General features: G+C 38.2%; 2 protein-coding genes across 6 annotated transcripts; both read right to left on the bottom strand.

The window, feature by feature from the left end:
• Positions 1 to 69016: 69016 nt before the first annotated feature.
• Positions 69017 to 114290, bottom strand: IL17REL (interleukin 17 receptor E like). 2 transcript variants are annotated; one of them, XM_071550020.1, is made up of 17 exons: positions 114004 to 114290; positions 94231 to 94258; positions 88370 to 88519; positions 87500 to 87609; positions 86537 to 86651; positions 85051 to 85095; positions 84130 to 84275; positions 83892 to 83963; positions 81607 to 81661; positions 80769 to 80932; positions 78392 to 78439; positions 77682 to 77739; positions 77200 to 77345; positions 74575 to 74634; positions 73438 to 73495; positions 70900 to 70954; positions 69017 to 69965 (listed from the first exon to the last, which is right to left on the bottom strand). In XM_071550020.1, the coding sequence occupies exons 1-17, from the start codon at positions 114100 to 114102 to the stop codon at positions 69938 to 69940; spliced, it is 1437 nt and encodes a 478-aa protein (XP_071406121.1). In that variant the 5' UTR covers positions 114103 to 114290; the 3' UTR covers positions 69017 to 69937. The 2 variants fall into 2 exon arrangements, with proteins under 2 accessions (XP_071406121.1, XP_071406122.1); XM_071550021.1 differs by having other exon boundaries at positions 78392 to 78436.
• An 11670-nt stretch (positions 114291 to 125960) lies between these two features.
• On the bottom strand, positions 125961 to 141766 carry MLC1 (modulator of VRAC current 1). 4 transcript variants are annotated; one of them, XM_071552555.1, is made up of 13 exons: positions 141595 to 141766; positions 141018 to 141155; positions 140164 to 140347; positions 137948 to 138037; positions 136139 to 136192; positions 135958 to 136059; positions 133150 to 133251; positions 132153 to 132224; positions 131585 to 131701; positions 130796 to 130852; positions 129600 to 129722; positions 128748 to 128915; positions 125963 to 126833 (listed from the first exon to the last, which is right to left on the bottom strand). In XM_071552555.1, the coding sequence occupies exons 3-13, from the start codon at positions 140341 to 140343 to the stop codon at positions 126759 to 126761; spliced, it is 1140 nt and encodes a 379-aa protein (XP_071408656.1). In that variant the 5' UTR covers positions 140344 to 140347; positions 141018 to 141155; positions 141595 to 141766; the 3' UTR covers positions 125963 to 126758. The 4 variants fall into 4 exon arrangements, with proteins under 4 accessions (XP_071408659.1, XP_071408658.1, XP_071408656.1 ...); XM_071552558.1 differs by lacking the exon at positions 136139 to 136192 and having other exon boundaries at positions 125961 to 126833; positions 135958 to 136044; positions 141595 to 141749; XM_071552557.1 differs by lacking the exon at positions 141018 to 141155 and having other exon boundaries at positions 125961 to 126833; positions 141595 to 141749.
• Positions 141767 to 144179: the final 2413 nt, after the last annotated feature.

Genomic DNA, 144179 nt, shown 5'->3' with positions numbered 1-144179 from the left:
GGGAGTTGGTTTTGAACATTGTAGGGCAAAAAGATTAAATATGAGTTTCCCAATTTCTGCATGGCTATTTCGAGGACAATGTATACAAAAGTTCTACCCCACAGGCTGCATTAAAAACCTAAAAAGACTGAGTTTTGAATGGTATGATTTCTGAAAGAAATCCTCATCCCCCCTCGATCAGGATTTATACTCCAAATAACTATACTTTCTGTGTTTCCAGTTCTGATAAACTACAATAGAGCAGATCTTCATTTTCCAAAAAATGAAGAATTGGAAATACAGAAAGAATTCCCTCTCATAGGTTCCATTTTATGCAAAGCTTATATAAATGTGCAATTCTACTGCTTGTAGACTAATGCTATGCCAATACAAAATTTTACACTCTTTACAGATGTTTCAGTGAGCATTTTTCTACAGATGTACAGACGTATCAAGATGCCAGACACATCAAGTACTGCAAAAGCTGCTTTGATCTCTACTGGTAGAATACTTACTGCTCTGTTCCACATACCATACAAGAGTGCAAAACCAGTAAAGCCACAGTAATGGCACTTAACACTGTGATGCCAAGTGAATTTATAGAAAAGAGCAAACCACATAGCAATGCTGCTATTATAGACTGCTATATATTGTTCTGGAAAAATACCATTAACATCATTACACATTTGAATGTTATAATTTCATCATGGAATTAAGGAAGTTCCAAAATGAATCTGCCTATTTTTAAAGATATCAATTTTCCATATTCTGTTTCAAGAATGTTGACATTTCTAACCTTTACATAATAGAGCAGATGTGTACTGGGCTGGAGCTCAAATACCCTGCAGAGGGAGACCTAAATGAGTATGTTTTGGAAAGTTAATTTATTACTCTTACGTTGCTTCTTGCTGTGGTTTAGGAATGGTACTCCCCAATTCAATGCTCCCACTGAGACTCTCCAAACCAGATGCATCTCATTTGCTCCCCCTTCCCCTCTCCCTGTGGCAGGACACAGAGGAGAATTGGAGGCACAAAAGGTAAAGATCACAGGCTGAGGTAAGAATAATTTACGGAAAACACCAATGAGATATGAAAATTAACAGTAACAGCAGCAATACTAATCACAAAGGGCACAAGAAACAAATAGCTCACATGGAAACCCCCCAGCAATAGCCAATATCCAGCTGCTCCCTCTGCCATGCTGCAGACTTGGAAGAGATTCCTTTCCCCTCAGCCCAGCAATGGCATAAGGTGGTATAGAATAACCCCCAGGTCCTGGCCATGCCACCTCCTGGCTCCTGCCAAAATTAACTCTGTCCTGGACAGAACCAGGACACTTCTAAAGATCAAGACACTGAGCGAGCATCTTGACAAACTAAACAGATGGACATCTCCACAGAGCAGAGAGTTCCCAGGTGAAAGCCCCTTGCTTTCCAGTTTACTCCACAGTTATAAAGCAGTATTCATTCAGTTAAGTGATAAATATTATATGGCACACAAATAAATGACAATATAGAATTTGAAGGGCATGTATAGGCAGTCAAACTGCCATCAAATACTAACAGAATTTTACCAAGGGTTTACATTTAATATCTACAGATTTATTTTCGGAGTGAAAAAGAGGGACAATATTGCTTTGTTGACAACATTGTACATACAGGTTGCATGTCAAAAGATCCTTATAGTCCAAATAGTCTTTACTATTTACATGCATGGAAGGGCTTAATTATTCATTTATATTTATCTAGACACTTCCATATGCCTCAGTAGGCAAAGAGATAAAGAGAATTATATTTGTTTCAGTGTGGATCTACACGAAAAATACTAAAATCACCTTTTCTCTTTTACACAATGTCCTATAAATTTATCGAAAATACTTTAAATGGAGATAAGGAGTTGAAAACAGCTCCAGATTCTCCCAGAATGATGATCACTCTTTAAAAGTTGCATATATCTGAAAATGGGCTAATTTTTAAATCCAGCTTCAGACAGAACTGCAATTATTTTTTTCTAGAGAAATGAAAGCTTTAGACCATTTCTAGCTGACACATGCATTCCACTTTGCAAGTTCCAAGTCATGAATTGTATGAGGGCTTCTGAACCTATACATGTTTCAGAATCAAAGAATATTCTGAGTTGGAAGGGACCCACAAGGACCATTGCATCCAACTCTTAAATGAATGGCCTATATGGGGAACCTGTGACCTTGGAGTTAGCAGCATCCTTTAGCCAACCAAGCGAATATCTGGGTCCATTTGCATAAGCATTCAAAAATACATCAAAATCTCAGCTCCAAAATCTATGGTATACATGAAAAAGTTAATTGTAGCCAGATGTAAAACTCAAGCAATTCTTGAGGGAGCAATTTAAAATGCCTTATTTTAGGAATACACATAAATGAAATTAAAATTATTGTGAATTGCTTAGAAAATTAACATAGAAAAACTCCTAAAGGTTCAGTTGAGTGATAAAAATGATCAGTGCATTACTCGCCAATGTAGATGACTCTCTTTCTCATCAGAAGAAAAAGAAGGTGGTATCTAGGCTACCTGAGACAAATATGGTCAGTCTCCACAGTCAAATATTAAGTGACAGGTAAATTCCAAGAAATTGATTAAACTTGTACTAATATTTTTTGATACTTAGAAGTACTTTACAAACTGAATTTCAACATTCCATTTATTTGTATATCCACATTCTTGCTTGGCATTTTGGGGTGAAAGAGGTGATTTAAAACCTAATATAAAAATGCTCGCAATATTTCAGATATACAATAGTATATACAAAGCAATGTTTTTCACACAACCTGTGGAAAGACTAGACCAATAAACAGAGCACAAGCTGGAAGTTTTACCATGCACACCTTTAACCTACCAGCAACACAGCATGTCAATAAAGAAGTGTCACAGTACCTCTGGGCCAATTTCCTCTGATGCCTTCACTGAGAGAGACAGCTGGCCAGATGGCTCACAGGTGTTAAAAATCTTGTAGAAAAATCATGCAGGGACATAAAGTGCTTATATTTATTTTCCTGCCTAGTACAATGTCGGAGGAGACCCAGGGTTTATACAGTGGCAAAAATACTACAAGAGATGGATAGACGAGGACACCGAAGTCCAGGAACCCGGCTCCCCGAATATGGAAGCTCTGCGAGAGATTTATAAGGACTCTAATGTTCACACCCTATATTGATGTTTCCCCAGTTTGAATGTTATACACCCCAATGTGTCTACCCTGGTTGTTTTTCCCTTGGTAGTTCCTTGTCCAAGTTCCCTCTTCCCACAAAACCCTCCGGGTCGCAGCCCCCTGTCCTGGCCCGACCCGGTCATGGAGGCGGTTGCCGGCCGGGCCGTCCACGGCGCGCCGCTGGAGCCCGGGCGGGGGCTGTCCCTGCCTCGAAGTGCCAGAAGCCCTACGGTGACTTTCCCCGCCCATCTCATTCTCCCATTGGTCCTTGTGCCGCTCCTCCCCTCCCTCCTTCCCTTCGTTTGCATGTACCCAATGAATTGTGTTACCCCGCCCCGTCTCCACCCCTCTTCCCCGCCTACATCCGGGGAATTCCCATGCTCTCCTCAAAAGCCAGCGCGCGGCAATAAACTTGGCTTTTCCTCGTGGACTCCTGGCAAGTGCGGACTTGTTCCGTTCGGGACGGTCGCCGGGCCGGGGGCGGGAGGAGCCGTCCCTCGCTTCTAAGGGGCCTGATCCTAGGGAGCCCTGCTTGTCGCTTTCCTAGCCTGGCTCCTGGAAGCGGAAACCTCTCCACCGTATCGGTGGGCTATTTTTAATCCGCTGATAGTACAAGACATCAGGAGAACTGTGGCAACTACTCCTTCACTTCTGTACAATCCCGCAAAGGACAGTAAGTAGGGAATTCCTTCCTTTCATGCACACTTCCATGAATCCACATTCAGCTTCCAGCCAGACTGTCACAGCAGAACATTCATAGGAGTCTGTAAAGAACTTGTTCTCTTTGAGAAAATCTAATTTTTTCCACACAGCTCCAAGGTAGACACTTTTTCACAACCTTAATTTTACCATCTCTGCCCCACCAGAAACTTGGTACTGTGGGTAAAGGCAACTAAAATATGAATCTCCTTCAGTGTTTTCTGTTGTGGTTCCCTGGGTTAAAACAGTTTGTGCCACTTTGCCAGAAAAAAAATCAAAGACTTTAGTCTGCTCCTGCTATCTCTCCATTGGAATCTATGTAGATTAACATTCCTTGCCTCAGCAAATTATTCCAGCTGGGATTTATTCAAATGGGACAACTGGCACTGGAATGCCTCACTCCATATAGCAACTCCAAACAACTTAATTTCCAACTGCTGTTTGTGTCTGCTCTCCAAAACAAGATGAAATCCTAGGCAGGTCTCATAATAACACAGAATATTCAATATGCACCATGCAATCTAAAATAAAGGAAAAAGATCAATCAACCAGATACTCCCAGCTGCAGCACACCACATGTATTTGTTGAAGTAGAGATAAAATAAAATAGATCAATCTCTTAAAAATAAGGAGGGATGCAGAGGCAGGATGCTGGGAGGGGAGGTGGCAGGGGAGTAGTTAATTCACCAAGTATTTTTCATTTCTTAATTTTTTTCTGTTTTGAGTCCATGGTTCAGAGGAGAATTCATAGGTATGGGAGAATCAGACTGCTTCAGTCTCTTTGCCCCCCTTCCTTTTCATTTTGGTGATAAAATTCAAAAGCTAATAAAATCAGACAGATTATAGCAGCATTGATGAATGGCCATGTCTGGATTTCCTGTCTGGAGACCAGAGCAGGCAGTGTCTGAGAAAGAAGACAAGGCAGTCACTGCATAGAGAAAAAAGGAATATCCAGCAGATGGATTATGTCTGGCTGGTCCCATTATTAATACTGATCTGTATCAGGCAGTGATGAATACATAGAAGCACTCAGAAATACTAATAGTCTCACCCTTTAAGTACTAATTTCTATCCTTCTATCCTATTTAACATTAAAAATGCTCTGTGATCTTGTCATTGATGGAAATGGTTATAATGAAGAGGCAGGGCTCTTGGGAAGAAGGAATATACTAAATTTAATGAAAAATATTAAAATCAGTTTGAGAAGTAGAGAAGTCATAAACTACAATCACAGAATATCAGAAAACTCTTTTCCCCTAAACAATTTATATTCTTATTTAAATGTAATTTTTAAATTCTAAATCTACAGATATTTTCAGTTATCAAGACAACGAAATAAATATATTCTAAGCTATGAAAAAGAAACTAAGAAAGGCAGGATATATTAGGCAATGTATAGACAGTAACATAATCAATTAAACAGCACTCATGCTGTGCCAGAATTAATTTTAGTGTTACAAAATCTCTAAATCTCCTTTTTCTTGCACATTTACCTCTTTCAGAAACCTCTTCTGAGAAATCAAAGAACGTCTATGCAGTGACTTCCAAACAGATCAAAAAAGTCGCACCCTAAGCCTGGATAGTGCCTAAATATGCACTAAATCAAACAGCAAATGGCAGCAGCTCACCAGTCTGGAGGGGACAGCTTGAAAAGGTCAACTAGGCTATAGCACCCTCCAGGCGTAGGATGAAGTAGGTGAGATCATTTGGATTGCGGGGGTTTGGGTGTTGACTCTCAGACCTCACAGTTCTGCTTGACTGTTGATTAAATTCTTTGAAGTGTTAATGTGACAAAGGATTGTAGCTGAAATCTGCAGGTCTGCATTGTCATTGTCACACCAACATCTGCATCTACCAAGATCTGCATTAATCAAGAAACTTCCTCTGAGCTAAACTTTCCATTATTATGAAATGACCCACAGACAGATGTATAAGGGGGTAAAGGAAAAAGAAGAGTTCTTTCATTTGTCCTTCCTCATCTTTTTCCTGACAATACAGGTAAGCTTTGGTCTAGATCATACAATTAAGAGGAAAAGCAGAGACTCCCACATCTGTCCTATGCCACCAATAGAGCATTCCCTGACTCATTTTCTTGAGCTTGAGGTCCACTCCCTCACCTAAGGGTTTATAAACATAGCTGTGGACTAAGATAGGACAAAAAACTTTGAATGTAGGGTCACCAATTTTATAAATCCTGTCAGCTGAAATATTCCTTTTTTTCTAACCATCAGATAGTTTTGTTGGAGTTTGACTCTTCTTGTTAAGAGAAAAAGGTATGGTCTTACAAATCCATATCTCAAATAATAGGATAATCTTCTGGGCTACTTTATTTAAAAATAGTCATATGAACTACTTTATTCACAGTAAATTTCAGCAACTCAAGGATTGTTTTGAACACAGTGCCACAAATTTGGTGTCACAAGAGAACCCAAAGACTATTCCAATCACAAAATATAACTTTTCAACATAAATTTTCACTAAAATGAGACTTCATTATCTTGAAATACAAACATTCACTTTTTCTTCATTCTGTCTGTCATTTGCCACTTCTAACCTTCGATTTCAGTCACACTGGAGAAGCTGTGGTTTCATATCTAAAACCAAGGACAAGAAATAAATAGTTTTAGCTGTTTCCATTACTCTGACAGTGAGACAGAAGCAACAAAATCAGTTTCTGCTCTGTTATTCTCTCATTTTTCTGTAAAGTAGAAGTATAAATATACACTGGTTTTTTCAATGTTTAGTTGCAAGCTTATATTATATGAGCATTTGCAAAATGCTTTGACATTTCTGGGAAAAACCGTAAAGTCCATAAATGCCATCTTGATATGTATATATATTCAAATTAATCATTATTATTTTTATTTTCTTTTACTACTAAAAATAAGATATATATTCTACTTGTTTTGTTAGCAAAGTTTCACTCTTACACTGAAATCTTTGTTATTACACACATGAAGTCCCAAAGAAATATTCAAGAGTTTTAAGAAACCTTGTCTCCTTTCCTACAATGTACATAAAAGCTTTTTTAATTTTTCATTTTTGAGGGGAAAAGGCAAGATTTTCAGTAGGCTTTCAGGATACTCTGAGCTCTTTCCAGTTTTCTGAAGAATGAACATTGCAAGCCTTTTCCTCATACGAACAGTCTTCAGTCATGAAAGATGTTCTATGCAATAATTGGAGAAAAACTTTGGTGCTCTTATTAATACTGAGTGATACTTATTTAATAGGTTTCAGCAGAAAATATTACTCAATGTAACAGAATGGACAAGATTATTCATGTCAGAACTTTTTATGGAGCCTTTCCAAAATAATTTATCCAAAAAGCATTTTTTAAATCTAAAACAAGGCACATTATTAATTCCAAAGGAAAAAAAAAAACAAATGGAGTTCCATCTCTGTTTTACTGTCTTGTGGATGGTATCATAACATCATTGCATACACAATATTTATCTTCAACTTTCATTCTGATTTTAAAAGCATTATATTTTAGGTATCAATAAATTTAGAAGCACAGCATTAGAAGATTTGAGTCTTAAATGAAGTTTTTGAAGTAACTTGAATAATTTGATAGGGGAGACAATACTTTTCAAAACACAGCACAAGTCATTAGCTAACAAAAGTTTTTTAAAAACAGCTCTACCGATATGGGTGGAATTTTTTTTAATAGCCTTGAAAAGACCATTATTTATTATCTCTGTCAAAAGGAATTATTCATTTTTACAGTTCATATTCAGATCAGCATATTTCTAATCTCGTAATGTAGTATGGAAAATAACTGCAAGAATTTCTCAATTTTGAATTTCTATTTGCAGACAAACACATTCCTTTAGGGACATGAAGTTCCATATGTGTCACTTCATTATGTCACCAGTAAAGCAGAACATGTTTGACTAAAGCCCTTTACAGTTGTCTTCTATTTCCAGATCTTATTATACTATTGGGTATTATATAGTCTCTGAAGAATTAGGTCTCTAAAGGTGTGTATGCCATTAAAACCAATACCTATACTAAATATTCAGAAAGGTCAAGGTAAAAGCTAAATGAACTTCTGCAGGGTTTGAGGTTCAACTATAAATCACAATCAAATACTAAGAGGTACTTCTTATCTGCAGTTTATCCTAATAGATCAATAATATCATTCTTGTTGCAACTGGGGTTGAAGTTCCAAGTTTGCTCAAGTCAGTATCAAGCCTCCTGACAACAGAAGTGTAATTAGCAGAATCCACTAATTCCAGCATTTCAGAGATGTCTGATATTTGAATATCTGTGGAGCTAACAAACCTAGAAAAGCCACTCATACATTACTTACAAAGGAGGAGTAGTTTTATGAAGGGATTTTGAAGTTCCTACAAATAGTTCAATTTTAGCAGATATTTGTCAGCACACGAATAGACTCATAGACAGTTTCTGCAATATGGAACTGCTTATGGCATTAACATTGGCCTACAATTCATTGTACCAAAGGAAGATCTGGAGAGTGTGTTTGTAAATTCGTTCTGCACTATCCATTTGCTCTCAGCTGTTCATTAATATATCAGCTGCTCCAATCAAATACAACTCCTGGGTTTTTTGCAGGACCCAAATGTTTATACCACTGCTATTGTATAGCTCACAGCAACCAAGTAAGGTATGTGACCAGTGACCATTCTCATGCTTACTCAGAATGTTAAAAGGAACATGTCCACCACAAGCAAGGAAAGGAAGCAACAATTTTTAAACCATAGTTCCTAAAAATTTCTTTAAAATTCTGTGTGCTGTGCTTTTAATTTTCAGAACTCCACTCAAACAAGAATTCTTTGTCCAAGTCTTGAATGTATCTGCAATGCTCTTGTCTGGAAGGCAACGACCCATGCGGTATGTTAGGCACTCTGGTTTGTCAGTGACAAGATTAAAGAGGGGCAGGAATCCAAATGAAATGAAAGACTAAATCAGTTTGTAGAACTGCCTGCTGTGAGGAATGCTACAGTTGAAGAAGGACCACCCTCACAAAATGGTAATCACAGCACAACATTAGCTAAACACAATAGTTATACAGGGTGGTAGTACTACTGCCAACCTAACAAATGCTGCAATGGAGTTCTCATTAGGACCTGGGATAACAGAGACAAATGCATGCTTTCAATACACTTCCACAGAGCAGAGTATAGTTTACGCCAGTTCATAGCCTGAATAATTTGGATCCTCACTGTATTTAGCATTGTACTTAACATTTTTCTACATTACCTTTTTCATTGTGTCAGCCTTAAAGACATCCTTGTTTCTTTTTTCCATCTTTTCCAGTAAAGAATTTTCTGACCTTGTTGCTACACCAATCACTCAGTTTCTAAAATCTTCAAAAAATTGAACTCTTCTCCAAACTCAAAAGTCAGTGACACTTGAGGATATCCTCTGAACTGAGATTGCCAATCTTAACTGTACCAAGAGTAACATCAGTGCCTAAAGCAGCAGATAAGTATTAAACTGAAAACAGGAGGAGGTACCTCACAGCACCACTTATGACTCAAACTCAGTCTCTTCACATTTCTTCTGTGAGTCACAGAAGACATCAGACTTTGGTTACATGGCATTTCCAGCCTCTACCCACCAATGAAAGATGTGCATTAAACAGCTACGTTGGTTTTCTGGTTTTGGTTTTAAAAGCAAGCTCACAGAAGGAAACTATAGTGAAAACAGAAAGCCTATATTAGCATAACTTTGAAGATATGTTCATAAGCCATCCTAAGTCAGGAAAAGATAATGCAAGCCTTTGTGAGGAAGCTGAGAGTCTCAAAGGAAATGGTGGAGAAGAGCTGGATGTCTGCATCATTAGAAGTCCTTATCTCCTCAGTGAAAGGACAAATTCTTTCTCCACAGAGATATAACATGAACAGAACAGTGAAAACAATACAAGGGAAAACACAGATTCACCAGAATGTCAATTCAATCAGCAGTAAGATTGTGAAATAAAGGTCCCCTGCCTTTCACACACACAGTAGGAGAGCCGGACTTCTGGAGTGTAATAGTCCCCTCCCCACTCCATATCTAAGCATAGGGCTCTTCAGCTTTCTGTGATTCACTGCAAAGACATGGAGGTCTAGCTAACCCTCTGGTTCCTGGAGTGTCCTAACACTCTTGTCCCTAAAGATAAGAAACAATAAAGAGCTGCTAAGTCATACAAAATATCCTCCATCCATGGCTTGTCATCAAGATACACATGGAAATCTTTTGCTCTCCCAGAGAAGAGGCAAAAAGGGAGAAGCAGTTCCGCTTGGCTAAAGAAGGAGGGAGCACAATGGGGCAAATAAACAACAGACTTCAAAATAAGTGCTGTTAATAGGAAGAAAAAACAAACAAAAAAGCCTATAACTGTGTCTGAAAAGGGAACCACTGTAACAGATATTTGGTTTTTTTTTTTCAATATAGGATTGCTAGTTTTCAAATATTCAACATGGCTGAAGCTGTAAAAATGAGCTATATAAAACCTTAACAATGATACAATCATTATAATAAACTGTTTCCACCCTTCTCTCTCTCTGTCTTGGACAGCTTTGAGGAAAGACAGTACATGGACATTAACAGCTGTACCTGTGAGTTGTTATATTTTATGTGTTACCTCTGTTCACTGGGTCCTTGCTTACAAGATAGAATTGGACAGGTTTATTCTGTTAAATTTTATAGGCAATTTCAATTTCTAAGCCTTGCCTGTACTTCAAGTCTTGTCTTGAAAATGCAATTTGCATTAACAGCATTTTGGAGGAAGGAACATCTAAATCAATAAGGTGAACCCAAAACACCCTAGGTTTTGTGCATTCATTTTTGGGTAAGTAACTGGAGAGCACGGCAGACCTTTTTTGCATGCCAACCTCTTTTATCTTCAAACAGATCCACAAATGGATTATTTATAGATGTGACAGAAGCCCTCTGAGTAAAGCATAAAGGGCAGAGATTACAAAAGATTGATTTCCACAGCTCGTTACTGCCATAAACCTATAACCCAAGTAGATGCACAGAGGAGAATTCTCTTCCTTAGGTCAGCTGTTTATTTCTGGCACGTGCTTACAAATCTCTGGGGAGGATTAAAAGGAAAAGGGGTATTCATGCAGTATTTTGAAACAGCCAGTAAAGAAGTTGTATTGCTGTAGTTTCTTCTAGTGCTTGCCTCCATTTCATGAATCATATGGTTAACCCAGAGAAGAGATACATTTCTAACTGTAGTGTAAGCCACATGCATTTTGAATTTATGCCTTCTCTGATGGATTTACAAACTTTAAGAAAATCAGCATAATGAACTTACATGTGTATTTCTGGTTACTGCCCAGTTCAATTCAGTAAGAAAAACACAGGAGTTTTTCTTCTCTCTCTTCCATAAACAGTGAAAATATCTGACATAAAACACTCTTGAATATGAAATTATGTAGGCTTGGACAACATTTCAATTGCTCAGATCATATAAATGCTTTAATAAAACTAAGACAGTGAATTACACAAATGAGAAACGACTAAATGATAGCCAACAGTGCTGGACCCTGCTCTAACTATACATGTGAGGGAACACCCTCATGTTTACATCCATTCAAGTCCTCATTTTCATTTTGATGAATCTGTCATCTTTCCCATTTAAAACTGAGCTATAAATACACTTTTTATAAGACACGTATTCATTCTATCCATTTTAATTGATTCAGCTTTTCAAACAGATTCAATTCATCCCTTTGCCTGTTCGTTCCTTACCAGTCAAGAAAGTCAAGAGTAAAAAATAGCAAACTAAGATCCTTGCAGTTCACAGCATAATTCTTCTGCTAAATCAAAACTAGAAAGCTGTGTTCAGGCACTTCTGTCACCTGGCAAAAAGATATTTCAATTCTGTTTTTAAACTAAATGCTTAACAGGCTGCTTTGTCCTTATATTTTTTACAGTTTCTCCAGTTTGCTCACTTCAGCCATAGATCCAAGAATGCATAAGGTACCATTTTCATTCATTGTATCCTAAACACAGGAAGAAATCAATACTTTCAGTTCTCCCTTCTGAGCAAAAGAAGCAGTTCCTAAGTGGTACAAGCAGTTTTCTGTCAGTCTGCTGCAGAACCATCACTCTGCAATGCTACAAACACCTCAAACACAACCCACTCGGCAACATAGGCAATTAAGTTGAAAGTTAGATTTTCTTCCATCTCCACTTTGAATACAAATCACAGATTCTAATTTATCAGCTAGCCTCTTGAGACACACAGACACATAGAGGAAAAGAAAAAAGACCATAACAGCAGCTGCTTTTGTGGCCAAATCTCTGCAGCTCCCATTCCTATGGAGAGCATCAATCCAGTATCAGCAGGGCTCTTCTACTTCATACAGAGGCCAATTCTTAGTTAATAAGTGTTTTCAGAGCAAAATCAGTCAGAGTGCTTTACTAAAAATAATTATCTTAGCCTGACTGCATTTTGGCTTATATTTCTTCTGCTAAGACAGCTCCTCATTATTATTTCTTGTTTTCTTAATAAAAAGTTTATAGACTTTGAGGTGGAGTAGAGACAAGGAAAACAAGGATCTGTGATATCACCCCAATGTGCCCACAAATGACAGCTGTGAATTTAACTCTTCTCTTAACCTAGCAAGTGGGCATTCAATAGTTATGGACATTAAGCTCTCCAAAGTCATTTTCTTAGCCTAAAATTTCCTTACAGCTCCTACAATTAGGCAAGGCACCTTCAGGAGATGTACTTAATATAATGTCTAGATGTCTTTGATCAAAGACTTTTTTAATTTCATGTGAATAAATGTACTCGGTGTGGAGAGAAGCATTACTATCTTGATTTCCATGGCCATGTGCCCTAATGTGTATTATCATATTGTGTTATGTGGATTAAGTTAGCTTCTGGTTGTCCCTAAAATGTAACAAGTTTACATGTACTAACACACCAACTTGTGCTTGTGGCGGAGATATTTACAGGCTGCATGATATTCTTTCATCCCTGTTTCTCTCTGTTCCTGTGGTGTCTGGAGACATAGCTACTAAAGTCACCTTGAAAGGATAAAAGGAAAAAGGACAGTCAGGGAAACAGGTGGTTGGTTCATCCTTAAGAAATAACTGTCTGGAAATTCAAGATATGCATATCAGGAAAGAGACATTGTTTTATAAGCAAATTTGAAGCTTTTCATATCAATAAATATTGAGGCATCATTCCCAAGTTTTACATCAATAATTTCTTTTCTGGCAATCCTTGTAAAGGTGATATTTGAAAATAATATTCTTATTATAAGAATTAATTGGGACCAATTGAATTGAATTGATAAAAAACACTTTGGATTTTCTTTAAAAATACATGAGATTGTATTATTGCAGCTACATTTGGAAATAAAAGGCAAAACTATTCCAAACATTCAATCTAATAGAAACCTTTCAAAAATTACTATATGCATAAGAATGTGGTAAGTCAAATTACTCAAATAATTTTTCTATGTCCAACTTCCTAAATACGCTCTAGTACAAAGATATAATGAATTTTAATTGCATACAGAAAATGTCTGAAATCTAACTACAGGTATAACATGTTGTGCCAGCTATTTCAGATCTGCTTTTTTTTTTATCCCTGGTATATAATTTTGATCACCCTGTTACAAATAAGCTGATATGCACAAAGAGAATAATTTTTCTTTTAAATTATTAATTAAAAGATTATTGCACACCTTCAGATTTCCCCTAAGAGCAATGTTGCAGTATCTGTACAGCTTTTAGGTGAGCAATAGACATTCAAAAACTATTTTTTGTGGTCATATTTTAATGTTAATAGGAAAATTTAGCATCCAGTACTACCCTCAAAACCTGTTGCAAAATATCACATGAACTAAGTTGACATATGGAAGTAGCCTGCTCCAGAAATGCACAGAAATGGCTAGAAATGAGGATTGCTCTGTTGGACATCTCAAGTCTCCCAGAACAACTTCCTTAGTGAATAGCCAGGTCAGGTAAGAGACTGCAATATACTTCTGTCTTTCCACACCAATCCCATATTTTACCACAGGCTCATTGTTTCTACAGGGAAAATTAAACAAATCCACAGTATTTCAGTTTATTTTATAAGCAAAATATCTCCTTTTTTTCAAGAAGCATTGGGAAAACCTTGTAGACAAAGAATCCCAGCTCATGGCATGTGTAATTTCATATGTCCACCTTCACAATGCCTAAGTGGCTCAGTGCTGCCAATCTGGGTATGCCAGCTCAAAGAGCAGTGCCAAATATGCACTTTTTTCCTTTTATTTGGGCTTCTCTTTTGAAACATATACTCATTTCACAACATCCCCAGGACCATCTAGTTTCAGATTGCCTTTCTAGGCATATCTGTCCATCCCTAAAGTATTACTTGGCTTGAGCTCACAGATAGAAAAAGGCAAATCAGATGTTAGTCAATAGAGAAAGACACAAATAAGTTTTTATATATATTAGATTACAGTTCTTACACTGTGGTAATGACTGATACACTTTCCCCTCACTTCTCTAAGCCAATTTTTTTTTTGCATTTTAAAAGACAAATTTTAAACAACAGCAAAAACAAAGAAGTCATTGAACTTCTTTTTTTTTTAATGCATTACAATTGCAGGAAGATATCATTTTGGGTCAATCTTCTGTGAAAATCCACAGAGTATTACATAGCCTTACTTTCCACATACATAATTTTAAATTGCATAAGGAACAGATAGGAACAAAGGGTCATTTTAACCATGCATGTGTTTGGGGGGGTAAGTGTTTTATTTCTAGTTACAGAACTTCTAAAAATCAGGCTTTATGTAAGAAACTACATAAAATAGCAGATAGTTAAATTCATCACAGGAAAGTCAAGAAATAGATATGATAATAGGATGATTTAAAACAGCATGACTTCTTGATTGCAGTCTCAATATTAGTACCTCTATGTTTACTGTCTTAGTGCATGATGACAGACTGCAGCAAGCACTCCTGGGTGCCCAGCACCCAGGGACTCAGATCGTTATTAATGAGCTCTGGACAGGATCTGATTTGCCCATTCCTGCCATACAGAAAGGAAGAGGACTTAATTAATAACAAATTACCACTTATCTGATAATGTGTATGATTTTCCATACTCTGAAAATTACTTTTATAGTCTTAAGCTGCTATAACTGCTTTGAAAGCTGAGGTTGCATACTGACCAAAAAAACCAACCACCCAAGTAACAACAACAAAGATCCCATAAAATACTGGGTTTGATCTTATTATATAGTAGAAAGTCAAAAGTAGAGGAAAAAAAAAGTGCTGTTTTGGCAGGTAGGTTTTTGGCTGAATTCAGATTTTTGTTTAGTTTCAGCTACAGAGACTCCCTTCTTAATGTTATGCTGTATGAAATTCTTATTCTGCCATTAAAGCCGTCTGGTGAACTACTAATTAAAGCTATTAGCCTTAAATGTCCTTTGAATTTTGTACATTCAGTCAGCACCTACCCCAAATTGTGCTTTGATCTTTGATGCAAATGTAAGAAGCATCCTCACGTTCTCCCTTGAGGAACATAGTGCTGTCACTTTGACTTTATGGTTGATGCTGTCTGGGGTTAATATGGTATTGCTCTCAGATGCAATAAAGGAAGAGACCACATTTTGCTGAGAAAAAGAATTAAACTCCCAGTCTCTAAAAACTCTTGAATTTTAAATGTTGTATTCAGCATTTCAGATATTTTATTCTGCACTATATTATAAAAAGGAAATAATTTGAATATTTTTTATTGTCCACGGGTACAATGCAATGTTTCATTCTGCCACAGAGTTCCTTTTCCTTTAAGGACAGCTATATGGATGACTTATTTTTAAAAGATTCCTTAGAGAACATTTTGTAAGACAACCATTCTAAATTAAAACGCAGTTATAATTTATATTTAGTCCTCTGAGTCTTTTATGGTCTGACTCTTTATTAGAGTTACTACTAGCAACTCCCTGCAGAACCTCTTTTTGTAATCAAAATGACAACTCATATCATCACCAGTAAACATTGTTTGAAATGTAATACAACACTTCTTTGACAGAGGCACCAGCAATTCTAAGCCTAAGACTATACTGTCAAAGTAAATAGAAAAGCTCGTCAAATTCAGAAGGCTTCTGATTAGCACAAGAGTCATGTAAATGAATAAGTAAATGTTTCAAGTGTCATTTTTATAATAATAAAATCAAATCATTCCTTTGTGGATTTTCTGTTCTAGGGTGTGATCCTGTTTTCCAGTGCTGCTGACGCACTCCTTCCAATAAGCCCATAACACAAAACACATAGGCAACTCCATGAGCATCCCTTCTCCTCCAGTAACATCTGGCATGAGTGTCCTTACTTAGTTTGCTACTTGCTTTTCTGTGATGCCTTTAGCTGATCACTCCAGTGCTGCTTTCTACACAGGGGAACTAATATTGTCACAGGTGAAATTGTAGGTCCTTCCAGATTAGACTTGCTTGTCTTCTGATGACCATGGCACTCTTTTGTGATGTAGGAGTCCAGGATTCATGTCTCTTTAACAAAAATTATTATTTCAGTCCTGTTTCCCACTGCTGAATAAGTGCTCTAACCATTGTGTTTCTCAAGAGTCAGTGTTTCTTTACTATAAACTGAACTGATCATCCTTAGTGGGTAATTCCTTTGCTTGATAAATCAAGCTCTTCAAAGGACTTAATGGATAGTTTACTCACTTCTCTTGCTGTCTCTGGGACAAAAAAGATCTTAGATATGGACTTCATATTTCTAAATAGTGACTTAAGAGCAAGTGAACAGTTCACATGGCAACTTTAGCCCTTACTCTCTTGTGGGTTTCTACTCCCATGTCAGTCCATAATACATTTTCATGCAGTTTGTCTGTCTGCACAAGTACTTCTGTACCTTTCAGACAAGTGCAGTATTGATTAGTCCAAAGATATTGCACATTTGATTTTAATACAAATACATGCAGCTGGCAAGGAATTTTCAATTATTTCTGTAAGTAAGTGGCTTGATCACATACATCTTCAAGAATGTCAGGCCTCCCCAATGACCTGAAGAAAGTGTCTTCATAGCTCAGTGAAAGATATTAAAGTGTGCATTCAAATAGGAAACAAAATATTTTTTAAAAAATTAAATCTGTGGAAGATTTTCTTTTTTCTCATTTTAAAAGTAACACTTCTTGTTAAAAATTATCTTTTTCCTTACAGATGAGGAGCTTCACTAACAGTAATTTTATTTTCACTAAAGGTAGTGCCTTCAGTATTAAGAATAATTATTTTATTTATTTATATTGGCACAATAATCTCAATTGCAGGAACCACTTTTTTCAAATATACACATTTAATACAAATGATGAAATGACAGTATTATTATATAATATGGTATTAAAAATAATTTACTGGAAAGCATTTATACATTTTGTCTCACAATTACATACTTGTTATACTAACCCTGTTGCCTACATCTTCACATTTTCAGGAAGTGTGAATTTGACAGATCAGATGTCAGATCAGAAAAAGTACACTAGAACTTGCAAAAGGTTGGATGCCATTCTGGTTACACTGATTAAAGACTGACACATATTTGGAACATGCTAGTTGAACTGAAGATGACAACAAAGGAAAGTATGAAGACGTGGAAGTTGTGATTGATGAGAGGTACATTATCTAAATTAATACCTAAAACTGAGAGCTGACATCGTGGAGCAAAAAAAAACATTATATTTTATCTGATATGCTGCCCCTCACAATAGCATACACTGAAATTTCAGAGAAAAATACTATGCCATTTATAATAAACACATAAAATATCATCTTAACTCTTTATAAATATCTCCTTTATAACACAAATTATACAAGCAATGCCATCTTGATTTTCATCATTGATTGTGTGCTACCATTTACCCTGTCAGGCCTACCCTTATGAATTTGACAGCTTTAGTACCACTGTACCCTCTGCACATTTATCTGGAACTCAGACACCGCTGTTTTCCAAGGTCAAGGATGCCAAACCCCAAATCCCTCCTTCTCCCCTTTTCCATACACACTCCTTTCACTTTACCCCAGTGCCTCTTACGTCCCTCCTAGCATTGTCTCCACACCTTTATTTCTCAACACCCCTTGCCTACATCCTCTTTATTTCTGTTACTTATTTTTAATTGTCCTTCTCCAGTGTTTTCAGACATCACAACCAGACTGCCCGATCCATGCTTGTCGAGCAGTTTCTGATGCAGGGTTGGGGAGAGATGTGAGGCAAGTGCACTGGCTTCAGGGAACTTCACATATTAGTGACCAGCTGGGCAATCTGACCACCTTTTCACATCACCTATCTTTCCTACCATCTTCATATCCTTTCCTTAAGGCAAGAGAAATGTTTAGCAGGCTACAAATTGTGCAACTCTTCTCTTGGATTTATAGCTATAGAATTGCCTCATAGGATAGTTCCATGCTGCATATCAGCAGTTGGTCATGTCTCATATGCAAAAATCACTATGAATCTCCTTATAAGCATCTTTATAAGTCTGTAATTTCTCTTCTCTACATCCTAACCCACTTACAGACCCTTAGAACACTTCTGCCATCTCCAGTGACATTTTAAGTTATGCTCTGTCTCCAGTGCCAATGTTGGTATTTCTAAAACTGAATAGGTCTCCCCAAAACTGTCTAAGGTCTCCAAGTCGAGTCTTAAACAGAAGATCCCAAGGATTTAACTTACAGAATTTGCTAGATATCGTAATCCCTACATCCTGTTTCTCATCTGAGAAACACGTCCATTATTTTATATTTTGAGACAAAAAAATTAGGATTAGAAGTAGAAAACAGTTTCAAATATTAAAACTCCAAGTTATGGACTCCAAATTCAGTAGTTTTAAATTGTAAAATTTTTATATTTCTTTTCTCTCATTAAAGAGTCTTTGTTTCATCTTTTCAATATCAATCCTCTCTTCATTTAATATCCCTAAAACTTGTGAAGAAAAGAAATTTGTTTGCTTTGGCCTTGTGCAAATGTTAATCAGAAAGGAATAAGTAGTGTTTTGTATGTGTTTTTTTTACTAGTAATCACAATGTGGTCAATGCTAAGGATACATATTTTCAATGGAAATATAGGATATTAAAATAACAGAAAGAATATTAAAAAATAGAACAGAATCATGACATGATTATTCAAACTATTGCAATGCAAAAACTGTGAAAGTCCCAAACACTTAAGCAGTAAAACCACTTCCCTTGACAAATGCAAATTGCCATGAACATGTGATGAAATATACTTCCATAGACAGAAGATTTGATAGCCAATTCATCTGTTTCAGTAAGATCTGTTCTAATATACCACTCTTATTATCTAAGGTAGAAATTTTATGAGGGGAATAAAAAAGCAACCATTAAGATTCACTTACACTGCAATAAGGTGCAATGTAGATGACCCCACTTTTACATGTGATTATCTGAATACCATTCTAAGTCCTGCCATAGTTTTGGCAAGAATTAGTAAGCTATTTAATTCTCTGATGAGTACATGTCACTGCATTTTAAAAAGTGCAAAATTAAGCCGCTACCAGAAATGTGGTTCTGCCTCTTACCTGCCCTTCTAGCACAAATACTAGTATCCATGTGCCCACTGAGCCTCCATATACAGATATGTACCTTTTTTGTGTGTGCTATAATTACTTTTTAGCTAGATCAGCAGTTTGATTGAACTAACTGTATGGTGCCAAAAGACAAAGCCAGTACAAAGGTGGACGTGAAAATATGTAGTGAAGGATGGGGAGGAGGGTCCTATCGCCCCTTGGGGCAGCATCATAACCTATGTATTCAAACTAAGTCATGATACTGCAGGTTAGCCACAGGCACTCACAGGGTGTTGCTTCAGTCCATACACACTGTGTATTAACTTTGGTACTCTCTCACACAAGACATTGTGTAACACATATACATTTTGAGGAACCACCAAGGAAGGTAACAGGTTTCAGATCCACAAGGGAAATTCCTCAGAGGAGCATTCTGCCTGCAAGTAAACTGTTGCAAAACCCCTTCTGCTTTTGGAAGCTGAGCTCTTTCCTGCAGAATAATCACGAGATACTGAGTATCCCAGCTCAAACATCAAAAATTTCTAAGCCTATATTTTGAACACTGGAAAATGAAAGGATTTCCTCTATTTGCAAATTCTTTCTTCAAGACTGGGGGCTAATCAAAGCTGCTCATTACCAGTATAACATACACTACTATCATGGTTCCTATGTATTCTTTAGCAATTATAATTTCAGTAAAGCCCCATATGTAAGACAAAGACTTTTTCAACTCTTTTTTCAGTCATCTCCTACAATCTAATTCTTCCAACACTGTCTTTTTTTTTTTCATTCAGTAAGTGACATTTACTGCAACTCTTCATAAACCCCTGAGAATTGGATTCCTTGCTCCTGGAATCAAATAAAATATGTGCACAGCCTGTCAGCAGGTCACATGTATCCTGCCAACCTACATCTAATAGATTTTTCACTTTTCATCAGTGGATTTCAAGACAGTATGTAGTCTGCCAAATTTACTAAAAAGCTTGCTACAGTATCGCACTTTCAAAATGTGCAATCTGTCAAAGCCATAGCTCAAAATGTCTGCTATGATGGGAGTCTTTGAAAAATCTGCTACGGTATTGGCATTCATTCAGAAAATAATGAGTATATCAACAGAGAAGGAGGGGAAAGAAAAAAGTTGTTGGGGGAGGGGGAAGAAGTGGAGAGAAAAAATTTATCCTAAATGTAATTTTCTAGAACCTGAAGAAACTACAGAAATTCTTTTTGCAAGTGTAATCTAGTTTCATACAAATTCCTCCAAGATGACAGCATGTTAATGGATAAATAGTCTGAGTGCTGCATTTAGTAACACTAATGAAAAGATCATTTATCATATATTTGACCACATCTGTACATAGCAACCTCAATATTGATTCAAACACTGCATATATTTAGCCAACAAAAGACAGAAAATTGCTTGCACTTTCACTGAACATTATATATATGGAGAATATCATAAGAGACAGGTGGAGCACCTAGAAATGCTTAATTTATTAACTGAAATATGAACAAAACTGATGCAATTAAAGGCAAGTAAAGGCAAGCTTCTACTTCAAAATAGACAATAACAATGTCAAAATAGTCAAAGACTATGAAATGCAATTCTGAGAACCTTTCTACTCTGATTTCCTTCACCCTGCATTTTAGAAAACCCACATTTACATTCAAAGAACTTTAAAAAGGGCCAAAAGAGGAGGAAAAAATCCATTTAGAAAAACAATAAAATATTTGCATATTAAAAACAAGTTCTTACACACCTCCTTGAACAACTGACAACACAGGCAGTTGTTCCTTAACATAATGCTAAGCCAGTGAAAGTAGTAGAATTTTGAATTCAAAGCACTGCAGAAGAACTGCTTGACTCTGTGCCCTGTATCTCTGAAAACAGGAGGTTACAGAAAGTTGCTTGGATATGGGAAGCCAATGCATCATTAACACCATAGCATTAACATGCCTGAATCCAGCCACTTGCAGAAACAAGCAAGGAAATTGATAGTAAGAATATTGGACAACAATAACAAAAAATAAACAAAGAAAGAAACAAAAAACCAAACAAGCCTACCACTACACAACCCTCCCCCTCCAAAAAAAATGAAAAATCAATCAAACAAAAGATAAATCCTCCACTGTGGAAAAAGCTTGTGCAAAGTTTGCTTCAACCAAGGATGATACTGAGCTGATTCAAATCAATCAAATAGGCTTACAATAATCATAAGACAACTGGAATAAAGAGGGCTTGTGAAGTACCAGGGCTTGTGATCTACCTTCCACTGGCAATTTGATTTTCTCTATTAAAAATTTTAAATATTAATTTTGTAATAAAACATGGATTTGTTGTTCTTTTTAGGGTTCTTATTTGGGAATCTCACTGAACATCTCATGTAGGATTTATGAAACCAACCATTGGAAGAGATCTTTACTGAATTTGTGAGTACTCTGGAATTCCTACTAATTTAATGAATAAAAGTACTTCAGTCCTTTTTTCATGCAAATAAAGCAAAAATTTTTGAATCTTTGAGATTGTGGTGTTACATCTAATTGTTATGCCTCTATAAGCGCTACAAAGTGTCTGAGGAATCTTTGGTGATGGAAGCCAAATTCTTTGGTTGCCTTTAAGAGACAAAATTCACAAGTATCATGCCATTTTATTAAAAATATTTAAATTGTTATGGGTTTTAATACCTAATATTGAAGAATCTTTCTTTAATCCATCTTTCTTTCCCCCACTCACTTCCATACAAATACCTTCAACAGGTAAGTCTCACTCATAACTTTTGCTGGCATAAGCAAACCACTTGTGGAAAAGTCCAGGAGAGGTATTAAAATTGCATGAATCTTCATAATTTAACACTATGGTCAAAAACTAAGACTGTTCTATAGGCTCCAGGATAGTGGTTTCTTTCCAAATATAAAGTATGACAATTTTGAGTAGGTCACACAATATTCTGAGTTGGAAGGCACTCACAAGCATCACAAGGTCCAATTCTAAAGTGAATGGCCCATATGGGGGTCAAACCTGTGACCTTGGAATTACTGGCACCATGCTGTTATCAACTGAGTTAACCTCAGGGTCACTTAGATAAAGTAGAGAGTTTATCCTATGTATTATTAAACAAATGCAGCCAGAATATATTTTTTTAAATTATGTCATTTTAATGTAGTCAGCACCATGGAACAACAACACAGCCATATCTCTTGAGGCTGCTAAAAGCACTCATTTTCCAATAGAGATGTTCTGTAAGGTCCATTTTCTTCACCTTTCTCCTGCAAAGAAGTTAGGAAGTGTGTGGTTTTCAGTTCTTTCACATGTATTTCAGTTTTGTCTTGGCAAACCTAGAAATCATATTTGAATGTTTATAGGTTTTGCCTTTTTGGATCTTCAGAAGACATCTTAGAATTTTGTTAAACTGTGCTTTCAGCATAAGTATTTCAAAATTCTTTAATATGAGGAGAGAGAGGAGGTCTCATGAGCTTAACAAGATTTAGAATTGCATTTCTCTTTCTCTGTATACCATTAAAAATAGTAGCCTTGATGATCAACCTGTGTTTTGCACCCAGGCTTACATATTGTTTTATGTCAAAGTTTTTTCAGTGATTAGCACCCACAGCACAATGTAGATGGAGACTCTGGATTGCAATTAAGATGCTGTAATCTCAAGTGTTCTTCTTATAAGTGTCAAAATGATACAATAGTTGTCAAATCAAGGCTGCAAAGATTCAAGCACTTACTGCATGTGAAAAATTGTCAGCAGTTTTTAATAACTCCTTTACATTAGGAGTGTTCGAAAGGCTGTAGATACACGGTCAGCAGTCAGAACTTTATATGTGCACATAAGAGTTTTAAGTTTGAACAGAAAAGAGCTTTCAAAAGGAGTATCCTAATCATTCCCATTTACAAATCAAATCCCCTTTGATTCACAGTACAGAGCAGTCTCAGAGTATCTGAACTCCACTTCCACAGAAAATATTTTTCCTGGAATGTTCTTTTGAGATCTCATAAGCCTCCATACTGATGCAATCAACTGTGTTCTGCCACAGGGTTTCCCATTCTTAAGTGGTTTTTTCTCACTTGAATTTCTCTACCATCTAAAGAGACTTCTCAGTGCACTGCAGGGTGGTCAACATGCATGAAGGTGTTCTTTGCAAAACAAACTCCCTGTGTTTTACCTTTAGAACGCTAGGAAAGAAGGCACAATTTGAGAATCACCTCTTATTTTTATATGGATGATGAAAAAACCCAGCAGAAACATAATATTAAAATGATCAAAAACTGACTAAACAGGCTTAGGACCTTGAGGCACCAAGCCTCAAGGAATTCTGGGCTTGCCAGAAGACTGTAGGCTGGATCTGCTCCTTTTCTTTAGCCTCAAAGAAGAAAACCATTCAAATTATCTTTTGATGATGTATAACATGGTAGGAGAAAAATATACACTAAAGATTATAAAATCATCTCTCTAAAGTGATCTTTTGTTTCACTGGCTAACTCACCCATACTTTTAGTAGAACTATTTGGTTGCATACTCTGGAAGGAGAGAAATGTAACTGAGCTGGCCCAGTTCCATAATCAGGAGTTAACAGAAGTGGGATTGTTTCTGGGTCCAAATCTGGGAGGGACAGAAGTACTTTTGTTTCCTTGCAGTGGAATCCTCCAGGAAAGTTAAACAGTAGAGAGAGAACCCAACAGAGAAGCGATAATTCTACACAGGCTACAACCTGTGAAACACACAAGGATATTCATACATAACATGGGGATTAATAATGGTCTCCAGTTTTAGGCACCTACTTTAATGAACTACTCCCACAGCCAAGAGGAAGAGAAAGACAGCTTTTTCAAGGTGGGCAAAAAGAGATTCCTTGATCTAAACTGCCTCTAGAGCCGATTCCCTCTTGCTCAGTTCCTTCACTGACTACAGGAAAAGTGAAGAGAATATCCAGCTGCCTTAAATATTGAGAAAAGTATTTGTAAATATTGTGAATATCCACCAGTGCGTCTTTCCCAACCTCATAGATACGAAGGGTATGGAAAATGAGAGGTCTGGTTTATACATTGTCTAAAGTAACCATTCCTCTGCTGGCTTGATAGTCAGTCCTATAAAGTTTTAGAGACTTGACAGTTGTTTTGAAAGTTAGGATCATCCAACAAATGAGGAGACTAAAGGTTTTTTTTATTTATGCCTTTCTTTTCTAAATTATAGACTGCATGCAGTTCCCTGGGGAATTTTAATTTAAAAAATGGTTTGAACTCTGTTGTTGCAACAGCCTCAGCCACAAACTGCACATAGCTTTAACAGAATGGTATTTAGGGTAGAGTAATTAATTCAGAATTCAGTTGAGATAACTGGAGTATTTTCTAAGTGCCTAAAAACAAATTGAACTTCCTGTGGGGTTTTTTTGAGGATTCAAAGGAAATTAAAGAATGATTACAAAAAAGTGAGATTGTGAAATTACTGAAATATTGCAATATTTGTGGAAGTTCTTCTGTAATTTTCATTCAGTTCTAATGCAATATTCACTTCCAAACTATTCTGAAGTTGCACTTTACTTCACAGTCTTAAATTATGTAATTGCATCTAATACTAGTACATGAGTGCATACTGGGAATTCACAATAATATGAAGCTCAACTGTTTCACACAAAAGACTTTCAAGAGCTCAGATAATCATTTTGCAATGAGAAGCCTAAATATATAATAACAGTGACACTATCTTCAAAAAGACATTGCATATTGGAGACTGAGTAAAATATGTAGCAATCATGGTCTTATACAACCAATCCAGATGTCTGTTTAAAGAGCTCCTTAAAGAGATTATGCAATGCATATAGTTAAAAATTACCTGCTGGACATGCAGAAAATATTCTAAGCTACTATTATAGCCTACTACATACACTCATAATTTTCTTTCCAATTTCTTAAAGAGTCATTATCTGTTATACCAAAATAAAGTCTTAGCTGAATTACGTATGAAAAGTAGAAATGTCAAACATGTTCCTCATCATAAGATCAGTGGTGCATTTCTCAATTTATCTGTATCAGACAAATGATCATTCTGTAGCTTCAACCTAAGCTGTGTTGTCGGCAGGGATAAGTATCACTACAGAGAAATCCCATTCCTAAATAACTGCACCTCATTTTCTGAAACAAACAAACAAAAAAAATTAACTGCACATTTTATTTCTTCAAAGCAGGAGAATTTCACAGAAGCATCAGTAAAGAAGACAGGGAGATACACCAAAACAAAATGCGGCAGATCCAACTCACTTCCCTGGACTGTCCAAGTGAGGAGCCAGGACATTAGCAAAGTGAAAAACCCAGCCCCCATATGCACAATCATATATTATGATATGAAATTAATGTTATAGTATGCGACAGCCTCAACTGATAACCCCATTGTTATTAAATAAACACAAATATTGCACTAGTTTATTTGGCTACATTTCCAAAATGCAACTACCCTGAAAGCATCTTTGAAACATGACTCCTGAAATTCATATGGCAAGTAAAAAAAAGTGTATTCCCTAACTCACTGATGCCTACAAGCAGTATTTGAAGTAAAATTTTATTTTTAGTATAAACATTTTGTCAGCTGCTTCCTTTCTTGCTTACGCACACAGTCATGAAGTTCATGATGTATTGCCCCATATTGAAATATACACATCACAAGCCACCTGGCCTGTATATTCCCCTTGTCTACTCATGGTTCATTTCACTTATTACACTATCCATTGGCACAAGTGTTCATGCAGTGGTTCCATCGAGTACCCTTGCATGCCTGCTCATGTCCAGTGCTCAGTGCCAGCCCCAGCAGTCACAGCAAACACTCCCTTGCAGTGAGCAATCAAGCGGCAGCTCCCAGCCACACTTCCCTAGGGCCAACACCATGGGATGGAAAGCGGCATCTCTTCCCAGCTCCCAACAAACTCAAGAACCAACAACCTCCTTCTCAACCTACGAACCTCCCTTCTAGCACTACCAGCTGGATTTACAATATTTTCCCTTCAGGGAACTTTAAGCACTAGATGTGCCAAAAACTTCACTAAAATGCTACATTGACTTAACAGCTCAAGTCTTTGGCGGTTTTCCCCAGGAAAAACTGGCAGGATCGATTCCAGGCTGTTCTTCCCATTACACAACACCACGGTGCTTCCTACACACACCACTGAGTCAAAAGGATTCCTTAAACTTGCATTACTCTTCCTCCTCGAACAAGATGTTGGGTTTAGTATCTGGTAATAATACAGAAGTATTTTGATGATTCAGAGCATGGAGGTTGACTCACAACTCATTTTGAACTATTGAATTTCATACAAATTGCCAGAGAAAAAAGTTTTATGAATGTGAACTTCGGATTGGAAGAAAAAGTCTCTCAAAAAATGTTTAAGTTGGGAAAAGCCTACTTGGATTTTTTTTTTAATTAGTATGTTGTAATAAACATTCACATTGTCCACAAAGGCTGGTGAGTCCCTTGGAGTCAGGCACTGACAGTGGTGTGGGCTCCCCAGGAGCCCAGTCTGCACAGGGCCCAGCAGCCAATGTGTGTCCCACCCCAACCATGAGCTGGGAAGCTGGGAACAGCCCCAGCCCTGGGTACCAGGCATCCCACTGGGAGCACAGCCCTGTGGGTGGGCTCAGCTCAGCAGAGCTCATGGCTGGGTAGGGCAGGGGCTGTGGGCAGCTGGAGAGCAGCCCTGCTTCAGAGTCACTTGGGTAGGGGATGATGGCACCGAGGAGCTAGAACAGTGTTCTGGGTCATGGATAGACAGGGGGAGCCACAGGGGTTACAATGGAGCCCTGGGCAGGGTGGTGCATGTATATAACTGCTCAAAGAAGGGGAAAAGCCAGAATCAGCTCCTTAAAACTGCTACTCAAACTCCTTTAAGAAATGTAAACAAAAAACTACTGCCACATACCTGGCTGGCCAGGGTCTCCATTGTATGAAAAGCAACTATGGACTTTAGAAATACTAAACTACAACACATTATACATTGAAATGGGAAGCACTGCACAAGAACATGAATTTTGCATGGAAAAGCAACATATGCAGATTTGGAGTGATAGTATATTTGCACACATGCTTGATCCAACAAACTTTGTTTTTAAATGGGCATAAATCTTCCACATAGTGTTGACACTTGCTCTCCCAGAATGCCTCAGAAACCATGTGGCTGCCCTAAAACAAAAACAAAAACAAAACAAAACAAAAAATTGACAGGCTGATGGAGAACTCAGGGGTTTGGGTTGGCGTCTTTTCTGCTTTTAAACCAGATAGTATTTTGTAGGGAATAGTATTTCATTATTGCCTAATCCAAAGACATTCACCAGAAACTTCACCTTGCAGTTTAAACTTTTGAGTGAATGTAAGCTTTACTAAATGGTGTACAAGATGTTATCTTCTGCTCTTCAGCCCCACATCTGCCTTTGGGTCCCCCAGAGTGCTCTCTCTTCTTCCTACAGCAATGGTTGTGCTCATCAAGGATGGGGCAATCCCATGCAGCTCCGCTAGCCCTGGGCAGGTGTGCCTGATGCTACTATTCCTTCCTGCTTCTGCTGCCTGGGGAGACCTGTTGGTCCAACAGAATTCTGCAAGTATCACTTTTCAGATCTGCGACTGTAAGAGAGAGGAATCAAGAAAGAAGGAAGTAACAGCAGCATAATTTGAACTTAGTTTTTATATGAGTATATGGGAGCTGATTTTCCCTAGGTTCTGGACCCTGCCTGTTAACCGCACTGTTCTCCTCAGAGAAACAAGCAGATTCATGTGTTTCTTTTTTGTTTAAAAGATTCCTCTTTTAAGGTGTTGAAGGCAGCAGAAACTCTCTTCTGACTCAGCTATTTTCCTTCTGGTGGCAGGAAAACATAGAAAGCAGCCAGTTCTTGAGACTTTTCAGTCCTCTTGAATAACAGTAGTACCCAGCTCATCAAAGCTCCATTTGCAAGAGGATTACCCATCTATGAAATGTTTCATGAACTTTCAGAAATATTACCCGTCTTGTAGGAGTATAGACATAAAACCTCAGGATAAAAAAAAAAGCGAAGGGATGGGCCAGGATGGGAGGCTTGAATGTAAGTTCATCAGCAACATTGTATCATATGCATTTGTAGCAAGAGTGTCACTGTTCCAAATTACTAAAAATATTGAAGGGAGTGTCCTAATAATAATTTTTTCTAATATACTAGAAAGCCTGCTATGATGAAAGACAATGTTTCCTCAGCTGAAACACATTTTGCAGTCTCCCAGCTCTTAGTTTTTACTGTCTGTCCTTGACAAACCCCATGCGATGACAGAAAAATTGAAGTCTGCCATCAATTAACATTCAGAACAGTGGAGCCTATGCCCTGTTAAATATTATTAATATGAAGAAAATCTTATAAACAATTACTTGCATTCAATGTGAAAACTTAAACATCAATCCAGATATTTAGAGCTTGAAAGTTTACTAACATAAAAATCATTTTCAGAAAAACAGAGTGGCTCGTTTCAGGAAGGGTCAATTTAACATGAAAATACTTTTCCTTCTCTTAAAACTTGGTGAACAATTTGATGCACAAACAATGTGAAGCAGAGAGTACTCACTGCTAAACTGGATCCAGCACATAATTCGCTAATCAAATTTATCTATTTTCTCTCTTTACTCAACCACATAAAACAGTCACCCTCTTAGTTGTTTAGAGCATGGTACTAATAATACCAAAGTTGTGAGTTTAGTTCCTGTATTGACCATTCACTTAAGAGCTGGATTTGCTGATCCTTGTGGGTCCCTTCCAGCTCAGAATATTCTGTGAAATTCATTTCTCCTGGGATGGAATCTGTGCTGACTAAATCTACAGCTCATTTTAAAGTATTTGGAGAAACTATTTTCAAGGTATTCTACGTAACTTGCCCAAGTCCTGCTAGTCAGAGTAGAAAAAAAAGTCAAACTTCTCTCTTTCTAAAGATAGGTCATATATTTTTCAAGTTCTCACTAAACACTGTTGCTTCTTTCCTATGATCTCCTCAGTGTTTCATCTTGTCTTTCTACTGAGATGTTTCAAGTCCCACAGCCAATCCTTCTGCCTTGCTGAAAATGCTGTTACTGCTCAGGTAGACAGAAAACTCCATTTGATTTCAATGATTGTAATTCACTGTACACTGAATTCTTTCAGTTGCTGTAAAACACAAATGGTGACCTCTCACTCCCTGTAAATGTGATAGAGAATAACTGAAGCCATCAGTGCTTCCCATGTTGAAGCTACACAATTTCAAGAAAGCTGGCTGAGGATGGTAGTGTCATACGAAAAATTGATTGCACGGTTGTGTTTCCCTGGCAATTTAAAGAAACAAGTGAATCCATTTGTTACTTTCAACACTCCTCAGAATTCTACCAACTGTGCAAACAATATGTCTAATGGCACTAGTCTAGCAGAGCTTGCTTGAAATTAGATATGTGCTCTGAATAAGAATACCATTGGAATGCTTGTAACAAAAACTCTCCTGAAACTACAACATGACATGAAGTATGATATGGCCTCTGCTATCTTCAGTGGAATCAGAGCGCATGTGAACCCAGCTGCACAACAGCATCAGCTCCCAGGAACCTGAACCCAGTTCATATTTTGCAAGAAGTTACAACCTGTGAGTTAAATCAAAACTGAATATCCAGGAACCCTCACTCCAGTATATGTTATACTATTACCAGAGGGATAATAGTTCATGTAATTAGAGCCTGAATGCATAGATTAAGATGCCAGGCTGTAGAGTAACATTTACTTTCAGCAGGACTGTGACTTGGATTACATTTCCCTGTGGGGAAAAAAAAAAGCATGACACATTACTGCAAGTGGAATATTCAGGGCATACATAGAGCATACATGTACTCTGAGAGAACAGATAGGGACACCCTTCATTCTTCAGGGCAGGGAAATAGCTGACTACTGATAAGGGTAAATCTCAGATCATATGTATCTTGCAGCACTACAGAAAAATACAGAAGATAAATAATGAGGAAAATATCTATGTGAGTGAGTAGAAAAAGGTAATAGGTAGGATCTCACCTTTCTCAAAAATTAGGGGGATCTTCCTCCAGCACAACATACATGCTGTGAGAAACTGCATGAACTATCCAATGGAATATGCATCATTCCCATATGCAAACAGAAAAGAGCAGGTCACTTACCATAAAAATGGGACATGACATTGCAACAGCCTAAGGTTGAAAAATCCTCTGTACACTGAAAAAGAAGTGATGCTCACCCTAAACCAACACTTAAAAAGTTTCTAGTAAGATGACACATGTATGCCAACTGGGGCTCAGAAATCCACTCAATTTTTGGACAAACATTGTTGAGTGAACTGTGTTCTTACTATACATATCCAAGTAGAAAAACTGGATCCAAGGCATTTCTCAGAGGTTTTGCTTTCTCTAAAGACTGTCCTCTAAACCAAGTCTGGGACTACAACAAAGTGAGTAGCACACTCCAACTCTGCTGTTCAAAGAGTTGTTCCACAAAGAACAGAATTCATGATTTGTAAGTCCAAATGAAGAGATGAAGGAGGGTCCTAACAGTGTAAGCCTGTTGTTCACATGCTCTGAAAAAACATGAGGTTTTGCCATTCCTTTATAGTGCAGCTGCTTTTGCATAGAACAATTACTAGGTAAAATTGCAGTACCAGCAGGAGGTGCTATCACCTATTGGCTGTGAGCTTTGGAAGGGAATACCTTATCACCTTTGAGCATCAGTGGGAATGTAACTGAATCACAACCCATGAGAAACTGTCTTAACAAAGTCACTAAGCCCAGAGAACAACTGCAGTACTAGAAATGGAAAATAAGGTGCTGTGAACTCACAGCTGATGGCAGACAGCCAAGCAAGGAATGTTTCCTAGACCAGTAATACAAATTTCTTAAGGAAAGAAAAGACTGAAAAAATTACTAAACTATGTCATCCTCCTCTCTGTGCTGGGAGACCCCAGGTCCTTAGCAAAAGTCTCAGAGTCATACCTGGAATTAGTCTGGTTAGGCTGATCACAAAAAGCCAAAGTCAGGGAACACTGCACTCCACTACAAGGTCACTATTGATCTCTAGATGCAGTGAAAACGGTTTCTTAAAGACAGTCTATGGAGATGTACGAATCCCAATAGCACAGACAGAAGTTTGAAAACTACTGAGAAAACTTTCACATGCTTATACATCATCAGAGAGTCCAGAAAGCCAGGATTCATGTTGTTCAGGCTATACAGCTAAATGCTGTCACTGGAGTGCAAATCTCAAAGAATTTAGGTCCCTACATTTTCATAAAAGAATCTGTGTTCCCTACAAAGACATGTCTCTGAGAAGGCACACTCCTGGATCTGGCAATAAACCTGTTTTCTCGACAAAATGCACACCACAGGTTTTATCCATAATTTAAAATGCCACACAGTAAAGAAAATAAAACAACTGTGATCATCCATGGTGAAAAGCTTTAGTGGGTTTTTTTAGGCTTTCTTTCCGACAAGGAATATATTTGATTATATTTGGGCTGAATTTTGAAATACATATTCATGCTTCTACAAATATGAAATTCATATTTGCTCATGCTGTGCATTGGATCTCTGTTTGAAAGAGGCAGGCAAGAAATATTTATCATATGTTGTTCCAAAACCCACAAGAACAAAGATATTACTCTCAAACTAAATGCACTACCCTAATCAGCAAGCTACTTCAAATCAAGTCTGAGAATAACTGTACTTTCAGTCCTCTCCTGCCTTTTCACTTGTTTAAAAACAAGCATCATCTTTCATGATGTCTGCATTCTTAAATTAAAATTGAGTTTAAAAATTTAATCAACAGCTAAACATTATTTATCTGAGCTGATGTGGAGGAATACTTGTATTAGGGAACCGCCATTATTGTGTCAATAATAGTTGAAAACAGTGGAGAACTTGTTCAACAAGACATAAATATTTAATCAACATATGAACAGTTTTTTATACATTAATTAATATTGAAAATGGCATTTCCACATCAAAACCACACAAAGACAGGAATACCACCACATGGAAACCATCTGCATATAATCCAAGTTACTATTGTTTAGCAACAGCCTGATAAGTTAGAGGTCCACTTAAAGAGCTGTTTCTTTTCATCACATCCTAGTTCTGTCAGATTGATTGACATTAAAAAAATGTAACAAGATTATGTAGCACAGCTGGACATCTCTTTCAGATCTTTAGACAAAACACTGTAAAAGTTATTGTTAAACACACCTGCCCATTCCACTTACTTGTAAGTCAGTGCACAATCAGTCTTTACAAAGCTCCTACCTTGTAAAGCACCTTGAGACCCATGGCTCTTTTAGACAGCAAGGCTCTGTTTCACATGAAACTGATAAGATGATAAAAGGAAAAGCCTCTTTCCTTTAAGGAAGGTTTGTAACTATTAAAGCAGTGAACAATGAAAGTACTTGGTCTGAATTTGCTCAAAATCACATACTGGCAAATAACTAACTACAAGGCATTTGTATGTACAAAAACTCCCATTAGTCTTTGCCGTTTTGAGGTTTGCCTTTTTTTTTTTTCTTTTTCCTTTTCTCCATTATAATTACTTATCATTCAAAACAGTAAGTATTCCTGCCAACTGTACTTGATCTCTCATCAGTCTATGATGTAGAGGTGCTGACGATGACATGCCTGCAGGACCTGTTAAGGCTGAGTGAGATATTACTTTAAAACAGTTTGTTCACTCATGTTTGGTTGGTTGCTACCAGAAAGTTGTGATGGGCACTCATTCCTAAAGGCTTTAGTGAATGCAGTCTCACATTTTTCACAGTGAGGTTTTACATCTTTCACTCTAGTTCTCTCACAGGTGGACAGCCTTGAAGGAACCAACATGGAAAGTATTTGGGCTCTCATACTTGCAATACAAGAGGATGCAAAGCTGAGGAAATAAACAAGCACCTCCTCCTTATATCACACACACTAACAGCGCAGCTTCAGAGTATTTGAAAGATACAGAATACTTAGAGTTAAGCTTTATTGGAAGGATGCAGGACCCCTCCACTTCCTAGGGTCAGCTACACTGTTGTCTCCCACCTCCAAGGGAGAGTACAAACCAATTGAAGGTATACTTGAGTGTTGTTCCTAATCTCTCCTATTGCAGTAAGCAATCAGTGTAAAGAAGGAAAAATAGGCAAGACAGTAAAGTTCCTAGCCTTTCGCCACAAAAATTTAGCATTCTACCACAATGTTGATCATTAGGAAGAGTACTTGAGAGAAATCTGCTTTGGACTAACACATACAATACTGGTTGGTGAATTCCATTGTGAGATATGGGTTTAACCCTTGAATTGCCAGAAGTTTTCCCCCTGAATTTCTCACATCTTCAAAAATTACAATAGAGAACAACTGGGTAGGGAGAAGTAAGAAAAGAGTAAATTTTCTGTCTGACTGTTTAGTGAATAATGTTTGTCACTTCTTGTTTTAACCACAAATTGGCAAAAATACAGTTGTCAAAGCTTGTCTTTTTCTTTTCAACACAATGTGTTTTAGTGAACTTAAGACTAAATTTGCTGATAATATTGACAACTAAAATAAACCCCAAAACTATTTTTCCAGGCTTCATTTATAGCTTAAAAATAGAGAGCTTGCAAGGAAGGTAACTGAAGTTTTACTTCTACGAAAACATGCATGAAAGAAACTGAAGACACGCATTACAAAAGATTCTCACCTTGACTCCCTCTCCAGCTCTCCTTTCATCTCTTACTTTGCTGCCTCACTGTCTGGGACCCATTTTGCCAGCCTTTGCCACAAAGACCTACTGACACATTACAATATCCAGATGAGTATTTATCCTGGCCAAAATCTGATTCACTTCCATGCCAAATCTAAAAGAATATCACAATACAGAAGTGCAGAAGACAGAAGTAATGGCTCATTCATGCTCCCCAGCTCAGTTCTGCTACAGGACTGAGGTAGAAACAGCCTCACAGTGAGTTTAAAATGCAGAAAGCAGGCTTCAGAGACTCCAAAATTTCTCCTTCAGTAAATAGAGGCTGCCTCATCTATTAGTCCCAAATCTAAACAGACTTCACAAGAAACAACTGGGTGTCATGCAATATGCGTCTTTGAGGAGCAGAGGTGTGAAGGAAGACTTTACAGAATATATTTTATTAACATATGAAGATTTCCTCTTTCATCAATAAAACTATTACATTCTACAACTTGTTTTTAGTTTGAAGACTGCACCCTGCAAGGCATCAAAGCAAAGACTCCTCATAGTGGGTTGAAATTTAACCTTAGTGTGATGTAAGACAACAGAGTTTGTCATCATGATAATCCAGAGAAAATCCAGATTACCTTCCAGAATTCTTTTGCCTTCACTGTCTGGGGATGGGCTGGGCAGAGAAGGGTCTCACACCTACCATGTGCCGAGATATTGACCAGCTGGCGAGGACTGTATGAAAACTGACTAGGTACTGCTGCCTCTCAGCTCAAGGGGAAAACAATGGCTTCAGAAATGCTTCTGCCCTTTTACAGCTCCTTCTGCTATGTCAGTGGAGTAGGGACCACACCCACAGACTCGCTGAATGTACGGCAGCCAAGAGAGGCAGAGAGGTAGCAAATTACTTTATCTGCTACTTAGGAACAGAGCAAAGACAGGCACTGAACTGAGAACCAGAAAACCTCATTTTTCTTATGTCTATCTCTTACAATTGCTGGCAAGCAGTTAAGAAGAAACAACTAGATTTAAATATGTTGCACCTTGGATCACATTTTTACCTATTTCTATGTGTAGCCTAGATCTGTGACTTCCATAATTTTATTTCATTGTTCTTGTCTCTGCCAAGTTCCCAAAACAACATAATTTGATTTCACATAATTCAAATGTTACATGATTCAAATGTTACATGATTACATGAATATAAATGAACAATGACTGAGAAAAAAAAATAAGACCAGATGAACATAAACATAAAGCTGATTCACTCTTGGTGTAATTTCTGTGTCAACAGAAAATACACTAAGTATAAATTTGGCCCTGTGACGCAGAACTTCCAGGAAATATGAAGCTATTGTAACTAGAGATATCTGCTGACGTATGAATTGAAAAGCTAAATAGAAATGAGGCAAATTCAACATGGGCATAAAAGGAGTGAAGTCAGCTCTATTAATTAACCAACTGAAAGAAAATAAAAGCCTGGATCAAAATAACCTAATGTACAGAGAGAAAAGGATGAAAACATGAGGCAAGAACAACAGCATGATGACAGATTTGAGAAGCAGAGCATAGTAAATAGAATGACTAAAATGGAAAGTGTTTTCCATGACATTCAGTACCAAAGACAAATCTTTAATTTCTGAGAAACTCAGTTCAGAGAGTGTTCAGTGGACTACATCTTTCAATAAACATCATTTGTGTCCATTAATAACCAGAGTAACAGAGCTTCTGCTAACATCACACTCATACATAACATTGTGAAGACCTGGCTTTTGATCTGATGAAATTAGGGTAAAGGTGATCTTTTCCTACATAATTGGTACTGTCATTTTCATCACTTCATAGCGGGCACTAGTACTAGCTCCTTTTAGGAGATGCCCTACACTTTCAGTTTAAACTCTCATTAGTGTAGGTGGTAGAGTAGAATGCAGAAGAGCAAAGGTCAATATATATTTTATCACAAGTAAACCTATTGGCACATATATTTTCCTAAATTTGGGAAGAGAATGTCAGAATCACCATTAACCCTGCTGTCTCAGTCTTCTGCCCTGAGGGAGCTATGTGAACATGTTACACTCTCCTCCTTACCTTTTTTACCCATGGAGGATGGGAGAAGGGGGCCACCTACAACTTACCTCGATGTAGTTAGACACAGTCAAGGCATGCACTTGATACCCAGGACTGCCTGCAGCAATTATACATTAATGTGCACAGATTCTACTGTGAAGAGAAGATAATTTAGGCCAGAGAAGAGTGGTGAAACTTTTCTTGCAGTTATTTTTAAGAAACTGGCATATTTCATTGCACAACCTAAGATTGTTCCTAAAGCAGAATGGTGTCACCAATTATACTGTAAACCCTTACTTGTCACATGCGAGCTGTGACAAGTAAAACTGTAGATTCTTTTTTCTGATAGTTTATTAAAGACAAGAAATGGATCATTAAAAACTTGGGTTGGCAAGTTCTCCAAGAGCAGTGAGGAGAGGTTTAGGCTCACTTCCAGTCATGTATTTTTTCCTCCCGAGAATTAACAAACAAAAAGGGATGGAGAATGAAGAAATAAAATAAACCCAGATGTTCAAATGGCCTCTGTCATCCGTGTGGCAAGGCAATTTAGTTATGGGTTGAGAATTTGCCTTTATTAAAACATTAATCTGTCTTTTTTGCTGAAAGCTGAGTGCATACAAATGATCTCACTAGACTGTAACCTTAATAAACTACACCAAGTAATCATGAGTATAACCATTGTGTGAAATTCATACCACAAGTTAGATTTCCGCATACAGACAAGCCCAAAACCACAACCTAGATGCAATCTAGTTTCTCCATGTTCTTCAATATGGGACTTAGACTTATTCTTGACAAGTGAGCTTTTTACAGTTGTGTTATTTAGAAAATTGTCATCAGAGGGAACTAGTGCTTTGTGATAGCCCTATATCAGACTTATATTTACTGGATTGCAGGTCTGCAATCTTAAATCATTTACAGCCTATGCCTGAATATCTTCTGACCTGTAAAAACTACTCCAAACAGACATATTTGAGCAGGATTTTGGCAATTGTGAATTTATATCTTTTGAAGTACTAAAATTGTAGTTGCTGTGAATTACTACATAGAATTGACTTCTCAGACAGTAGACTTTCTAAGAGGTAAAGAAAACAGATATATAGAAAAGTCTTACTGAAATTTTCATCATGGAAATATTTCCATCTAAAAAAATTACTATTGCTCTTGCTTGGCTTTATTGTCATGAATTTTCTATCTGTTATATGATTGTCTGAACTACGAAGGAGAGTTTAAGAATTAATTTTTCTCTCTTGATTATTGGTTATCACATTAATATTACTTAGGTTTTTAAATACTATTAAATAAGGAGAATAATATATTATTCTTGTCAGTCAATTCAAAATAGGACATTTTTGTTCAACACGAAAACATATCTATCGTTTTGAATCTGTTCACTGTCTTATGTTTTGCAAGGAAGACTTGCAAACAGGCAGGGATTTATTAAAAGCCATTTTCTAAATCAATAAAAGTTAATTATTTCTCTGTGGTAACCACCCTGAAGAATTTAACTCAATGAATCCTACCTAGTTTGATTGCTTCTTTTTGCATGATAAAAGATGACCACCTGTCCAGTCAAGCATCAATAGCACAACTTCTCTTACAAAGGAAGGCAAGGTCAGAAATGTATCCATCTATGTTTAAGTGTCTGAGATGGCAAACAGCACTCTCAATGTATTACAAGTGCATAAGTTTCCATCCCTGATCCAAACTGGAAAATTTGGTGCAGGTGATTCTATATAGTGTAGATTTTCCAACATTTCCAATGAGGCACTTGTAAAAATATGAACTATTAATTTAATCAGCAAAGAATTTAAGTATTGCCCTTCTGAAGACTCCTTTGACAGATATAACTAACTACCCAACAAATGATCTTTACTATTCAATAATTCCTAAAAATAGCAGCTGGCAAACAGAAGAACCAAATAGGAAAACAGAATTGGGGGGTTAAGAGATAGACATTAAGTGACAGGCTCAGGATTAGAAGGAGTTAGAGGACCAGTATAGGCACATGTTATTCACTCAGAAAGGGAAACAGAGGAAAGGAACAATCAACCTGCCTAATCTTTCTTCCTTTGTCTGCTTTCCCATTATCATAGGAGAAAAAAGGAGACAAGGGTTAGAAAAAAAAGCTAAGCAGAAGAGAAAGGGGAGAATGCATTTTTAATTTCTTCCTATCCATGACAGGCAATACCACAGGAAGTGTAATTAAAACAGCAGGTGCAAAGGATCAAAGCAGGCTAGAAGGACCAAGAGGAAGGTGTCAAGGGGATACAGAGGATCACCAGATCCCTCATTATCGATAGGCCTTAAGAAACTCCATAGCAACCCAGTCTGTATATAAACATAGGCTCATACAGGACAATAATGGTAGCTTCACCACTTCTGCTTACTCCAGGAAATCCTAAAACAAACCCCAGGATTTTCTTTTTTTATATATGTAACAGGGAGTATTTTTCCCACAGGAAATTCATTGATCTTTGCTTTTAATAGAGAGGTAGTGTTACCACCTTGTGTTTTAGATCTAAGTTAAACCATTTCATTGATCAGGGCTTGAATAACACAGTTCTGTGCCAGAGCTGATTCAGAGTCCCGTGGTCCTATTTACCAATGTAAACCTGCACAGCAACCTGTGCCCTTGTATACTCTTTCCCCCCCTCCTCACTCCAGCTCACTGTCTTTAGATATTGTCTCAGTTTGAGGGAAACAAAAAAAAATATTTACCCAGAAGCAGAGAAGGGCGTTTCCTCCACAATAATCACACCACTCTTTATCAAATTTAAGAAAAGGAACTTTAATCAGACAATTTATACAAGAAGGATAACTGTTCTTAACTAATATATATATATATATATATGTAGGTATAGATATAACTGCAAACAGACCAGAGCAAACTCCTTCCCCAACACTACAAGAAAAAAAACAACAAACCCCCCCCAAAACCTGCAGGTTTCCTCCTGGAGAAAAATTATACTTATGGGCAGTATCAGTGTCACAGCCCGCCTGGCTGCAGGGTGAGCTCCCAGATGAATTCTGTCTCTCTGTGTCCATTGTCCCAAATGAAGAAGGAAAACGGGAAGCATAGAACCGTCACGTGTCTTGGAAAGCAACTGTAACTTCTCTCTCCCAGGTTGCTGCCCCAACCAGGGCGGGCAGGCCATGATGCTGCAAGTCGCGGTGAGAGTGGAGCAGAGACTGGGACCCCAAATGCAGGAACCAGGAGAACAGCCGTGGCAAAGAGAAAAGAACCAGCTCCCCAAGAAGCAGCAGCAGCAGCAACGAGGAGCAGGAGAAAACTGCTTCCCTCCTCAGCAGCACACACTTCGCTCCTGCATCCCACCGAGCTAAAAAAAAAAAGTCTTCAAAAACAAAAGAGACAACCTGCCCCCACCCAAGGGATCAAGAAGAAGACGGTAGCAGTTAACTACTTCTTTTTGTTTGTTAACTAATGGCATGGGCAGTTAGTAGCAGAGGAGAGAATTTACATAATATTCCAAATGACAACAGATATGTTGACGGCAGTTGGCATGTCCATGCAGAGAAAATAATTCTTTCTACCATGTCTCATCCACATCTTAAGCTCAATAATTTGTATTTCATAACTGGGCTCTACTAATCACAGCTGGAGGAGAGGGAACCAAGATGATCTGACAAACTGTTGCTCTGGTTCTAAATAGCACTGTTCATAAAGCTCTGAACCACCAGGGTTTTGGTCTGGAGTCTCCTTGCTTTTAGTTACCACATCACATTACCAAGCACCCCTTGTCCGAGATTATTGCATAAACCTACACAGCAGAAGACTAAAATGGAACAGTCTGCCCTACACTATTTCCATCTCTGACACCTGCAAAGGTTTCTACAGAGCACTTATTCTCTATTAACTCTACCTAGATACAACTGCTATGCTACTGTAAAGGAGATGGGCTTTGAGAAGTCAAATTCATGGCAAGCAGAAGATAATGCCATGGTGACATTAATAACAGAAGCACCTCCTAATTATAAAGCAATAGCTCTTATCTTCAACACAATTTTATCTCTATTAAAAACAACTATCAGTCTGCATAATTATAGAAGTAGTGCTGCAGATGCACTCACAAAAGAGCAATTTTTTTCTGTATCTTAACTAATTTATTTTACCTACATCTAATATTTCTAGTATATCAACTTGTCAATATCTCCTGTGATTTTGTCAACTAAAAAAATTTATGCCACCCTAGTCACCTCACCATGGAAAACATAACATAGAGAAACTGAGGGAGAAAAATCAAGGGAAATGTGACAAGAAAGAGTAGGGATATTGATAGAAATCATAAAAATATAAGGATTATTTTCCTTAGAAAGCAGGTGAATAAGAGGTTATGGGATTATGAAAAATTACCAAAACCAAGACTGAGAGATTAATTTTCTCTGCATCGAAGCACAGACATAAGGATATCCAATCAAAATAGAGTATCATCTCACATGATATTTACTCAGACTCTGGAACTGCAATTCCAGATGTCACAAGCATCAGGACAGCAACAAGCTTGAAAAGAGATTACATGTTCAGAATTAGCATCAGAAAATATGGAAAAGAGCTAACAGCACTTCAGAGATTAATCTTCATGTTTCAGGGTGTAGTGAAAAGGTGTCTTAACTTTCCTGAGATTTCTGAGCTGGCCACTTTCACAGTAAGACTGAACAGTTGAAAGGGCCACGATACTAGACTGCCATGTTAGATTACCTCCAAGACTGGTCTTCACCTCCAAAGTAGAAATGTTTAGACATTTTTCCTGTAAAAAGCTAAACCAATTCTACAAATACATTCATTTTTCCACCCCATTGTTACATCTGCCTATTATCCCAAGTGAGAGATTGCACTTTCCTTCCATCTGAATGGTATAAAAATTATTTGACAGATCAAAATCACATGTTTACACATGGGGAAGGAAGATACCTACTATCACCTTCTGAAATTGGATTTGTAACTTCTGTAGGAACCCAAGAAGAGCTACATATGCAAGACATGGGGCATAAAATGCAGCGCTCTTCATCTTAGATCAATTTGGTCTGAGTAAATCAGCCATGTGTTAGCATCACAAAGAGCTGGAGGGACATCTAGTGGACTTGTTGACAAGTAGAAAGGCCTTTGTGCTATGATTTTACTGCACTGCTCCACATTAGAGGTGTTCTTACTAAATGAGTACATGAAATACCAGAGCAGTACTAAAACCCGTCATGCAGAACAGGCAGCCAGCTATAAAACATACTGTCATCAGTCCTAGATCTGTAGCCTCACTCTTACATCCAAATTGAAATACAATTCAAAGCCAATCTACAGCTTGTTGGCACTGGAAGATCAGAACTATATATTTAAAATACAGACCTGAGGCATTTTAACTATAAATATGTATAGTGCACATTGCTCCAGTCTTCAAAAGGTGTATATGGTTTAACACCTATGGAAATTCCTCTACAGGCTGCAAGAAAGAGATAATTCTATTTTTTATCTTTTATCTTCTTTAAGAGTAAGAGGGAACTATCTTCCAGCTTTACCCTAATCCTATTGGCTTCAAGAGGAGTAATGCATTTTGGAAAGTAGAATGAGGCATTCAACAATATGTTTTTTATAGAAACTTTATTCTTATCCCAGGTATGAATATTTTCCACTGGCCTTGCTCAATAATACACACAAACATTTCTAAGCTTCTCTGGAATGGAGTTACAAGTGTACATACACATTTAGGGAAGTGGACAGAGCAGAGTTGCAGAATGCTCTGATTCTGGAGAATAATAGAGAGGGATTATATCTGAGAGTCTAAACATTTTTGGTGCCTGAGTCCAACAGATGTATTCCGAAATAGTTCATCAGCCTAATATCTGTATGTTTAAGAGTATCCTTAGATAATTTTGTAATTCCCACAAATTCTAACAAGCCTCTTGACGTGCAAATGTGTTCAACTGTGTTTCAGACATGAGCAATCAACTTTCTGCTTAAACAAGCTCTTAAAGTGTTTTAGTTTAAGAGGCAACAGGGAGAATCAGGCAAAAGCCATTTCCATCTTCTCTTCACCCAAGTCTCAGTTTTTCTCTCTCTCTGTGTTTCCCCCTTTAGTGCTCTACAGTTGAAACTATAGATAAAGTCCTACAAACAGTGAATTTCAATAGCATATTCTGCTTTTTAAATTTGTAACTTGTTTCATTCTATGGTCTGTTTTGATTAATGTGAAATGTACCAATATCAAACTAGGTCAATTTCAAAAAAAAGAAATTAGAACCAAAATCAGTTCTGTTGAAGAAGTTAAGAGCTGGAAGGAAAAGGCCAAATTCTCTCAGACATAACTTCTTAATTTACTGAGTCTTCCAAATATGCAAAGTAGGACTAAAACTACAGCTCTTGAAAACCATGAGTCTCAGGCAATGGAAAAAAAAATTCACTGCGATTTCTCTCAGAATTTTCTGATCTTTCAGGGCAATGTTCTCATTTTCTCAAATTATGTATTTTGTCTACAAAGTGGTAGGTGAATAGAAGCAATGTGAGAGAAGGTAGATATGCAAACAGGAAAATCACACTTGGACATTTTGCTACAGTGTTGGTTGTTACATGCAAAATAAATACTTGGCACCACAACATTGGTGTGATGTAAGAGCAAAAATTCTGAATGCATTACACACAAATAGGAGGCTGAGAGCAATCTAATCTTCAAGCAATTGTGAATTCACATGACAAAGAAAATAGCTTCCTTCAAAAGTGCATTTTTTCAGTCTGAATATGTTCCTTATGAAAAATGCTAATTTTGGGTTATTTTGCCATCCATTAATAACATGGACATTTGTAATCCAGTCACATGTTGCTACACATCCTAATTCACCTAATGCCCTTCACATCCCCTAATTGATTCAACTTAAGGTGGCTTCCACTTTTCTCATTCATTTCCCGCACACCTAGACAGTGTCTTTATTCCTCCAAGGTTTAGAGGAATTGCCTGACCCTCCTTCTGCCTCTTCTATATTCCTTTTTTATGTTTTTTAATCAGGAGACCTCATCTACTTCTTCCTGTCTGTAGCAGACATCCATCGCAACACCCATGTTTCTCACCCACTAACCCTAATTCATAAGCATCAGCTGGCTCATTATGCATCCCAAGGCAAAGAAGTTCATCTTCAGTGTGCAAACTCTGTACAAAAAGCAAAACCTTCAGAAAACTGGCTTTCTGAAACACAAGTCTGTACAACCCAGAAAAGAATGATATGCTTCCCATTGCATCAACACAGAAACATTGCAACTTCTACTGACATATGGACTAATATGGGCCAACATTTTAAGACTACAAGCGTTTCAAAAGTATGGTCTCCTAAGGAGACAGCATTACTCCACAGCAAGCTCTGAGATGCTTTCTTTCACTGACATTTTGACTAAATTCTGCTTCAAGTTCCTAGATTTGCTTGAATCCAAACTTAAATGTTCTGAAGTGTTTTCATGGTTAGCCATTGGAATGGGGAAAAACACCAGGATTTGGCCAATGCATTTCCTACTTAAATCATATAGACTATATATTACAGATCATATATATGTCTTTCAGGACATCTCCTGAAAGATAGACAGGATCAAAAATCACACCTGTGTATTTACTAGCTACACAGTATTTATAGAAAAGTTATGAAGAGGACTAACAGTTACCCAAAACTTGAAGCTGAGGTTTTCCTTGGATAAGAATGTTACACTTTGTAGTTTCAGAGATGCTGATTGCTATGTTACAGTTAATTTCAGGGAGCATCCATCTGGACATTTGGACTGCAGAAGCAAATTGCTTCACTCTGTATTGCTAGATGTTCAGACCTAAAGCTTAAGGCTTAATTTTCATTGCTGTGGCCTTCAAAATACATAGTTAAAACCAATTTCTAAACAGTTGCAGTGAACAAGCCCACACATACTATTTCAATGATTAAGGTGGCTTATGCCTGCCTGAAGATGACAAATAAACCTATTGCTAATCGCCTTGCTGAAAAAGGCAGCCAGCCAAAACACAAGGTTATTCCCAAGAGATTTACAGGCCAGCAACAACAACAAAAAAATTCCCATCTGAGGCTTGCAATCCTTTTGACTGAGTAATAACAGAAATACTATGTTTACCATTGCCCTTCCCATCATTATTCAGGTTTTCACCCAACTCAAGTCAACAACAAAAGAAAAAAAGAAAAGAAAAAAACCAACTCTTATTTGTTTTAGTCTTTAGGAACTTGAGAGTAAGGAAAATCTTCTCTCCCACTATCTTTTTCTTCTTTACATTATTTTAAAAAGAGAATACATGGCTGAGGTTGGCAGCAGCTCTGGAGACCATGCATTCCAACCTCACTGCTCAAAGGACAGTCTCCTAGAACAGGTTCCTGTGGATGACACCCAGATGGGTTTTGAACATCTGCAAGGACAGAGACTTTGCAGGCTGTCTCAACATCACATACGTGTTTGACCACCCTCACAGTAAAAGAGTTTTCCTTGTGTTTGAATGGGAGTTCCCATACTTCAGTTTGTGCCAGCTTCCTCCTGTTGTTTCAATGGACACCATTTAGCAGAGTCTGGCCCCAGCTGATTTACTGTCCCTACTCAGATATTGGAAGACAGTGATAATATTCCCTTGAGCCTTCTCTTCAGCAGTCTAAACAATCCCATCTCTCTCGGCTTCTCCTTGCACATCAGGATTGGCTCTAATCCCTTAATCAGCTTGGTGATCCTTTGCAGGAGTCACCCCTGTACATCCATGCCCTTGTTTCCCTGGGGAGCCCTGGCCTGGACAGAGCATCCAGCTTTGGTATCACCAGGGCTAAGTCAAGGAGGGGAGAAGGATCACCTCCCTCAATGCTGGTGCCACAGGGCCTGGGACAGCTGCAGGCCACTCTTGCAAAAGGATACATTTCTGGGTAGCAGCACTGCCACCCAGCCAGTCAGGCCCTGGCTGTCCAGGTGCAGGGCGACCTGCCTGGCACAGCACAGACAGAAATGCCACCACTACTGTCTCTCTTGTTTTCCGTCCAGGGTCTCACAAGCATGTTCATGTTGCCTTTCCTTATCACCACTGAGGCAGACTGCTGGTGCTGGTAGTCACTGGAAAGGTCAGCATGGAAACTACTTCTGTTTCTTCCAGGAGTCAGGCCCAGCCATGACAGACCCCACAGGCAACCCTTGGGAGCTGCCGGCCTGTCCTGCAGTTTCGCTGCCACAGTCCTGTTTACACAGCTCCACTCTGCTTAACAACCCATTCCCTGCTGAACACCAAGAGACTTCGGGGCACTTTTTGTTCGGTCTTCTTGGGTAATTCGCGGGATAACCTGGGAGGGGCAGCATGAGTTCAGCCGTGCCTGCTCGCCCCCTCCAGCTGCTCACAGGCAGGGCACGGTGGCGGCGCGGCGGGGCTGGCTCGGGCCGGGCGGACAGGGCACCCAGGGAGGATGGAGGACGGAGGACGGGCCCCCCGGGAGGAGGGCGGACGGGCCCCCCGGGAGGATGGAGGATAGAGGACGTCCCCTCGGGAGGATGGAGGACGGGTCCCCCGGGAGGAGGGCGGACGGGCCCCCAGGGAGGATGGAGCACGGCGGACGGGCCCCCGCAGGTGGCGCCCGAGGGCCGCGGCTCGGAAGCCCAAGGGGGCCGAGTCGTTTCCCAGACGCGTTTCCCGAGCTCGCAAAGAGACCCTTTTCTGTCTGATTTGGTGTGCGTGACGGGGTCACTGTCACTGGGGAAAGGGGTTCGTGTGGCTGCGCTGAGCGCCTCTGACAGCCAGAGCGTCGCTCGTTCCACAAAAGGGCAGCGGCGGGGGCTGGCGGCGGTCAGGGCAGCGAGTGTGTCGGTAGCGGGACCTGCCGTGCCTTTTCCTAGGGAAGAGCATCTGTAATTCCAGAAATGCCATTTCAGACCATTGCCAAATGGTACGGAGCAAATCGAAATGGGGTGATGAGTTGCAGCAGCCGAGGGTTGTCTCCGGGCCAAAACTCCGCATGAGCCTGTGCTTCGGGCACAGGGAATTTCTGTGGTTTGCAGGCGTGGGGGTAGGTTTGGGAAGCAGCTGACTCCGGAGGGGACATTCCACGTGAGGCACGACCTCCAGGAGTGCCCTGGGTCGGGAAACTGCACTAATAGTCATTTGCATAAGGGTTTGGGAGTTTTCAGTTCCTTGGTGTACAAATAAGAAGTGAGTAACTATTTGGTGTTATTGGTACACGATGTAACAGGCAGAAGGGTTGAGTGTCACATTCTAGGTCATAACTAAGTCACAGGCAAAGCACAGGCCAGAATTCAGATTTCCTGAAGTCCAGTCCACCTTCCTGTCGACACCAAATGCAGTCCCATACTTCTACAGAGATCCACACCCTTCCTCGTCATACAGTTTGATGCTTCTCACTGTACTATTCTAGCACAGATTTAATTTCTAGCAGCTCTGACAAGATACCAACCCTGCCTTGCACTGGCAGGAAAGAACTATTGTCGGCTTTGTATACTAATTCTCGTTTGCAATCTCCACAAATTTCCACAAATGGAGGTAGTACCATAGTTCCACTAAAGCAAATTCCGGCCATTTCAGAAGGGACAAGAATTAATTCTCTTTCTGAAACACTTACAGCCTTAAAACAGTTTAGTACCACTGGGACTAGATCATGTTCTCACTGTTGGGATCAAAACCCCTCTGAAGCCTGGGTTAAATGTAAACAGAATGGCAAAAGATACATGGTCCCTAAAAGAGGTGTTTTCCCTGCTATCTTTACCTCTCTCTCCATGAAACCCTAGTATGTGTCTAACCAAGCAGAAGACTAATTTCTTTTCTGGCTCAGTTTTCTGCCAAGTAAGGAACCTAAATCAACTCAGGATCTGACAAGGGCAAACTGGGGCAACATGAAGAGGGAAATCACACAACCGTGAGCAAGGGGAGACAAGTGGAGGATCAGCTGTAATGACTGGTGCAAGCCACCTTAAGCCATCACCTTCACCACCAGTAGCTGAACATTTTTGTCCTATACCTTCACACACATGAAGATCTGCTTGCTAGGGTGGACACAATAAGCATTTATTTCATTAGACTCATGTCTTGGTTTTATTAAATGTTCTTTGTATTGCAGTTATAATTTCCATATTCTTGGCAGCAGGGGCTCTGATGTGTAAATTCTTCAGACAAATTCTTGGAATAAACAACACAGCTTTCTGAAACAGACAAAAATAGCTTTTCTGAGCAGAGCCTTGGGATACATGTGAGAGCCTGAGAGAAGTGCAGGAGGCAGCTCAGACTGGTCTCTGGTCAGGGATTCCCAAACCTTATGTGGTGCACAAGACAGTTCAAAATCTCCCCAATCTGAGAAGGTGGCAGAGAGAAACTCTCACCAAAATGCAATACAGGAACTCCCGAGCCTACATCCTGTCTAGGTTGGTTATGAAGTTTGCAGGTAATTTCTAATCACCATGTAAACTGAAAACTCTTAAAAGAGAGTTCCACTACAACTAAAATTCCTGTATGTGAGCTAAGATTGCCACAGTTTAAGTTAATTCCATGTTTCTTGGAGCCCAGCAAAGATGGAATAATACAAAGCCTTTACCATGGAAATATTACTGGTTAATGGCTCCTGGGAAGGGGGTTATCTTTTGTCATTTGCAGTGGAAAAAGTTGGATTGGGAAGCTGGTTCCTGTATCAAATGTATCTTTTTGCTCCCCTTATTGCATTTTCTTCCAATCTCTTTGTCATATAAAATGTTATAATTTGATAAAGTGACTTGTCTTCCATTCAGGTATTTTGTCACCCATCACAGCTACAGGTGAGGATGGCTTTCCTTATCCACTGGCAACTGGCTTAGAGAAAAAGAATTTCAGGCAGTTCTCCAAAAATTCAAGACCTTCATTTTCAGCCATGACTTGAAAAATAAGCTTCAAAAGCACAACAAGCACATATGGTGGTGGCTGTTGTGGTTGTCTGAGGTGAGCCATTATGTCCTGCTTCCACCTCCACAGGGCAAAAACTTGGATTTTTCCTGGCACTGGCATATTCTGGGGTGGTAGTTTGCCTTTGAGGGTATTCATAACATATTTTGTTTCGCTACCCCCGTGTTCCCTTTTTTTATACCCATTTGTACAGTACATTGCTTATGACTGAGGAAAAACCTTTTCTTCAAAGCCTAGAGAGCTTGGCTTAGTTTCCTCAATTTAAGTTAATTTTCCCACAGTTGTGCATGGAGTGCAAGTGTGTGCCTCTGCTTATTTATTAGAGACCCCAGGGCCTGGGCTTGGCCAAGTGACTGAATTGTGCCTTTTTGCCAGTCAGTCTCTGGCAGAAAAGTTACATGAGTAAAGGTACCAGAGCTACCATCACCCCAGGCTGCAAGATAGCAATGTGATTGTGAGAGGAAAGCATGTTTAGAAGTGAGAAGTCATTTTAGCAGTGAGTGTGTGCAAGTGTGTAAGAGCTCTTGGCATATGCATGGCACTCATACCTGGCCTTGCAGTCTCTTTTCTGTGTACATTCAGGAGATACAGTGTGAATATTTATGTATACCCGCCTATAGTGACACATAGAAGATAGCAGGCATGTGTTCTATGAGGGTTCATGCTGCACAATGAGGGCACAAAGGACAGCCCGTGCCTGTAACACAGCAGTTCCCTTGCTGAGGAAAACAAGGCAGGTAAGAGTAGGCAGCACAGTCTGAAAAACTCCAGCTACTGTAACAGAAGTTGCCTTGAGAAAATCCCTCAAAAGGGAAGCCCTTTTGAGGGACTTTCTGTTGTGGGCAACAGTAAAATCATAATATGCAGAAGTGAAGGACAGTTAAGTATAGGTGTGCTTTGCCAACTGTTAAATCCAGAGGTTTCTGTAAATTAATAAGTCATCAAAGATTTAGAGTTTCTCTTTAAAATGTCTTTTTTTCGCTGACACTGCTGAGACATCTCTGATGCTCTATTTTGTTGCATATTAAAAAAAGTGTAAATAGCATAAAGTCAACAGAAAATGGTCCATTAAAAATGCCAGAAATACTCTTAGGTTCACAACTAAGTCCATCTTGACCTTCTTAGAAGAGCTCTTTATGCAACTACCATCATTTTGGTGAGTTCCTAAATGGTTGGAGATTAGCATTGGAGTTTGGCATACCATTCACCTCCATTATGACCATAGGAACACCCATGAAGACAGCCAAAATACATAATCCAGAAGTCAAAGCATGGGATACATAATTTTATGCCACTTTACCTATATGGGATTTGTGAGCTCTGGGGAAGAATATAATTGATTTTTTTTTAGGTTAGCAAAGATTCTCCACTTTCAACAGAGTGAATTTTTAAGAAATGTCTTGTCCAGATAGTCAGGATCTGCCATCATAGCATGATGAAATTTAGAGACAGGATGCTTCTATGCTTTTCACATCTCTAGACAGTAGTTAGAAGTGGAGAGTTGTGATATGTTACACAGTGTTAGATAATGTCTTTCAGACATAAAAAAGCTCTTCATAAAGATGGATAGTTCTGCCTATCAAGGTATTTACTGATGACAATTAAGGTAGCGAAGATTAGAAGAGAAGGGATTTTCACTCATCACAGCAGCCATCTAGCTTTAGGCTGAGGGGTGATGGGATGCTTTTCCTCCCATATCTATATAGAATGGGGTACAGAAAGTTTGGGTTTGGTGGAGTCTTGGTTTTACCCTCTGATTTTTAAAAGAGCTATAGCCATCAGGAGCTGAGAACAAGCTTACAGAGGTTTCTCCATTGTCCAGAGACACCAGAAAGGCATTCTTATCTCTGAGGTCTTCAAAAATAGAAACATTCACATTTCTTTTTGGTTAGTCCTGCAAGCAAGTCAAACCTACAGGCAAGTACAAAGAAAATCCTTGTTGTTCAGAACCTAAGAGTGTTCACTTGTGGTGTTTAAAGATGTGTCTGATTAAATTATTCACCAGACTGTTCTAATAAATGCAGCACAGAGTGATCTGATGCCAGATGCATGAGTTCAAAAGCTTGATTACCTCCTGGCATTCAGAAAAGCTCTTACTACTCTTCACTTCATTGTCATTGTCTGCCATTACTGACACTAATTATCCTGAGATATGCTACAGAGATCATTCTTTCTGGGCTGCTTCACATTCCAGTGCTAGAGGAGTTTGCAGAGAATGTCTGTCTCTTGGGCAATATGGACAGTAAAGTACCTGACATAAATTTACCCAACTATGAGAAAATACAAAATGCAAGTTAAATATGTTTTGTGGATGCCTCTGGGTCCTTTTCTGTCTCACTCTGAAGTTAATATTGGCAAAGGATTTCACTCCAAAAGACCTGTTTCTACTCATTAAAATTACCTAGAATTAGATCATTAGATCAGTCTGTGTGGTTAAGTTACATTTAGAAAGTGAACCTTGTTCACTTTCCAAACCATGCCTGTTTCTTTCCAGTGACTGTACTAAGAGAGCAGACAACCAGATCAGCAAGAGATGTCTACACCTGATCAGATGAAACCCATGATGAGCAAAACCATTGCCCCAACTACTAGATTAGAGGCTTCTCAGTCCCTACATATTTCATTATGAATACATGTTTTCTTTTGATCACTCTGCATAATCATACTACTTCATTATTCTGGGTGTATGATGGGAGGTGAAGACCTGAAAATTAATCATTTGGGCTTACTTCAGTAAACTGAAGTGGATTTTTTTTAATTGTGGTCTATGGTAACAGCTCATTTAGATTTTAAAAACATCAGGAAAACTTTGAGATTTTTAATTAAACTTTTGTGGGAACATCTGTTCTCTAGAGAACTACATGCTCACGTTTTTTCTCCATGTGTAACAAAACCAGGGTTGAAATGTTGGAACTTTGCTTGGTATTGAAAGTGGGATCTGTTTAACAGCACTAAAAACATACTGAATCCAGCCAATTAGGTCACCAAGTTACAAAAGGACATTACAACAAAGAACATACCATATTTTAAAACAGCTTTGTAGTGTTTTCCTTTCACATTTGCTATAGCAAACCATAATGCTGATTACAATGGTCACATCTGTATCAGTAAGCTGAATGACTGGGGTATGTTTTCTGGCCACACAAATGAATAGGACAGCCTGGCTTGCTTACAGCAGCACAGTTAGATCCATTCCACAGCATGGTCTTCACCATACCATGCATTGCAACCATCCCCTGGTCTCATGTTAGCCCTCAAGCCAGTCCTGGCTCCCATATTCTGAGGGAGGTCATTTGGCAAAACTGGACTCTACATAGAGGGTTAGTAAATGCCAAACAGCATAACTGATAGATGCTACTTCGCAAGCCAGTGTCTTGGCCCTGTTTATCTTGCTTGCAGTTTGCTTTTAGTTTACTACTGTGACATCCGATCCCATCAGATCTCGGAAGCTAAACAGGGTCAGCCCTGGATTAGTACTTGGATGGGAGACCTCCTGGGAAATGCCGGGTGCTGTAGGTTCTAGCCCTGAGGACTTCACTGGCACCGTCCAAGCTCGCTCGGCCGTGGCAGATGAACCTCAGGACTTAAACGGTGGGGCCAGTTCTGCGCACTCTGAGCCTCACCTAAAATCCACTGTGCAGGCTGGAAGGGCACACCCACGTGGGGACAACCCTTCCCAAATCTTCGTTCGTGAAGTTTGGCCATACATACATACATACATACTACTGCCCAGTAGAAGTCTCTAAGTAGCACAGACTGGCTCATGGCCGCATCGCTAAAGCTCCGTTCAGAGCAGATCTCCTCATGCCTCAGTGCTCTCCTGGTGGTTCTAAGATTCTGCCACTATTCACTCTGCTCAGCTCAAAGTGTTTAAAATAAGATGTGCTTTGCAGGGTGTTCTAATAGCCAGCGATGTAGCGTGATACACTGTAGCAAAAGTGGAGGGCCCTCCTGCGAGTGGAGTGCAAAAGGTGCCAGTATATTGTGGGAGACTGTAGAGGGGAAGGGAGCCAAGGCAGGATAGTCCTGTACGTACTACCTTTTGGAAAAAGAGACTGGAGTGAACTGTCCCCAGAAACATGCCAGGCTTTGTCCTTGATAAAGAAGATAGGAGAGAGAGGAACCACAGCCATCGAGTGAAACTTCAACTAAACAAACTGACTGATAAAAGTCTCTCTTCTTTGTCCCTGTGCATGTAGCAGCAATAGCACCTTCAGGCTGTAATAAAATGTTTTAACAATTGTCCATTATCAGCTTTGGGAACTCCCCGTGGACTGGAGCAGTAATCTAGTCAAACCATGTTTAGTTCATAGGTTCTCTAAAAATTCCCAATGGAAAAATTTCACTTTTTATTTAGGACAACTAGCCTTGAGGGGAATGTCCATGTTCTGCACAAAGAGTAACATAAACCTTTGCAAATCCAAAGTGGAGCATATTTGTCTGTGGGTTGTGGCCAGGCTTTCAAACAACACTCCATTGCATGGTAAGAGTCAAAGTGACACTTTCATCTGTTTTGCAGAGATGTGATTTTATTACAGTGGTGCCCAGTGAAGAGTCCCCTTTAATAATAAAAGACTCATAAATGTCCATTTTTAAAAGGCCTTATCTGAACCATAAAATTTATCTTCAGACATGAGCTATAAAATAAAGCTGTGGCACTCAAGCACAACTTTATATTTTGGCAGCAATGCACATAGTATTTTTAAATTTGAGTTGTTTTGCCCATATTCACTCTTTTTTTTTTGTAACTTAAGGGATGTCACAAATTATTTCACATTTTTATAGTGTTAGATTTTTTTAACAAATTTCATAAAAAACAAGTCTGGGTTTATGCCAATTTTTATAGAACAATAAATCTGACAGGGACTGGGTTTCACAGCCAAATTCCAGCTCTGTGCAAGCATGTTATTTTCATTGTCTTTGTAGAAACACTAATTACTGTACAAAACCTTTTAGTTACAAGTTTGTCATCTACTGGGATACACCCTGAGGAATCACACTTTTCTTTTTTCTTTTTTTCTTTTTTTTTTTCACACTTTAAAGCTTAGCCTGACTCACTGGTGACTCCTTGCAGAGAGCCTATGGTTCAGAGCAATAGCAAGAAACAACGTAATAAATGTGAAATCATTTCAGATCTGTCTGATAGCATCTTCTGTCAACGAAAGCCAATTGTATGCCCAGAAAGCCAATTGTATCCTGGCCAGCAGGTTGAGGGTGGTGATTTTTCCCATGTACTCTGCTCTGGTGAGATCCCACCTGGAGTACTGCATCCAGGTCTGGGTTCTCTAGCACAGGATTGATAACAACCTTTGGGAGCAAGTCCAGAGGAGAGCCACCAAGATGATTAGAGGGATAGTGCACTTATCCTCTGAGGAAGGGCTGGGAGAATAGGATTGTTCAGCCTGGAAAGGAAAAAGGTTTGGGTTGACCAAATTCCAGCCTTTTGGTATCTGAAGTGGCCTACAAAAAATTGGAGAGGGACTTTTTACAAGTGCATGTAGTGACAGGACAAAGGGGAATGGCCTCAGACTGAAGGAGAGTACATTTAGACTAGATATTAGCAAAAAATTCTTTACTGTGAGGGTGGTGAGGCACTGGAACAGGATGCCCAGGGTAGCTGAGGATACCCCATCCCTGGAACTGTTCAAGGCCAGGCTGGATGGAGCTCTGAGTAACCTGGTCTTGTGAAAGGTGTCCCTGTCTACGGCAGCAGGGTTGGAACTAGATGAGGTCCCTTCCAACCCAAACCATTCTATGGGTCTATGAAGAGTCCTTTTTTTCATGCCTGGCAGGACCTAGACCAGTTTTTTGGGCTGGAAGGTGGTAGGACAGGGCCACTACCTGCCAGGGCAGGCACAAGTGATGTTCACAGCCAGGAACAAGTCTCCACTTTCCCAGACTGCTTCAGTACCCAACAGCTGCACCTGTAGCCTACCTCTAAAATCGATAGTGTACCAGTGCATCACCCTCTCTCATATATCACCCAGAAAAACCTGTTAATCCTGGGCCCTCCTACCACCAGCTCCACTCAACATCACAGGCACTGCCTCCCACCTGTTATCAGCTGTCTCAATGCCTCGTCCCATGCACAGTCCCTCACTGTAAATCCCTTACCTACTGACAGATCCATGATGCTCATCTACAAAGCTATATGATTGCCAGCTATAGAGCTGCAGGGGTGTGGAGCCACAAGGAGCTGTGGAGCAAGGCCACCTCAGGACACCCACTGGCCACGTGTTGGCCACAGTTGCTACAGTCTGTAGGTCAAGATCTGCTTTTCAATTGGAGTGGTGAAGAGGGTGACCACCAGAAATACAATAAAAGAAGTTTCAAGAGGTACAATGACCTGATGGTATAACCAAAAACAAGCTTGTGAAAGTTCATGCTAGGAATTAGGCAACACAGAAGTATTTTGGTTTCTAGGAAGAAGTGATATTGCAAAAATATTATGAGCAAGATAAAACAAGGAGTCAACCAAACAAGCTTGTAGGTCAGATCCTCTGCATTACTGGAAAGGAATTGCATCTATGCATTTTTAAAAAGCTAATAAGAAAGTAAAGTGACTGTTTAGGATGTAACTCTGCTGGCATGGTGTGCTGGTTTAAAGGCAAACCGGCAGGAGAAACAAACCCACCATGAGAGAGATTATAAGTCAGAGTTACAATGTAATAAAAATATTACAATAAATGCAATAGCACAAAGGGAAAATGGTTTTAACCCACGAAACCCAGAAGTGTAACCCAGCACCCTGGGGCACAAATACAGTGGTGTTTTTTAGCCCCTGTGCTGAGCCCCACGTAGTTCCTTCGAGTCCAAAGTAACAGGAAGTGAAAAACCTGTTGGTGCAGATGACAGTTGCAATCTGGTCGAGTGGTGGTCTCCTCCTGTTGAGGTTCTGATCCTCCTCTGGGTCCGATGAGTGGTTCCTCAATCCCAAAACCCCCAAGATCATATCCCCTGAGGTCCAGGTGAGACCGCCCAGTGCCTCCCTCAGGGCAGGGAATTACACAATGGGTGATACCACTCTGCGAGTCATAGAGTATTTTGTAATCGTTGATCGCTCATTAACAGACATGACACCACAGGCTGGGTGTGGAGGTGCTAACGACTTCCTGGATGGGAGTTATCACAGCTCTTATCTCACGGGTGTCTTTCACACCCAGCTCACATCCTGAGGGATTGGGTGTGCCCTGGGCAGCTACTGCAATGGTCCATCATTAACTGTTCTTGGGAAATGGCATAAAGGGTTTAGAATATACAGCTTTGGTCACTCACACACAGTGATAAACTGGTCCCACCTTGCTGAACTAGGAACATGGGAACAACCATGAGCTACAGGAAACCAAATATGAAGGGCACATGGCTAAAAACAAGCTGTAATATTTGTTCCTGTTGTTGTATAGGTAACAAACATGCTGACTAATTACTTGTCTTCACTTCTCCCTTATCCTCATAATCCACGTACAGGCAAACATAACAGTGATCGCACAAGACTGGGTGTCTGTAATTCAGTTTTATTGCCCTTGAGTCCACATTTAAAAAAATGACAGTTCTATGACCTTGCCAGGAGTTAAAAATTGACCATCTTTCATAGAATCATTAAGATTGGAAAAAACTTGTAAGATCATCATGCCCTACCATTAACCCAACACTGCCACATTACCACTAAACCACATCTGTGGAAGGGAAAGCAGTAAAAGTAAACAAGGAAGTAGAGATATTAGGCCCTGAGAGAGAAGGAAAGATTTCTATAAATAACTTTGACATGTGGTGAGAAGATGCCAGCTGCAGGAGACAGCTCCTTACTGGAATTAGCTATAGAAAGAGAGAGGGGAACAGAGAGCACACATGCAGTATGCCAAAAAGGCAAGCAGCTGCCTGAGGCTACCCCTTAAAAATACATTTGGGTGGTTTCTGGTGTTTCCAGAAGGGAATGTTCCCAGGTTGACAGACTGGTGATGCCCACACTCCAATTCCCAAACCTGTCCCTGAACTGTAATCCCACATGCTTCACTGGCACTTCTATCTATACTGCAATACCAGCACTTTGTACTTACATCTTAAAGAACCTGGTAACTTAGATGAATATGGCCTTATCCTCTACTTTTATGTCATAGTCTCTTGAAGACTTTTCACTGCCTATATCTGCACAGAAATTGTAAATTTTCTGCTACTGCTGAGCCGTGTTTGCTCCTGCTTGAAAAAGAAGCTCACAAGACACTCCTTCCTACATAACCATATATAATAAATTACATTAAGGAGCACAGTCCTTTATGAAAATATTCACTAGTAATCTTTTCTGCTCAGAGGACTCTTAACCAGAACAACTGACCAGAAAATACACCCCAAATGAGGTTTTAAATAGGAAAAAGATCCATTCTTTCCATAACGGTGATCAACACTATCATGATTCAAAAGCTGGAAAAAATTAGTCCTTTTCTGTTTAGCATAAATTTATCACTGATATTTCAGTTAGATCTAATCAGACTGATCCAGTTATAATAGGTAACTATTTTCCAAAAAAGTCATTACACAGTACATTAGCTAAAGAACAACATTTTAATACACATGGCTGCGTATTTGATTCAGACTACACATGAGAGTTGAGAAGTTTGTCCAAAAGAGGAAGTAGACATTTCTTGTTACCTTTGATTTGCTTACATTCCAGTGGCTTACTGCATATCAGCAATAAAATCCTCCTAAATTTTTCCATAATTCAGATCAGTGTGTCATCATTCCAAAACTCTGTCAGGAGCTAGCCTGCAAAAGAGCAAACATCTTTAGAAAACAGAGCATATCCAGTATGAGATTGATCTCTCTCTCATCTTGCATACTTATATGGCTCATTAAAAATTCAAATGCTGGTTCATTCCCACAACACTCAGAGGACTCAACTGCCCAGATCTCTGAGATCCCTGGAGTTCTGTGGAAAATGAAAGTATTACAGCATCTCCTGACTACTGCAGCTTAAGAGTAGGAATTCCCTGTGGGACACGAAATTCTATTCAAAATCCCAGCAGTGTAAAATGTGAGTGGGTAGCCATCAGCTGGACATCTGCAAAGCCTTCCACCTACCTTCTGCAGAAAGCAGCCAACTGGAAGGGGTAGTTTCCAACAGCAAGGTATAGGCTAGATGATACTACACTTAAAGCCTCTTCCAAATATCCAGGTAGTTGGTATACCATACCCTTATTCTGCTCCAGAGGTTCCTTATCTTTCTCTCTTCATGGGATAGCATTAAGAAAAATAAAATCTGTATAAGTCTTAATGTTTGGGGTTTTTTTAGTTTAATGTCATTAACCTTGCAATTTCTGTAGCTGCTAACTGGCTAAGAACATGACTGCTTAGCATGACAAAAAAACAGTGACCTTGACCTTCCCAACTGACCTGTGCCCCCTAGGAGTCGTGAATTTTGTACAGTTCTGCAACAAATCAGTTAAGGTCATTCAGATGAGCACAACTTGAGCAGGGCAGTCCCTGGGGAAGCCCAGAAAGATCACAGTGGGCCAGAGTTTGCTTGGTGTTATCTATGAAAATTCCAAGGGGTTTTCTCAACTGAAATAAAGCATAACCAGCAAAGAAGAGGAAGTCACATTTCCTCACACACCCACATGAAAGATGATTGACAGTAAAGGCATTTTCTGCATTGTGGTCATTTCTCCCTTTGTCACTTGGTGCTGCTCTGTAGTTCTGTCAGGGGTTCCCAGCACTGGCTGGCTTGTTCTTATCATGACAGCCTTACTGGAAACTGTTGTTCCTGTTGATATTCTTCACAGGATTTATCATTTAGTATTATTGCACCAGTTTTCAGAAGTGCTTCTCAAGCGGAAATTCCCAGCTTTGAACAAATTTACACAGATTACAGTCTGTATTATATTTGCCTAGTTTCCTTATAGGAAAGTGGGAACAGGTTGTACTTTTAGAACTATTTGGTTTACTTTCCCTGAGTGACCTTACCCTGAAAATGAAACAAGGCTGTGTTGTAACTGGAAAGGATAACCAGTTTTATAGTGGTTATCGTTTCTGTACCAAAGCTCAGCTCCCTGACATAGCATGCAGCTGTCAGAGCCAAGGAAGTAACATAATTACCTGGACATTGCCATCAACTGTTCCATGCAGTGGCACAGACACCATGACACAGACGTTGATTCTGTGAATTTTCCCTCTGAATTCTCTGCCATAATTCTATTGCTCATATTACCTGCTTGAAGAAGCACCTGGAATTCACCCTAAAGCATCCTCTTGTGCAATCAGCTGAGGATGAAAATAAAATTCTGGAATGAGGATATACATTGAAATGATTTTTCATTTATGGTGAAGCTCCAAATAAAAATCAGTCCATAAACTCAGCCTGAAAACCACAAAGTTTAAAGACTGGGACAATTTTCAGGGAGGTCTAGCAAAAAATAAAAAAAGAAGGAGACAATAAAAGAAATGAGAAAAAACGACTGATTTAAGCTTTTAGATTCCTGCCTGATACTGAAGTGATTCTGAAAGACAACTCTGAATAAACTAAAACTCACCTGAAAGACAAATACTGATACTATGCCCCTTTTCCTACCCAGTGACAAATTATGTCTTTCCACATAAACAGTCTGAGGATGCAAATAACTAAAGTAAAACAGATAACAAATTACTGAAGTAAAATAGATAACCGATAAGAACAAAATACAGAAACTACTTCTGAATCCAGTTTTTCAGCACTAAGGAAGATACAGGGCAAAATAAACATTTTAATATCTCTGGCAGAATGAAGTAGGAAAGAGAGTATCTCTTCAGGATGCAATAGAACAATATTATGTCTGTAGGCTTTCTTTTTTTCTAAATGAAAACCATGAGAAAAGAAGGGTTAGAGAGGGTGCAGAGCTGGAAGTCAATCATTGGTCTACACAGCTGGATCCAAGGATGCTATGAACAGAGGGAGATAATTCTTTGTGCAATACTGGGAGAAGTATTAATATGAACTAGTTAGTAATAATTCTAATTAGGAGTCAGGAGTCACAATCAAGCAATTCCCTCTCCTTAGAAACTACCTCTTATTGTGTTCATGTGTGGTCCCTGAAGATTTGCCTCTGCAACTCATTCCTTAGTAATTACCTCATAAGAAGGGATAATCTGACAGCATATATATCCTTTGTATTTTGTTTCAAAAGGTACCAGATTAGTCATAGTTTGCAGACTCCTTATGCACATTCCTTTCTTTTATATATAATTTTAACATTCTTCTTCTTTTGTTCCACTTGCATGTAAGTGGAATTGAGATTTTTAAAGGAAAAAAACCAATTGCAAACTTACATTCGCTTTTCATTCTTGCCTTTGCAAAGTGGAAGGCCCTCCTGCAAGGTCTGATGTTGCTACATTAATAAACAAACTTAGTCAGAAATTGAGTTAGATATCTGTGATGTAAAAATGGCAGTACTTGCTATTTTGACTGTGGTTATATGTTCAGCTTGGAAAAGATTTTAGGAGCCCTGGAGCTGGAACAGAAGTATCATGAAGAGGAAATGTCTGATGGTAGACAGAGGTGTGTAGGAAGTGGGTGTTTGACAAGAGATAAGAAAAAAAAAGGGATCTGAAAAAGTTACGTAGATACCTTGTCTGGAAAAAGGAAAAAAAAGCCTGATCTCTGTATCTCATCTGTTAATCAACATTGCATGAGCGAGCATCATGTTTGCTTTATGAAATGCATGTTAGAACAGGAATGTAGAGCATTTCAAGTACCTATTATATATTCTGTTTTCCAAACAAATGCTTTGGAGATGTTTGCCTGGCACACAGTTGGTTGTCTCAGCCTACAAGCTGACCCAAACACCATATTTTGAAGTGTATTTTGAGTACACACAGCCATAGTGTTGCACTCTCCATTTGCCCCAGAGTCACTGCCAACAAAGTTGCAGTGCTACCTTTGTAGATATCCCAGTACAGCCAGTGTCCTCGACCAGGGCCAATTACTGGGCTCTGACAGAGGAATCCCACTCCTTTCCATGCGTTACTGAGATTTCAGGCAAAGGTAGCTCAGAGACACATGAGTGTCAGGGTGTTGGTCATCACAAGTTTGCACTGAAGATCAGTATCACCAGTCCCCAGAGGGAGTTTCTGGCCTTGTTTGTTCTCCTCACTCTACCTCAAGCCCATGCTTTGCATTTATTATGCACAGGTGGATGGGAGTCCCTCTTCCCCCTTCTCTTTTCTCCTTGACCCAAAACTTGATTTGTGCAATTACCAAATTATGGAGACCAAGTGGTAGAAAAGGCCAGTACAAGAGCTCAGACACATATGACGTGAGCAGTCACTTGGCTTTACCTCCTTCTGCATAAGCTACTCAGTAAGGTAACTTCCAAACCATCATACTATAGCCTGCAGTACTCCAGTGCACCAAAAGAGGGAAGACCTCCATTTCTTCTTTTTGTTCTTAAGAGAAAAGAGAAGCTGAGTTACTGCTGAGAAATCCTGCTGGGCTTTGAAAAATGGCATCCAGAAAGTTTTCCAAATAGCCTGTCTTGAAAATCAAAGAGGTATGTCAAGGATGCCAAGGAATAAATAAAAAATAATAGAAAAACAAACTAACATATAGCTAAATCTCCTGGCTATTGCACGGAGAATTTTACAATGCTGTTTCAGAGGAACCATGCAATTGTGGAAGTACATTTCAACACAGCTTGAAATTCCCCACCAGACTCCCAAATTCAGCACGACTTGTGCCTAGACCCAACAGGTAGTCTGTTCTTTCCCTATCAGTCATTATGGTTTGAAAGCTGTGTTCACTTTTTCACAATTCATCAAATTAATGTTAAACCTACACAGCTGTTAAGAAACTATTGATAAAAATCACAGCTGAGGAGGTGAAGGAGAATGACTAATACAAATCAAACACTACTTTGCATAAATTAAGAAATAAATAGAAGGATGCATATAATTCACTGCAGAGCACTTCCCTTTGGAGAACTCCATGATAAATTGCAAGTCAATGTGATGCCATTCCATAGTTTTCACTTTTGGACCCAGCTGTGCTATTAAGAATCTATCTGAAGACAATGATGACTTGAGTGAGGAAAAAACTGAGGGTGAGGTAGAGGGCATGGAAAAGATATCCAACAATTAAATAAGAAATATTGATGTAAATTTTTACAGCTGTAGAGGGAGCACATGTTGATTTCTCAACTGTTCAACATGCTTGTAAATTATCCAGTTACTAATATAAAACATTTGCCGATGTGCCCAAGGTATTCAAGCTGAATATGACTAATTACAAGTGGATTTTGCAACCATGAGCATCTGAAGGCAAAATGGTAGGTGATACTCAGTGCTGATAAATAAAGTGATGTTTACGGGAAAAAACAATCCTAACTTCACAGCTGTGGAAAACACCTCTGACACCACTGCCAGCATCACCACTACAACCATGAACCTTAACTACATGCAAAGCGTGCTGGCTCACAGTGCCTTGGTAGACTCATGAAAAAAAAAAAAAAGAAAAGCTACCATAACGAGTAGGTTTCAAATAATTTCTAAGGCTACCTATCTTACAGAAAAATATTATAGTCCATATATGATACAGCCAGGTACAGCCTACTCTAGGCAGAAGTGATTTGGACAAGAGGACGAGGACTCTTTTCCCTTAAAACCTGACTATATAAGACTGCATGGCTGCCACCATATGTACAGCAACTTATTTACTGAACAAATATCCTAGTAAAGAGTGAACACCCTCTGTCTGGGTCTTTCCTGCAGATTGGGGTAGGGGCATATTAATAGTCATGGCAGTGTTACCAAAACCTGTCTAATTCAAAGGAAAGTGTCAGCAGTTGCCTTTTTTTCCTTCTGATTTTGCTTAGTTAAAGGAGTGTGAATGAAGCATCTGTCTCTTCTGTCCAATGTACAAGAAACAGCGTAAAGCTACATTTTTCTTTTCTAAGACAGTGCTAAATTCTGATTTAGCCATAAGCACTGAGGATTGATGTCCATGTTGTTCCATGGTGTCAACAGTTCAGTGCTTAGTAGTACTGGTTAAAAGCAGGCATGTAGTTGTCAGCATTATTAGGTAGGTAAGAGAGAATATCACTATGCTGCTATATAAATTCATGAAGCACTCATATTTTTAATACTATATGGAGCTTGAGCAATTTCTGTAGAAAGAAAGATTAAATAAACCTGAATTCTTCAAAGTGAAAAACAGATCAAGAGGAGATAAAGAAGTCCAAAATAGAAGTCCATAAAAAATAAAGAATGTGAGAAAATAAGTACAGAGGAACTGTTCATCATCCCTCTTGACATAAGAACTAGAGGACAGGTAGAGCTCACTGAATGGCTTAGTGGCTGGTGACAGGTTTAAAGCAAAGAGAGATACTTCACACATGACCTGCTTAAACTATGTAGTCCCTTGCCACAAGGAATAGAAAATTTGAGAAGTTTACATGGGCTCAAAAAAAACCGTAAGTAAATTTGTATAAGAAAAACCCTTCCAGAGACACTAAACACACAAGAATAATTTATTCTTCTAGTCTGTAAGAAATGCAGATGTACCTGTTGAAGAGATTCAAAGCTAGATGAAGGTTTGATTTGACTCAGTACTTTTTGCTTCTTCCAGCTCCTCATCCTCAGTTTTCCCAGATGCCAGACTGCTGGGTTCCAAGAGCAGGAAAGAAAATGCAGCATTGTATGACTAAATGGGAATATGTGCCTCTAGCTCCAGGCCTCACAATGCTCTCCCAGGATGGACTTGATATGGAACTGGCATAAAGGTAAGCAGTTTGTCTCATTATGGGATGCAATATGGTTAAAGAAGAAGCCTCTTTGTCACAGGACACAGTCCTGGCAACTGTGAAAAAGCAGCTAGCTCCACATAATGTAAAGGAAGCATCCTGCCCTGACTTATATCAATGGGGACATGAAGTTAAGTCCTTAGGGGAACTAGCAAGGATGACAGCAAAAGCATGGATGCTTGTAATGTCCTGACCTAGAACCCATCAAAATTTGCCTGATGAGGACTTTGATTTCTCATATGTATGATTTTTACTCTCTGAACTAAACCTATAATTACCCACATTTCAAAATATGTTCCATATGTCTCATAGTCTAAAAACTTGCTTTCCACTTACCTGGAAATGAATCACTGTACTTCACAGAAGAATTAAGAGCTTTTGTGCTTCTGGGAAATGAAACTCAGTATTGTGCACATATTGCCAAGCAAAAAATAGCACAAAAGAAAAATGGAATCCATATTTGACTCAGATTTACTACTAATTACTACTAATGACTTACAGATCAGAGGCGTACTTTCCTTGGGTGGGACAAAGTCTGTTTTCTTCGTGACATACTAAGAGGGCAGGGAATAGTGTTTTTTCTGGCAGGCATAGAGATCGTTGCTGTCAAACAGTGGTTCACAGGGCAGATGATATTCAAGAGAAAGTTTCTTGCAATGTTCATTCTTTGTCTCCATTTTTCTCATATTTCACACACATGAGCAGCACACACCCTTCACAAAAATTCACAGCTGTCAGATTAGACACAAGGAATTGTGGTTGTGAACTATATTACAATGAATATTCTTTAAGTGACACCCACTTTGCTGGAGTTTCCCATAAATTTCCCTGTTACATTTAAAAGCAGTTTCTTTACAAACCTTAAGATGTAGGTAAGGGCATGCTGCTGCCCTGTATGCTGAGTTGTACAAAAATTATCTCCAGGAAAGAGCTGATGCAATAGTTCTTCATTTCTGTGAGCTGAAATGAAAATATTGGAGTATTTTATGGAGAAGGAGAATGAAATCTTGTGAGAATCTAAACCAAATTATTTCATAGTGTATGAGCCTTATAAAATACCAGAAACATAGTTGCTGGGTTACGTTCTTCAAACACTATCACTATTTTCTCTTGTTTTCATGACGGAGCATTGTTAAGCTGGAGTACAGTAGAGCATCCACTTAGGAATCACAGAGTCCACTTTCATCTGAGACAGTAACACAACAACAACAATTTTTGTACAACTATTTCCTGTGATACCCAATGTCTTTGCACCAAGAAGATAATGACAAGTGATAAACAGCCTTAACAAGTACATTTACATTATCTTTGTGATCTTTTTCATGGAGTAAATTTTTGTCTGCTTGTGCAGATTAGGTTGTATGTATGCTGTTCCAAGGCTCTTTCGTGAGCAGACTAACTGTATCCACAGCAGCAACTAGCATTTTGTGAATATCTCCTGGCAAGAGAACCAGATGAAGAATGGTCACCATAGTGCTTACAAGTAAATGTCATCTGTAGCATTCCCTTAAAGACCTAAAAAAATGTGCCTTTAGAAAGAAGCTTGAGGGCCACAAAACACCACAGAATTCAGCTGCCTGAAAATAGGACAAAGGATTTCATTTAAGATAGTTTTCTGGTCATCATTAACTCACAGAAACTTGAAAAAACATAGGAAGAATGGCTCAGCTTGAGCCTCTGAAGTAGGGGACCCCAGATAATGTAGTTCATTTGGCTCAGCTCAGTCTCATACCTTAAATAAGCCAAGACAAAAGGAGTGAATTTGGGAAACATAGCTCAAACAGTGCAATAGAATATATATTCAGAAAAAACACTGATGTGTTTATACAGTAAAGTGAGGACAGATACCACATTCTGTCTGTACTCTGACATGACCAGAGAAAGTTATTCATAATCTGGAAACTGCATTAATGCTGTGATCAATCAATCTATCCTGCCTTTCAGTAAATCTTACTAGATGAGGCCTATTCCTCCACATATACAGTTCAGTGACTTCCAGGACTCAGCAATGCACTCAGCCATCTTAGAGCACAGACAGAAAAAGGTTGCATAATCCAGCAATATTCTGAAGTATATAGACACTCATGGTTCATCAGTGTAACCTGGGCAGGGCAGAGATAAAAGAGAATATCAATGGAACAAGCAGAACATTGAAGTGTTGTTATGATATTGGTATCCACAGACATACAAAGAACCATGTCTTCCAGGATGAGCTGACAACAGCTCGGTGTGAAGGCACTCAGCTGGCCAGGGTCTTACAGACACAGGAAGATATTCTGCATTTCACAAGGAATGTGAACAGAGAGCAGAAGAGAAAGACACCTGAGAGGAAACTGACTGCTACAGAAGTCCAATGCTCCAAGTTTCATTATAATATAAATTAATTAAAGTGAAAATTTATTTCTTAAAATAAAGGCAAAGTAACAGTAATTAAAAAAAAAGCTCAAGTTTCACTGCTTTCAAGAGGAAATATGGTCATGAAGGGACTCTCAAAGATATATGGCTGTTGTGTAATTCAGTGTTTGTCCAGTCATTTGAATCACCTTTGCTTTCTCTCCCCTCTCCCTCTGTTAGGACTGTTATTATTGCAGAAAGCAAAAAAATGGCAGGCTGTTTCCACACCTCTTCTGAGACAAACAGAAGATGAGATGTGAGATGACTTACTGAGGACCCAACAAACTGGAATATCTCATAGGTAAGAAACCCATAGGCACACTGAAGAGGACTCCCTGTCACGCAAGGAGTTTCTGGGTCAGTTTGTCTCCCACTCACATAGAGTAGAGATGAAGGTGAGAAGCAACCAGGTAGGGAAAATGTATGTACTGAATGCACAGCAGTTCATATGTGGTTATTCTCAAATCGTGTTCCCATTTTAGCTGGAGCTTCTAAGTGAGGGGTATCTTTGAGCCAGCAATGTCAATCACACCTGGGCTGGCCGACTTCACTTCTCTCTTACTCCTCATGTCTCAAAGTGTTTGACCCCTCCAGTTCATCTCCTCTGCCCCCTCCTCCAGTCACCCCTGCCTTCACTTCTGCATATCCATGTCATCCTTCATCCTCTATGAGTTTCCTTCTGCAGACACCATTTCCTTCTGGATCCATCTCCCTGCCTGTGCCCATAGATGACTCAAAGTACATTCTCCCCATCTTTTATTTAGTCATCTTATCTCTGGGCATTCTTTTGCCTTTCTTCCTTTCTTCTTCCAGACACAAATCGTCAGAGAATCTCTCATGCCAAAACTGTTCACCAAACACAAACCCAGTTTCATAATGCAAATCAGCAACGTAAGCAAAGCTTGAAAATCTCTGCAGTGTGCAGTCAGTCACTGAGCATGTACTAGGAGCTGTGAAACATATGTAAAACCTTGTAGCACTCATGCAAAGATAGCAATGGGGAACGTGATCACATCCTAAGCTGATTTTGAAAACTGACCTTGAGAAGTTAGATAGGAACTTACACAGCTTTAAAAGAAGATGGTTTAGATTTCATTTGTTAGCATGTAGTCAATAGCAGGAAATATATCTGCCAAATTCCATCTATTGAAAGAAGCAGTCTAGAGAAATTATCATCTGCATTTTAGTTGGTTTTATCGTATCAGCTATATATTAAGGACTAATTTAGTCCTGTATAAGATACAGTAGATTAGATCTGCCTGATGGCTCCTAGGAAATCATAATTTCCAGAGTACTTGTGAATCCAATACAGGAACTGACCCTTGTTCATTTAGTTAAAAGTTTTTCAAAAGTGGCACTTAGTACCACATGAAAGGGCCTATTCCTGCAAAATGTGAGCCAGTTATACTGACAGTGGCTACAAGTGGTAGAAAACCAGCAGAGAGATGGGAGTAACACCTGAACTTGTTCCAGTACTGAACTGAACACAGCACCATTACATGTTTGCATTAAAGGGCTTTCTGGATAAGAGAAATTGTTTCTTAAACCAATAAAACTTACAGGGGGTTTTGAGATGTAAGATAAAGGCACGATCTTTTGAGGCAAGGTGTTAACAGGAGAAGAGCAAGGAGAATTTACAACTTTTCACAGTAAATTGAAGCAAGTATATTTTTTTCTGGCGGGTGTATGATCAAGTTGCAGTGTTAAGTGCCAATTCAGTTGGTCTGCTAGCTAAGGAACTAACAGGAGAAGAACTGTTTCCACTCCTCTAGAGCTGAGCTGCTTCCCTTCTGCTGGCTCACATAGGCCTAACTTTGTAGTATAGACAATGAAATTAGAAGTAAAATAACCCTACAAAATTAGTCATTATTTCTCTTCCCATTTATTTATTTGGAGTAGTTTATGAGAAGTCCAGAAAAGAGATGGGTCAGGAACACAGGGTGCAGAGCATTGGACTGGATCTGCTGTGGCTGTTGTTATGGCTTGCTGAATGAACAGCTACTCTAATAAGGGATGTGGGAATTAAACATGGCACTCAATTGTAATTTGCTATCAAGGAAATGTATCCACTACTGCAAATAAAGACATGCAAAATACTGCAGGCAGCACAAGGCAGGTTTCCCACACCAGGCTCCATGTGGGCAAGTCTCTAAGTGGAGCAAAACTGCTTTAATGTACTAACTTTGAATGTTATTTTCAGGTTTTTGAAATGCATTAGGCACAACTGAAAGTCTTTTAAACAGATTACTGCAAAGCATCTATCAATGCTTTTGCTATACTTCAATGATATTCTGATACATGTTAATATCTCACAAGAACTGGAACATTGATGCTCTGTGATAATAACAAGGATGTACATATGAAATGTACAAAAAAATTAACTGCGGGTGGTTTCAAAACAGGGGGATTGGACTTGGCCCACAATAAGCAAGAGAGGAATTTCCTTCAACAAAAGATTGGAAGCTCTAGAGAATTAGCCAAGTCTATAGTCAACACATAGGGGATTTTTGCATTTGACTGTTGTTACGACATGTTTATTTGTGCATTGGTCAATATTGCAAAACTGTTGCATAGTTTGGGTGAGAAAAAGAAAACATTTCAGTGGTCAGCAGAGTGAAATGAATACTTTAAGAGTTGGGAAAGATTGTCATACCTTCTTCCTTCATGATTGACCTACCAATGTTTAAAACATCTTATGAAAAAAAAATTTAAAACACCTTTATTTTTGCAGCTGTAATGTCATAAGGACAGTATTGTCTGTAACACCTCTAGAAAATACAATACCCAAGTAGAACTCCTTTCAAATTTGTTGCATGTAGAGAGTGGTGTAGTCACTCTTTGGGAGAGCTGGAAGAGCTGGTCTCAAGGGAAGCAGGAATTCTGTAATCACAAGAGACAATGTTTGCCTGAAGTAGAATATTAGAAAAAGGCTCTTACAGATCCATCAAACACAAAAGCTACCAGCAATTTTCTCACTGTACAAATGCAAACAGGCAAACCTGAACCAAAGTGTGAAAATACTGTTTAGGATTATTTACAAACACTGCAATAGGCATGAATACTGTAATGGTAAGTTGTCTAGGCTCCCTTTAAAACAAGTATCCAAACAGAATGGAATATGCCTGGAAACTACCTGTCTCTCGGCAGTGGCCATTGTGGCAGCCTAGACTACTACCTTTGAATGAACACTTTACTTTCAGATGGTTAAATTTAAGTGACATGTCTGGTATGTCCAAACCATCCAAGCTTACCTGTAAAACAGCACCAAAGTGATCAGGTCCATGCCTGGTCTCATTCTCTTTAGTATTTCCATCATTGTAGCCAAGAGAAGATATACTTCAAGAGATTCAATGTCTATGCATCTCAAACAGGATCTTCTCATTGAAAGCACCCATCTGTCCCTACCGTTGCTTCAGGACCTCATATGAGCTTGTCGTTGGAAGTGGTATTTTGCCTTGGCCTTAGATACACCTGTACCATTTTAATTCATTTTCTGTCTGAGGACATATTCATAAAGTTGATCTTAGGACATTGCTGCAATAAAAATCACACTGTACAAAGCAACTCTTCCTGCATAAAAGACCCTTCCACTGGAGAAAAGTGAAGAGAGTAATACTATGATGCTCTCTCAGCTGAATGACCAAATGTCTTGTTTCTGGCTGCAGTCGGTAAGGTATTATGTGAAAAGCACATGTCTGGATAGATGAGTGCTTCAACTTCACAGCCAAAGAAGGTAATTAAGGAACCTCAAAAAAATCTTGAGTTTCAACTATATATATATATATACTATACTCCTGTAAATCCCTCTTTGAATGTTTTGAAACAAAACAGAAAACAGCAAAACACATACAGATGGAAAATATGTTTTATTGATCAACTACTTGTTCCAGACCTTCACTCCCTACCCATATTCCTGATCTCACATGATCAGTTCCACATGGTGTCAGGATATGCTATTAATCATCTTTTAGTTGACTTTGTTCCCTTGTTACACAACAGGAAGGATGTTTGAAAGGACTATTAAAGTGAAATAAAGGCCAAATATTTGATAATCACTGTGTAATATTGTTCTGAACAATTGAATATAAATACTGATATAATGGGTGGAAAATAGTCCAATTCTTTCCATTCAACTGTTTCCTTCTAGGCTGGATTTCCACAATACAGTTTTAAATAACTATTAAACAAAAGACGTGTACCACCTTGGACAAACAGAAAAGTTATCTCCAAGTCAAACACAAACACAACAAGCAGTTGTTAGATATATCTAAGGAATATAGTCTGTCATTTTGACCTTATCAGAATGGCATCAGAAAACAAAGGAAATTACAAAGAAGAGTAATGTAACAAAGCTGATAAAATTTCCTCTATTCATTTCTCAAAAACTTTTGCATAGGGTTTAAAAATGAAGGTTACAAGTAAGAAAATCTAGGATACTTTTTCTATAGGTACCCAAAGTACTCTGAAAGTACTCATTTAGAGTATATTTTGTATAAAATACTATTTTAGATGGGAAATGTAAACTTGATTCTCCAAGTGATCTAAGTGATTTTGTTCTGAAATACTGGGAAATAAGGAATCATAATGCCACTTCTTTTGGTCATCTTTGAATAGGCTCAACTTGTTAAATTCTTCACTTATGAAAAGAGTCTCACAGTAACTAGCAGAAACTGCTGACATGAGATGATCAGTTAGACATTGCCAAGCTGCACCAAAATAAACTTGATGTTGAGAAGATACTGTGGAACTTGAAAATGTGTTGTTAAATTCAATGCAAGGACTGCACACTCCTCATCCTAGGGGAAAAACAGAAAAATAAAGAAGAATTTGGTTTGATGGGGTTTTTTCTCCAGACTGTAAAAAATTTCATTGCATTCATATTTAGTTGGAGTTAAATAACAATTCTAACCGTTTGTCTACAGCTTGTGGACTTGACTGTCACATTTCAAACAGTGCTCATATGAACAAATGGACAAACCCAAGATACTTTATTCTAAATGGTATCTTCTGACAAGGGAAAAGCCAAAGACTGCATCAAAGCAAGGACAGTAACCCCTTTTCAACCACAAGTTTTGCATAGCCTTTGCAAGACTGCATCTTTTCCCCCATCTTTGAACAAAGGTTTTTCAGAGCATCTCTACTCTACCTGGAGTTCTAGGTTGCTCCCAGTCTTCTAGGTTGGCTCTGAAGGGGTTTGCATGGGCTACATTAGTTACTGATTTGTCTATAGTCTGGGATAGGTGTTTTGCAGAGGGCTATGGGAATGGAAAGAGGCACTAGAACAGCTGAGCAGACATGTCTAATGTGTGAGAGCACAGAGAGAAATGATCTGCCTGAAAAACATCAGTGCAAAAGCAGGGGACAGGTGTAATAATGTGAATATCATGCTCAGAAAATATGAGCTTGTTCCAGGACTCTTGAAGGTTGTCTTGTTAGTTTATAAACTTCTCAGTTCCTCTGGTTGTCTTCCTTTGTCGTCTCTTTCACAGCAAGGCAGCTACTTCTGATGCAAAACTACACTGCAACAGGGAGAGCAAGAGGACAGAGAGCACAGGAGCAAGGAATGTCTTGAACATAGACAAGCAAAAGGGAGAACCTGATATTCCTTCTAGCTAATACAAAAATCACTCAGATACAGCTTCTGTTCCTATAGAGGGGCCAATGATACAGTTTCAGGATTAACAATTCTATCAGCTCTCACAGATGTTTTAAACTATGCATTGGACCGACCTGTGTGTCATGGCCTTTGCTGGATTTCCATCACCATATGACTGACCATGAAAACCTGAAGGAACAAGTTCAGACATAGGTTACCATTTTGTTTTCATTATGATTCACATATTTATTCTTACAGTAACTGATCTGAGTTACTGTTTCTTTTAGAATAGATAAGGGTTTGGGGGGTTTTAACAGGCAAAAATAATGTCTCAAAATGCTTAGTTTTATTAAGTGGTCAAAGGAAACATTAAATATTAAAAGGACATGAAGTTTTGTCTTTATATCAATGCTATTAAATGCACAACAAACAAAAAAACTTCATTATTTTCCGATTTCTGTCCTTTGTGGAGCAAAGAATACCAAGCCATTCTAATTCTGAAAGCACAGCTACTTACAGAAAAGTGCAGTCTGTTGCAGAATAATGCATTCTATATGCCAGAAAGCTCTCCTTGAAGCTGGGAAGAGAGCAGTCTTCATGACGGTTAGCTACACTGAGTTTTTTATAATAGGTGCTATTATCACTTTGTTTTCAGCAACAAAACACATTTTAATAATATCATGGCTCTTTTGGACACACTGACACTGCTTGGTATCTTAAACAGTAATACTTAATAATGTACATTTCTATTTTACAGATATGTATGCAGTAAATATTTTCACTATTTCACTATGCCAATATCAAATTGTCATTTGCCTTGACATTTTATATAACCCATATTGTCATAAATTATGGACAAATTTTAAGTTTAATATTCCCTTCACCTTCATGTGGATGGTTTTTATTAACATTTTAGGTCCAAACACAGTAGCATCCCAGTGTACCAATTATCACTCTCAGTAGCACCTTTAGGAAACAGTCATCTTCTTTAAATAGGCTAGTGCTTAAGACGTAACTTTGTTACAGAAAGTAAGCATTTCAGAACACAAAAGTCCTTACTAGTAATGCTGTTATGGTTACATTAAAAATCTTTCACCTAACAAGCAGCTGATGGCTTCTGACAAGTAAGAACATAGTAATGACAGCAATGAGACAGACTGACCTAGTACAGTGTCCCACCTCTAACCCTGACTTGTACCATCTGCCTTAGAGGGAAGTTTTGGGAACCCTGGTCAGCTGGTAGAGATAGATTTATTCACCAACTAATGTGGATCACATCATCCCAAAAACAAATTAGGGCAGAATCAATGAAGCATGAGGTTCATGTGCAACAAATATAGTGATCACATATTACATTTCTGATATTCTTGGTAAGTTCACAGTTTTTCATGTATTTTTTTCTGAATCTCCACAAACTCCTGAGCAGACAAAAAAAAAAAAAAAAACCAAAAAAACCAAGAACAACAACAACAACAAACCCGCCAAACAAACAAAAAAACCACCCCAACACTTGTGTCAAAAAGTTAAATCTTTAAGTCAAATACTGTGCCCAAAAAGTTCTTCAGTCAGTTTTCAGTGTTCCACTGTTTTCACTTCCTCTGCAGACCTAGTCTCTCCTACTGTAAGGTGTAGGGGAATTCCTAAACTGCCATCTCTGGAGACTTTCATCTTTTTACATGCTTTTTTCATATCCTTCGAATTCGTTAAATGGAAAATATGAATAATGAAAATGTATTCAGACTACATGAACCACAACATTCTGATTATTTAATTGATTCACCTTGAGTGGGCTTGGTATGAGATTTTCAGTGAAGAAATTTGAACTAGCATTATAAAAGTGCTCACACAGGGAACTACATTTAGAGTACAAATTCAAGCCCACTCCTACTTAGTATCAAGCTTCCAAATCTGAAGCTATAGTTAACTGACAGGTGTTTTTAAACAGCAGAGAAAATCTGTCATAGGAATTACTATGAACTGGGAGAGGAGATTGGCTGTTTGTGTGGGTTTGGGGGAGGTATTTTTGGCAATGCTTAGGCTGAGCCTTCTCTCTGTTTGACTTGTTTCAGACTTTTCTATCCACTCCTGCACCCCTCACTGTAAATGCCACAGCCTTAGTTTGCTCTGTACTCACTAACTTCCACAATGCCTTCCTTTCGGGGCTTGGAGATTCTGGAATATTCTGACTCCATAGTCGTATCTGTACCTCACATCATAATAATATACTCAGGGTACCTCTGCAGTGGAGGGAAGTGCTACTGCCCCATTTGCAGAGGTGGGGAACTGACAGCAGGGCTCTGCTGCAATCACTGCAATGACAGCTCTGTAGGTTTACTTGCCAAGGAGTGTTTTTAACTAGTTACCTCATGTACTGACAGTAAGGTAAATATAGGTGTGGCACACAGAACTTGGCACAGGATAGAAAATTCTTCCAGGAAGCAGAGACAGCAGCCAGCCACACAAGTTGCCCTGGCACTAGCTAATTTAAAGCTAGTTGAGGTATACGAGTCCATTGTCCATAAAGGAAGCTAAGCATATCTGGCTCTCAGTCAGACATCTGCATTTAGTCAAGTGAATCCCACCTCAGTTTCCTAGTGAAAACAGACTTCACCTGAGAAGTTGTCTTCTCTAGAATCAGAACAAATGCTTCTTTTGTTAGTGTGCATACTTACCACAGTAGGTGTCACAGATTTGCAGTGGAATTGAATAATCCACATCTGTTCTCCAGCCCTTTTAAAAGAAAGAATTGAGGCTTATTCCCCTTTCAGCAGAACTGTTACTAAGCACTTGTGTTGACAAGTGAGATTACTTTATTAGTTTACTCAAGTGACTGCATTTTTAAACTGTTTTTAGATAAACAACATATGGAGACTGCTGGTCTAATGTATATTGAGTTGCCATCACTTTTAAGGTCTGTAAATGAGAGAACGGGGTGGTTTTTTTCTTTTAAGGGGGGAGAACTTGTTCTGACAGATGTCTTATTTGCAAAATAAATAATTTATGCATGAAGAAATCAGTCTTACCACCAAATTTGACTTCTCACTAGGAAAAGAGGAACAACAGCTCTCATTACTCAGAAGGCTCTTGCCAATCTCACTTTCATCTTGCCTCTTTCTTCCTAGCAGCAGAAAGTGAACTTGACAAGGGCCTTCCCAGGACTGCTGTTGAAGCCTCGCAGCTCTGGCTGTCAGTCTCTTTTCTCATGATGTCTGCTGAGAACATTAACTCCAGAGAGGAATAAACCTATCAGCTTCATTCTCATTTTCTATTAATGTTGTCTGAATAAAGTTCAGCTATGGAAATAGTGCGCAAAAATGTCAGAAATAATTTGCTCATCTCTGCTTTCAGGAGTGCTAATTCTAGCATACCATGCACTTGCTGTGTTGTTTGCTCTATGCCTCACCTTTTCTAGTTAGTTAATTTTTGAAAAATTCATCTATGGTTTACTTGGATCTTTTGATAGCTAGAAACTTTTTATTACAAAAGAACATTAAAGGCAGAATTAGCAATATTCTGATGATATCCCTTTATCTTCCACTGACAAAGGAGCAAGATCATGGAGAGCAACTTCTCTGTTAATTAATGTCATCTCAACAAGATATGGTGGCAGCACATCAAGCTATAAATAATACTCTTTGCGCAGTAATCAGATTTGGCTGGGAGGAGGAAGCAGCAAGAGTATCTGCTGCTCTTTTCATATTCTTTTCTTTTTTTCTTTTCCTTTTTCTCTTCTTTTCTTTTTTCTCTTTTTTTCTCTTTGTTTTCCTATTTATTTTGTACAGAGTACCTGGAAAAATTAAGACACATACCTGAATGCAGATTGTTGACCCACACATTTCCTGTGACATAGGGATTGATACAGAATCTCCCTAATAATGAAAAGAAAATAATAATAAAAAATTCTATTTCGATACCTGGACCCATGAAAACACATTGTGTCTTTACAGCTCTTTGCTTTGTTTGCCAATAATGCTACATGTTCTACTGTGCCCAAAAATTAATGGAATGTTATTTATTTACAGAGATAGCCCCAGATCTCAATGATCATAAGCAGCTAGTGTAGTTTTGCCAAGCACAGTGTGGCAGCACAGGAAGAGAGAGGGCTGGTGTCCCTGCATTTCAACAAGCATCATAAGGTGAATACCCTCCCCACCATGGCTGCTCACGCCATGTTCACTTCTTCAGACCATCTTCACTTCTTTTCCCTGGTGTATATGAGTTAAAAGAATTACTCTTTCTTTACAGTTTTTCTGGTCTTTCTGTCCCATTGTATGCAGAGAACAAGTCGAGCCTTAGGGTAAAATTGTCCTAAGTGACTAGTCTGACACTTAACATTTGATTGATTGTGGTTTGTCCTCAAAATCATGTTAGTTACTCCACCAATAGCTATGAATCCTACGCAACTCTCTTCAGTGTGGCAAAGTCCTAAAATAATCTGGGGGAAGTTAGGTGAATATGTTCTTTTTTTGAGCATGACTAAACAAGGATTACTGGGTAGAGAATGAACACTGGTTTCTGGGAATGCAGAGCTAGGTCTGGATGAAAACTTTGTGTATACTGCTCATGGTGTTGAGACAGGAACTGTATGAAATTTATATGGGGTCCCATTCTGTCACAGTAGCAGAGGATGTAACAGCTTTGTACCAGAGGGAAGAAAACAGCATTTTTAAATCACAGAATCACAGAATATGCTGAGTTGGAAGGGACATCTGTGCCTGTCATGAAACACACACAAACAATACCTATCTGTGATTTATTGGTGCTCCACCATTACCCCTCTCACTTATTAATTCACACAGGGAACATTTAAAAGCAGAAGGTATAAACTTCATAGATTTCATGTGAAATAAGGCAGTTGAAGGGAAATGCTACTCTGTGTTCCCTGAACACAGTGTTCACAACTCTTCTATTGTACAGATCTCCATCTCTGCCAGCAATACATCATTTCCCAAGATACTTTTTCCCATTAGGACAGACTCTTGATATCACCACCAATGCCCTGTGTGGTCTGTGTTGATTACGATAACTGATTTTTCCCAGGATTTTCCCCATGATTATTGAGTTCTGGGATCTCACAGAGGAGCAAATTGTCATCTTCCACTTCAGTGTGTCCTCAGCTTGAGCAGAAAAGCTGAGTTGGAAAACTGCTTTTAACAGCTGCTCTGTTACATTCAGCATCATAGGTGCAATAAAGACCTAAGCTGATTCATTAGAAAATAAATTCATTGTTCAGTGTCCAGCACTTCAAGAACTCAGCTAACCCCGTGGTATGTGCACCCTGCTCACTAAAAGCATCAGAAGTAGTTGAAAAAGACACAGTTGTAATGTGTCCCTGCATAGAGCGGCAAAAAGTAGAGCTGGAATATATCTTAAAAAGAGGACAAGTGTAGGACCTATGGCATGCTTATGTCTTTTAAAGCACATCCCCTTACAATGGAGTGAAGTCAATGGGCACAGTCACAACAATTGAAATTACTGTATCTGCATTTCTCAAATTCCTCAAAGTCCATCATATATCTCACATACATGCTCAGTGGAGCAGAGAGCAGGAGAACAGATTTAGGGGTGGACATAAGACTACCAAGGAACTGGCTGCTGAACCATGTCTTTCAGCATGATGGTCCTAGTAGCTACTAGGATCTATCCTGCTAACATTTGCCTATTTGAAAAATAATGCTATGGCCACTCTTCTGCTCTTTGACTTCACTTTCCAGATGTGCATCTCAATTGATCACACAGGCCAACAAGGTAACTGGCAGGTAGGGTTGAAGGGCAAGGGCAAGCCACAGTGCTGCACTGAAAATGTGTGAGATACAGGCTTAGTTGCAAGAGAGGAATGAGGTTCTCATTTCATGACTAGCTGATGTCTGAATCAGAAATCTCACCCATAGTCTCTTCCTGCTTTGTCTCTGCTGTTGAAAGAAGCAGGTTTTTGCACAGTCAGCTGGCTTGAAAAGATAATTTGTCTTAAAATTTCCTTTTTTTTGTGTTGAGTTTGTTTTGGCAGCTGTGAGATTTAGAGGGACTCAAGTTCATCATGGATGATGCCTCAAGTCTTACATTTCATGATGTGATATTTGCCAGGTCAGCTGTATCAGTGACCCATATATGAAATACTAACAGTAGGATTTGCTGTGTGCATAATACGAATACCACACTACAAAAATGACATTTAAAAGAATATTAAGGTTCCACTCAACAGTCACATCCTTTGACATGACTCATTTAACTTTAGGATCTTTATTTATTTCCTGTTTCAGTGTGAGATCAGAATTAGAGCTACATGCTTCTAAAATGTTTCAGTAATTGTCCCAATATGGACATGCAGGGGTTTATTGGTGCATTCAGTTGCAGAATTATAAAAGAAATAATAAATTAATGCAGTTAGAGACATTTAAAAGTCTTACAATGTTTAAGAAATAATATATACAAACCACAGAGACTGAATAGTGCATCCCAAGAGATTCACACGAGGCCATCTGCGTCCTGTTACACACAAGCACTGAGAACTGAGCTTTGGATTGGGATGTGAAGAAAACTTGTATTTGTTCTGCAACTGCTGCAGTTTTCATTTTCCAAGCTGATATTAGGGGAAAAGACTTGGGTTTAGATGTACAAGGACCACATATTATATTCTATTTTTTTATGTCTAAAATAAAAGTTTTTTGTACTAGTTAAGTGCTATCCAATTATATGCAGGTAATTATTTTGATTCCCACAAGTTACTTTTTATACTGATAAACACTTGATCTACTGGGGATACATAAAAGTAACAAACTGTCAAATCTCTTTTACTTAATTTACTACCTACAGTGTTGAGAACACATCTCACTTAACAGAGAAGGCTCATATCTAGTGACTGATTTAAATATTTTCCACAATATAATATTATGTAATTTTCAAAATATATATTTACCTGGAAATTCTCCATGAGCAAATGGACATTTAATCCAAGATCCTTGTTTGGTTGTAAACTGAAAGCAGAGAAATCTGTTAGGAAAACCAAATTTTCCATTTCAATCTGTGACAAAATATTCAACTAGTGATTATCAGGGCATTCCCAAAAGTTGCAGAAGATTAATTCATAGCTTTCCTGCCCTATAGTATCTTCAAACCCTTGACTTAAATTAGGTCCCCTAATGCTTCAGGTATTTATAGACATGTATGTTTTACAGAAACATCTGGTTCCACTGACTTAAAAGTAATCTAAAAGAAAACAATGATGTGTCTTTACTAACTATATATGGCTTCTTTTTATTCTCAACTAGAATAGTAAAAGATACTCCATTAAATGTACTGTATTGATATTTTTATTTTCAAATATTTAATATGGAAAACCTTATACATTAAGTTGAGTGCATTCTTCAGAGTTTGCCTTGACCAAAAACATTTTTTCCTGCTTTTCTTAAGCAGAAAAAAGGCACAATCTGACCTGTGTCCCATCTATCCTTGCTCCCGCACTTCCAGTCACCTTCTAATCTAATCTTTCATATTTCCTTCATTCTTAGTTCCCATTCATAAGAACTATGAAACAAAATATTGATCCTAAAGGACATCAACAGGGTTTTTTTTAGAGCTGACAGAATGAGAGCAGGTAATATATGTTTTACAAAGAAATCCCATTACCTTCATGCAAAGTCTCGGGTGAGTCTCCACACGAGAATATTTAACCTGCTTGAAGACAGAGCACTCAGCATTAGCTAGTTTCGTTAACTAGTTTCACAAAATCAATTACTCAAAATTTGCATGGTTTCATTACTGAGAAAGGAACTCATTTGTTTACTTTACAAACATCCCAGGAAATTAATCACATAAAATACTTAGAAACAACCACTACTGAATCATTTGCTTCTTTTTATCTCAACATATAGCATTTTTTATAGCCAGCCTGACCCATTAGAGCTAAATTAATTGATTCCATGAGAGCTCATGTGCAAAATTCTGATTACACAGTCATCTTGTTTCAGTCCCTTTTTTGCTACTCATTAACAACTCATCAGAACATTTAAACATACACCCAAAAATTTTTCACCATCAGTGCAGAAATCTTTGAATTTTCCACATCCCTATTCCGGAAAAGTTAAATGCAGACTGAATTTTAGACATCCATTTACGTGATCCACAAAATGTTGTTTACATGATTAACAACTGTTTATCCACCAAAGCTTTTACCATAAAAGGCCTTGTCTCATATAAACAATTACTACACATATAAGTGATCCTACTTAAATAAACACTGTTGCTGGAGTGACTGAGCACAACACAAAGCATTATGGCCAAACACTTCTTTGCTTGAGAGCACAATATATGTTCTCAGATACATGTACAATGGGGTCACAGAAGATGGTTCTGTAGGAGTCCACTCAGACCTGGAGACAGCTTTGCCAGCGACAGACCAAAGGCTCGACCTCAGCAGAGAGGAGTGATGTAGTTTAGGGGCCTAAGTAGGTACATGTGCATACTATTAGAGTGTGTGGCCTTGTGTGGGTTTACTGGGAGAGCTGGCCCTATCAGAGAAATCTACAATAGTCTCCAGGACACTACAGAGATGGTTTTCAGGGTGACAGTACAATAAATGGACCAAATTCAATATTAAACTTTTTAGAATTAAGTAGGAAAAAAGGGTAATTCATTCTGAACATGAATGTTGATGATCCTTGTGGGTCCCTCCCAACTCAGGATACTCTATGATTCTATGATTAATGCTAATATTCAGCCACTAAATATAATACAGAAAAACACTCATTCTCTGTAATAAACTAACCTTGGATTCTGTTCTGGCTAACAGATATGATCACTACCAGCAAAACTTCATTTTAGTCATTTTTTTTATTTTTTTTTCTCCTGCAAGCAATGAGCTGTACTTGCTGTCAGTAAATGACTAATCCCACAGGGATCACTCACATGTGTAAAATTCCAAAAAAATTGTTTTTTCAAGATCAAAGCTTTGTTGAAAAAATGGTGAATCTGAACAATCACTAAACACTTGGCCAGGAAGGACTTCCTAATCAAAAAAGCATTTGACAGTCTTGAGTCAGCCCCACCTCCTCCGCAATCATGTCATCATAGTAATAATAATCTGAAAGTTTCAAAAATTAAGAACTTGTATTTGACTTTATTTGCTTTTCAATGTTACTTTACTGCATTCTCTCACAATCAGGAAAGCTTGAAACCTAAACCTACTTTTCAAGATGAAAGCCAGAATTCAGATGAACCTTGTAAACCCAGAGAATTCAGTATCATGTGACTTCAGAGTGAAGTATTAAGCCAGGCAAGACACATGCCTTTGAAAACCCTTTTCAACTGAGAGAAGTGCTGGAAGAACTAAGGGACACAACATTTCAGCACCCACAGTTTCTAGACATTGGATCAGATTGAAGACGGCACTTCAAGAGACCTTAGGTATAAAATAGTTGTGCTCTACCAAAGTACTGTTATGTCTCCAGAAAGATTTAAAAGATATTTGGCTTAATCTCATTTACATTTTAAGTGTCTAAATGTTAGATATTCAAATCTGATCTAATCACAATAGACTCTTGTGATAGTAAAAAGAAAGAAGCACCTTCAGAGAGAAATCTCTCCATCCTATTATGCCTATTCACAGATCAGAAGAGTTGTTCTCTCAATGTGTCTGTCTCCCTCACTTTAAAGGGAATCTGACATGAATAGCATAGACTTGAGCACCTATCTTTAAGACAGCAAAGTCAGGATAGATTAATTATGTCTTACTATAAATGAAAAGCAGATCCTATTTACCCCAAAGAATTTAGCAAACATTACTAGTTGCCCAGTCATCTCCACTTTTATTTAATAGTGAGTCAGTGACCACTTTAAATAATTCATGTGATTAGCACACAAGAACAGACTGTGACTATGAAAAGTTTAAAGTATCAGAGAAGAGAGGAATTTGCAAATGTTCTTATTCCAAAGTCTATCTTTTCACATTATGCCTTTGGTGATGAGGTTCAATTTCATAGTTTGAACTAATCTGCATAGCTCTTACTTTCTCAGTAGAATTTTTGGAAGAGTTTTCTATATCTTCACAGTCGTCGTTCGACTTCATGAACCTGCATAAGTTAACCATGACAAGTACAGGACAGGCTGGCTCCCAAGCTAGGGTTTGCGTCAATGGGTTATAAACAATGTTATCCCATAGTGTCTCTGTATCTGTGCACAAAGAAAGGAAATGTTATTCAAGATGTATAGACATGAAACCAAACTGTTGTAAGTCTGGTACCTCTGCATGTGCTTTAAACCAAAAAGCTGGACTTAACACAATGAAAAACTTTTTCAGGTTATGCCTTTTTCTATTTGCCTGGTAAAACTCTGACTTTCATATGTATGTAACTATGTATGACTATTTCTTTTTCAGCTCTCATCTCAGTGCAGATTCTGAGATTGCTGGAAAATTTGGTGTGAATAATTTCCCATTAAGCATGGGAACTTCCATATGCAGTTAACCATCTTTTTCAGCTTCCTGCTCCCTCTTTTAATTTAGGTATCAGACACCATCTTCAAATGCCTCTCCAAAGCCCTCTTCCTACATCAAGATTTCAAAGATAACCTCAGTGGGTTTTTTTCCCTTCTGGCCAGTTTGCGAGTGACTTAAGAAAATGTGGAAAATTACTAGAAATTACTTGGTGTTTACATTGGCATAAACTTGGTGAACTATATGATCTGAAAGTACGTTATTTAGTCTACCCACAGTAAAATAAACTAACATGATGATTTCCGTGAAGTTTTGCAATATATGATTTTCATTTTAGATTAATTTTAAATTGTAACATGCTGCTGGAGCTGCTGAAAATCACTCCTATAAAGACTAGTCACACAGTACTTGCCATTTGCAAAGGGACAAAGTTGTATTCTCCTTGCATCTGGAATTGCCAGCCAACCCTACAATCAAAAAAGTGGCCATTAGTTAGAGATTCTCAGACACATACATTTTTAACATTTGAGGCACAACATGATAGAAAATATTTTACTAAAGATAAGGATGTTATGTTTGTTAGAAAGATTTGAAAGTAGTTTTTTAAAGAAATTTTGCATTACATTTTTATTTAATTGTTCATCATTAGGAGCATTGAACTGAGGTGATCCCTTCTAATACTATATTTTACTATTTCTGAGTCTATATTTAGCCCAATTTCATTTAGAAAGTCTTCCAGTTTGATTTTCATTAAGTATCTTACAGTGTCATTATATTCTAACGGTATCAAAAGACATTCAATAATCGTAATATCAGATCTCCTGGCCTTTGCAATGGTAAAGGATGTTTCCTTAAAATCTGAGCACCAACACTTGAGCCAATCTGCAAGTATATGTGCATGGCTGCTAGTATACCCTAATTATTTAGATTCATGTGCAAATGTTTCTTTTAGTTACAGTTCTTGTCTGTTGCTCAGAAATGCTATTGTGGAATTCTCTATGTATACAATGAGAGGAATAATATCTTTCTACTGACCTCACATCTTCAGAGTGGAATGAAAAAATTCCCTAGCCTTGGAAGAGACTCTGTGGTTCAGCTCTCCCATTTAAGTATGTGATTTTACATCCCTACAATGTACATATCTGACTGACCCTAAAGTTCACAAATTGCTATTGCAGTAGCCATATCAAAATCCAGCCAAAGCAGCCAGTGGAATCTACAGTGCAGTTCAGCACATCCCAACAGAGCCACCTACATTTGGCCAGTTGAACAACTGATTGCATTAACTAGATCTCCATTGAATTTTGGAGTTTGGACACCTAATTCCAATATAGGTATCTGTATCTGAACATCTACATTTAGATATCATAATCCACAAGGTAAATCCTACCCCAAAATTCAGTGAGGAACTAGGTTCACATGGTATCTTTCTATCCTATCAAAATATTTTTAATTGGTTTGTGATTTTTTATTCCTTTGTATGGAGGATATTCAAAAGTCTCACTTCTCAGGTTATCAGAAAAAATTTGTAACTATCCTGAGTGTATTCCTATAATGAAGTTTATCCCCCTTCATTCTTGAAGCAAGAATGGCTTTAGCTTATAAACTCTGTTATTTTAACTTGTATGCGACCCTTCTGGTCTGTATTTAGACAGCAAACATATTTTCTCTTTGCATGTGTTTTACTAGGCTAATGGAAACATGTTCTTTGAATCTCCTTTGTAAGAGAGTCTCTTCACTCCCCAGCCATTCCAGATTTTTTAAGTACTTCTGCCACTTGAATTAATCTTTCTTGAATAGGGATACCAAGAATAGCTTACAGTATTCCAAAGAAAGCCTTGCCAATACTTTCCTGTTAGCTTGGAATAATCTGATTCACTAGACCTTTGTTCATGCTTACATTGTGGGAGCACATTAGTTTAATTATCCTGTGATGAACTATTACACCCAGGCCTTTTTCCCCCACCGTTACTTCTAAATGAAGACTCACATCTTACAACAAGAATTCTTTTTGTTAGAGCAAGTACACTAACTTGCACTTCATACTTCACACTTCTTCATTGTCCTTTAGTTACATCACATATGAAGATCTCTAGTTTCTTGCATTTACCTTGACCTTCTTCCATTTTGACCACATCTCCCAAGTGTGTTACCAGCAAATCTCATTACATGTTCCTACTTTTTATGCCCATGTCATTGATGAAAACATTTATATGAGAGAGGCTCTAAGTGTGGTCCTTAAATAACCTCCCCACCAGCACAGCCTCATTCAACAGGAGTTGATGAGTTAGCCCTGCAGCTGGGTATTATCTACCACACTTACCTTGTTCTCGCTCTCAGCTTCCTCAATTTCTGTTTTAGTTTCTCATGCAATACTAAATCAAATGCTATGCTGATATTCAGATTAAATTATCTTTCTTTCCTTTGCTTATTTAAAAAATCAGTCGAAATAATCTTACACAACACATTACATAAATTAATGTAAATTGTATCCCATTTTCTTCTAATCACTATATTTTAATTAGCATTTCCTAAAAAATCTCATTTATATTTACATAATCATAAGCTCAAACAAACCTCAGTCAAAGAACTTGGATCTAGAGCTTTTTTCTACAGACTTTTCCTCTTTTCTTACCACAAATCTGTGATAAAATTTCTTTAATCAGAAAGTGTGTACCAAATTCCAGACTATATTACCTCAATGCAAAGACAAGGTAGTAGCTGAGAATACTTCAGAGAAACCGATTTAAAAGATTCCTTTCCTTTTATCTGAAATTAAAAAGATGGTCATGAATCCAGGACTGTAAAAGACTTTTAATAAAGCTAAATGATATAAATACAGAAGGCCATTTCCTATAACTATGACTTTAATGAGCACTGCCACCTACAAGTCACCCCCCACCAGTTCAGCAAAGTGCTGTGAGCTTTAACTCACCACAGCAAATGCCCCCACATCTTCACAGGTAAACCATTTGTGGCACAGGCGAACGTAATAATCTTGATCTTGGGCAAAGTTGGATATGGATACATTCACTGTTATAAGTTTCCTTGCTCTGTCTACATTATAGTCAAACTTTCCAGCTGAAAAATGAAATTCAAGCATCTGTTTTTATATCACTTCATTATTTCTATTTTTTTATTCATTCATAAAAGGCACAGATTGTACTTTGTAACTTGATGGATATGAAATTCAATATCTATGGATTCTTACCTAGGCTGTTTGAAATTATTATTTTTGTGTCCTGCTATTCCTTGAGTTGTTTTATGAGATTTAATAATTTTCATTCAATATTCTTTAGTTTTAAAATAGCACTCACAATACTGAGAGACCAAGACACCTCCCAATTTTACCTGCCTTAGTACTTGAAACCTTACAAGTACATTAAATATACACTCTAATACTACTATAAAAGCTGATGAACTAAATATTGCAATTTTGTTACATAGAGAATATGTGCAGCTGTGTTAGCCCAATGCAGTATGTGGGGGGATATTTTAAAATTTTTTATATTCATAGGTCTGCCAAAGTCAGATTTGCAGTTTGGCAAATTAATTTCAATCCATTTATAAGGTCTTTCTATAGACAAAACATAAAATCAGCAATCCAAAGTGCACGAAAAGGACACAAATTTTCAAAAGTTTTAATATTAAACAGGCTGTCAATGTCTTTATCTGCTATCTAGCATTTCCTAGTCAATACAAAGAAAATAATTTTCCAGGAAATGACCTATCAATTACATGGTAATTATAAGAAGTGGCAGTTGGACATGGCAGGGGGGGGAGGGTGTGCTTATTTAGGCATGAAAAAACATCAGAAATATCTCATAGCTCTAAGCTGAATAGAAGAGCATCTCACCCAAACAAGCTGGAATATATTTTCCCACATCACTGTTTCTGCAATCTGCAAAATAGAAGCCAGAGATGCTGCTTAATTCATATAACTGAGTAAAACAGGAAACTTATGTCTTATATCCCTTTTTAAACACAGATTTACATCCACTGCTAGATAAACAGAAAAAAAAGAGAAGTACTCTTCCCACATACACAGATTATATCTCAGTATGCCTTAAGGAACTATCTCCCCAGTGTGAGGTTTCTACTGGGAAACCTTATCAGCAGTTTAAGGCATCAGTCTAAGATAAAACACTGCACCTCTTCAGTGAGTCCCTAACAACTGTGTATTTTGCTATTCTGACTCCAGACTTAGAAAGAAACACCCTATCTAGCTCCCAGAGAGCTTACCAGAATTAGTAACCTTGCAACACTTCCAGAAGTAGTACCTGATATTTTTATGCCCAAAACTTAGCTCTTGATTTACGAACATTGAATCTGCTTTTGATGTGCTGGCTACTGTTTTCACTTCTCCTTGCATAACTCAGTATTAGAGCAGCCCTTTGCTCTCATTTCCTCACAAAGTTCTTTGCCACAGAGAAATATTTCCTATTGTCATTTGTTCACTCACCCTTCTAAAATGTCTTAAAATTGGGTTTTATAAAACCTTATTTCTCTCCATCTTTATTCAAAGCATACATGTATGCTTCAATAGTGAATCAGGATTTATCAAGAAAATAAAAGGCTTTTTAAGCATAAAAAAGCTTTACTTCAATGAAAGCGTGAAACTGTGTATAAGGGATGACACTGTACCAATGGGTAAAGGCAGGAGCCCTCCACCCCTGGGGTCTGGAGATGGGAAGACAGGACAATCTCTGGCACTGGATCAAACAAGTGGTCTCATGTAATTTTTTGCACTTAGCTCCTCTGCCCACTCTATATTTTGGTTGGACCACAGTGCTGAATATATTATTTGTATGTACATAGCATAATTTGTAAAAAATTTGTAGGCACTTTACCCTGAAACCATGTGAAAATGCAACCTTATATTTTCCAGTTACGTGTAAACCAGCAATAGAACAGCTAGTTAATGAAATTAAAAATCTGCTTCTATGGACTTTCTTATAAAGCTTTCCTGAGCCTCCAAAACCACTCATGGCCTAACCATGCATCTTACCCACAGAGAGCACACAGGGCAGACAATGAGGACATGCCAAGCACAGGGAGGTCAACTGTAACAAATTCATAGTCTTGTTCAGTTTTCCATGGACTTTTAGATATAAACTCTGCGTTTTTATAGCAAGTCAAGACTTTTACTTGCACACAAAAAAAATCCCTGAAATGTAGACTAAGACTGGTCCTGCCATACACATTCTACCATCAGTTACATCAGTGTATCCCAGAACATCACTTGGATTTGCTTTTGCCCTTCCTTTTTTTTGCTTTGTTTTGTTTTTTTTCTTTGACAAGAGTTTTCTTCTTGAAAAATCTGGTTTAAGATGTTTTCCTACCTTCAACGTAGTATTCCTGACTCAGCTTGACTTCACAGTAATTTGGTATTGTTTTCATGGTCACATAGATATGTTGTGCTACATTGACTTCGATACAATTGAATTGTATGTGTACCTGTTTAAAATATTTATAAAATCAAGTTCATGCATGACTTCCAGATAAAAAAAAAGCATTGGTTACCAAGAGTTAAGCAAGCAATATTCTTTGCTCAGATTTATTCATATTTACAAGCAGCACTAAGCAGTCTCAGATATTGCATCATTAAGAGTGTAAAAGAAGCAGATACAATTTAATAAAAGAATTTTAGAGTGTCATTATTTGTAAGCCAAGATGTTGCTGTCATCTTGACTGGCAGAAATACAAATTTCTACAAGATATCAAATAATCCTAAAAGCACAGAAATACAGGTATTAATGCTAACTGAACTTCAAAAGCAAAAAGATCTTTCATACTACCAAAAGCCCCAGTCTGCAGGGATTTCATGAGCACAAACACTTGCAGAATGAGAAAAAAATGTCTTTAAATATTTAGTGACAACTTCAGCAAATTTATTAATTCCAATAGCAGTTTGTGAAACAGAAAGTAATTTAGGATACAGAAAGTAATTCAGTAGACAAAAGTTAAGGTCCAGTTTTAGCAGGTCATGCCCTCACTAACAGTACTGACTATTTAATTCCATATAGAGTTTCATGTTGGATACACTCTGAAATTAGGCTTTGCAGAGGCAGATTCCTGTGCCAAAAGGTAAGTGGAAGTATTAAAATGGTGGAGAATCCAATTTCTAGGTTATAAAAGGGCATTTTGTTACAGAGTTTCATTTGACAATGTTGAAGCACACAGTTCATTGCATTTTTCCACAAAGTCAGTAAGAGAGGAAAATAAGAGAAATAGAAAACATACGTTTTTCCAAAGGCCTGTAAACATTTAAATGAAAAACAACCCCTCAAAATAAAGGAGTCTACCTTCTTTCCATTAAGCATCTTGCTTTTTTTCCTAGTGAATCTCACACTTATGCACTGAGACTCTTGTGTGTCCAGGGAAAGAGAACATATTTCCAGGCCCCGGACATTCTCTGAAATAAGTTAGGAAGAGATTTAAAAAATATAATTTAAGCTTCTCTAAGAAAAAACAAAAAATAAATTAAAATATACCATATCCTAAGCTTTCCTTTCAAGTGAAACATGGGGGTTGATGTCTGTTAAAAAGGGACATTATAGATAAGACACACATGGGGATCGAAGCAATTATCTGATACAGGTTGTGGTAAATTAAAGCTTTAATCATGCAAATTTTAAAAATATACCTATTAGCTCTCAGTGAAGCAACCAAGAATTATCTAAATGGCAATACCGTAAGCACATGAATGTCAAGGTGTAAGTAAAAATAGACGATGCACAAAAAGTTTGCATGCTTTCATTTTATTTTAGTGAAAAATTGTAACTTCAGATGTCTAAATGCTTTCTCCTTCAGTTGGTGCAGTCACTCATGTCTGAGTTACTTGAGCAGACCAAATCAGTGTGTGCATGTGGGTGCATGCATGTCAGAACAAGAAAGAAAAGGGCAGCATTATGCTTGGGGCACTGATAGAGGAAAAGTTATGTGTATTATATTGGAAGTTAAAATTCATTTTTCTGTAATTCATTATCTCAAATGGCTTGAGAAGGGCCATGGCTTCATCCTATTTCATTGTAACATGCTTTTGCAATAATTATTTTTCTGATATAATTACATGAAAACAGCTTGGACCCAAATATTACAATATGGAACAAAATTTGAGCAGCCATAAACAAAAAAATTAACAGAAAGGACACAGTAGCAAAGCTGATTCCTACCATCTAGACTCAGAGTTCCTTTAATGTTTAAATGAAGAGAGCATGAACTTCCTTGGACACATTTCATCACTGTTGATATCTTCATGCTGTTCAGTACCATAGAAGATAAAGATGCAGGAGCATCACGGCAGAAGCTGTTAAAAATGACACCTGCAAGTGCAAACAGGACAGAGAAATCTCATTGTACACAGGATATCTGGGAGAGAGAAAGCACTAAAAGTGGAGCTCCAGCTCTTCTGAAATCAGTAGGAAAGTCATCATTGGCTTCAGAAAAGCCAGTACTTTACCTACAACTTTCACATGGCCTACATCACTACTTGGCTTCACTAGCAATGTAAGGGATTGGAAAGAACTACATTGGGGAAGTGTTAACCCACAAGAAGCAGCAATCACACTTGTAACAGCTAAGGTAGAGCAGAACACACCTAGACTAATAATAATCAGATCTGCTAGATCTTGGCTACTCTAATAGTTCATTTAAACGTTTTTCAAAACCATTACCTGTATATTGTAAGCATTTTTATAGGTAGTATTTTAATTTTAGGATTTTCTGATGGTCCCAATTGCTGTTAAAATATCACTTTCACACAAGAGGGCACCATTGCATTCCTAGTCATGGAAAAATTCCTCACACCTGCAGGATTTCCTGCTTTAAACCAGAACACAAGAGCAGAATTAATATTATCCAGGACTTTTTCAAGGTACAGAACACAGTCATCAGTAGGCACAAAACACAGCTACTATGTCTCAGCTTATTTCTCTATGAAAATTTAGTCATTCCAAAATGCTGGGACACCAGTTTGCAGAGCCACCTTCTGTAGGCTAGTGTAAAAATAAAAAAAACAGTCTTAAGGTCAATATTTTTTTCTCTTTCTACTTCTTAGGCTGCCCTGCACAGGAATCACTTATTTATTTATTAATATGTGCTGGTACAGTGGATTTAATCTCCAGTGTATTCCTTGGGCTTCTCCACTTCCATTATTCATAATCCCAAAAATCAGGAGTTCAAGAAACTATCATAGCAAATAGCCTGGGAATTAGGTTTTGTCCTTTGGCTTTGTGGTAAGCAATGCAACACACCTCTTTGTAGCTGTAACTCCACAGCAATTTCTTTGAAAAAAGTCTTAACCTTCTCACTTCAGTACATAGCATGACATTTAAAAACCACCTAAGTAAAACAAAGTATTTTATTGCACATTCTCCTTCCCCTGGTAAGAATTTGGAAGAAGAAAAAAAATTGCCTCATATTAGTCATACTGCTTAACATGCTCCTAGGAGGAGTTCAACTAGTATGGCAAAGAGAAAAGTATGAAACAGCAGTGTCACAATACTGTTCTTGCCACAAAATTCAGGATAATACTCTTAATGAAAATCATCAGGAAAGGATGTACCCTTCAATGTCTAACCAAGAACTATTGTCAAGTGTGGATGACTGTTGACTCAGATGGAAGACACATCCACAGTTCTCACAGAGGAAAGGCAGGATATGGAGGTGGAGGAAGGACAAAGCTTATCCTTATTTATCCCTCCAACTCTTCCAATGAAGGAAAGCACTCTAAATTTAAAGACTGAAAAGTGTATTAAACCTGAACAAGATCTCTTTCTGTCTTATGAGGTCCTCAGTTTCACTTTGTCCAGTTGCAGCTGAAGCCCATTGTCAAGGATCAGATACTAATGCTGCAGGACATGAAGACAGACTGACATAAATGTGGCACCTTAGCTTGAATCCATCAGGCCTTAAGTGCCCTCACACTTGGTATCAGGAGAAATAATTCCTGTATCATACATATCAAAAGTCAGAAAAGACAACACTTCACACCCAAATCTCCACTCCTTTATCCTAGGTTTGTGATATTAAGCATATTTTGGAGAAAACAGGATAAGCTGATATGAAACAAGTGGAAAAGAATGGGTAAACAAGGACACTTTACCTCAACCCGCTGTGGGTCAACTATCAATTATTCAAAGAAATACTGGCAACTAGAGAGGACAATTTATGGAAACCAAAGGAAAAACACAGATCACTCAAAATATATGAATAAGTCTTTAAGAGCAGGGAATACATTGATATTTGAAGAATTTATAAACATTTCCACAGAGATGAAACAACCCTAGGAAGTGCAGTGCACAGGAGCCAGATGTGAATACTATATTCCATGTTCCGAGAACAGTTGATGTAATAATCCTCAAGGTATCTCAGGATGGAAAGTTATTGTACAACACCAAATCAATCCACCATAATTAATTTGAAGGTTATTATATTGCAGAACTATCTGATGACTATTACTAATAATGTGATAGGTGATGATTAGTTTTAGCTCCGTCTCTGCTCAAAAAGATATTTTCTTGATGGCATCATAAGACATGGAGCTGTAGATACCCAGTGGTATTCAGGAGCAACTCTCACTGCTTAATTCCTTGGTTCTTGGTATAAATTTCTTGATCCAGGCCAATAATCTTGCCCATTCCTGTGCCTGTGTAGAAATTATTTAAGGGAAGAGTATATGTATGTGAGTGTATATATAGAGAGAGATAGTAAAAGCTGAGAATCCTTTACAAAGTATTCTGTTGGGATGCATTTGATGGTATTATTTGACCCTATTTATTTTTGGGGGAGACTTTCATGACTTAATCGAATTTGGTCCTTAGTTACTACTGTCTGAGATATGGTATGATCAGATGTCACAGAGCTGGTACTGTCTCTGGGGAATTCTAAGTCAAGCTAGACACTGGATCAGCATCAGGCAGATGCACAAACACAGATTTAGGGACCACTGTCCTTCTGACAGCAGGGACATTGTTCTCCTTGATTACAGTTTTGACCTTCAAACTGAGAACAAATATGTAATATACTGAATAAAATGAAATTATGCTTCCATTCTTGATTTCTTCTCATTAGTTTTATGTTACATTTTGAGAATAGAGAATGATGATGCAAAACTTATATGTGATATAAGGGAGACCTGACAGAAAATAATTTTCATTGTATAAATCATCACAACATGAGACTCATTTCTGACTAATTCTTCAGTAAACTTTTACAGTATCAGCTTTTGATTCCCCCCCCCCCTCCCCCCCTCCCCCCCTCCCCCAAAGATATTTTCCTTTGGAACACATCCCATTTTCCTTTTTGCATGAGTAGCTCTATCCATACCCCAGAAGACATAAAGATAGATCTTGCTACACAAACCATCTGCTGAGTAAATCTTGCCTAAGTTTTGTGTTTATGAATGATTGTTGTAATTAGCTCTACATGAGAGAGGGATTGTTGCTTTAATAAAAGATTCTTTAATTATGAACACATATAAGCCCAGGCGTAAAGAAACCAAGGCTTATTATTCAGCATGTAGACACTTTCCTTGTATTTTTGCCATCAGCTCAACCGCAGGAGACTTTTTTTTTCTGATGATGCAGCAATCAAGCCAGAACTGTCGTGAGAGCAAATCATACCTTATGTATAGTTGGATAATAGAAACCAGAGCTGAGCAATGAATATGCAATAGAAATGATTAGATGGATAATTTGAAGCCTCAGGCAAGAAGATGAAATTGGAGAACAGGATTAAAAAAAAAAAAGGTAGAGAAAACCTGTTAATAATAAGCCTGGACCAACTCAATAGAAAATCCTAACTGGGTTTTTTTATCTAATATGACTTCCCTACAAGAATTGTAAGAATCTGAACTACTTATGGTACTGACACTGACACTGTGAGCATAATTAAAGCACACTAGAATTGCTTCACTGGCACATCATTCCATGAGTATAAATTATGGTAGTATTTCAAAACTATTTGCATATGATTTATCATAGTATCTGCTGAATCTGTTCATGAAGATTATTCAACAAAATTCATAAACAAAGTAGGTATGTTCCGAGATAACCACATGGTGCACTTCAGTTAATAAATACCCAAATTTGCCACTTGAAAGTACTTACAGCAATTATGAAATTGATTAAATTTCAAACTGAGAGGCTCTCTCACAATACATTTAATGGACAGTAAATTAGAAGGGTTTCACAGTTGTATGTCCAGAAAATATTTCAGACTTTCAAGGATACTGAATAACATGGTGAGTTACTGTGCCAAATACATTTTCTGAAAATGTAAAGCTTTTTTAACATCACTGACATTTTGATATCAATGGCTGGACATATTGCAGTTAATTGCAAATACTACAATAGCTCATAGAAGAGTAGTCTAGAAGAGCATGGAGAAGAAGGGAGAGTCAAAGCCGTGTTGCCAAATACTACTGAGCGGGGGATTGCAAATTTTAGGAAATAAAGTAATCTTTTTGTTGCAGCTAAAAGAAATGACTACTGCAAAGGTCCTCTACAGTTAAGGTCTTTCAAGGTAATTTTATATTGAATAATAAATAATAAAAAGAAATTATAATAAATAGAAAAGGAAGTATGGAAAAGAGTAAACACCCACTGTTGCACAAGTGACTTAGGAGGAAGACAAAAAAATGGTTTTTCATCAGCCTTGTAACGCTGAGTCAACCTACGTGTAACTTGTATTAAAGACAGCTGATAAGTCATTTTCAGGCAGCACTGAAACAGCTACAACAAGCTCCGTACATCTTCTTGAAAGATAAGGATCTTTAGTTTACAAACCCTTCAGTGCCCAAAATCTATATTCAATTAAGAGTGAAACATCTCACACTTATGTGCATCATCTGCATGTCCCTGTCTCAGAGGTTGGACCAGATGACCTCCAGAGGTCCCTTCCAACTTCAATCAGGCTGTGACTGTGATCTGAGTAATTCTGGCAGTCAATGGAGAGGGATAACCCCTTTTGCCTCCCTCCCAGCACATAAATCATCTTGTCCTAAAATGGAGGGAATGAATCACTACCTCGTGGTACCTGTGAGTCTGCACTATCTAGATCTGCATTTGTGTAATACCCACCACAGATTTTCTCATAACCAACAGAAATACAGCTGTCCTTCCCTTTGAGACTAGGGTTGGAGGGTCGGATTTCCTCAGCCTCTACTGCTTAAGGACATGAAGGCATGCTGCAGCTCGCAGAGCAAGGCTCAACACTGCTGTTTCTTCTTCTACCTTCCACATAGTTTGTGTAACTAGCAGCTCAGATGCCTAAATCTCATTCACAACCCTTGAACCAGCCACCAAAGGTTCACTCTGCTCACCAGTAGAAGAGTAAAGACTTTTTCAGATGGGACTTTTAACTGCATCCCTTCCACACACATGTTCTTTTGTCCACCTCAACACAGGTCCCATAAATGCCATGCATTCAGAGTATGGATTCATGACAGCTGACATTCAGCTCATGCATCAGCATCTCGCATGCTTGCAGCTCAGCATCACATCTTCTCCCTGTCTATGTACTCTCTGCCACACGGATTCAGGAAAGGCACTGTGAAGATGAGCAGTCCTCAGAGCTGTACCTCCAGCTAGTACTATCCTCTCAAGGGGAACTGTCTGAAAAGCAGCTGCCTCAAACTTCCCTGCAAATGACTGTGTGCACTGGAGGAGTGATTGATGGAGGCTTCAGAGTCTAGGTAATTCAAGAGCCTGTGTTGTTACTGTAGGCAAGAAGAAGAAGCAGCAATAAAAACACGTGAAATGACTAAGCAAACTCTCCCAATGTCTATCTTAGGTAAGGAAAATTATTAAATATAAAAATATAAATTATAAAAATATTAAAAATTATTGATAATTGTCATTATTATCAATTGTTTCTCAAAACCTACTGATTTCCAATGTTTTGTACAAGAAAACTGGTGGAAAATACCTTGTCATGACAGTAATCTTATGTCACTAGGATAGTGGATTTATTACCTTCAATAAATTATCTTTTAAAAACAAACATAGTAAAAACGTGAATGACGTATACTCACCAGAAGGTTTGCTTTTACAATGAATACCCTGCAAACAGAAACAAAATATTTTAAAAACTAGCAACAAAAATAAATATTGCTTAATCATTGAACACAAAATAAACATATCTTAAACAGGTAATCATATTCATAGGTCACAACAGAAAAAACTTTCAGGGTTAAAATTTTCAAGGTTGTTCTAACACATATAACAGTTCCATCAAATACAGACTTAGTTTTATCAGGTACTGCCATTCCCATTGACCAATAGCTTATGTATTGTTTCATTAAAGTTTACAATGGATTGCTTCATACCAGGGCAAAGAAACCCAGCAATTTTTTAATGGAAAATGTATAGAATGCTATTGAGTATTATATGATTTTTGGAAGATCCCACTAAAAAGAAAGTATTATGATAATTGTAAATGAAGTTTAGAAATAGGACTTGACTTTTTATTTCTGAGATCTGGCTCGAAAGCCTGAAAATAAAATTATTCAGGCACAGCACTTATTGTGTTCAAGTGGGAAAGTGTCTTTGTAAGAGGCAAAGTGAACCTGGCTCTGAGATTTTAACAAGCTTCCAGCTATCTTTAAGACAGACTACATCCATTTTCCCAGTAAAATAAACATTTAACCAAAATACAAAGTACAAAAATAACAAATCTTATTTTGACTGCTATGCATGACATTCTAAAGAAAGGCTATTGCTTAGCCAGAAAATACTGTTTCCTGCTGTTCTGGTATTCAAGTTTCTGGCATAACCCTTATACCAGTATTCTTTTGCATATAGAATTTATGTTTCCATTTTTGTTTCCTTTAAAAGCAGTGTCCTATTTACAAGGACACTTTTATCACATCCACAAAAGGAGCAGGTGCCACCTCTGCTCTCAAACAGCACAGCAGCTCCCAGTCCTTTTAAAACATTTTAGGTTCTTGTCGACTGGCCAACAATCTGTGAGTTTTAGACCCAGCAAAAGTCTTCTGATGGACATTCAGAAGTTCTCAAATTGTATACAAACACAGAGGTTGCAGCCTGGGTAAGCAGTAGCACATCATATAAAGAACCTTTGCTTGGTGTTCCATGGGGTTTCATCCACAGGGAATTCTGTCTTCTTCAGGAAGACAGCAGTAGAGCAAAGCCACATTATTGCTACAGGTGAGAAATGGCAGCATGTTAGCTCTTCCGTGAAGATGCCTCAGCTACCTGAGAAGTTTGTCTTCTGTCCTTCATCGTTGCTTTTAATTGGACCTAGACAAGCTCTTTTTTAAAGGTGGCCTTTACAAAACCAGTGACCATTATCTAACACATATTAGTACCAGTTCTTCTGTCCTTTTGGCAATTTTATTTTTTAATAATCACTTCTGGAGGTAAGTTGTCTTCTCTTACAATTGACAGTTTGTCACTATGACTCACAAAAGTGCAAATGCATAAGACAGGCATGGTCAAATACTTTCACAGACTGAAGACTATAAAATGACTTGTTAAAGATATTGCTTGGCTGCTTCTACAGCCTAATACATTGACAGTCAGAGAACTAGGGCCTGTTATGATAAGACAAGGGGTAATGGTTTTAAACTAAAAGAGGGTAGATTTAGACTGGACATAAGGAAGAAATGCTTTACAATGAGAGTGGTGAAACACTGGAACAGGCTGTCCAGAGAGGTGGTTGATGATCAATCCCTGGAAACATTCAAGGCCAGGCTGGGTACAGTTCTGAGCAACCTGATCTTCCTGGTTCCATCCCAAGATGTCCCTGCTTTCTGCTGGGGAGCTTAACTAGATGACCTTTAAAGGTTTCTTCTAACCCAAACCATACTATGATTCTATAAAGGAAATGAAACTTCTTTATGTAACTCTTCTAAAACTTGAATACTTCTATTTCAATACTTTTATAATTTCCTCAAATCCCCCTGAAGAACTGAAAAGTGTAACTGGTAAGACCTAACTTCTGCTGTAACATACCATAGAAATATTTATTTATTATTTACTTCTGCCCACTCCTACCCTTTTCCCTCACCAAAAAAAAAGCTTCATTGGTAGTTTGCTGATTCTACCACTCCATGTTCATTAATAGAAGGCTATAGCTTTCTAAATTATTCAGTGCAACACTAAAGCAATAGAAGTGGAACATTTCAGCTCATATAAAAGTACGGCAATTTTAACTTCTGTTTCAAAGTCCTAATTTTGAATTATTTCTAATCAAACTCTGCAGACATATGCTGAAGGGCAATTTGAATGCAGTCTCTTTACTAGGGATCTCCATGGCCCTAGGGAGTGGAGTAAACAAATATACAAAGTGAGTGCAAAAAATCAAGTAAATGAGTTGGGAAGCTCACTTTCTTGGTGAGAAAACCTAGCCGTTGGATCAACAAATTTCTCAGCCATTACTTACTGAAAGAAATTAATCTCTAATGAGGCTGACAATTTAGCAAATTACTTCCTTATTTTTATCTTCCCACTTTGCAGCCAGACTATTGAAAATATTTTGGTTAGGTGCCTTGACAGAGATCCTAACTGGCAGTCAAAGTTTCTTAGAACAGCACCTTTAAATTAACTTCTCTAACCATTTTTTTTCTGGTTACTATTACAGGGCAAAAAAAATACAATTAAAAAAAATCAAAATCCCTTTGAGGTAAACAATAGAAATCTCACAAAACTCAGAGGATTCAGCCTTTTACTTCAAGAAGGTCAGTGCTTTGGAGACCCTGTTACCACACCTGAAAAATGGAAACTGTATGTAAATTAATTGTTAAAACATGGTGAGGAGGGGGAACCGAAAACATCTACTTCTGTGGGGATGTAGGATGTTGCAGAAATCCTTTTATACCTTCTAGTTTATCCTAATTAATTACTGATTTTCAATATTGCTCAGAGGAATCCTCTCATCTGAGCTCTTGCATTTATTTCGTCATCTTTTCCACAGGAAAAAAAGAAACATATCCTTCAGTGACTTTTGTTCTGGTAGGAAGATGTTTTGTCTTTCTTGGGCATTTGGGTTTGTTCTGGGTGAGGAGATGCTGGTAAGGTTTACATAAATAATCAAATATTTGCAAAACACTTGCCAATTACAACAACATTTGGTCAAGCTCAATTCCTTATTTTTTTAGTGTTTCTTTTTATTGTAGAACACCAAGGGGGTGGGGGTGGTATTTTCTTTTATAATCATTTTGCAAAATAGTCCAAAGAGACCATTTGTCTGAAAGAACTCAAATGAATTAACCAAGTTCCTCTCCCACTTTCTATATCTTTTGTTTTCAGGAATTTTCAGTGATGAGTGCAATAGAAAAACACAACACACTAAAACCAGAATGGAAATTTTCTTCCCCTTTCACAAATGCCAAGGGCATCTTTTATGCAAAAATAAGGTCCTGAACATGACAGTACATTTTTGCTCCTATACAGAGAGCATCTTTGATTCCTATCTTCTTTGGCAAAGAGCCTAAGCAAAATATACTTACACAATGCACAAACAGTTAGGGATTTTCCTATTTCTCTAGGGTTTTCCCCATTTGTGGTATTACTCAACTGTAGCTAGAGGTTATCTGAACATACACCACCATCATGCAGAATTCTGAATAGAAAGTGTGGTGCCAACTTTTTAGCTAGCACAGCAACTTCTCCGCAATCTAAGCCAATTGTAATATCCCATTGTTTTGTCTAACGACTGTAGAGAAAAAGTGAGATCTGTAGAGGAAAACTTGGATTAGGGGGGCACAGAGAGGGTTTTCATGAATTAAGATTGCCAAGGAAAGGAAAAAAGATCAGATCTGCCTCCCATTTCCTCTCATATCTCCAGGGACTGAATCAAGTGCAGAATTGTGGAAATTCTTCCCTGGATGTTCTGTCATGCAGGAAAGAGTATGGGGAAAATTTGTTTTCACAGTCTACCTGTCAGCTCTGTTGTACCACATTCACAGAATAGTTGGTGGCATCTCTTCCACAGCTCTGTAAGGAATAGTAATATGCCTGAAAATGCCTTAAAATGTATTTTTTAATATGGACCAGATTGTCATACACTTCTTTCTTTGACCACCATTAAAAGCAAGCATGGGACTGTATGCATTCTTATAACACAGGGGAAAAAGGGGGGTTTGCAATAACTGATGGTCAAATTGTAGGCAAAAGGCTGATAAAGATGATTAATTTAGTCATGTTCTTTTTTTATTTCATTTGAGAGGGGATGCTCTGAACAAATCCATCTTATTCTGCGCACAAACAGAAAGAATATCCCAGATTACTGAGCCTAGTCCCCTGATAACAACAGGTACCATATCATCTAATCCCTTACAAAACCTGGTGAAATGTCATTTTAAAATCTGTCAGGCAATTGAGTTAAGAAACAATCAAATGCAATAGAATATAATAAAATTCTTCCTTTTATTCAATGCTGGGAACATGGGGGATAATTCTTCCAAAGACATGTTCCACGAGACTTTTGTGATTCCAGGTTTATATACTTAGTTACAACGGATAACCACTTCCCAAAATTAAGTAGTATATCTAGGGTGGCTTTTAACAGATCTAATGGGCTGCTCTTATTTCTGCAGCCCTATATTTCATTTTGACTAAACAATGTTACAGCTTCAAGCATCAATTTAGACAGGTTTTCTGATTTATTTCTTACAGCTTAGCCTTTAATCTAAACAAGGTTTTGGTTTATTTATTAAGGTTCAGCTTACAGCTACAGCCTTAAAAACTATGCCTGGTTAAGATAACTGACAAACTTGGCTATAAGATAAAATAAAAAATTAACGTAAAATACAAATTTAGTACAGGTCTGATTAAAAATTAGTATAACCATTATGATTTTATGGAGAAGGGATAAAATCCATTTTCTTGAGGGGTCCCTGAATCACTTTTGTGTGCACTGCTCTGATAGTCAAGGCTATTCCAGAAGTCTTATTGTCTGCCAGCACCAAGTCTTTTAATTTCTAACATGAACACAACAACGGTTAGCTTGACTTCTGATTGTATTCATTATCTTTTCACTGAAATAGATGCTTTCCACTCCAGAATTTACTTTTCACTTATCTACAACCAGTAATATACTTTTTCTCAGCTTTTTGCAGGACTGCAAATGCCAAGCTCTTCTATTTAACAAACCACTCTTGCTTTCTTGACATTACCCTTCTCAGCAGCTACTTCTACTTTAATGTATCTGTCTGCATGGAGTCACCAGAACCACACACAGTTCTGAAGACACTAGGGTTTATTTGATGCCTCTTAAAGTTGTAACAATCTTTGTCTCAGTTGGAAGCACCACACTGTATCAGTAGTTATTCTCCAATACAGAGAGGGAGCTACTATCTGTGTAAGCAGTCCAACAGCAGCTTTCTTTTCCCCAGCTGCTCACTCAGTTCAGTTCAGGGAGGGAAGAGCCTACAGATTCGAGGCCATTAGAGTCAATGATTTCTCATGTCCTCTAGCAACAAACCTGACAATGCCAATGTACCTCAATCACCTCCATAAAGAAAAGGTGTTTGAGCTGTGGACAGCCACTGTCAAAGTTATTTGGATCTACACCATTTTAGAACTTTGGACAGAAACAGAGAGGATTCAGAGCTGTATCATAAACTCCACAGACTATAAACACATCACTGTAATTCCTTTCATAGGGGCATTCAGCCCCAGAAACTATCTAGGGATAACTTCACAAAGGGAAACAAATGAGTATGCTTTAGCTTTTTCTGGAGCTGTTTTCACAGATGAAAGACAAAATGACTCTGCACTTTAGACATCATTGGTGCTAGTGGGGATTGGAACTGTTCTCATTGTATTCTTAGAAAGCTCACAGCTATATGTATCTTACCAAATAAAAGAAGAATTCTTACAGTAAATTTTAGAATTTTCAGATTGCAGAAACAATTGTTACAGTAAAAGAAACACAGTGAAAACAGTGATTCCTCTCTCTCTAGATCATGATCAAGTATTTATACATAAAAAAGCATTTTAATGGAAATGGGGGAAAAGAAAAAATAATAGACCTCCAGAACACACAGAAAATTGTGATAATATTAGAACATTAGTTTGGGAAAAGTAAAGAGTTCTTTAATGAGAGTTTTCAGTGTAGAAAGTATAGACAGAAGCACCTTGCCTCCAAGGACAGCCTTGTGTTTCTTCAGGCAAGATCTGAGGCTCTTCATAGCTTGCCTGGAGAAGAGGGTGGGGAGTGGGGAAGCTCCGCTCCAATGACATCACCCCACACACACCAGTGTATAGAGCTGCATAGGGGTGCTTACTAATTTTATAACACTATTTAATTACCATAACTAAAGGATACATCCAACACAAGAATCATCCTCCCCTAGATCTGCCCCTTGACACACCTCCTTGGAACTGAGTCAGAGGTCTCAAGACCCCTTACTTCTTCACCATCACCATCTTCACATCACGTCTTTGGAGCTTCTCCAAGGTCTCTGGGTTTCCATTGCTTTCACTAAAATGGTATCTTATTTTGGCTATAATATGTACTGCTACTCTAGTCCTGGTATGTGTGTCCCAAGCAAGATATTCCAGCTGCTATCTTCACCCTTGAGACAGAAATTCAGGAATATGGCACAAAGGTAGAAACTGCTAGTTGCTACATCAAATATGAGAAGCTATACAGCTAAATAAAAACTTAAAAATATAGAATTACATAAAAATATATACATATATATACAAATATATAAAGTCCTAAGGCATCGCTGCTGATAGTGTCCTCAAAAGATCTTTTCTCAAAAGGAGCATCTGTATTTATTTTGAAATCATGTGTAATTACGCTTATTGCCAAGGTAAAACTATCTTACTAAGGATACTTTTCTATTTTTGGCAACCAGCAAAGTTTTTCTTCAACTTTTACTGGCAATGTGGTGATCAGATACATATGAGCAGTGTGCAGTGGGACTAGCTAAACAGTCACAGATGGAAACATTTGGACTGTTTTCCATGCAGAGAGGAAATAGGCACATGAGTTTATAGCAAAGTATTATGTTGGACTGCTTTGAACTACTCTTTCTACAAAAGCACCTGGATGTTGCTGGATTTTTTTTACAGAATGCTAAAAGCAAAACATCTGAGTCATGCCTACACATTATTCAGCTCTCAGATTTTCTGTGTGTTCCAAGCTGAACAAACCTGATCCCATCACATTAATACAGTGCTGAACCTGAGAGGATAATTACTAGTGAGAAGTGAGATTCCAAGCTCAGGTTCAGTACGGCACTAACGAGGTCACATACTTTTTGGATGAGAGCTGGCTTGTGTCAAGCATAGCAAGGTAACATCTGTCTGTGTTAACACCATGTTGATGTGCTCTCAGCTCAGCAGTGAACCCACCATGCACAAACAGGGAAGAGATGACGGGGTTTACCAGACTATTGGACACTCTTCAGTAAGACTTCACAGGGATCTAAAGCACCAACTGTCATTGTATCATCTCCCATTTCATATGTACATGCAAAGGTACAGATCTCGCCTTTCACAACCTGCTCCTTCTCACAAGACCATCATTTCCACTGCAGCTTAACAGGAGCACATGACTAACACATAACTCTCAGTCTCCTTGGATTTTTGTCCTTCTGTTTACCTGCTACTAGTCAGGTACAAGAGATTTCTGTTTTCCATGCAGTATGTATTTGTTCCTGCACTGTATTGATGCAGAGGAATCCAGCCCATATTTTAACTGCACTGTCCCATATGTTATCAGGACTGCATGTGGCATGTAACATCTTCTGGCCATTATACATATATATAAACATATATAGTGGCTGCATGGCTGAATCCCTTTTACAGAGCAGACCAGCTGAGTTAAAGCACAGTAATTCCTCAGAACTCTTGGTAGTGACATAAGTTTATCCTATAAGTGAATAACCAGACAAAACAATATTGCTTTAAAGTCTCTCAACTGAGAAGAATATTCCCCCTTCTACTTATTTTGTTAATTAATTTTGTTTAAAACTGATGTTGTGATATAAAAAGGACCTACATATAAACCACTTGCTTTTATTGGGCCAAAGGGAGCTATTACAGTCTGACATAAAAGCTGCCTGTTCTATTGTATGCTTCAGCTCCAAGACTAGGAGAATTTGCTTGAAGTAACTGTATGGGCTAACTTCTTTCATTTAGAAATAAAAAGAAACAAACAAAAAAATTGTCAACCATTTTTGATGTCATATTTCCTAAAATATTAATAAGAGTTGCTAAAAAAAACCAGAATAGCATACAATAAACACAGTAATATTAAAATGTACTTTGCATACCATACCCTCAGCTGGCATAAATCAGCACCATTTCATACAGAGTGTCAAAAATTTCAGACCACTCAGATACTTGAAAGGAGAACTAATCCACCACATCAGCACTTCTAGTCTAACAATGAGACATGGACACTCTGACACAGCAATAATTATTTCAATGACTGACTGGAGTTCTCATACAGGGGATGACAAAATGGAGTCAAAGAAATTTAGAGTGGAAGGGGTCTCTGGAGGTCACCAAGTCCAGCCCCCTGCTAGAAGCAGTACAGTCACTAACACCAGATCAAGTCAGCCACTATTTTGGCTGTTTCTTGAAGAACTGGAGGGCATAGATTCCACAAGCCCTCCAGACAACCACGGATATCCCATGTTTTGAAGTTAGCATGGTATCCTGATCATTGTAGCACAGAAGAGACTACAAGAAAAAGATTCCTCTGTAACACTGACAGTGAGGAGACTTGCAGTCTTGAGACTTGTGGGGGAAAGAAAAAAAAAGGCAAGAATTTAAGTGGAGATTATAAAAAGAGACTCTCCAGGACAGAATTGCTCCTCCTGTTGCTGAAGGCAGTGATTATTTCTTTTGGAAATGCTTTTTTTGTTTTGTTTGTTTGGCCTGAAGATCTTCGTCTATTCCAGTTACTGTGTTCTCACATATCCTAACACTATTGCTCAGCAAAAAAAACTGGAAATATATTGCAGGTCTGAATTAACTTTGAATCAGATTCAAGTGGTGATAAACTTTTTTGCCTACTGTGGTGGGTTGACCCTGGCTAGACATCAGGTGCCCACCAACACTACTCTTCCACTGCCCTCCACAATTGGACAGGGGAGAGAAAATATAACAAAAGGCTCCTGGGTCCAAGATAAGGACAGGGAGAGATCACTCAGCAGTTACTGTCATGGGCAAAGCAAACTCATCTTGGGGAAATTACTCTCATTTATTGCCAATTAAGATCAGAATAAGATAATGAGAAAATACAAAACAAATCTTAACACACCTTCCCTTTTTTCCCTTCTCCACGGATTCAACTTCTGTCCTGATTTTTCTACCTACACCTCCTCAGCAGCACTGGGAAATGAGGAACGGAGGCTGTGGTCAGTTCATCACACATCTCTGCCACTCTGCCTCCCCAGAGGGAGGACTATTCATACTCTTCCTCCTTCCCCTGCTTCAGGGTGGGGTCCCTCCCACAGGAGACAGACCTCCATGAACTTCTCCAAGGTGAGTCCTTCCCACAGGCTGCAGTTTTTCATGAACTGTTTCAGCATGGGTCCCTTTTGTTTTTTTAACAGGGTGCAGTCCCTCAGGAACAAACTGCTCTAGTGTGGGTCTCCCTGAGGGCCACAAGTCCTGCCAGCAAACCTGCTCCACTATAGGCTCCTCTCTTCACAGGTCCACAAGTCCTTCCAGAAGCCAGCCTCAGTACCAAATTAGCACAGAATCCCAACTTCCTTCAGGCATCCAGCTGCCTCATCAGGTGATAACAGAAATCTGTTATCTCAAAGGTGCTATCAATGATCCTGGTGGGTCCCTTCCAACTCAGCATCTGTGATTGCTGATGGTCTTGACATTGGCCAGTGATGGGTCTCTCTTGGAGCTGGCTCCATCAGACATGGGGGAGCCTTCTGGCAGCTTTTCACAGAAGCCACCCCTGCAGCTCCCCACCCCTACTACCAAAACTTTGCAAACCCAATGCACCTACACAAACTTCACTTTTGCCCATGAGAAAAGGGTCACTTCCAAGTAAAGCAATTTCTCTGTGAGGATTTTTCATTATTACTGGTAGTGAAATAAAGCCAAAGTTTGCAACCATTTTCAAATTAATAAGTCAGCCAAATCTAAAAGAGAACTTAGGTACCTGGAACGTAATTTAAGCAAACCATGGTAATAGCCAAACACCATGATCCATAATACCCAATCAATTGCCAACCAACACTAGAGGCACCTAAGCTTATTATACGCTTCCCTTTCTGATCCGAAAGATTCATGGATGCATGTAGAACCAAAAATTGAAACTTTGGAAAAGTAGCTCTCAGCAGCTGCTCTACAGAGGGAACATCGAACTGGCTCATAACTCAGATGCCTGGGCTCTAGAGAATGGAGATCAGACTAACACAGTACTTAACTTTTTCTCTTGCCTTACCTGAGGCAGCACCCTGCTGAGCATGCAAGTTTCTCATACTGCCCTGACAAGTTGCTAATGCTTTCTCATGATTTCCAGTGAATCTGTATTTAATAACCTTGCAGCAGCATCAGAAAATGGGTGAGTGTTGCACAGACATTATCCTCAAATGTTGGGGGCACAGGTACTTAAAATCAAAAGTGAACTTGCACACTTGGCAATAATTTCGTAAAATAGTCTCAAGACCCTGAAGGCCACAAGTCAGGGTTGAGACACTATTCAGAGCAGAAGTACACATTTCTGGATTTTGTAACTTCCATGAAAATTATGGTTTTCCCTCATTTCCTTAAACACAGAAAAATTTCAACCTAAATAATCCTGGAACTACCCCTGAGTAGTAGCTCATTCTGCTGAGAAATATTTTTAAATATTGACTCCAGTTTTATTCTAGCTTTAGTTTGTTATGTTGTTGTGTAAGGATCTAACACCATATAAATGATTCCGCAACATGCTATAAGCCATGGTAGAGTGGTCTCAGATGGCAGTCCTGGGAGGCTATAGCACTCCTGTCTGGTGCCCAGTGTCAGTTAAGGAACTGATCCATTGAACACAATGCTAAAGAGACCTAACTGGCTCAAATAATGTTTGCTCAACGCATTGTAGCCACAGCAAAATGAGGAAAATCTTAGTACATGAAGGCTTTAGAGCTGTATACTTGTAAACTTTTGAGAGAAGATTATTTCCTAATTATTCATATTTGCATTATAATTGTGCCTGAAAGTCTCAATCCTACAATAGAAATCTTATACCAGAATCCACACATACATGCTTTTGTTCTCCTATCAAGAGCAACAAAAGCCAAAACCACCTTCCCTTGAAAGAACTAGCAGAGTGAATATGTGAAAAATTTGCTGTGTAGAAAAGCCCTACTGAAAATATCTACAGTGTGTATTCTAGCTGAAACATTTGCAGTTTGATATCATTGACAGAGAAGCAAGTAAAGAATAAACTTGGAAATGTTAAGGAGAAATTAATCATATAAAATACAAACCAGAAATAATTACTTGAAAAGTTATTACATAATCTATTTCTCCAATTTTTTACTGTTAATCATGTTTTGGAGGGGTATGAGGAGGGGGAACAAACTACAGAATAATCATATACTTTGGCTTTACATAATATATCGTCCTTGTATTGTAGTTGCTAAAGTTAGCACAGTCTAATTAAAGGAGGCAAAGGTCCAAGAGAAGGGCTTCCAAAGAGGCAGGATCCTACCAGTTTTACAACAGCAGCATTGTTTCACCTGACCCTCCTGATCACGCTGCTGTCCCTAGAGGCAGCAGCAATTCCTGGGCACGGCCTCAGCTTAATAAATCCATCAGTACCTTCATATGTTGCTTCACACTATGTCTCATTTTTAATGATAGCACTTACTCACTGAAAACCACCTATGCCACACATTTGCCTAAAAAGCGTATGTGCTTTTTGACCTCTAAGTGGAAAAGAAAATAAGTTACAAAGGCAGATTGAATGGCAACACAGATGTGACCATGTCCTAAAACTTATTCTATTGTGTCATATATAAATATAATATCTTGAAAAGGAGGGAGAAAAGACATCAAAAGAACCTATATGGATCTAACCTAATCATGAAGCATCCCACTGTAATGAGAATTGCAAAAACAAATTAAAAAAAAACAGAAACAATGAAATATTATAAAGATATAAAAATTTGAAAAGTAATAGAGAAAACTCATTGCAGCAACAGAAGGAAGAGCAGCACATCAGGGAGATGAGGAAGTGGGGAAAAGATCAAGGAAGTTTGCATACATAGGGATGAAAGGGAAAAAGAAAACTGGAGACAGTGAAAAAATCTTAACTGCAATAAAGACTATTTCCAAGAAAAGACAATGAAGGTACATCTAGTTGTTGTTTATGTGATTCACACTATGAAAATATGCAGACAAGTAGAGACAATTTGTAGACAGTCAGTTTTCCAGAAATGATTGAAATTTACCACACTTATTCAAAGCAACTGTGTTGAAAGAGTTCCTTGCAGGAGAAAGACCCACAGGTAATTTGCAAAATAAAACTAAAACTCTCTTCATTTTTCCATAGACACATCTTGAATGAGATTGCATGTCCTGTCCAGTTTTCATGGTGAGTCTCATATTTTGCATGCCGCAAGGACAAGACATGCTATAGAGCAAAACAGTTCTTTGATTCTGCTGACTGATCCACAGGAACAAGCAAAATATGACTTGAAAGACCACCTATAGATCCCACGAAAGAGACAAAGAGAGAGAGAGAAAGAGAGGAAGGAGAGGAGAGGAGAGGAGAGGAGAGGAGAGGAGAGGAGAGGAGAGGAGAGGAGAGGAGAGGAGAGGAGAGGAGAGGAGAGGAGAGGAGAGGAGAGGAGAGGAGAGGAGAGGAGAGGAGAGGAGAGGAGAGGAGAGGAGAGGAGAGGAGAGGAGAGGAGAGGAGAGGAGAGGAGAGGAGAGGAGAGGAGAGGAGAGGAGAGGAGAGGAGAGGAGAGGAGAGGAGAGGAGAGGAGAGGAGAGGAGACAGAAAGGAAAGGAAGACAGAAAGGAAAGGAAGACAGAAAGGAAAGGAGGAAAGAAAGAAACTTTCCCATTTATTCATGACCTCAGACAATTTTGGCCCAGTAAATTCCTATGGTTGTGAATGCAGGGGTAGCGCTGTGATATGTCCATATCTTATCTGAGTATACCTGAATTTACTGGTTCTGCGATCATTCCTAGCTAAGTAATTCAGAGCTGGTCTGGAACTTCCTCAGTAACACACTGCAACTTGGGGCATATTTTCTGCTTTCTATTTTAAGATGGCAAATAATTTTGTGGTTTTCAAAAAATAGCCAATAAATGTTAACCAAAATCAGTTAAAAAAAGTTTTACTAAGAAATTTATTTTTCTGACAATATGAAATGTACTATGGAATCATCTGTAACAGGCAGATAAAGGAAATCTAGGGATCTCTTGTGAGGAGGATGGGAACTAAACACATAGAATTTTAAATGTGGGTTCCTAGTTTGAACAACCACAGAACCACAACACAACATATACGAATTCAGAAACCTAATGTTTTTCAGTCAGACATAGGAGGAAACTCCTTTTTTAGGTCCAAATTATGTATGTATGTATATATGTCTGTCTGTCTGTCTGTCTGTCTGTATCTATCTATCTATCTATCTATCTATCTATCTATCTATCTATCTATCTATCTATAAGTCCTAGCTTCTCAGTGCTGAGCCAAAAAACCAGGAGAGTATCCAAAGCTATCCCTAGAAGTCTTTTAAACCTCTTTTTGGTCCTTCTCATTTTTAATCATCCCTAGTTCTCTCCTTATACAGACATTCTGGCAAGAGAGGAAAAATGGAACTGTATAAATAGAAATGACAATGTAACACGTACAGCATTGCCAGTTCCAACAAATGTATGAATTAAGCTATTCCTAAATCTTACTGCAAGAATTACAGTTAGGTGACACCACATCACCTTGTTAAAGTTATTACAGTTCCTAAAAAATCTCTCCTGCCCAGATTTGATCACATTACAAGTAACTTTCCAACACCACTTAGTTTTGAGTCCAAAGGATAGATCAGATTCCTAAGATCAGGGCTGAGAGATATCTGTGAGCTAAAATTCACTGCCAGTAATATAGGCCAGCTGCTCCCATCTCCTGCTGAGCTTGCTTATATACCCCTTTTTGTTGTTGTTGTTTGTTTTTTTTTAAATATGTACCTCCTGCTGTGGGTACTGATTGCACATAACTTATGTTGATGTCTCCTGGTGAAGCTTCTAGAACTGCCTTGTGTTCCAGTTTCAGGACACCTTGTCAGGTCCAGTTCCAACACCTGTTAATTTTGTGACCCCAACTTACATGACTGCTTGTATTCCATTCTTGCTACTCTGCTGCCTACTTTCTTTCCAGACCTTGTAATCTTTTTGCAGAATTCCTGAGGAAGAGAGAAGAAACACTAAAAACACGAGAGTTACCATTGCATTTTTCACTAGTTTTGCATTGCAGAGCTCTCTCCATCTCCACCTCTCTTATAAGAAGATGCCGTAATAATGATGGACATTGGAGAGTTTTTTGAGTCCTTGTTTGTGCCTGTCACTGGCTGTTTCCTTTTTAGGGGGTGAGGAAATGGGACAGCACCCAATCACTGGCATAGGACACAATGGGAAGCTAAGTGTCACATCACTGCCAAGCTATTTTTGACCATAAGAGCAAATATGAAACACAGTCCAAAAGATAAACCACCCAAATTTGCTAAACTGCAGCTCTCCTAACTACCAGCAGAGAAGGTAAGCAGGGATATCTAAGAAAATGGGTTAAAATCTCCCTAATACAGTGACTCAACATGATTGAGTCCCTTAAGTATGACTGTTTTGACTAATGACTACTTAAATCCTAATTATAGTATTCAAATAAGTTAATTAAAACACATTAAGACATATCACACAGGAAGGTCAGCACTATTTTGTACTTGTGAAAACTGGAGAAAGGAAATTACTTGAAGAGGGCCACAACAAATGAGTCAATGACAGGCAGGGAGGCAAACCCCAGGCTTTTTATCTAGGACATGCTCTCGTGGATGGTACTGCATCTCAGCAAATATTAGCAGAGGATATATTTTATATTTTTATGCCTATCCTTCAGTGATCAGGTATATCAATGCATACATCAAAAGGTCTGTGTTGAATCATCTTCCTATGCTGGGACTTCACTCTGCGTCTCAAGCATGGACTGATCCATGGCATAAATATGCAGTAAAGAAACACCACATATTTCAGTTGTAAATAGCATGAACAAGCAGGGGCTGTATCAAGAATTTGCTGCCAATAACCTTCATAATTACAGGGAAATCCTAGATTCAGTTTAGAGTTTCCTTCTTTGTCTATAGCCTTTGGAAACATTACTATGTACAATGGAAGACAACACAAATACTATTTCATAGTGTTCTGGGGAGTGTTTTTTGATTGTAGTGCTCTTGATCTTTTCCAGATGTTCATTCACATTTGGCATAAGCCTGTTTCTTTGTGTACAGGCTGCAAACAATTTGGATTGTAAAAGGAGTAGGGCACAAATCCAATTTCAATTGCAGGCTGGGATTCCCCTATGCTTTTACAGGTGAACTGGGTTGATAACAGTGTTTGCTATTGGGTGAGGCATGGAGACCATGCCCACGGAATTTAACCTTGGAATACTTTGGTCTCTAAAGCCAAGTCATTAAAATAAGGAAGGAGAAATAAATCATAGTACATAGCTTTTCACCAGCAAGACAGGTGGCCCTCAGGACAACAGGCCTTTGGAGCTGATAGACAAAGAAAGGAAGCTGAATAACCCCCCTAAATTCCAGGAGGATACAGTTAGTGACTTACTGAAACACTTGGATCCTAACAAGTCTATGGGACCAGACAGGATCCATCCCAGGGTGATGAGGGAGCTGGCAGAAGAGCTTGCCAAGTTGCTCTCCATCATCTTCCAACAGTCCTGGCTCTCTGGGGAGATCCCAGATGATTGGAAGTTGGCCAACGTCACCCCAATCCACAAAAAGGGCTGCAAGGAGGACTTGGACAACTGCAGGCCTGTCAGCCCGATCTTGGTGCCTGGCAGGGTTATGGAGCAGTTCATCCTGTGTGCAATCACACAGCACCTTCAGGGTGGGCAAGGGATTAGACCCAGCTAGCATGGGTTTAGGAAGGGCAGGTCCTGTCTGGCCAACCTGATCTCCTTTTATGATCAGGTGACCTACCCAGTGGGTGAGGGGAAGGCTGTGGATGTGTCTGTCTGGACTTCAGCAAGGCCTCTGACAGGGTTTCCCACAGTATACTGCTGGAAAAGCTGGCAGCCCTTGGCTTGGACAGGAACACTCTCTGCTGGGTTAAGAGCTGGCTGAATGGCTGGGCCCAGAGAGTGCTGGTGAACAGGGCTGTGTCCAGCTGGTGGCTGGTCACCAGTGGTGTCCCTCAAGGATCAGTGTTTGGCCCAGCTTTGTTTAACATCTTTATTGATGATCTAGATGAGGGGATTGAGTTCATCATTAGCAAGTTTGCAGATGACACCAAGTTGAGAGGGAGTGTCGATCTGCTGGAAGGCAGGAGGACTTGGCAGAGGAATCTAGACAGACTTGAGAGATGGGCTGATTCCAATGGGATGAAGTTCAACAAGGCCAAGTGCCAGGTCCTGCACTTTGGCCACAACAACCCCATGCAGTGCTACAGGCTGGAGACAGAGTGGCTGGAGAGCAGCCAGGCAGAAAGGGACCTGGGGGTACTAATTGACAGGAAGCTCAACATGAGCCAGCAATGTGCCCAGGTGGTCAAGAAGGCCAATGGGATCCTGTCCTGTATCGAAAATAGCGTGGCCAGCAGGACCAGGCTAGTGATCCTTCCCCTGTACTCTGTGTTGGTGAGGCCACACCTTGAGTATTGTATGCACTTCTGGGCCCCTCAGTTCAGCAAAGTTATTGAGGTGCTGGAGCAGGTCCAGAGAAGAGCAACAAGGCTGGTAAAGGGACTTGAGCACAAGTCCTATGAGGAAAGGCTGAGGGAGATGGGGTTGTTTAGCCTGGAGAAAAGGAGGCTCAGGGGAGACCTTATCATTCTCTACAACTACCTGAAAGGATGCTGTAGCCAGGCGGGGGTTGGTCTCTTCTCTCAGGCAACCAGAAGTAGGACAAGAGGGCAGTGGCTTAAGCTCTGCCAGGGGAGGTTTAGGTTGAAAATCAGAAAGTTCTTTACAGAGAGAGCGTTCAGGCATTGGAAAGGCCTGCCCAGGGAGGTAGCGGACTCACCATCTCTGGAGGTTTTAAGATGAGACTGGATGTAGCACTTAGTGCCATGATCTAGTAATCAAAATGGGGTTGGATCAAGGGTTGGACTTGATGATCTCAGAGGTCTCTTCCAACCCAGTTCATTCTATGATTTTATGAAAATAAAAGCTTAGTTGTTTCTTTGCCATCACTCAACCCACAACTGTATATTTTCATGCTGTTTAAATTTTCACATAATATTGGCATAAACATCCAATATTCTTTTGGTTTTGCCTTTCCTGTACTGAACAGATGTAGAGTTTGTGGTATAGTAATGAAACTTGGATATCGCCTTATACAAGGCAATGCAAGGGCGTCTTGCTGAATGCTCATGATAAATTAAAAATGATTCATAAAGTTGTAATAAGGTCCAAAATCAAAACAGTTCAATGCAAAGGTTTTCGAGTCACATACCTCAAAAGAGTTATGTCAGTATTTCCCTCTTAAGTACAACCAGTGTTTTAGTCTGATAAGGAGTGCCCAACGAGGTCAAATCTGCTCACAAATCTCCAATGGATACAGCCACCTGTGTGTGGTGTCTGCTGGCCAGACTCAACAGTGGCAGTTATTAAACCTGCTCAAAAACTTGTGACAATACTCACAGTTTGAAAAATGCAGAACAAAAAGCAAATCAATTGCTTTTGATCCCCCTATTGCTTTATGAAGCACCACACAACCTCAAGTTTGACGGCAGAATAGAAATTTACTCTACAAACTTCTGGAATAACTCCATAAAAAAAACCCCCAATTTTCTGTAATACTCACTTCTAACAATAGCAGCTGCCAAAAACTCCTGACAGTTTCAAAATTACAAGATCTCAAAATCACATTAAGCAAATTGCTAGAAAAAAGTCAGTGATTGTCCACTTTGTGATGCTATTCATGAGATTCCAAAGTTCATGTAGCTAAAATGCTTTGGACTAGATTTAAAATGCTATGCTGGCATTAATTCATCCTGTTGAGATCATTATTGTTCCCACTGAGAAAACATTTTTGTCTTAAAAGTCATTAATGCATTCAAGAGTCTAGTGAGTACAACTAGCAGAAATATCATACAAAGAACATGAACTGAATCCTGTCTCTAACACAAATTATTGATTGAGTGATTGATCCATTATGCTGGAAACAACGTATTTCCCCTGTAAAATATATATATATATATACACACACACACACACCTTTCTCAGTTATCCAAACTTTAGCATTGGAAAACACGTAGGAAAGATCCTTGAATGCACAGAAAGTCAGCTAGTGAATCATTATTTTTAACATGCATACCTAAGATGTGACAGAGAAAGATGATGGGATTGAGTACATCATTTAAGGTCTCCAGTGGTAAGTCCTACTCCCTAGACTAAAACTCATCAAAAAAGGTTGATACTGATTTTTACATGCTGAGTCTGGTAGTCCAACACTCTTTGGAGGGATAAATTAGAATGGTGACTGCAGAAGACCAAGGAGCATAAATTATTTAAAATGCATGTGTATTTGCATTCATAAGCATAAGTACATAAACACTCTTAAAAAGTGTTCAGACACATCTAGAGATTAATCTCTTATGACTATATTTTATTATTCTAAAAACATTAACTAAGTGGATAAAGACTGCAGAATTTGAATACAGGAATATTAACTATAAAATAGGAATATTTAAATATAGAGAGGGATTTTTTTGCTTAATCTAGTATTTTATAAGCATCTTTATTCCTACTGTTTTTCTAGGATACACATAAAATATAGAATAAATTGCTGCAGTATAAACTAACTTAATATCTGGGTAGTGCCACCACATTTAGACAATCTTTAGAATGTCTCACTCTCTGTCCTGAACACTGACATCTTCAAGCAGAAGTTTGTACATATAGCCAAATTCTTTTATGCCATCAAGTCCACTTCTCTGTAGCAAGTACACGGTTATCATCCTCCACTAAGACTTAAAGTCAGATTCCCTATTATTTGTTTTTTAATTTATCTTTCCATTTACTCTATGATTATGATTTCAGAATGCCAAGAGGAGTAGAATATCTCCATACTGCTCCCTTGTGGGGATATTTGGAATTATACAAAATCGTAAAGAGATGTTATGGTTCACACTCCATTTTCATGCACATACAGAAGTCATTAAATTTAATGTGAATGTGAAGTCACATTCATCCAACCAAATGAAAAACAGGTTTTACTCTTTCTCATGCTTTATTCATTTATTCACAGGAAAGTCAGTGTTCATTATATTCCTAACATAATTAGCAATTCTGAAACCTCCCATTCCTCCCTCCACCTTTTTGGCACCACTGCTGTTGTAAAAACTGACTCTGCAAAGTAATTAATATGAATATATTTTTTTCAAATACAAAAGACAGGTTTTAAAAGGTACTAAAAACAGCAGCTGGAAATAATGTAAAATGCATTTTCTTACACTTTTCCTCAGTCATCTTTGCCACTTTGGATACTTAGTTCAGAATTACAGAAATATAAAATGAATGTTCAGGACAGCTGAAATATTTTCCATTTTTGCTTCTCATTTTTCCTACAATTATTTTGGCAGTGTATAGCTATCTAATAATTGACAACAAATTGGAACAAGTCAGAGATTACCTGGGAACATGAAAGTCCACATTCTTCAATCCTGGGAATAATCTGACAATCAGCATTCCAAAATAGTATTAGAAGAATCTGAACATAAATACTTGTCATCCTAAATTTAAAACAAAAAAAAAGCAAACAAACCAAAAAACCCAAAAAGCAAAACCTCAGAAGAAGCCTTCTACTCTGATAATTCTCCCTCTAGTGCCAAAACTTTAATATGAACTTTAGCCCCTCCCACAGCACCTCTGAGCTCCTCCCATAAAGCTTTCCAAAGACAGAAAATTGCTAGTTGTGGGAAATATAAAGCATGCTCAACTCATTTCTTGTGTTCTGTAGTGAAAAATGGGGGATGTGGATTTCTGACAATTACAGTAAAACCCTCCTTCTTCTGGGTTTCATCACATCAGCATTAGATTAACAAATTTTCTTTCTGTAAATTGTATGTATAAATTGGAATATTGCTTCTAGAGTGATGTACCAGGCAGGTTTACTGGAATTCAAACACATTCTTATGCTTACTTATTTCCTTGGTTGTCTAATGCATTGAACTAAAAGAAAAACAGCTTTGCGAAGGTGGGTGGTCTTGGAAGGCTGGTTGCTTCTTTTCCCTCAGCAGGAAAAACAGATTTTTTAACCACAGAAATCTGTGCCTTGAATTTATTTTACTTTTTATTTAATTATATTAATAGAAGCATCTTGTTCAACAGCAAATCTCCAGATTTTGGACTTTCAAGGCTCTTGGGAAGTATGTATGTTTTTACAAAGAAGCTCAACACCACTAGCTCTGAAAGCAGGTTTAGGAGTGAGTCACACCTTAATACTTGTTAGCATAACAAAATTCCTAGGAATATCTCTCTGGGTGCTACCATTCTTAGTCCCACTACTCATCACAAGGAACAAGTATTCCAAAAACACTCTCTCGGGTTCATACAGAGACTTTATGTGATGTGTTATATCCAAGGAAAATAGGGAGTTATTCCTCCATAGAGAGGGCTTGCCCACAACAGAGAGATATCTTTCAGTAGGACAGTCAGAACCCAGATAATCAGTGCTCTTACAAAACCTTTTATATGTGTTACAGTAGGGAATATACAATTAACACCATCTGCTAGGATCTGGTTTTACCAATAGGTAGCACTGCTCTAACTATATATTCCTTCTATGCAGGAGCAGTGTTTCAGTTAAAGTTTCTGTGTGGACTGAAGCTGTCATTAAGTTCAGCAGGCAACAACCTTATTATTTCCTTTATTTGAAAGTAACCTCTTTTTAAAATCATGTCTAAACTAGCCACTCTACTGCTCCTATATAAATTGTATCACGGAATTACTGTGTTCATTCATTGTTTTTATTATGTCAGGTTTTGGAACACCCATTAGTCTTAAGATTCTGACTAAAAGCTGAGCAGTATAAAAGACCCAATGCCACATTTTTTGAAAACTGTCATTTATGGAGAAGCATCAATTATTGTGAAATTTATAGGGGCACTAGCTCTTAGGCTCCCTGCTCAAATCAGAATCTAATTCTTTTTCATAACTCTTAAAAGTAATTTCTTGATTTTTTTTTATTCCTTGTTTCTCACTAAACCTTAACTATATTTTAATCAACATTTATCTTGTGTTTACTTCATCCCTGAAGAACAGATAATGGCAAAAGATACACTGTTCTGCTTCTACCAACACTCCCTCCATCTTCAGGAAAAAAAAGATTCTTAAAAAACCCTTAACAGAAAGGGCCTCCTTTGGCACTTTTGTACTCTAAAGCTTTATTTGTGCACTGATCAAGGATATGGAAAAGCCAGAATCTAAACATTTCACAGTCCAAGAAGGTTTTAGTCCAATTCTTGCACATTTCAGGATGGTAGCCTGGCTGCTCAGGTTCTTTTTAATAAAATATAGAGGTAGACCCTAGAGTACTGAACAAAATCCAGGATTTTGCATTATCCATTTTCCCTTTGTTCAAGCCTTATCCCTCCAGCCTTCTTTGGAGCACAACAGCCACATCCACAATAAATTTTGCAAGAGGATCCTGTGGTGTATCACTACATACTTTCAAGTCTCATCAACACAGGCCAAGTAACAGCTGTCTTGAGATGAAGGGGCATGGCCAGCACCATCCCATAGTTATTCTTTCAACTTCGCGTGCGCTTGTATTGCTTCCATCAGTCAACAGACATCTTGCCTCAGGGCCACTCACATCAACCACAGGACAGCTGTTTATAACCTAACAGCTTCCTTTCATGTCAGGCATGTTCTGGAGTGGAGCTGTGTGAGGTGCTACTGTCACCACAACAAAATACTCACAGTGATTCAGAACTACTTGGGAACTGCACTTTCCCAGGAGTGTGCCTACATCTCCTGTCATGAGTGAGCCCATGCAACAAGTGCTCAGGAGAGGGTACCAGCAGGACCCATAGCTCCCACAGAGCCAAAGGCAGGCTGCTGAAACAAGAGTCACCCACTGCTCCTGTATTCAACATGTCACTGATTCATTGTCCAAAGACAATCGTTACTTATTTCATTTACGTGGTTCAAGGGGACACTCAATCTCTTTCCCCAATTCATCCTTCTCCTTCAAGAGTGACAAGTATTCAGCAATGATAGCAAATCTCACAGTAGGTAATATCTTATAAGCGCTGCCTACACCTGGGTACAACCTATAGATGCCAAATACTTTCTTTTTCTAATATAAGAATCATGCAATCACAGAACAGTTTGAGCAAGAAGGGAATTTAAAGTTCCAAATTAGGTTGCTGAAAGTGCTATGAATTAAAAAAAAAATTAGTTTAAAATTATTACAGAAGATTATTTTAGACCAGTGCAAAATTATTAAACTACAAACTTGAGCATTCAAAAAAATCCTCTTAAAAGGGAAGAGAGTAGATAAATAATAATAAAAATTAAGCATATTCACAATTTTCTAGCCTTTTTGTAGACAACCTATACTTTGTCTTTCTAAAAACCTTACTAAATTGTATTTGTCTCGTTTTGGTTTAGAAAGTAGTTCTTGTACATTTCTATGGTTTACCCCTATAGAATACAGAAAGCAAAAGAAACTACAATTCAAGCAGCAATAAACAAAAGCAGTATTGAAAATTTTTCTCATTTCTGTGCTAAAAACTACATCTATTTATTTGGTTCTACTACTTACATTACTACTGATGTACTGGAAGTCTTAGAAATCTGGAATTTTTCAGATTTGATACAAAACATCTTTGCTGATTATTATTAGGTAGGGAAGAACATAAATCTTGTGATTAATTGCTTTTAGAAAATTTGACTTTGTTTAAATTGTCAAAAAAATAGTACATTTCTCAAATTCAGATGACTACACTCATTTTGTTATCACATATTCCCACAACTATATAATGCTAATAACATCAGAATACAAATCAAGCAACATTTCAAAAATACAACACATCACAAGTTTCCTATAAAGTTACCTCAAAGTAACTTTGTTGCCTAATGCAGATGAAAATTAGATTACCCAGAAATAGAAAAGCATTTAAAGGTAAGTTCTTCAGAACTAACTTCCTTAATATGCACGGCGATGCATATTTACCCTTATTTTTGCATCAGACTAAAGCTAAAAGTGCAACTAAGTCCATGAAATACTTTGTTCCTTTCATTGTAGCAATATAAAAATATTAATTTTATCTGACTTGGTTTTCTGTTATGCTGACAATATTTTTCAGTCATGGCTGCTTAAAGGAATAATGCTGAGTAAATCAGAAGTAATCTTTAGTAGTGTATTTGGGATTGACATCATTAGATAGAGCATAGGCTGAAGTCCTTTGTCCTGCAAACTTATTCTTAAATGCACGAAGACCTCACCTGCTAATGAGTCTTGGTGGCACAGGGTTAGATTTAAATACCTCTTCAGTTCAAGCAAGTACAAGTGACAATAAACAGACCCAGTTGCCTCTGTGGAGAACAATGTTTTTTCCAGCTGTATGAGAAGCTCTCAATTTTCCACTTCACTGTATATTAAAACCAGCTCAGTCATCCTACTAATTGAAAATGCATTATTGAAACCTTCCAGATTATTTACCACAAGGTCTACCTCATTCTGGGGATAATAACTTGATTTTTCCTTTGCTTTGGTCTGTTCAGCAGGCAGGGAATTCTCTCATACTCCATGACATCTCCGTGACCATAGTTATGGTTTGCCTGACAAATCCTAGTGCATCATTATTAGGACAGACTGGATTTTAGAAAGAAATAGATATTCTGTGGTTAGATACTTGTTCTATGGACCATATTATAAATAGAACAGATATCAAAGTACTGGGCCATGATAAACAGAAAAAATTGAGGTTAACACCCAAGAGATGCTGCACATGAGGACACTAACAGTTTCTAGATCAGAAAGCACCACAACCATCTCAAAGATTTGAAATTAAAATTCCTTCTCAAAGCTTAGGTCATCAAAATTTCAACTAAGGTCAGCATGGTTGGATTTCAGATTTTACACTGCATTAACACCAGGACCAAGAAGAAATAAAAATGAGTCACAAAATAAAAGGAAGCTACTTCTCACCATGTTCTCCTTTCTCACTAAATCTAGGTAAAGTCTTTCTTTGAAAAGCATGGACTAGCAAATTAGTGATATGAGGAAGTCTAGAAAGACTGACAGAGTGGCAACTATCAGGAAAGTGATGCTATGTAGCCTTCAAAAATAGGAAGTCTGGGATAGGATTTGAAAATATTATAAACAGCAACAGTGCTGGCTAAGATAACAGGCTATCTGTGTGCTGAGGCATCTCAACCCTCCAGTTGAACTGAGGGTCTGAGGAGTAAGCAAACCAACACAGCTTTATAACTCCCCCAGAACAAGGAATAATTTTCCATGATTTGAGTGATTTGAAGCTTTTTAGGCAGATGAGTTTGAATCATCACAAATGTCCTGGTCTAACTCAGTGTAGTAGCAGACAGTGTGGAGTAGGTTGAAGTTTTAATGCCATCTTTTCCCCCTCCCATTTCAGTCTTGACTTCAGTGTTTATATAATGCAGATAAAATAACTCTGATTTTATGTAACTTGTTACATAAATCAGATGTTGGAAAGAACACAAAATAAATACAAAAACTTCAAGATGAGCCATATTCAAATAAGACTCTTTCCATAAACTTCAATGGAAATGGGCAAATGAGCAGCAGAACATGATGAATAATTTAAACCAGAACTGCTGGCAAAGGATACCTATCCCCAGAACTGAGTCTGAATGAGTCAAGGGCTCTGTCTAGAAAAACAAACCCAAGAGAAGCCCAAGAACAACCAAGAACCTGCCACGATTCCTGTGCTGTTAACAGCATCCAGCAGGAAAGACCACCTACACCCTATACACAGTGTAGAGGTACAGAGGTAGGAAACACGGAGGAAGGAGGCACACCATCAGCATCTCCCCTCTGAGGGTACTTCTGGAAACAACATACACTGGGGCAACCTTTAGCAAGTCAGCTTCTGCAGACACACTTGGCCTTTTGTAGCTGCTACAAAACAGGGCTGGTAATACAGGAAGACATTTCCAAGCTCTTTCTGGATGTCCAAAGTCTGGTAGCACAAAGCACAAAACAGGAAATCACACTGTTCAACACAGTGCTTGACACCCTTCTTTTTCCCTTTCCAGAATATACAGGCGATATAAATCTGTACAAACTCTGGATACCTGGATTCCAGCCTCCATAGTTCACAGTAAGCAGAGGAGAAAAGATCAGGGCCCGCTTAAAACTAAACACCCTGCCCTTTGTTTGAGGGAATGGCCACTACCAAACATCTGTATAAAATGCGCTCCTTGGATTAGGAACGTGCTGCATTTGGTTGGGATAGATGTAATTATTTTCACAGTTGCTTGTATCAGGCTCTAGTTTGTATTTGCTCTGAATATAGCGTTGATAACAAGGGATATTTTTGTTACTGCTGATCAGTGCTTACACAGAGCCAAGGCCTTTTCTGCTTCTCCTCCATCTCCCCAGTGAGGAGGCTGGGGGCGCACATGGAGCCTGGACAGCTGATCCCAACTGACCAAAGGGATATTCCAGACCACATGGTGTCATGCTCAGTATATAAAGCTGGGCGGGGGAGGGGGGGGAAGGAAGCAAAGTGGGGTGGAATGCTTGGACTGATGGCATTTGTCTTCCCCAGTAACCATTACATGTGAATGAAGCCCTGCATTCTGGGGGAAGGCTGAACACGTGTCGGCCCATGGAAAGCAGTGAATGAATTCTTTGTTTTGCTTTGCTTCACCTACTGAACTGTCTTTTCACTCCATTTTTTTTTACTCTTGACTGTTACTCTTCTGATTCTCCCCTCTATCCCACTGTGGAAAGTGAGTGAGCAGTTGTGTGGTGTTTAGTTGCTGGCTGTGGTTAAACCACAACAGATTTTTAAAATGGAGTCAGGTAAGGGAAAAACCATTTACAAAGAAAAATTATTATCAATTTTGGGCTTTTTTCTCCAGAAACAGTTTACCTCTATGGGGCAGAAAAGAATAATTATGATCTGTTCCCTAAAGAGCTAATTTTTCAACAAATGAAAGAGAAAGGTTGAGCAGAAATTAAATGTTAAAAAAAATACTCTGAGGAAAACTCTGGTAAGCGTTACGCAAAGATATTTTTATACCTGTAGACCTCTCCTGTCTTAAAAAAGGAAGTAAGAAAAGCCGTTTTGCTTATATTTTACAGTTATAACTAGGTATTAACAAAACACTGATTAGGAAGTAATTGGCCCATACCAACTGTTTCCATGGGCATTTTTTATTTCATTGTTAAAGGTAGCAGGCCTGGTTTTCCTTTTACATGAAACTCATTTATCATAGCATATTCAGCTCTATCATTTTTAGTTCACTCCTTGGCTGCTTTCCCTGCAAATATAGGGGCACACAAATTACTACTGAAAATAACAAAAAAATATATACCAATAGTCAACAGTGTGTTCTTGTTCCTGGCAAGATGCTGCAATTTTGAATTGATCAAAATATGCTCTGAAAACTTCAACTTTTCCCTTCAGTTTCTTAGGTTTTTCTAGATAAACTGCTAGCTGAGGAAGGATTCATGCATATGGTGGTGCATGAGACCCGGCCCATGGGTCACACAATGATCTCAGTAATGCTTGATAGGCCTGGGCTCTGACAGCACCCAGGCTATGCTCCTCAGAGCTTATCACAAACACCGTTTCCAGGACTTAAGTGTTGTGTAATGGGTTCCCTTTTTAATAAACATCCTTTAAAACGTTTTTTTTGCCTGAATAACAATACAAATGGAATATTTTTTGTTCGTACACTTTCAAAGTGTGAGAATGAAAAGCGTGGTCAAGATGAAAGCTTATTATGACTAAAGCCCAATCTCTTGCCACCCTATTAACAGCAGTCCAGGAGAGACTTGTTGAGCTCTTCTGAGGTGCAACGGACTGTGACCAGTAATCTCCCTCTGAGCTGCGACACCTCCTGGAGTTTGCAACTTTCATGTCCACTATTTCTTGGAGGATCACTTGCCAATGGATCCTGGGTTGACATCTCAGTCCTCAAGACTCAATCCTTCACCTGTTGAGAAGAATGTAAAAATATTCAAAGTGAGTATTTCACAGAACTTAAGGGAAATTTTTCACACGTACCTTGTACAGACTCTTTATGTCTGTGTGCATATGCAATATCAAATGTGCTGGGGATATTACGTTCTTAAATTGTTAAGTACTTTAGATTTATAAGTTACTGTTATAGTATAGTATCATAGAATCGATTGGGTTGGAAAAGACCTCCAAGATCATCGAGTCCAACCCTTGGTCCAACTCTAGTCCATTTACTAGATCATGGCACCCAGCGCCACGTCCAATCTGCGTTTAAAAATCTCTAGGGATGGTGAATCCACCACTTCTCTGGGCAGCCCATTCCAATGCCTGATTACTCTCTCTGTAAAGAATTTTTTTCTGATATCCAACTTAAATTTCCCCTGGCAGAGCTTAAGCCCATGCCCCCTTGTCCTATTGCTGAGTGCCTGGGAGAAGAGACCAGCCCCCACCTGGCTATAACTTCCCTTCAGGTAGTTACAGACAGTGATGAGGTCACCTCTGAGCCTCCTCTTCTCCAGGCTAAACAACCCCAGCTCCCTCAGCCTCTCCCCATAGGGCTTGTGCTCCAGTCCCTTCACCAGCCTTGTTGCTCTTCTCTGGACCCGCTCCAGCACCTCAATATCCTTTCTGAACTGAGGGGCCCAGAACTGAACACAGTACTCAAGGTGTGGCCTCACCAACACAAGAGTACAGGGGAAGGATCACTTCCCTGGTCCTGCTGGCCACGCTATTTTTGATACAGGACAGGATCCCATTGGCCTTCTTGGCCACCTGGGCACACTGTTGACTCATGTTGAGCTTCCTGTCAATTAGTACTCCAAGGTCCCTTTCTGCCTGGCTGCTCTCCAGGCACTCTGGTCCCCAGCCTGTAGCGCTGCAGGGGGTTGTTGTGGCCAAAGTGCAGGACCCGGCACTTGGCCTTATTGAACTTCATCCCATTGGAATCAGCCCATCTCTCAAGTCTATCCAGATCCCTCTGCAGAGCCCTCCTGCCTTCCAGCAGATCGACACTCCCTCCCAGCTTGGTGTCATCAGCAAATTTGCTGATGATGGACTCAATCCCCTCATCTAAATCATCAATAAAGATGTTAAACAGGACTGGACCCAACACAGACCCCTGGGGAACACCACTGGTGACTGGCCGCCAGCTGGATGCAGCTCCGTTCACCAGCACTCTCTGGGCCCGACCCTCCAGCCAGCTCTTAATCCAGGAGAGGGTACACTTGTCCAGGCCATGAGCTACCAGCTTTTTCAGGAGTATATTATGGGAGACAGTATCAAAGGCCTTGCTGAAGTCCAGATAGACCACATCTACAGCCTTCCCCTCATCCACCAGGTGGGTCACCTGATCGTAGAAAGAGATCAGGTTGGTCAGACAGGACCTGCCCCTCCTAAACCCATGCTGGCTGGGTCTAATCCCTTGTCCACCCTGAAGGTGCTGTGTGATTGCACTCAGGATGAACTGCTCCATAATTGTGCCAGGCACGGAGGTCAGGCTGACAGGCCTGTAGTTGCCAGGGTCCTGCTTGCAGCCCTTTTTGTGGATTGGGGTGACATTGGCCAACCTCCAGTCATCTGGGACCTCCCCAGAGAGCCAGGACTGTTGGAAGATGATGGAGAGCGGTTTGGCAAGCTCTTCTGCCAGCTCCTTCATCACCCTGGGATGGATCCTGTCTGGTCCCATAGACTTGTTAGGATCCAGCTGGCTCAGTAAGTCAGTAACTATATCCTCCTGGAATACAGGAGGGCTATTCAGCTCCCTCTCCGTGTCTACCAGCTCCAGAGGCTAGTTGTCTTGAGGGCCACCTGTCTTACTGGTGAAAACTGAGGCAAAGTAGGTGTTAAGTACCTCAGCCTTCTCCTCATCTTCCTTATTTCCCTTCAAGTCCAACAGAGAATGGAGGTTTTCCTTGCCCCTCCTTTTGTTATTAAAGTATTTATAAAAGGACTTTTTGTTATCCCTAACTGAAATAGCCAAATCATAGTAAATCATGTATGGATCCTTGTGAAGTTAAATGTAGTTAAGCATTGCCAGGCCTTTAGGCTGGATTTCTTTTTGTCCTTACCCTTTCTGTCCTTTTGTTTTCTTTCACACCTACCTCCCCACCTCAGCCTCTACATAGATGGTCTTTATTTTGGTTCAGACTGGCAATAATGTTAGGTTTCTGTGTGCTTTTTTTCAGTATATTTTAACCTTCTATTAAGCAGCAGAGAGAACCTTGCCAAGAACTCTGTTGTTCCATTGCTTTGACATTAAATCTGTTTTTGCTAATACCTTTGCTGGAAATCCTTTGAGTAACCTTAAAAAACTGAACAATGCACCATGTGCACACAATTTTATTTTTTCACGAGATGCTTCAGACACATTTTTTTTCTTCATTTTACCTAAGGCTATTTATTTGTTTTTTAAGCTAGGAACCTACCTCCTGGTATAAGCTAAGCAGTGAACCATGGCATTAATTGTACTAATAACCAGCAAGGCAGGAAGTGGCACTCTTCCACCCAGTTTCAAGTGGAAACACATCTAACATGGCACACACACAGTTAATTCACCAGGCTAACCTCAGAGAGGGCTATGACTTTTGTCCTTCTAGCTGTGCTGTGGAAACTGATCATCTACCAACCCACCCTAATTAACCAGCAATGAAGATTTACTCTGTGTCAAACATCAACACAAAAATCACTTGGCAAAGAAGGGCAGATGAGGGGTGTTGCTTTGAATTACAAAATTATTTACCCACAGAGTCAGACGCACAGTGAAGCTTTCTCTGCTTGAGAAATGCTTTTCATGTCAGCAGCCAGTCCTACATTAATCATGACTTTAAAAGCTTGCCTCTTACCTTCATGATATTACTTTCTTGCATGGGATGAGAAAATTCAGTCTCCAGAAGGCTATCCATGGTGTGGCTCCTAGTTTACCAGGTGTGCAGGGAGAAGTCCTGGCACCTGGAAGATGGTGCAGTCTCTGCTGTGCTGAACAGGGTAGGAAGGGAGCTGTGGCCAGGCAGGAAGCCCAGGGGTATGCATTGTCACTGGAAAGCAGAATCTATGGCTGGTAGCTCTATGACAACCTTTTTTTATTCTTATATATTCCTTACCCTTGTTAAACTAAGATGATTAAAACAACACCTCAGATGCAGTCATATATAAGGTCAATCCAATTTTTAAATTAATCATCCTATTTAGCCTATTTAGTTGTTTGTGTTTTTTGAAGAATGCTATTTTCTTCACTTCTTATTAAAATACTTTAGGTGCAAGAGAAATGCAAATATTCCCTACTATATAGATTGTCACTAAGTTCTTCCTAGTCAGTACTGACAGCAAAACAAAACTCAAGAACTGCTTAAATGGTTCTCAATGATTAGGGAGAGCACCTCAAACCATTTGACTCAAAAGGAGGTTAAAGTCCCTTTGTCTGCTTTGTTAGTATAAGCATTTTGTGGAAAGGAAATTCCATCAGCTGTGCAACTTCCCATTAATTTTTTTCTCACCCAAGTCAGTTCTAAAAGTAGTATCTACTTATATTTAACCTTCTGGAAACCAAAGCCAATCACCATTTGTCAGGAAAGACATAGATAATCTCTTGAAGATACAAATTCAGTTAAACAAAGGCCAAGTGTGCTAGCACACAGAGCAAATCATTAAGGAAATTGTTCAGATACATTTGCACTATTCTACCTATTACTATGTTTTCACTTTACAGTGATTCGTAAAAAAATTCTACACTGTCTACAGCCTTTTTCCAGTTTCACATTTGGACGTTTAGGTAGAACTATCACTATTTCTTTACAACTTTTTAAAAAATAGTGTACTATCAAACACTAACTTTTCCTCCTTATAGAATCGGTAAGATTGTAGCAGATATACTATTATTTATCTGTCATGTTGAGAGAATGTTCACACAAGTACCACCGGTATCAGAAGAAACAGCAGCTGCAGCCTCTTGTTGATGCAGCAGTCCGGACCAAAGGCACAGCCTAATATTTTAGGTGTACAGAGAGTTTGCTGTATACATGCTCTTAACAAGTGCTGCTTAAACTTGAAAGAGTATCCACTACAATTGTCAGCTTTCCCAACACAGAAAGAAAACATGCTAGAGTACCTGAAGGGCCCTACACACTCTACATAGCTTTCTCTTTCTTTCCCCTCCTCCAAAGCAAAGAGGTAAGACTTGCAGCAAGCTCTAAACAAATTATCTGGGTTGTTTAAGATTAATAAAGACTGAACCTCTCAAAAGCCACCAATAAAACAATAAAAGCAGAAAAACAATAAAAAACCCACCACCTTGTCATCAGCTATCACCCAGGTTACATCAGAATGCCTATTAACGTGGAAATTCTAATAGCATTTGGAATTTACATGATCATACATAGTTCAGTCAGGAGGAAATGGCAATCTGTACAGGGGATGGCCCTTGTTTCAAGGCAGCTATGTTCTGTAAGTTTTCAAGATAGTTATGAAAATAAAAAAATGAAGAGTATTATACCTGAAAATACTTTTCATATGTCAAAAAACTGTTTTAGTATCAGTATCTCCTGTGATTTGGCTGATTGCTTCTCTTTGCCATTTTTTTTTGTTTTGGCTAGTAGCTTTTGTGCCTCAGCACTCAGAAAAAGCCTTTTTCCCCTTTAGCAGTCCAGAAATTGAAGCTGAAGGGGAAAGACTATTCTGTTTTCACCTCTCCAATTAGAATGTCAATCCACATTCTTGAGTTTCCACATAATAAAGACTTTTATTTATATAAAAGCAATAAGATGCAGAACAACTTTATAACTCCTACAAAAGTGAAGTATAAGCAAAAACATCAATTATGACTTGTACTCATAACTTTACAAAAGCATTTATCAGTCACATTGACTGCATAATTGCAGTTACCAATCTCTTGCAAATATATGAAGCCTACTACCTATTATAAAATTTTACTTTGCCATCAGTATAAATCCATGTGACTCATTACCTTTTTCTAAACGTATCTTCTAAAGCAACAGTAGACTACAGATACCAACAGAAAAGAGATGTGTTAAAAATATTATCAACATATTTCAAAATTATTAGAAGACACATTATTTACTGTGTTATTCCATGGCTCTTGCTGCTGTAACTATACCACTGTTTAAAAATTGAGAAATTTTTAAACCTTAATTCAAACAGTTGATGTACTGTATTGGATTGTGCTGTATTGGCTGCATTTGTAGAATCCAAACTACTGAGCCATCTGCACCACAACAGCTTTCCAGGCTTTATCCTTGTCAAAATCCTTTAAGGTATTATTGGAAACCTAAAAATAAACAAATTTTTGACAAATGTAAACATGAAAATATGCTTTGGTTAAAAACTGATGTTCAAGCAAATGAGTATCTGAGCGAAGTCAGGAGACTACAAATGTGAATAGTTGTAGAAAGCACTATTAAAATATGCAGTACGTTGTAAATTGTATGGTTTTGTACATTGTAGACTTTACATTTAGGGTATAAAAATATAATAGTGTAAACTGTGTAATACTTGAGACATTTGGGTCAGAAAAAATTGGCCAAATTCCCATTTTAAACATGTTACTTTGAACATTTTTTCAAGATTTTTGCTAAAATGTGACTGAATCCTAAATCTCTAATCCCAAAGTCAGAAGCAACCCTCTGTGGTGCAAATGAAGCAATATTTATCTACATACGTGCAAGCAAACTATGGCCTTGCCCTAGAACACAGACTTCTGAGAAACCAAAGGGACCTACAACTTCACATGTAACATTCATGTGTTTAGGTACTAAAAGGTAAGCAAAAACGTGTTACTTTTGAGGAAAAAGTGCTTCTTTTAGCATTTAACTCACACCCAACTTCTCAATTACTCACAAATTAGGAATACTTTTATAAATAATCCCTGGAAGAGATCCATTTACCCATGGCATGACTATGCTCCAAAATGTGACTTGCAAGAGTAGAAGTGCTGCTGTCCATCTTTTATAGAGAACATAACTCTCAGGACATAGATCCAGAAAAATAAGCAACCTACACCAAATGCCCTCAGCAGTTTGAGGGAGCATAAATCCCCAGCTTCCACTTTCCATTACCAGCTGTACATTGACTTGACAGATTTCAGTCCCTGCTTCCAGTGCTTTCTCTCCAGTGCTGTTTCAGTGCCGATGCTCTTCCTAGAGCAGGGACTGAATCCAGTTCCCTCTTTCTAGCACTGGCCCAAGCAGTAAGCCTGAGTTATTCTCTCAGAGTCATTAGGGATACAGTGCTTGGCTCTGTACAGCAGAGGTCAGGAAAGTCTAAGGGCTACACAGCTGTAGTAGGAGATGAATATAGTTAATGTACACACACTGAAGAAAGCTGAGATCCTCCAATCTCTGAAATAGGACTCTAATCCTGGACAATTACGTGAAAAGGGGTAACACTATCACCATGTTCCAAAAACCTGTTCCAAATTTGTCTCTGAAAGGACAGCTGGCACATGTGAGTGCAGGCAGGAAATGAAGGGATATCTCGATTCTGATTTTTATCACCACCTTCAGTAGCATCATTAGGACATGGAAACACCTGGAATTCCAGGCATGCTCCTGGGCTCACTGTTTCATACTGTCCAGCACAGGTAGCCACTCACTCATCTTAACCATTGCTGTTTCTATGCTTCAGATTCTCTTAACTCTTCCCATTCGAAGTTTAGGGAACTTAAGTGAGGTAACTTGGCTTAGTAAAGTCACCCCCTCATAGCAGGCCTTAGAAGAGTACAACTATTCTCATTCCACAGTCCAAAACTTCTGCTTGCATTGAAAGAGTTAAATACACTTCTTTCTTAACAAATGCCTCTCTCATCATCACAACAGTTGTGCAAGGCCCATCATCTTTTCTGTGATTTCGTTCTGAAACAAAAAGAATGATTATGCAGAACTAACATTTTATTTCAGTACAATGGTGGACCTCATTTTCAGTTGTAATTGGGAGCCCACACTACAAATTAGAACAAAAGAGAGCTTCAACCTTACAGATGGTTTTCTTGTAACAGGACTTGTCACAGATTGGTAACTTCTCACAGTTATCATCTAACCAGCAAAATATTATCTTTTTATTATAAAATTCACAGCTTCAGAGAGCATCTTTTAACTGTGATCTGAATTCAGTACCACCAAACATAAGCAAAAAAAATATTTTAAAATACATATTTTCAGATTTTATAATAGGTATAAACACATACCTCTGTTGTTCTGTATTCCTGTTTTTTAACCTGTGATGCTGTCCATGATGAATCTTGTAGTTTCATTTTTGTCTTGTAATTTACACACTGTATTACAGTTCCAATAGTAAGGCATGCCTGAATTAGCAGCATCAACATCAGAAGCAACAGGAGTACATCGTAAGATTGCTGAAAATAGACATATGTTGTTAACTACTTGAATAAAATATTTTTAATGTTACCACCTCCACACCCTTAAGATTCATATCTAGATTTTTTAACTCAAACTATACGTTACAGTTCATTTCAGCAAGAAGTTTCAACTAAAATTTTAGTGTCTGAGTTTGCTGAAAGCAGAAAAGATTAATAACTTCTAAGAAAATGTCATCTTTCAAGTGATCTTTTCGTCTAGAAATAGAACAGAGCTGGGTAAACCATGCACTTTAAATTTGTAAAGACTTTTCTTTTCTGTCCCAGTCCAGGCTTTGAATAAATCCAGCTGTAAGTTTACAATCCCAACTGTTGGTAAACACCCTAAGAAACAGAAAAAAGTATTTTTCAAGTAAACCTAGAATCTTTATTGAAATACTACACATTTATAAAAAAACCTCAAGGAGTCTAGTATAGTGCATATTTTTTTTACTGTGTCTTTAAAAAAATAGGATTTTGCTCTAATCTATAATTTCAGGATGCCAATAAATGGAACATACTTTAAATTATAAGTTAAATATTTTTTTAATAATTTCTGTAACATACTAATCAATCTTTATAATGCAGTACCTTGCCTTCATATACTCCCTAATTCATTCCTTGCTACAGTCCTGCTACTGTAATAGATACGGGTTCATTTTTCAATTGCATAAAAATACATACTTTAACAGCAGGTGGATAACTTTTAAAGATGTCAACAACTTGCATGATACTGAAGGATAAGTATGCAGAAGCAGTGAACAACAATGGAGAGGTAACACTGCTAATGGCAATCAGGACCTCAACCTAAAAAATAAGATAATAGATGTTAAAAATTTAAAAAGTTAACACTGGTTTGTGAGCTGTATCTCTTTGAAGAAAGCATAATAAAAGTGTGTAAAAGTGCATAAGATTACACGTATGAGACAAATATTAAGAGCCATCCACATTTCATGGAGATACAGAAGCAAGCTTTGAACACATTAAGTTTCTAGCCATAACATTGTTGGTTTGTAATTCATTTTCCATTTCATACAGATGACAAGGTTTTTATTTTATTTTACAAGTGCCTTCCATATGCATATAGAGGAAGTAATACCAAATCTAGAGAGCCAGAATAAAAGTATTTATTCTTCAATTTATTTGAAATAATGAAAATTAACAGCAGATATTGAAGACTTATAACCTAAAAAAAACTTATGCAAATAAATTTGAAAGCTTTGAGGCGAATTTATTGCCACACAACAGCAGCTTAATTTCATTCAAATATCACCCCTACAGAATTATATTCCGACTTCAGTTGTGGTCAGGCATCCTTACTCATTTAAATATGATTGCATGACTATTACTTAGAACAGGCGCTGTAAGAAGCCCAAAGTATACATCTGGGACAGTCAAGGAATAAATACACTTCACTGAATATTCTTAGTCCTTGTTGCTAGTCATGAGAATGAGGAGTTTGTTTAAAATAGGTTCTAGGTCCAGTGCAGCCTGCACACCTAAGGCTCTTCTTTCAGAAACCATAGCTCATAATGAAAGGAGATGGGGAAAGAGAGAACCTCAGCTCACAAGCCTGAAAGCAGTTCTGGACATACCATATGAGGCATGTAATTTTTCTATAGTAGTATCTATTCCAAAAAAAAACAGTACACCACACACACACACACACCCCAAACACAAACCTTTGATTTCTTTTTTAGAATTGGTGGAATTAAGCCTCCAAAGGACCAACCAGAGTTCCTTTCAGACACTCCAGCTACATACTGCTGCCACATTCAGCTAAAAACAAGTGAGCAAACTTGGGTAGTGCCCACTATCACAAGCAGGGTTGCTTATTATTCCACTCTATTGACAAAAATACAAGAATTCTATACACTTACCAAACATTTACTTGGATACTCAGCAGCTACATGACTTGCAATAGCACTTGGAAAGCACTAAACAAAAAAGTTTAACAAAGTAAGTATTTATCTACCTGAAAATTACAAAATTACAACTGAGTTATAGGAAGTCAGACCAGTCACAGCTTTTATTTTTGTGAATTCTGAATGCTGAAAAGCTTGTTTATGACCTTTTTCCACTTCATGCTGAGGGATTTTACAGACACAGAAGCCATATATAAACCTAATGGTCATTCTCTTGTTTCTCAATCAGTTCATTCATGGCAAGCAGAGTGACACAGCATCCTTTATGACTCCACTGCTCCTGGGTACAGGCTGTTACTAGTGATAAGAGTTACTAATCACAGTCCAAGGCTTTTAAAACAGTTAAGATTGAAAGGTTAAACAGGATGTTCTAAGGATTCCACCATGATGAAACTAAACTCACCTTTTTATTTTGCATCCTGAAATATTCTAAAACCTATGATTTTTTGGAGAAAACACTTCACTTCTAATACCCTTGTTTTATTACTCGTTTCCATTTTACTTAACTGAGGACTGAAAATGTATCAGAACGTTTTATAAGAACAAATGTATTGTAAATCAAAACAGACCAAGAATATTGCATAAATATATTAAGTATATTGAAGTGCTAATTAATTTGCTAAGCAATAATTGCCAGTTAGTATTAGAGCTAAATAAATATTCCAGCAGGGAGGAGAAAACTGAAAAAAATAAAAAAAATAAAGACATTGTTTTAAAAGAGTACTTTCCATTTGCACTACTTACAGCAACTAATATCCAAAAGAATGTTACTGAGAGATATGGACCTGCGACTAGAACATCCATATTCAAAGCAATTATTCCACCAAATACAGATGAAATTCCAATAATCACCTCAACTACCTGAAACAAAAAAGAGCATACAAATTATTAATAGTGTAAAATGAATGCAAACTTTCCTATTTGCATATAGAAAGGAGCTTCCTGGAAATAATAAAATGTATTTATGCTGCTAGTTATGTAGGAAGTCATTGTTTTTCAAATCTAAACCAGCTGGCAGAAGTGAAAACAAGATCACCTTCATTATACATATTTATGCTTTCATTTATTAGCTCTGCAGAACAACGGTTAAGTTTACCCTGTTTATCCTTAAGTTATTAAGTAGTCTCCTTCCTATTATAAATGGCAGTTATTTATCTCACAATACACTAAAAGGAAACATTTTAAGATATATCTCTCATTTCTGTCTTTATTCTTTCAGTTCTTACCTACACTGATCTCTTCCTGGCTTTAAAGCACTTAGAAAAATGAAATAACAAATTGATTTAATGAAAGAAACCAATGCTTTTCTTACTGAGTATGACTTCAGAACTCGAGCAGGAAAGCTGACATTGCTCAAAACAATGGCACTGTCATATGCAGTATTCTAAAGGGGAATAAAAAAAATCATAATCAAAAATATACCAAGCAATGCATATCTTTCTAATATCTTGTACAAGCTGCTAAAGATCCTAACAGTGGTATGCAACAATCTGGTTGGCCCATAAGAGGTGACAGTGACACATCGTGGTGGTCTCCAATCTCAGACCACATCCAGTACATTAAAACAAATTAAATAGTCCCAGATTAGCTGTTCCACAGCCACCATTCAACAATAAGATACTGCCATCTTGTTTCCCTTTTACAACTTCAAAACCACACTTTCTTGCTGATCCTTCAGATTTTACAGATGTGGATTAACAGCAACCAAAGGAATGCAGGACACTACATGACTTTATTAATCAATATTTCCATTGGAACACAAAATGGCATAGCACATTTCCTGGATTATTACCTAAAAGAAGAACTGTTGTAGAAAAATGAGGGTGGCATTTGGGAGAGCACTTCTGACTAAAGAAAATTTTATCTATAGCCCCAAATCCTGAAGCCAAGATTTATTGTCCAGATTCCACCAAATTGGCACACATGACAAATACTTTCTCCACATCAGGCTTCAAAAAAGTATTGCTAGCATACACAGAAGTCACAGTACTCCAATGTTTCACAAATCATTAAGTTTTGTTTTACAAAACAGAAATAAAGTATTTGCCATGCCTGTTCATACGGTATTAAAAATCCCATGTGCTGTATAATTTGCATCGGGTCATTTTGCAGCAGGTTCACTGCACTCTTAGAAGAGGCAATCACTGTTTAGTATGGTATTTCTACTTACTGTTCACATACAGTTTTAGCATGCAAAGTTATATGGTGGAGTTGCCTGTAAATTCTCAATGTATGTAACACAGCAAAATTGGAATATTGTTTAACACACACACCCCCCCCACACACACACAATCCTTAAGGGTACCTACTTTCTTTCTTGCACAGCAGTCTTCAGTAGACCGAGCTGAAATGATCACAGTAGTTGCCATGAAGATTTCCAGCAGAATAAGTAGAATCAAGTTGAAATTTATCTGTTAGTAAAATGCCAGACATAAACGAGTTAGATCTTTCACAGTAAAAACAAAAAGGGGGCTGAGTCTAGCAGTATCCAGCAGGCTGTCTATTTTCTGTGACATTTGGACATATCTGTTGGTTAGATACTTTGTTAACCATTTTCTTGGCTCTGCAAGAACAAGACTTAGCTGCCTATATAATACTCAAAATATCTAACCTAAAAAAGAAACATTTACTTCATTTATAGAAATATTTTGCTTTAAGATTTTATCACTGTCTTCCAGAAGAGCAGTTAATGACAAGGAAGCAATTGCTCGGTACATTTGCATTTTGCAGGCCCTTCCATGGGAAACCAGAACACTGCAGCAAATCATCGAAGATTCTTAGAGAAAAGAGGGCCACAGGCTCGCAGCCCCTATGTTGCAATCCTAAATGGTGCAATATCATATTGGATGACGAATAAAAACACAGTCAAAAAAACAGGGCCAAGGATCCTAGTTTTGTGCCCTGCTTAGTGTTAGTAAAGCATTGATGAACATTCTTCACGGTTTCCTAACTCTCACAGGTCTCACAGACTACATTATTATGCAAAAACATGGATTCTGTCATTGCTCATATTCAAGAGACAAATTAGTGAATGCAATACTTAACATTCCTTTTTGTTTCTTATTATTCTTATGAAAAGAGGTAAACATGGGGCATGCAAGTTAGGCTGAGTGGATATTCCTTTCTTGTCTTCAAAAGCACTGTATTTTTCCACTGGCAGCCCAAGAAAACACTTGGTAGTTCAGTCAGGCCACTGGGGCAAAGTACCAAAAGTTTAGGGAGAACTGACTCCATTCAGAACCTACACAATTATAGCAAATCATTGTTCAATGACTTAGAACACAATTACATTGTTCCCTCATGCCAGACCTGCTTTGTAAATGATCACCTCTCAGTTTTCCTCTGATACATATCTTGCAGCACATGTTTTTCAAAAAAGATAATGAGTGGAAGATTTGAGAAGCTTTTTTTGGCACTGAAATTCACCCTTTCTCAGGAAATCTTAATTGGAACTGTGTACCTTGCTGTACACAACAGATTGTGCAGTTGTACTAAAACCACAAACAGCAATAAATGTCATAGTGGTACACTCCTAGAGAAGAGTGCTACAATGAAGAATACAGGCATTATTTGACATAAGAAGAGCTGTCAATTCAATTCAATTCAGAACAATTCAATTCAGACTACAAATTCCCATTATTTAGATGTGTTTTGATACAGTAGTGGTACTGATGTGAGCTGTCAAGGCAATACATCACACTTGGCAGTGCAGTGTCAAGTCGATATACAAGTTTGAATCTGGAACTCTAACTACACTGATGGACTATCTCAGTCCTAGGTGTACAAAGTAAATAACAAAAATTGAAAAAGTAACAGTAAATAAATTAGAATGTTATCTTTCCAGAATTTTTTTTCTGATACAACATGTCCAGAGTATCAGACAGATTCTTCCACTCATAAGATCAGTTCAACACCCTTAGAACAAAGTAAAAATATCTCATTCTAATTTCAGAGTTGAGTTAGTTTTCTTGGATTTACTTCTTAAAAAGACGTACAGCTGAAGCTGAAGTAAGTGCCTTTTTATACCATCTGTAACAAAGGGAGATTCAATGTTAGATTTCTAAAAACTGAAGAAAATTTTCTCTCCAACTACCACTGTACATAAAATCTATCACCAGATGCAGAGAACCAAACTAGCTGTGTCTCTAATCCTCTTTCATGACAAAGGAACAGGCAAGCACCACTGAGTAGAAAGTAGTAGATTAGCACAACCTTAATCCAATTTGCTCTAAACCGGCACCAGATATTAAAAACAGAACAGAGTGGCAGCTGGGATGCTTTACACATCACATCCCTCATGTTGCTGGCAAACTAACTACGGCACTGCACCCTCCTGGAGTGGCATCACACAGTCACAATCTAGGGCATGGCTTGTATCTTGCATTCCATTTATCTATCTAAAGTTATTTTGTGGAGATACATATCACCATGAGTAACACTAAAGAGGAATTACCCAGGTCTTTTATAAAGGGGGGAGGATGTTAAATGTGAATTGACTTAATTGAATTAACTTATCCTTTTTATGAATTTTACTCCTTTCAAACTACTGGCAGTGAATCAGAGACCTAGTATTATTTTCTTGTGCAGTTTCCCATGAGAAGGGAAATTAAATATGATGATGAAAGAATAGTTAAGAGATGGTATTCTGCATCTTCTTTGTACCACATGGGTAATATAAAACAGCTGGCAGGGAAACGCCAAACAGTGAACTGTTTCATTGAAAGAGTATCCTTCAAAGAGGAGAGCAAGTCAGCACCATGAATTACTCTCAAGAATGAAAAGTTAAAAAAAAAAGCTTCAGAGCCAGCTTTGTAGACAGTTATTCTGACTTACTTTTCTTCAGTAATCAACAATGTAGTATGGACAAGCAATAGGCAAATGAAAAGAATTAAAATCACATAACCAAGGATGTCTTGTGAATATTATTGCAGGTGACTAACACTGGGCAAAGAGAAATGTAAAGTTACTGTTAGATGATGTCTCTTCACAGATCAAGTAGGAACACTGGGATATTGATAGCAAATAATTACATGTGATTGCCAGCCACCTCATGCCCCCCACTTTTTTTTTTAACAAAGATAAATGTGGCACAATTAGTAATTGTTTGGGTAACTTACATTTATAGCTGACGGATTGAGGACAAGTTTGCATCCAAACCAAATTAAACATGTTGTTGTAACAGCAAATGTAGAGACGAACAGAATCTGAAAATTTGGTATCTGAAAAAAAGTTTCAGAATAGGTTTCTCTCTCATTTTAACCACAGGGGGATTAATTGACAATAAAATCTCATACTTACCACATTAATTTTATTCCTTGCTATAGCAAAGCTCACAACTGCTGAAGGAATACACTGGGAAAATTAAAAGAGAAGACTAGTGGGATATGCTGCACAAAGACTTTTATATATATTTCTATTGATGTATTTTATGTGTCTGAACTCGTATTTCAGTTAACTTGGACAAACAGATCAGAAAGTCTGAAGAAAATGTATCACTCTTGCCTGGGCTCATTAATTACAATGAGAGTCTGAGGATTACAGGAGGTTTAAATATACCATCCACATCTCTCAGTTTTGACTAACTACCCAGCACAAGGTGATGAGTAAAAGAAAGAAAGAAAGGCTTTCATGAGGCATTTCATGTCTTTGTTAGTTTAAAGTAACTGTAGAGTGCCTGAGATCCTTGAGTAGGAAAAAACCACCAGTGTTATTCCCAAACTGGGCCTGCACATTCTTTTGAACAGACATCGTCATGGTTGAGTAAACTAAAATATGCCCAAACTCAGCTCAGAAGAACTTTGTGAAAATCTGTTAAGTCAAGTTACACTCATAAGAATTGTGCCTGGGATCTCCACTATGTTCAGCAGGAACTGTTTCCTTATGGGAGAGCAAAGCTACGTGGAAAAATCATGCATAAGTGAAAAGTTTCACAAAGTAATTTCTCTATCCCTTAGCTGTTCCCCACCACAACAGATATAGTTCCATTACAGATCCAACTCTATTTTACACAAACAAATACTAAAATTATTAAAAACTTTTCCATATTAAATAATAAATCATGCAAGAAACACCACAATTCTAATTATCTTCTCACACATCTGAACACTGATGGCTTAACAAATACAACCCCATAATGAGATTAATACTGACATATAAAGTTCTTGGCAGCAATTCTTTAATACCTAAATGATCTTTATTTAACAGAATTAAAACATCTTTTTTTGTCCTGGATACCCAAATGTCTCTAGAACACTACCAGACTCTGTTTAGGCAACTGAATCCTACTACTATTCAAGATAGTTAAAAAAGTCTAGAGAGCAAGTCAACTTCATGCTAAACTAGACACTTTGTGGCCAGCTGACTCTACAGCTCTCTAGACTCTTGCAACTGCACTGACTCCATTATCTGCAGTAGGAGCTCTAACACGTTCCTCACACACAGACAACCCAAATGTGCACACCTTCATCCACTGCAAAGCTTTCAAACCCCATGTGATGACCTTCTTCATCTACCAGATCTTTTGAAACTCTCAAAAAACACAAAGTTCAGAGAGACAAGATTTGAGGCACAGATATCTCAGTAACTAACACTAATAATGTTGCAGAGAATAACTCATCCATGAGGATATTAACTTCAAAAAAAGGCTTCAACATTAGCACCTGTGGTGGAAACCTAAGTGACAGCTCATTTGCAGAGCCACTTCAGTCTGCTTCAATACTCAGATATTACAGCAAAATAAAATGAAAAATTAATACTTTGAAATACAATCTGAAATACATTCTGATTGCATTTAGTCAGAAAATTCCCCAAAAACATAGCAACACAAATTTTCTTAACATCAAACACAGAAAAACTGTTCAAGCAGAGTAACATTACATGCCAGTGGTGAGCTGATTAACAAAAAATGGTAGCACAAACCAGTTGTCTTTATGACAACTGCTATTCCTTTAACCATGGGATGAAATTCCATTAAGGAACTGTTAAGTAGAATTAAATCTTCCATGAAGAAGGTTAGCACTAAAAAAAGACAGAGAGAATAAAAGACAAAAATTATATACTATTGAGTCTGCTGTCAAACAGTCAGGGCAAATAATTAAGAATGCTTACTGAACCTGCTGCACAACGTAAATAATCCATTTCAGACGGAAAAATATTTCCCAGATATAATGAAAATCCAGAAGTAATAAGGAGGCAAGTCTGCAAAGCAACAAATAAGGTAAGTTTATACAAAAAAACTTTTTAGAAAGCAACTAGTCAGACAGAAATCAGTAATCCCTTTCAAATTAAGCAACCAATGGGCATTTAAAAATGGAGGTTTTGTGTGTATAAATTTGAAGAAAAGCATCAAAACATGCTGAGTTCTGAAGAAGATGTTTTGTTGGTTACTAAGGCCTAATACAGAAGAATATAATTATGTTTGAATCAAGCATTTTCCCATGACAAAAAACCTCAATAAAATACTCAAAATGTAATTGCAGTGTTAGTGGTAAAAATGTTTCGGAAACTTCATCTAAGCCTCCACTTTGCATTCGGTGCTTGACTCCACCAACATTCATTATGCATATGGGCAACTGCGCTACTGCCAACTAGAATAGCAATAAAAGCAGTTAGAATACATTAATGAAGAAATTTCCACCTATATTCCAACACTTCTCCAAACTTTCTTCCTGATTTCATCCAGTGGCATACCCATAAAGGTTCAATTCCTCCTGTTTCCTTGATAACTCTTCTGTTTATTTCATAGCTATGATAGTTACACACCCTGAAATAAATGATCACTGTCTTCTATAACTTTTTTTTGTTTTCCTTGTCATTCCTCTGAGAAGGCATTTCTTTGAAGGGCTGGGGAAGATAAGAGACAGAATGGCTCTTTTGTTTTATTTGGGCATGTTTTCACGGTAGAAAATTATTGGGGGGGTCTTTAAAAAGTCCTTGTCAAAAAATGAGAGAAAATCAGGAGAGTGTATGTGTGTGTATAAACACACACACACACACACACAATTCTGGCAGACTCGAGGAACAATATTTATAGACCACAAGTTGAAATTGTGCTTGAAGCTCATCCAGTTATTCCTGCGCAAAACCATCTCATACTATCAGCCACTTTGATGTCACTCTACAGTTTGCAACTGCTCCCTGAGTTAGACTGTTCTGTTCACTATGACTATGTTGTTCAGAGTACATACTTTCTTTTCTAGACACTGTCTTTAAGAGGAGTTGATAGAGACTAACCACTCTAATTCTTCAGAAAAAAGCATAATTGGAATTTACTGGATTAGTTATTAATAAAATTGCATTTTCATTTATCCATAAAATTCATTCTTCTTGACAATATGACTTCAGCAAATGATCATTAAACATTAGTATCTCCAATCATTTATAAAAACTCCGTAAAAAATCCAATGACAGACAGTTGTCCTTTTGAACAATTAAGTTTGAGAGAATTTAATGCAAAGAAAGACAGTGCTTTTTTTGCTCTCTTTCCATGTAAGAGTATACACAAAAGGAAATCCAAGCTTTGCAGACTGTCAGAAAGGAAAAAACAGTCAGCTGTATCCACAAAAATAAGGCAATACGTTCATTCATTGTGTAAAAATAAGCAATTACTATATTAACAGTGAGACACGTCACACTGTTCATAAAAATTACGCTTCAAAACACACTAGCTGACAGAAAAAGAAAAGATCAAATTCTAATTGCTATAATGAAGTTTAATTAACTTGGCTCAGAACTTGGAGAAGCATATGATGAGTGCCCTGTGATTCTAGCAGTGACACAAAAATTCAAATCACTGTGACATTCATGTAAGAAACAAAGTATATACCTCATTACACAATGATATACCAAATAATTACATGGCTATTGAACCCTGAAAGATGAATGTGGTAATCAAGTACCACATATATTTTTAATGCCAAAATGTTATCACGGCAGCCATAGGACATTCAATAGTTAAAAATATGTTAAAAGAATGCCTATAATCAGTATACTTTATATGCTTTATCAAAAGACACTGCTTATATACACACATGGGTTGATGTTTACCACTACTACACTTAGTCTCTGCTTATGCTATATTATTAATATTAAAGATAAAATAAGCCTTCATATAGCACCTCTGATTAGTCAAAAAATATCCAAATACTAGTAGTCAATGAATTACTACATTCCAAATTTGCTAAATACGGTTTCTTCCTTTACAAATATTTATATTCAATACTATCATTGATGAAATTCTGTCCTCAAAAGATGTGAAACAGAATAGATTGCTGGGCACGTAGACCTCACTTATGTTTTTAAATACTGTCAGTTAAAGTACTTACTCCCATCAGCAAAGAAAATATCCATGTTCTGTAACTAAAGCAAGGATGCAGCCTCTTTGACAGCTGAAGGTCACTGGATTTGATATCTGGGATATAATTTCCATTCTCTTGTTTTCCCCGCTCCAAAGTTGGCATTCTGTCATAGCTAAATTCTTCTCTGTAACCTTCTTCTCTGGTCATAACACTTCAAAGATGCAATTAAATAATAATAATGGAAATTATGAAGAAAGAGGAAAAATATCACTTAGTTCCTTCACATACTCAGATCAGTGCTCAGCTAGATTTTTGTCTATTCAAGATAAAATAAATAAAAGCAGTATTTCCCTAATAGATGTACTTACATTTTCAAACGTGCAAGCTTTCTAAAAATTTACTTGCATGCAGTAAGTAAATTATGTCCTCCAGCCACAGTTCATAATACAGTATAAATACCAAAATGAAAGTTTCTATATCTATGATACCACAATAGACTTTTATTTCAAGATCTAAGAACCATTTTCAGAGGTGTTTTGTTTGAAGGTACCTTTATAACCAAAGCTTTTTGCGTTTTTAACTCTAGGACATAAAAGATAGTTAAACTTGTTTCAATATTAAGTTTCTTTTCATTTTAACACCTTTTATCAGCCACCTAAAATTACAGACTTCACTATGAGTCCGATGAACACATATACTCACAACAACTCAGCTACAGCAAACTGTTTCTAATTTACCCAGTATCAACCATTTCTCTTGTTCACTTAGTCCTTTTTTGTTCTCCTCACTGCTTGCCAACCTGTACAAATACCTTGAGGAGTATCTCATATTAGAATGAAGTTACTGCAGATTTTTCAACAGTTAAAAACCTTCATGCTTACCTTCCACTGAAAAGTTAACTGTCAGTTTCAAACAGCCTTGTGAACACAGCTGCCTGTACACTTTGTGATATTCTCACCGTTCAGTGAGTCATGCTGGCTTTGAAAAGTTCTCCCTTACACTTTGGCTTTCAACAACATCTATTCAGATATGGAACAAAAGCACAGCAAGAACTTGAGTTAAGCCAGGGAACAGGAAAATGCCTCCTGAATTTTAATTAACAGAACACACTAGAAAATGACTGTACTACATCTCATAGGGCTGCTTCCAAATCAGACCAACAAATTAAAAAAGTTTTAAGTTTCTTTCTTATTTGAGTACTACCCCTTACTTAGCATCGTAACTAAGAACCTCTTCACAGTTTACCAGTTTTACCTACTAAAATAGACAGTTATCACAATATCAAACAATTTAGTTCTTTTTTCATAAGAGCAGAAGATACTTACGGTGTAGTATTCTCCCAGAAACAAACATAGTTAAAATTCAAGTATTCAAGTATCCCAACAAGTTGGGAGGTTCAAAAGTTTGAGGTTAGAAATCTATTGAGACAATAGATTTCACTATAGAACACTCCTTTACCTTTTTCTACTAACCCTCGTCCTCTGGAACGTTCAGATAAACCCCATGCTGTCACTTGTACTTACAGAACACCCAGATGACTAAACAACATATTTTAAAGCTAGCAGGCAGCAGTGACATGCAATGGCCAGCGTACATTGGATCCAGTCCTCCTGCTTATTAGGCAATGAAAAGAAAAGAAAAAAAAAGGACGTTTTTATCTTGAAGATGTTGGCACCTTGACAGCTACAGCAATGACAGGGTCTTTTGTCTAAACTTTAAACACTCTTGTAACCAAAACACAATTAAATCTTCAGTATTCTGAAGGGCATCACCTTTAAAGTATGCTAGAAAAACTTCTGAACAGCAAAACTTCTCAATTGGTACAGACTGTATATTTTGCTTTTCTCATAATGTCAGCCAATACTGAAAGAATATTAAAATGTTACAGTTGTTTTAATAAACAGGGAAATTAATACACCATACACAGCAATAGACACAGCTGTAAACTATGTTAGAAAAGGGAGGAGGAAAAGGGACTGTATAGGCAAGCAAAACTATCCTAAGCAACTAAACCCTTCTGTTTCTATTTATGGAACAAACACTGTGCAACTATTTCCATTATCTGTAACTTTCCTGACTATAGTTTAATGGAGAATGGGTAATGCTTACCTTACAGCTTCTTTGATGAATGCTTACAAAAATTACCATGGATACTAAACAGGATCATATTTTAAGCCTTTTGACCAATTTAAGGAGAAGGTCTATATTTTTTACACAAAACCGGTGAAATATTCAAGCATTTATGTGATCTAATCTCTTTGAATTAAAAGAATTTATAAAGTCCACCACCTCTGAACAGAGCAGAGTTCAAACCCTAGAACATTTTGTTCACACTTCCAAGTGTTTCAGCCCTATTGTATCTCAAAGTTCCCTCTCTCAAGCATGGCACTAGTGTTTTCTCTGGTTATGGTGAAATTCCTCCTGCCCCCTTTCCTATGCACTTCCCAATATTTTCCATTTCCCTTTTGAACAGAGATTCACCACACAATTACTGCATCCTCTGCACTTGGCATCATCATCAACAAAAACACTTAAACTTCACAGTTCATTTTCTACTCTAAAATTTTTCTGGGGCCCTTATTTTAGGCTCCCTTTGTTTCATGTTCCTGATTCCATAAAAAGTCTCATTTTTGCGTAGACACAACCACGAGGCAAGATCTGGTATCCAGAGCCCAAGTCACATGCCAAGACCATATAATGCTAGATAAGGTACAAACACGCTGTACGAAGAGATTCCTCCCGATTCTAAAGAATGCATAGGAAACTTACATAAAGACTGCAGGAAGCAGAATAATTCCAACAGAGCATGACAGGTTTCTGAAAAGGATTTACAAGTTTGGTGGTTTTATTCTAAGTTAGGCCAAAAGATCTCAGGGCATGACAATCAAATTGTGAGTGGCTATGAAGAATTACTTACTTCCACCACAGAAATGACCACTGAACAGATTCAGTTGCCTGAAGCAGCTCTAGCAGATACTGGGTCATTTGCCATAGACTGTGCAAGACAAGCATACACCACAGTAACCACAAAAGATAAAAAAAGAGATTGACAACTATAAATGAAGTGTCATAGTTCTCCCTTTGCTATTAGTAATTGATAAAAAAGTTTTCTGTCCTGGGCCAGTTTCCCGAGCACTGAAGCCAGGCTCACACCCACATTCCCAATCTAAATGCAAAGAGCACCTGAAGCTCAGGTGTTTATGTTTACTGTCCTACCCAACTCTTCATTTTCTGATGAATTATTAGCTGCACTACATTTGTATTCTTTCAAACAATATTTAATTTCACTATCTTAGGTCATTACCTGTATTCTCTGATCAGTATTTTTAGCTCTTTTAAAATCAGCCCTTTAACATATTTTGTTTCTCTGAAGCTGATTCCTCAGTCCTTGTTTCCCAGCTTATATTCTTGGGGCATGTACTGAACCAAGAGCAAAATGTAGGTGCAATAGCTTCAAATGGATGTCTCGCTCTCTAGCATAATATAAACTTCTTTGGATTCAGTCCATCACAGGAATCATCATGTGAAGAGCTCAAACAGGTTTCATCAGTACACAAACTGTATGCTGTTAAAATACTCCTAGTTTTATCTATGTCATAAACACATCATGGTAGAATTTTAAAGCACATGCAGATTAAACACTGCTCTTTTCCACCTCATCCGATCTCTTGCACTAAGATTCCTAAGAAGTACAGCCTGGGAAGTCTGTTATAAACTATAGGATCTACATGTATACATGTATAACTACTTCTGTTCTCCAGAAAAACCATTTCTTGATCTGTCACATTTTTGACAATAGTCCCTTGCCTGCATTCCACTGCAATCTTAGTGAAAGAAAACAGTAACTAAAATCTTTTAAATCAATGTCTCAAAAAGAGGCTATCACTTCCACAGCACTTTTCTAAAAACGTCACTGACTACAGACACTCATACGTTTCTCCTCCCAGCAGCATCGTCAGTCACTTCAGAGTAAGACACTGGAACCTGTGCGCAATTAATTAATGGCAACTTACTCTGCTCTAGGAACTGTTTAAAACACTATA

Source organism: Pithys albifrons, chromosome 3 (genome assembly GCF_047495875.1).
Source record: "Pithys albifrons albifrons isolate INPA30051 chromosome 3, PitAlb_v1, whole genome shotgun sequence".
Lineage (NCBI taxonomy): Eukaryota > Metazoa > Chordata > Aves > Passeriformes > Thamnophilidae > Pithys > Pithys albifrons.
This window is presented reverse-complemented; position numbering and strand designations above follow the sequence as displayed.

Coding starts and splice junctions, on each gene's coding strand:
- IL17REL (XM_071550020.1), bottom strand. CDS start 114,102: ATGACAAGTATTTATGTTCAGATTCTTCTAATACTATTTTGGAATGCT. Junction 74,635..77,199: donor TGCACTATTCAGTCTCTGTG/GTTTGTATATAT, acceptor TTTCATTATTAG/GGAGATTCTGTATCAATCCC. Junction 73,496..74,574: donor GGTCAACAATCTGCATTCAG/GTATGTGTCTTA, acceptor TTCTTTTAAAAG/GGCTGGAGAACAGATGTGGA.
- MLC1 (XM_071552555.1), bottom strand. CDS start 140,343: ATGACCAGAGAAGAAGGTTACAGAGAAGAATTTAGCTATGACAGAATG. Junction 138,038..140,163: donor TATTTTCTTTGCTGATGGGA/GTAAGTACTTTA, acceptor GTTGCTTTGCAG/ACTTGCCTCCTTATTACTTC. Junction 130,853..131,584: donor TCTTTTGGATATTAGTTGCT/GTAAGTAGTGCA, acceptor TTTTTTGTTTAG/TGCTTTCCAAGTGCTATTGC.